Source organism: Enhydra lutris, unplaced genomic scaffold (assembly GCF_002288905.1).
Source record: "Enhydra lutris kenyoni isolate GAN:26980312 unplaced genomic scaffold, ASM228890v2 scaffoldscaffold34, whole genome shotgun sequence".
Taxonomy (NCBI): Eukaryota; Metazoa; Chordata; class Mammalia; order Carnivora; family Mustelidae; genus Enhydra; species Enhydra lutris.
In genome coordinates, this window is record NW_019154118.1 from 15,526,417 (window position 1) to 15,656,522 (window position 130,106).

Consider the following 130,106-nt stretch of genomic DNA (forward strand, 5'->3'; position numbering starts at 1 on the left):
CAAAATGTATAGGATGCAGCAAAGGCAGTTCTCAAAGGGAGTTTTACAGGAGCAAGTGTCTACGTTACAAAAGATCTTAAATCAATAACTGATTTTATACTTTGAAGAATTAGAAGAAAGCAAGCAAACCCAAAACTAGAAGAGTAAATAAAGATTGAGCATAAGGAAATAATATAGAGAATAGAAAATCAAGAGAAAATCAAGCCAGAAGTTTCTTCGGGGGAAAAAAAAAATAGATCTTTATTTTTTAAATTTCTTTTTTAAAAATTTATTTAGTTATTTGACAGCATAAGCAGAGGGAGAAGTAGGCAGAGGGAGGGGTAGAGGCAGACTCTACACTGAGCAGGGAGCCCGATGCAGGGCTCAATCCCAGGGCCCTGAGATCATGACCTGAGCTGAAGGCAGACGCTTAACTGAGCCACCCAGGCACCCCAGGAAAATAGATCTTTAGCTATGGAAAAAAAAAATGACAAAAGAAAAAGATACAAACAACTAAAATCAGAAATGAAAATGGAGACACTACTATAGACCTTACAAAAATAGAGAAAACTGTGAACATTATATGCCAACAATTGGATAACCACTATGAAATGGACAAATTCCTAGAAACACACAAATTGCCCAAAATGATGCAAGAAGAAATAGAGAATCTCAACAGGTTTATAACAGGTAAAGAGATTATAATAACCACCCAACAATGAAAACTCCATGATGGTTAATTTTATGCATCAGCTTGGCTAGGCCAAGCTACCCCAGTATTCAGTCAAAAATTATTCTAGGGGCACCTGGGTGGCTCAGCCGTTAAGCATCTGCCATTGGCTCAGGTCATGAGCCCAGGGTCCTGGGATCAAGCCCCACATTGGGCTCCCTATTTGACAGGAAGCCTGCTTCTCCCTCTCCCACCTCCCCACTTGTGTCCCTTCTCTCACTGTGTCTCTCTCTCTCAAATAATAAAATCTTCAAAAAAATTATTCTAGATGTTTCTAGGAAGGTATTTTTAGATGAGATTTACCTTTAAATCAGGAGACTTTAGAGTAAATTAATCTTGTGAGCCTTAATAAAAAGAGCCAATTAGCTTACAAGAAAATGAGTTTATTTGGAAATAGCAGAGGAATTGCAGTTCAGGGCATGCAAACCATAGGCAAGTCCAGACAACAAAGGAGGAGGAGTGTTCTTTTATAGAAGAAGGAAGTTGAGAGGGGCAGTTTGGAATGAGACTCCATTCCAAATAGAGCAAGAATTCATGGTTGTAGGGACTTTCCATTGGCTGAGCTGTGGTGGTTCTCATTGGCTAGGTTGCTGGACAAAGAGAAAAACCTTTCCTCCTGCTGGGATGTGGAAAGTTAGCTTTGAAGAGTGGCACCTCTGTGAGCATGCCCCCTTCAGGGCTTCCCAACTGTATTTTGAAATGAGATTTTCCTTTATTCATTTCATACCCTCCATACTATAAGTGGTCTTCGTCTGATCGGTTGAAGGTCTTAATAGAAAAACACTGACCTCCCCAGAAGACGAGGGGATTCTGCCCAGCAGACTGCCTTTAGACTCCTCTGGGTCTCTGGCTTGCAGATTATGGACTTGCGAGCCTCTGCAATCATGCAAGCAAAAATTTAAAGATAAACCAAATCCAACAGCATAATAAAAGGATTATACACCATGTAAATGAGATTTATCCTAAGAATGCAAGGATGGTTCAGCTTAAGAAAATCAATACAATGCACTGCATTAATAAAACAAAGGGAAAAAAACCCTTCATGATTATTGATGTAGAAAAGATATTTGACTAAACCCAACACCCTTCTATGATAAAAAAACATTCTAAAAACTAGGAATAAAAGGGAAGTTTTTCAGAGCAATTTAAGGAATTTATGAAAAAACTTACATGTAGTATCACACTTGATGGTGAAAGACTGAAAGCTTTCTCCTTAAAATCAGGAATGAGACAAGGATGTCTACTTTCACCTCTGCTCTTCCACACTGTACCAGACGTTCTAGCCAAAGTAACAGGACAAGAAAAAGAAAAGGCATTCAAATTGGAAAGGAAGAATTTATTCACAGATAACATGATTTTATACATAGAAAATCCCAGAAGATCCACAGCAAAGCTGCTAGTTCTGGTAAACAGGTTGAGCAAAGCTGCAGGCCGAAGATTAATACTCAGAAATCAGCTGCACTTGTATACACCTGCCGAGAACAATCTGAAAATGAAACCGAAGAAGCCATCACACGTGCAGACATCTGAGAAATCAAATTCCTAGGAATAAACTTATCCAAGGAGATGAAAGACTTCTACACTGAATGCTGCAAAAGTCACAGGAGGACACAAATTGTAGGACTCCGCTTACGTTAAGTATCTAGACTAGGTGAATTCATACACACAGAGGAGTGGTTTCCAGGGGCCGTGGGGAGAGATGACTGAGGACTTACTGTTTGATGTTATAGAATGTATCTTTGGAATGATAAAAGTTGTGATGGGGTGCCTGGGTGCTGCGGTTCGTTAAGCATCCGTCTGACTCTTGGTTTTGGCTCAGGTAGTGATCTTAAGGTAATGAGATTGAGCCCCTCATCAGGTTCTGTACCAGCAGAGCCTTCTTAGGATTCTTCTTCTCACTCTGCCCCCGCACTTGTGTGCATGTGCTCTCTACCCCCCCATCCCTCTCTCTCTAAAATAAATAAACCTTTTTTTAGAACATTTTATTTATTTATTTGACAGAGATCACAAGTAGGCAGAGAGTCAGGCAGAGAAAGGGGGGAAGCAGGCTCCCTGCTGAGCAGAGAGCCTGGTGCGGGGCTGGATCCCAGGACCCCAGAATCATGACCTCAGCCAAAGGCAGAGGCTTTAACCCACTGAGCCACCCTGGCACCCCTAAAATAAATAAATCTTTTAAAAAATTTTTTTGAAAATAGATAGTGGTGATAGTTGGGAAATAATTGTGAATATAATGTAAATTGAATTCTGTTCTTTAAAATGGCTGAAATGGCAGATTTTATGTGATCTCTATTTAACCACAAGAAAAATATTTTTACGGGGCGCCTGGGTAGCTCAGTTGTTAAGTCCTGGGATCAAGCTCCATGTCAGGCTGCCTGCTCAGCGGAAAGCCTGCTTTTCCCTCTCTCACGCCCTTTGGTTGTGTTCCTTCTCTCACTGTGTCTCTGTCAAATAAGTAAAATCTTTAAAAAAGAAAAATATTGGGACGCCTGGGTGGCTCAGTTGGTTAAGCAGCTGCCTTCGGCTCAGGTCATGATCCCAGCGTCCTGGGATCGAGTCCCGCATCGGGCTCCTTGCTCGGCAGGGAGCCTGCTTCTCCCTCTGCCTCTGCCTGCCATTCTGTCTGCCTGTGCTCGCTCTCTCTCCCTCTCTCTCTGACAAATAAATAAAATCTTAAAAAAAAAAAAGAAAAATATTTTTAAAAAGGAAGGAAGGATGCTCATGGATTAGGAAGAACAAATATTGTTAAAATATTTGTTACCCAGAGCAATCTGCACATTCAGTGCAATCCCTATCAAAATACCATCAACATTTTTCACAGAGCTGGAACAAATAATCCTAAAATTTACATGGAACCAGAAAAGACTCTGAATATCCAGGGGAATGTTGAAAAAGAAAACCAAAGCTGGCGGCATCACAACTCCAAATTTCCAGCTGTATTACAAAGCTGTAATCATCAAGACAGTATGGTCCTGGCACAAAAATGGACACATAGATCAATGGAACAGAACAGAGAGCCCAGAAATGGACCCTCAACTCTATGGTCAACTCATCTTCGACAAAGCAGGAAAGAATGTCCAGTGGAAAAAAGTCTCTTCAACAAATGGTGTTGGGAAAATTGGACAGCCATGTGCAGAAGAATGAAACTGGACCACTTACACCACACACAAAAATAAACTCAAAATGGATGAGGTAGGAATCCATCAAAATCCTAGAGGAGGGGCGCCTGGGTGGCTCAGTGGGTTAAGCCTCTGCCTTCGGCTTGGGTCATGATCTCAGGGTCCTGGGATCAAGCCCGCATTGGGCTCTCTGCTTGGCAGGGAGCCTGCTTCCCCCTCTCTCTCTGCCTGCCTCTATGCCTACCTGTGATCTCTCTCTGTCAAATAAATAAATAAAATCTTTTAAAAAAAGTCCTAGAGGAGAACACAGGCAGCAAACCTTTGTGACCTTGGCGGCAGCAACTTCTTGCTAGACACATCTCCAAAGGCAAGGGAAACAAAAGCAAAAATGAACTATTAGGACTTTATCAAGATAAAAAGCTTTTGCACAGCAAAGGAAACCTCAAAACAGATTTTGTTTTGGAATGGGAAACAGAATGGGAAAAGGTATTTGCAAATGTCTTATCAGATAAAGGTCTGGTATCCAAGATCTATAAAGAGCTTATCAAACTCAAAATCCAAAAAACAAATAATCCAATCAAGAAATGGGCAGAAGACATGAACAGACAATTCTGCAAAGAAGACATCCAGATGGCCAACAGACACATGAAAAAGTGCTCCACATCACTCAGCATTAGGGAAATACAAATCAAAACCACAGTGAGATACCCCTCCCACCAGTTAGAATGGCTCAAATTAACCAGTCAGGAAACAACAGATGTTGGCAAGGATGCGGAGAAGGGGGAACCCTCCTACACTGTTGGTGGGAACACAAGTTGGTGCACCCACTCTGGAAAACAGCATGGAGGTTCCTCAAAAAGTTGAAACTAGAGCTACCCTACGACCCAGCAATCGCACTACTGGGTATTTACTGTAAGGATACAAATGTAGTGATCTGAAAAGGCACATGCAACTGAATGTTTATAGCAGCAATGTCCACAATAGACTGTGGAAAGAGCCCTGATGCCCATCAACAGATGAATGGATAAAGATGTGTGTGTGTGTATATACATGTGTGCACACACACGGACAGTAAATGGAATATTAGCCATCAAAAATGAAATCTTCCGATTTGCAACAATGTAGATGGAACTAGAGGGTATTATGCTAAGCAAAATAAGTCAGAGAAAGAATTCTATGACTCCGTTCATATGTAAAATTTTTTTTAAAGATTTTATTTATTTGACAGATCACAAGTAGGCAGAGAGGCAGGCAGAATGAGAGGGGGAAGCAGGCTCCCCTCTGAGCAGACAGCCCGATGTAGGCTCGATCCCAGGACCCTGGGATCATGACCTGAGTCGAAAGCAGAGGCTTTAACCCACTGAGCCACCCAGGCACCCCTCATATGTAGAATTTAAGAAACAAAATCATAGGGGAAGAGAAGGACAAATAAAATAAGATGAAAATAGGCAAACCATAAGAGATTCTTAACTGTAGCAAAAAACGGTTGCTGGAGGGGAGTGGGATGAGGGACGGAGTCACTGGGTGATGATGGGCATGCAGAGGGGCACGTGATGGAGTGAGCGCTGGGAGTTACATGCAACTGGTGACTCACTGAACTCTACCTCTGAAACTAACAACACACTATATGTTAAGCAATTGAATTTAGATTTTTAAAAATACACCAAAAAAGGAAGGAAGTATGTAGCATCTGGAGGCAGGGGTGGCTGGCAGGAGGGGGGCTAACAGGGCAGAGGTGACCTGCTGGGGAGGGACAGGGCCATCTTGTCCTGTGACAGACCCCACTCAGGTGCGGACAACAAGCCTGAGTCCTAAAGGAAAGGTCCCAAAGTCACTAATCTCAGGGGGTGACCAGTTCACAGCACACCCTTTACCGTGCACACTCTCCACCCCCACCCCTGTGTCATTTCAGGCCTGAGTCATCCGTCCACAAGCATGCGGCGACCTCCTCGAGTGGCCCGGCCTCATGCCACACCTGGGCCAGAATCGTGAGCCATTCTGTTGCTTCCTGATGGCGCACGGGAGAAGAATGAGGCACAAACAAGTCAGCTGCAAGAGAAAGGGAGCAGGGGACAACAGTAGAGAAGACTGTGGGCCCGAACAACACCTCAGTCCCGCTTTTATTAGATAGAAACAGTAACCAACAGAAGAGCCGAAGAAGGCCAAACATTGGTCATATGCCTTGTAGATAAGAAGGAAGGCAAAATACGTCTGGTCAAGCGGTATAAAGTTTATAGTTGAGCAAGCACATTCAGAGGACTTACCTAATTAGCCACAGGCGCTCTCGTGGGGGGAGGGGGGAGATAACGGAAAAATGCAGGAAAAATGCAGCAGGGGCGTTCAGCCCTGAGCGTGCCGGGCCTTCCCAGCTGCTCGGCTTCAAGGCCGTGTATCCGCCTCTCCCCTAGAGGCCTGTGGCCAGTATGTGTTTTTCTTGACGTGCTTGGTAACTAGTAAAATGTCCCATGGGTTATATTTTAAGTAATACATTGTTCTGAGAAACAGTTACACCATTCTGTTTGAAATGTTAAAGGAAAAGGTAACACTCTGCAGTGGTGATCCTGGGGTCCTCTGGGTCATAGATGTGTGACCTAATTGTGCCCCTGACACTCCTGTGGCTGCTGCCCCCGCTGCCATCCCACCACATGACTCTGAGGGAAGGGCCTGTGCTGGCGGACCCTGTGGAGACTAAAAGAGGAGAACAAGGACAAGGTAGGGGGCAGGGGTCGGCCTCTGTGAGCTGAGCGCAGAAGCAGGGAGCTTCAGTGCATAGACCTGGCATCCAGCCCCTCGGGCTACCACACCCCACATGTGGACTTCGGCTGCCTCTGGTAAGTGGGTGAGTCAGGCTGCACCTCAGCGCATAAGAGGTACCAGAGCTGACTCCTGTGCCACGGCCACAGCCACCATGCAGGGGAGGACCCGGGAGCTGTGTCTGCTGCTTCTGTTGGGGCTGGGGTCCCAGGGCACCCTGCCCCCACCCTGTGACAGGTAGGAGTGGGGAAGGCGGCTGGGGCAGGAAGGACAGGGTCCGGAGGTTGGGATCAGATCTCAGGTGCTGGAGTGTCATCCCTGGGAAGGGAAGTGGAGGGAAGAAATTAGCTTTTGGAGGGGCGGGGTGGGGGCAGGCAGGCTCTGTGCCAGACACCACCGGACCTCCAGTGCTGGAGAAGGAGGGGGGCTGCCTCCTGATGCAGGCGCCGGCTGCCCAGCGTCCTCCCTCCCTCCACCCCTGGCTCCAAGCTCCTCCTCAGACCGTGCAGGGCTTTCCTCAGATGGTTCTGGGAAAGTTTCTGCCAGTTCTCCGGTTTTCCAGTTTCCCCAGCCAGGAGGTAAGAAGCAGTGTCAGGGCCCGAAAGCCCTCCTTAGTTTAACCTCTGACCTCGGTGACCAAGAGCCAAGTCAGACCTCTTTCCAGAGCCATCGTTCCCATCCCCAAATTAGATAAGTGAGCCTGTCCTGCTTCCCAAGCTCACAGGACGTCATCCATTTCTCATCTAAATGGGTTTCTTTAGCTCTCACTGTGTCTCTTGGCCTGCAGCAACAAGAGAAACAAGGTCCCTGTCTTTGGGGACCTTATGGAATTAGCAAGGACAGTACTGATGGAAGCACAGCCAGAAGTCAGAAGCAGTGGGGGAGCCGCTCGGGGTGAGCAGAGGGGGTGTCCAAGGGGATGGAGAGGGACGGTGTCTGAGGAGAAGACATTTGAGCAGAACTGTGGAAGGAACCATCATCTCTGTGTGGATGTGGAAGACTGTCCAGGCAAGGAGTCAGGGAAATGGCCGTGCAAAGGCTCTGAGGTCATGATTCAAGGAAGAAGGCCTCTGTGGCTGGGACAAAGGTGGGAACAGGCCACGGGAGAGAGGAGGCAGGGCTCGGGTGCCAGTGGTAGGACCAGACAGGTAACGAGTCGTTCAGGATGGGGTATATTTTGCAAAGGGAGCTGATAGGACTCGCTGATGAAGGAGTATAAAGGGAAAGGGATTACTCGGGATGATTCATAGATTTTATTCTGAGAAATTGTAATAAGGATTTCAGAGAGGCTGTGTGATCAAGAGTTTTGTCAAGCATGAGGTCAGTTGCTGACAGTAAGGAAAGGCTGCTGTGTCAGGGGTAAGACCACCCGCGGCGCTGGTGATTTGCTACTCACCAAATAGTTATTCCAGTGAAGGGTTACAGATTAAAATCAAGAAAGGTAGAATGCACATAGGGCAGAGTCCAAGAGAGAAGAAACAAAAACTCCAGCTGTCTTCTTCCAGTGGATTTGTATGACTAGCAGCTAACTTTCCCAGCAACCCGTGTGACATCATGCACTAGGTCACCCGGGCCTCGAGTTCAGGGTTGTCACCCGGGGCCTGTGACGGAGGCGGGGAGTATCTGTGTGTCCGATCTTACTCAGTCTGCGGGTCTCTAAGCCTGAGTGATACTGGGTGGCCCTCGGTCCTTCTGTGAGTCAGCGCATTACTGAACCTGACGGGTTTGGGGGAACCTCCCAGTCTGTAGCCAGTTGGTCCAAAGTGGGTGTAGCTTGGGGCCCCCCAAACCGGCCCCTGCTAGCTGGACCGAGGGCCATCTTGTGGGGGACTGGGCTGTGGCCTGAGCTCATCGGTTAGTACCGAGTTTGGATTGTAGTACTGTGGTGGATGTCAGAAAATGTGGGACCTTGCCTGGTTGGGACATGTGGCTCGGGGAAGGCGAGATGGAAGGACAGGGGATGAGCACCCTTTGGTTCCTGCTTGGCTGAAGGGTCACCCGTGTTTCGGAGTGGCAGCTGTGTTGTGGTCGGTTCCTGGAGGTGAAAGTTATCAATGGAATTTGGAGATGATGGGTTCATCTCCCAGAGTGTTGGCTCCCTGGATGCCTAAGAAAATGCAGAATAATAAGAAAAAAATCTAAAAATGCAACCCCTGGGTTATTATTGTCCTATAATAGCAAACATGGAAGTGAGAGATGGGCCATGCCTATGTTTTGGCCAGTCCAAACCTCAGCCTCTCTTCTCGGGGCCCCTGCCTAAGGAATGTGGGGGACAGGATCCCATTTCTAGCTGGCCTGAGGTATGTCCATTAACCTTAGAGCCATTTCCAAAAGAAAAAAAAAATTCTAAAACAACAAATAATGAAGCAGGCTAGACCGATTTCCAAGAGAATAGGATAGGCGGAGGGAGCCAATGGACTCATCCCAGCAGGGTAGAATCTTTAAACAGTTATTGAGAAATAGGGTCAAAATGTGTTAATGCAGCACTTCTTAGAAATTGAAGGGACCACTGGGAGCTCCTGTAGGCCCCCCAAATGCACGGGACCAAAATCTGTTTTATTCACCCTACTTTGGAGGAATTAGGAAAAAACTTTGCAAGGCAAAGATGGTAATGCCCCACCTCTTGAGGCAGAGGTCCCACAATTTAATCAAGATAAAGATTGGTAGGGCACCTGGGTGGCTCAGTGGGTTAAAGCCGCTGCCTTCCGCTCAGGTCATGATCCCAAGGTCCTGGGATTGAGCCCCGCATCGGGCTCTCTGCTCAGCGGAGAGCCTGCTTCCTCCTCTCTCTCTGCCTGCCTCTCTGCCTACTTGTGATCTCTGTCTGGCAAATAAATAAATCTTAAAAAAAAAAAAAAAAAAGATTGGTGAAAAGCTTAGAGTCCCTTAGCTGTGTCCCTGCGGGGGGCTCAAAACGTTACGCATATGAGTGGCAAAATGGTCAGAGGATGGAGAAGATTCTTGACTCTGTGCTGTGGGGTCCCATGCACCGTGGTAGCAGATGCGTGGCTAAAACCCTGAAACGGGCAACAGTCAGGTTGGGAGGACAGAGAGTGCAAGAGCTGGTGGGTTTTAGGTGCATGTTCAGATGGAAATTGGAATATTTAGACAGACCTGATATAAGGGGTTTCTCCTTCTCCTGAATGTGTCTCAGACGTGGCTGTCGCGTCTGGCCAGGGATCACTTACCCTTCCTAGTGTTAGAAAACCCAAACCTGTCTGCAAAGCCATGGTTAGGAACACCAGGGTCAAAGGGGCTGAGATGAAAGCTGCTTTGGTGTTTGAACACTTTTCTTGTGAAGTGATTGCTTTTACTTTGCCTGAGTGCGTTACAGGGGTGGACGTTGTATCCAAGCAAGGAGTGTTTCCAGTCTCTAGGGATATACAACAAAAGGCCTGTGAATTTGCCCATCATGCTCTCGCTTCTTGTATTAATTGGACATTCCAAATGGGCACCAGTAAAATTGCCTGAGGTCACACAGATCACACCCTTCCGTGGAGTGTAGAGGGCGGCTTAGAGCAGAAGCCTCGGGGCCCCTCCCAGCCCTCCTGCCAGACTTTGGACTAGAAAAATGTCCATTTGAGAGGCAAATGGTGCACTAGCTTGTTATCAGACATTGAGACTGCCCCTCTCTGAAGGACATAAGAATATCTTTTTTTTTTTTTAAGTTTTTATTTATTTATTGGCACGAGCCCGTGGGGTGGGAGGTGCACAGGGAGAAGGAGAAGCAGGCTCCGTGCTGAGCAGGGAGTCAGACTCGGGGCTCAGTCCCAGGACCCTGAGATCAGGACCGGAGCCAAAGTCACAGGCTTAACCGACTGAGCCACCCAGGCACCCCAAGACCTAAGATAATCTTAAAACCTGAAACATCCATAATATCTTGGGTGATGTTGGAGAAATGAGCTAAGAGGGAGGGCAGGGCCCGGAAGAGTTCCATAATGCAAAGGGTTTATCCAGTAGCATGTTGCTGGGAGAATGTAGAGTTAATTCCATGACCTGGATGTGAGAGCAGGAGGCTCTGTTCCCTAGAAAAGGTGTTTGGTTCATGGATGGCCGTTCCAAGGTGAACAGATAGCACTGGAGGGCTGCCGCTATGGCCAGGAGTGAGAATACCAGGGCGCCTGGGTGGCTCAGTCAGTTAAGCATCTGACTCTTGATTTCAGCCCAGGTCATGATCTCAGGGTTGTGGGATGGAGCCTCGCGTCAGACTGAGCATGGAGTCTGCTGGTTCCTCTGCTCCTCCCCCTGCTCATGCTGTCTCTCTCTCTCTCTCTCTCTCTCTCTCAAATAAATAAATAAAATCTTAAAAAACCAAAAAACAAATCAGCTCAGTGGGCTGAACTGCATAGTATCTGCCACTGTGTTGGGGTTTCATCTACTCTTAGTGGCCACCATCCTGGCCATACGGTCAAGCAGAAGGGCGATGGGAAGGTAGTTTGTAGAAACATCGCCCATGTGTGGTACAGTCCTATGGAAGTCACTGGGAATCTGAGAAGTTCATTAAAGGAGAAGACTTTTGTTTTTTGTTTGTTTTTAAAGATTTTATTTATTTATTTGACAGGGAGAGAGAGCACAAGTAGAGCGTCAGGTAAAGGGAGAAGCAGGCTCTCCACTCCCGATACAGGGCTTGATCCCAGAATGCTGGGATCATGACCCGAGCCGAAGGCAGCCCCCAACCGAGCCATGCAGGCACCCCGGGTAGAACACGTTTGATACCCATCAGAGGAACCCCTGTCCTTGATCAAAAAGTGATTAGAGCCAGCAAGTAGGTATCCCAGTGTGTTCATGTGAGGTGGCCACATGGGGTCGTGAACCGATGGGATGTTGGGAGGTCGCAGCCATGCAGAGGTGGGCCAGATCTAGATGCACCAGCTGAGGCACAAAATGCCAGTAAGAGCTATTGTGTCAACAAAAGAGATGGGCTACAGGGCAGGTTCCCTTGGGGAGAGGACATGCGTGGAGTTGGCTGGTGAGACCCCGGCAGGAGCAGGTAGTCTGACCTAGGTGTCGCCATGAATGCTGAGTATACTGTTAGAGGAACAGACCAGGAGATGTTGCACCTGTCTGGACCCCTGGGCTGTATCTTGTCACACCAGGGAGCACACAACCCCCCCCCCCCCCCCCGCCCAGCCGTGGTTCCATAGGGAGCTAGAACCGGACCATAACAATATTGGCTGCCTGAAAGGGCAGATGCGGACGTGAAGGGCCGGCTGTAGGGCCGGCTGACACAGCCTCCCAAGTGTGCGCTCGCACTCAGGCGTGAGGGGCTCCTGGGATAGATGGCTCCACCTCTACGGGGGCGGGGCGATCAATGCGGGGGAGGGGGTGGAGGGGAAGCTGGTAGGACCCTGCGGCTCTTCCCACGTGGGAGGAAGACGACGGTAGATCGCACTGTTTTCTTTCTCCCCCAAATCGCTTCAGCCTTTTTTTCTCTACTCGATGCAGAGATGCTGGGCCCCAGGCAGCAGCCACACGTGGCCGAAGCCGGGATGGTTCCTAGGTAAGAAGGCGGAGCTCTACCCTTAACCTGCTAGGTCTGATCCCCCAGGAGACTGATGCGGCGCATTGTGCCCGCGCCCCATCTGGCCAGATGCAGGGGGTCACTGGAAAGGGCTGTATTCAGGCCTCATGCAGGCCTAGGGGTAGGAATGGCCCGCTTGAAGTGAACCCACGTGGCCCCAGCCCCCGTGAGCGGGAGGGGACCGCGGGGAGGCACTCGCTAGAATAGCGTTGCTGCTGCAGTCTGGCCCAAGCTGGAACAGCTCGGATATAAATGGGGAGAAGGAGAAACAGCAGCTGAAGGTAAAGAACTGAACGCACGGCTGACGGTCATGTGGCGGGAGAGACCCACTGTTACACTGACGCTCTGAAGGAGGCCCAGAGCTGGAAGGGAGGCCGCCTCTCCGTTTCGCGTGCCCGAAGGGGTGACCGTATGTGCGGCCAAGACCTCTCCGGCTCTGGAGCCTGACAAGGGCAGATGGAAGCCGGCAGGCCTGAGTGGCCTCGTCCGGAGAGGTTCTGGCCAGATGAGGCTGGACTAGACTAATCGTGACTGTATGAGACTCTAGTAATTCTGACTCTCCTGTTCCAGCTTATGTCTGCTGTAGTGTGAGATGGTGATACACCTCATGGTCGGTTAGAGAATGATTTTTTAAAAGATTTTATTTAATCTGTCAGAGCGCGCATGCGCAAAAGCGGGGGGGGGGGCGGGGAGCGGCAGCCGGAGGGTTGAGAAGCGGGCTCCCCGCTGAGCAAGGAGTCCACGCGGGACTCGATCCCAGGACCTGGGCGTCATGACCCGAGTCAAAATCAAGAGTCAGACACTCAACAGACTGAGCCACCGAGGTGCCCCCCCGTTTGTGTCTCACCGAGAGGCTTACAGAGCTGCCTAGCGCAGAAGTTCGCTAAACCCAGTCCTTCCTCGGGCCAGTCGTTTCCCGTTGGCCTGACATTCTGAGGAGGCTTTCGCTCTGTCTCCGAACCTATGCAGGCATCAGTTTCTGTTCCCCACATGCCTTATTTACACAAGCTGGTGGAATCATACCCGTAATAGCAGTGTTAGACCTTATCTCGGTGCGGTCATAGTACAGTGAGGTCCATTACAGAACGGACTGGAAGAGTTCCAGAGCTTCCTCTGCGCCTTCTCTGGGGACTCGATCTTTGCCCTTAGACCAAATATTGTTACAGACGGGCATCGTTACAGGTAGCTATGACTTTATTACTTATTACAACCACCTCCTCCCTAGCGGAGGACACGGTGGTCTTCAGAATAGTTCTGGTCCCTGACGATTGTACAACAGGGCGTATCTTCTTATGATCTGTTCCCAGAGCAAGGGCAGTCATAGCGCATCAGGCTCAAGTACACGTGTCCACAGAACTCGGTGGGCAGGTCTAGAAGATTCCCATAGCCTTGGCTCTTGAGCCTCAGTCGCTAGTACGGAAGGCCATCGCCCTGTGGCTACTTTGGCTTCAGTCCGCATTAGAACAGTCAGGAGGCTCTGTTGGCTGTCGGCACAGGCCCCTCCCAGTGCTGGACCCTGGCATTCCTCAGCCTTACCTGTTGCCTTGGCCTGACCCATTTCACTAAAGCCTCATCATCCATCCAGCCTGACTCCTAGCCTTTGCCTCTTCTTGGAAGAAAACGCCTTCTAGTCTGCTGATTCTAGCTAGTATTTTTTTTCTCTGAATGCCTCTCCTCATTAAAATCAAATTCAGTTTGTTCCACAATGGGGGACCCGTCTCCCGCAAAGCCCCCCCCTCCGCCTTTGTTTGAGGGAGAATGAGAGCACGAGGGAGAGAGGCAAAGGCAGAGGGAGAGAGACTTCTAAGCAGGCTCCATGCTCAGTGCTGAGCCTGACACGGGGCTCAATCTCACGACCCTAAGATCGTGACTTGAGCTGAAACTGAATCGGATGCTTACCTGCCTGTGCCACCCAGCCACCCCGCAGCCCCTGTGTGGCTCATGTCGTGCTGCTTAATCTACCATGTATGTTGTTGCCATTAGGTACTAAAAGCCCGAGTGCCTCTGGGAGACAGGTTTGGTGTCCAGAAATGGCAGGTGTCCCCTACTAGGCTGAGATAAGGGGTAGTCACGCCTGGATCCCGTTTACTGTGAGTACGCCGTGAGGCCTCCCATGGCCTTCCTCATCTTACGGTGGGGTTATTCCCCACGGGGATCTGGACGGACTGTATGATGCCTACTGCTTTCGTCCCACGAGAACCCCATTGTTTCTGTGCTGTGGACTAGTTTTCTGTTCTCAGCACTGCACGTGCTGCTGTGTTCTGTCCACTAAAATTGGGAGACGTTGTTTTTAAACCAGGCTCCACATCCAGCATGGAGCCCAACTTGGGGCTTGAACCCATGACCCTGAGATCAAGACCTGAGCTGAGATCAAGAGTGAGACGCTTGGGGCGCCTGGGTGGCTCGGTCGGGCGGTCATGACATGAGCCCTGCCTCAGGCTGCGCACTCAGCATGGAGTCTGCTTGAGATTCTCTCTCCCTCTGCCCCCTCCCTGTGTTCGCACTCACGCTCTCTCTCAAAAAAAAAAAAAAGTCAGGTGCTCAACTGGCCGAGCCCTCCAGGCACCCCGAAATCAGGGGCCTTTCTAAGTATTTGATTTTCAAGGTTTATAGTTCCAGGGCAATGAATCTGCCAAGAGTTGTAGACCACCCAGTCCAAAGACCCAGTGGGGAGTAGTTCCAGGAAATTCCTTCCCAAATGACATCTAAAAACTGGAAGTCGAAAGACACGGGCCCATCACTAGGGTTGGCTTCAGGCATCAGCTGGTAGCCCAGCTCAGCATCCTGTCCGGAGACCTCAGTGTCTCCCAGAGCCGCGCCAGCTCTGTCTGCAGGCTTCCACTCAGTGCTGGCAGGTTCCGGAGGCAGGCTGGGTGCGGCAGGCGCAGGGTCCCACCGTTTCAGGCAACCTGTACGACTGTGCCGAGGATGGCGGTAACCTCTCGCTCTGTCCGGGCGCTCGTGGTGCGCCAGATCTCCCATTTTCCTTAAAAACTCTCATATTCCTCTCTCTGCCCTCAGCTGCCATTTCTCCTCTCCGTGTGGCACTGCTCTTCACTCCCCCCTCCCCGCTGTGGGAGGGACGTCCAGTTCGGGCACTGTTACCCTCCAGGTCGCCACCAGCATGTCCAGTTCTGCGAGGGCCTTAGAGGATAGGGTTACACGGCCCGGAATGAGGGGGGTATCCCTGCCACTGGGCAGCATAGCCGCACTCACTGGGAGCCCCCACTTAGCCATGTGGGCCGTGGGCATACCCTGCCCCATCAGGCCCTTGGGGATTGTGACATCAGGATTTGAAAAGAGAGCTACAGTCTCTTACTAAAGGAGCATTCATGCTTCTGACACCACAGTGGCAGGTCGGGTCCTAGTAGGACGATGTGGGAAAAAATTGTGTTGTCCTGCTCTCAGCCTCTCCTCATGTCCCCCAGTAAAGCAGATGAATCTAGCCAGCGGGGACCCTCTTCTTTATATATAAATACCCACCCCGTATTGAGTGTGCGCACACACTTGTGACGCTGTGTAAGCGCGCCCCTCGTGTTTTTCTCTCGGCCCGTTTCAGACCACAGATGTGTCAGTTGCCTGTTGCGGGTCTGTATCGAGCCGGTGCTCAGAGGGTGACACAGAGCACGTTGTGTCCATTTGACACGTCTCTTGGCCCATTGTGGGAACCACGGGCTGACCCAGTTGGCACAGTGTCTTCTGTTCCAATATAGTATTTTAAGCGTATTCGTCTACAGTCAGGAATGCAAAACTACCTTATGGACCCCTTGAGTTTCTGGAGTGACTTCCTGAGGTTCATGCCCCATGCGAGCACCCCCTTTCCTAGTCCAGATTTTCCCTGCCCCTGAGTCCATAAACACCCCAACTTGGGTGCCTGGGTGTCTCAGTCAGTTAAGTGTCCGACTCCTGATTTCAGCTCCGGTCATGATCTCAGGGTCGTGGGTTCAAGCCCCATGTTGGGCTCTGTGCTGGGCACGGAGCCTACTTAAAACCAGTGTGGGAGCTTTTCACATTCAGCGTCCATCGCTGCAAGGGAAAGAGCACACAGTTTAGCCCACTGAGCTGGTCTGTTCTTCCATTGTTCAAAGATTCCCGTCGAGGTACCGTCTGTGCGCCTTGGCACTGCCATCGATGGCCAAGCAGCTCTGTCAGTCGTGGAGAGCCGCTGCAGGGCTCTCCTGTGGCTCCTGGGGTGCTTCCCACCACCCAGTGGGAAGAGGCCCCCTGCCCGTGCGGTCCCCGTGTAGCTGTTCCCGGGTAAACCCTTTCTGTGTATGAAGGAACTCTTTGGGAGCACTGCCTTCTTCATCAGGGATGGCACCCAGGACCCGGTAGGGACTCTCGTTGCAGGAATATTTGCTGTGCTCCAGGCACGGAGGTGGTTGTTATAAACACCCAGTAGCAGGCTAGTCACTGCCTGAATGGTATGCATCCCGCGCGGTGTCCGTGGATTTCCCGCCGGAGGTCTCGGCAGCTGCCACTGGGTGTAACCTACAGGCTTTTGCCTTAAGCCCCTGGGTCATTGTCCCCCAGCTTAAGCCCCAGGGTCATTGTCCCCCAGGGCCGCTGTGCAGAGTCGGTCCCACCCCTTCTGGCGTGTCTCTGATTCAAGTGGTCCTTTCTTTTGTTCACTGGGTGTCTACTGTGCCAAATTACCAACCAGGGTGGCCTTGGGCCCTTGTTTAGGTCGTCTACTGCAGAGGACCCTCCTCATTCTCTCAGCGGGGTGTGTCCCCACCCCCCACACGCCCCTGCCACACATGGGCGCACACACATTCCCCAGGCACACTCACACGTAGCCCCAGGCCAAGGTATGTGCCCAGACTCGAGCCTTTCTTCCCCCGTAAGGGTGGTGACCTGACCTGCCCGCCTCCCAACACTGTCCACAGCCAGATTTACTGCCATGGGGAGCTCCTGCACCAAGTGCAGATGGCCAGACTCTACCGGGATGACAAGCAGTTTGTGGACATGCCACTGTCCTCGGCTCCAGGTAAGGCACCAGGGGACCCCACCGCCTGAAGCTTTTGCACCAAAGATGACAGAGGGCAAGACAAGGCAGAGAAGAGCTTCTATCAGGGCAGGGCTCCTCGGGTCCACCTGACCCCTCCTTGCCGGTGGACCCCAGACCAGGTTCTGCAGGACTTCCATGAGCTGGCAGCCGCCCACGAGCACTGCATCCCCCCACAGCAGCTGCAGGCATTCTTCCAAGAGCACTTCCAGGCCGCGGGGCAGGAGCTGCTGTCCTGGACTCCCGAGGACTGGAAGGACAGGTACTACCTGGACAGGAAACAGGAGGGGGCCTTCGGGCAGGCCTGCCTCCCTGAACCCCGCGGGGTCCGTGTTCTTCCAGCCCCCGGTCGCTGCAGAAGATCTCGGACCCCAAGCTGAGAGCCTGGGCAGGGCAGCTCCACCAGCTCTGGAAGAAACTGGGAAAGAAGGTATCCACGTCCTGGATCTTAGCCAGGGGGATAGAGCTGGGAGAAGGGGAGACGAGCTTGGGGCCCCCATTGCCCTTAGATCACAGACTGGAATGCATTTCCTGAGAAGACAGCCTCACACCTGGGGTCCGTGAATGCAGCTCTCTAGAAAGAATTTCTGGAGGGAGAAAAGGGAACATCTACTTCTACCTTCTTATCTCCCCCTTGAAGCCCTCACCATCCTACCCACCCCACCCCCCTGCCACCCCAACTGCTGCTTATGCAAAACTAACCTCACCTGCCACCTCCAGGCCACCCACCTAGGCTCTGTCTCCCCAGAACTAGTCAGGTCAGGATTCTGCTCAGGAACAATTGCCAGTGCTGCTAGTGGGCCATGGTCAGTACAATCTGTTAGACACTTTCTCTCCTTTGAGGCTCGGAGAGGGCAGTGCTTTGCTCAAGGCTGCACAGCACCTGTCCTCCCAGAGGATGGGAGCCCTGAGCCTCTGGGGCTAGTGTGGCAGCAGGGATGGGGGAAGGGGAGTGGAGGAAACAGTCCCCCACCTGGTCCTAACACTGGCCAGTGCTTGCTGAGCCTCTGCCAAGGCCGGGCTGAGTCAGCAGGGACTCCAGAGACCGGCATGTGGGGGCCAAGCGGACCTGGCTCCCAGCGGCTCTGGCTTGACCAAGGCCACACGGCTGACCAGCAGCAGAGCCCGAACTCGTGCACCCGCTGCCAGGGCATCCACACCGAGGGGCCTGTGGGCTCCCTGTGCCCTCTCTCCCGACTGCAGGTGAAGCGAGGTCCTCAGCCACCCGGAGCAGTTCTCTCTCATCTACTCGGCCCACCCCTTCATCGTGCCCGGTGGACGCTTCGTCGAATTCTACTACTGGTGAGCGGCCAGAGCTACAGGGCAGGAGTCGGGGAGCCCGGGCCGGCGGGCTGTCCTGAGCAGAGGGGGGCATCCTGACTGGCCCGGTGCGCAGGGCGGGAGAGGGGGTGGCGTAGGGGGTTGGAGCTCAAGCTGTCCCTTTCCGCAGGGACTCCTACTGGGTGATGGAGGGGCTGCTCCTGTCTGAGATGCCCCAGACGGTGGAGGGCATGCTGCAGAGCTTCCTGGACCTGGTGCGGCAGTAAGCGGGGCGGCCCCTCCAGGCTGGGGCGGGGAAGCGCGGGCCTGGGGCTTGGCGCTGGATTGGCCTTGGCCTTGGCCGCTGGGCAGATGCACCTCAGCAGGTGTCCTTCTTGGCAGCTATGGACACGTCCCCAACGGGGCCCGCGTGTACTACCTGCAGCGGAGCCAGCCTCCCCTCCTGACTCTCATGATGGACCGCTACGTGACCCACACCAACGACACCGCCTTCCTCAGGTGGGTCCCCAGTCCCCCTGCTGCCCCGCAGGCCCCCTACCTGGGCCCTCCCAGGGCGGGACTGAGGGGTGTGCCTGGGCTGAGGCGGTGCCTTGCTCCACCCCAGGGACAACATAGAGACCCTAGCCTTGGAACTGGACTTCTGGATGGAGAACAGGACCATCTCTGTGAGCTCGGGGGGCCAGAGCTATGTCCTGAACCACTATGCTGTCCCTTACGGGGGCCCCAGGTAAGGAGCTGCTGCCAGCCTCTCGGTCTCTAGCTCCTCACTCCGGTCTGAGGGCCATGACAGCCCCGCCTCTCGGATGCTGATACTGAAAGCCCTGGGCAATCCAGGGCCCACCAAGGGCAATCCAGGGGCAGCTGAAGCAGCATGGCTCAGCCTCCAGCTTGGCCTTGGAGCCTCCCGGTGCCAGGATGCCCACTTTCCTCTTCCAGGCCAGAGGCCTACAGCAAGGATTTTGAGCTGGCGGACACGTTGCCAGAAGGTAAGCAACAAGCGCAGGAACTGGGGTGGGGCAGGGAGTCTGGTGTTGGGTGTCAGGTCTTGGTCCCTCATTCCCTGCCCCATTGTCCTCACAGAGGACCGGGTGGCTCTGTGGGCTGAGCTCAAGGCTGGGGCTGAGTCTGGCTGGGACTTCTCTTCACGGTGGCTCGTCGGAGGCCCAAACTCTACATCGCTCAGCAGCATCCGGACCAGCAAATTCGTGCCTGTCGACCTCAATGCCTTTCTGTGCCAGGCAGAGGTGCTGATGAGCAACTTCTACACCAGGCTGGGTGAGCAGCCCCGTGGGGGGGTGGGGGAGGTGGAGCTCACCCAGCTGGGATCCTACCTCAGCCTTGGCTGTGGAGCTGGAATTAGGACCCTGACTGAAGGGCCTCCAACCTCCTGGCTGGCTCCGGACCTCACCTCTAGGGCAAGAGTACAAATGGGCCCCCTTCTCCACACCCCCTCCCTTTCTTACTGGGAGGGACTACGAGGGTATGTGAGAGGACACCTGAGTCCACGCTTTCAAACTCCCTCCATTCTCTTTCCCCAAAAAACTGCCCTCGGACCTCTCGTAGCTAGGGAAATGCACATGGCCGGTGCCCTCCTAGGATGGACCCAGGAGCAGGCAGATGTGGGTCTAGAAGGTCCTACAGGGCCATAGCTCAGGAACTCTTAGCTCCTAGAGGCCGGAAATGTGGGCTCCAGGTCTGCACGTCCCCTTGGTGTCAGGACTTCTAGCCCTCGGGGAGGACAACAGGGGGAGGCCAATTTTGGCCTCTTTCTTGAAGGCATGGGACCCAAGGTCAGGGCCTCCTGGTAGCTCAGCCTAAAGAGAGTTTCACCCCAGGGAATGACATCCAAGCCACAAAGTACAGAAATCTGCAGCAACAGCACTTGGCTGCCATGAGAGCCATCCTGTGGGATGAAGAGAAAGGGGCCTGGTTTGACTATGACCTTGAGAATGGGAAGAAGAACCTAGAGTTTTACCCATCCAACCTCACTCCTCTCTGGTCTGGCTGTTTCTCTGACCCGGACGCCGTGGACAAGGCTCTGAAGTATCTGGAGGTGAGGGGGCAGCAGGGTGGGCGGGTTACTGGGGGCAGCACCACCTGCTCTCTCCCTGCTTCAGAGCCAGGGATCTCTGGCAAGTGGCAGCCAACCCTCTCCTCCACTCCCAAGTCGGAGCCTGCGGGTCCCGCTGAAGCCACCAGGGGGCAGCCCTGAGCAAGAAGAGAAAGTCCAGGGAGGGGGACACCTGTCTTGAGGAGGGCCCAGCCTCTTGGCTCCTCATCGAGCCGCCACCCACAGTCCTGAAAATGTCTGAAACCTCCTAGGACAGCCAGATCTTGACCTACCAGTATGGGATCCCGACCTCTCTCCAGAAGACAGGCCAGCAGTGGGACTTCCCCAATGCCTGGGCCCCCCTGCAGGACCTGGTCATCAGAGGTAGGGAGTAGGGAGGCAGGGATGGGGCTTATCCCAGGACCTTCCCCCCCCCTTGCATCTGGTCAGCCTGGAGGGTCAGCCTCCTGGTGCGGGGGACGTGTGAACACAGCAGGTGGGGTCTTTCTCTGGCTCTTCTGGTTTCTCAGCTCCCCACTCAGCAGACATGTGTGTCCACCCCCACCTGTCAGGGGAACCAGCCCTCCTTTCTCCCTCCAAACCCAGGCCCTGGGGAAGGAGCACGTTGGCTTTTCACGCAGCTTATGATGAAGGTCTTAAGGCCCAGGCCCCTTTCCCTCCTAGAGGAGAGTAAGGCTCAGGCCTCTGCTCCCCCTGGGATGGGGACTTAGGAGATTCAGGGTCCTGCCTGGGCGGGGGGGCATCTAGGTCTGGCCAAGTCTCCTTCACCTCGGGCCCGGGAAGTGGCTTTCCAGCTGGCTCAGAATTGGATCCGAACCAACTTTGAGGTGTACTCCCAAAAGTCAGCCATGTTTGAGAAGGTGAGCTGCTCCTGAGGACAGAGCCTCCTGGGCTCTTCCCCATGGTGGGCTGGAGGGGTGGGGGGCTGGAGGGGGGGGCGGTGGGCAGGAATGAGTACCAGGCTTTGCCAAGCCCAGGGACAGTGGTGACGCCCGGTGGCCATTCTTGGGCACTGCAGGGGTCAGAGCTGCAGGCCAGAGCAGCCTCTCCCAAAGGGGCTCTCATCTCTTGCTCCCCTGGAGGGCTGAAGTAGGGAGCCTGGGGTAGTGCCCCCCTGAGAGCCTGTGCTTTTGTTCCCAGTATGACATCAGCAATGGTGGGCAGCCAGGTGGAGGAGGGGAGTATGAAGTTCAGGTGCGTGGGCCCACACCCTACTGGGAACGACAGGGCTGTGTTGTTCCCACACCTGGCCATGACCTTCCCTGCCTAGGCCTCTGTTTCCTCCCATGGATGTGGGTCCACGGGAGCCTTACTGGAGCTCCTCTGCAGCCCTGGGGCTAGGCAGTTCTAGAGCCTCTGGGTGGAGATCTCACAGCCCCTAAAAGGCTGTGGGGCCTTTCCCCAGAGATCCTGGTCCACTGGTCCTGTCTCTCTCCAGGAGGGCTTTGGCTGGACCAATGGAGTGGTCCTGATGCTCCTGGACCGCTACAGTGACCGGCTGACCTCGGGGACCCAGACAGCTTTCCTGGAGCCCCACTGCCTCACGGTTGCCCTTCTGCTCAGCCTCCTACCGCAGTGATGGGCCTCCCTGCCCTGTCTGCCTCATTAAACTTCTGTGTGAGTCCCTACCTTCTCCACTGCTTCTCCATCCCCCACCCCCAGCCAGTCCTTGGAGTGGGATCAGAGTAGGGACCTAGAAGTCATGGGTTGGGTCCTTGTGCCTCCTGGAACATCAATGAGGAGGAAATCCTGTTTTGTGGGGACACTTGGTCCTCCTCCCCTTGTATCCCAGCCCCATCCCCCTCAGCCTTGCTCCCAAACACATAGTCCAAATGGTTTATTATTCTGTTGAGATGCTTACAAATACTGACCATCACCCAGCCCGGGGCCCAGCAGCCATGGCCCAGTGGTGGGCAGGGAGGTGGGCTTAGTGTTAAGGCGTGAAGGGCCGAGGCCAGATAGCTGGTGGCCTGGTCCTCTGCTCTCCATTTCTGTCACCCATCCGAGGCTGAAGGGAAGGCAGCCAGACCTCAGGGTCCTCTCACTCTGCCTCCTCCTCTCTTGCTCAGGTTCCCCCTTGGGGGTGTCTGAGCAGCCCTCCAGCCCTATTAGGAACTCAGCCTGTACAACCCATCTAGCCGCCTCTCCCATCTGCCTCCCTCCTCCTCCTCCAGTCTCTGGATGTCCGAGCTTTGTCCCTCTGGCTCTAAGCAAGGCACGAGTGGAAGGGAGAGGGCTGGACTGGGGGGCCGGCAGGCTGCGCACCGGGGCCTGGAGCCACAGGCAGGGGACGGCCGGGGCGGGGGTTGGTCCCTCCCCCCGCCCCAGCATGAGATGCACAAGGTCCTGGGCTGGAGAGATGGCAGTACGTACCCTCAGATGGGCCCACGGCTGAGGCATGGGCAGAGCCGGGGCCATGAGCATGTATGTAATCATGGCAACGAAGCAGTCACTATGGAGATCAGGGTTTGGGGTCTGCAAAAAGGGGATGGGGTTGGGACCTCAAGGATGACACTTGAGGTCTCTGGCCCTTGAACAAAGTAATAACAAAAATGCAGGAGAGCAGGGTAGAGCGGGGTTTGAGAAGTACACCGCCTGAGCTGTTACCCCACTCCGGATGTGGCTGTCCTCAGCCCCCAAGGCCCCTGCAAAGGGTGGGGGGCACGGAGGCAAGGAGGGATCTTTGGCAGATTCTGGTACCATAATTTGTCCTTTGCGAAGGAGAACTTAGGCTAGGGGAGCGCAGGTGCCAGGTCAGAGCTGGGCCTGCTCTGCCAGCTGCTCAGCCCTGGCAGCCCTGGGGCCGGACCGTGAAGGGTTCTTGCCAGTTCTGAGTCCCCAGTAGCCTCCCCACTTATCTGCTGGCTGGTTCTTCAGGGGCCCTGAGCGCGGACATTCACAGGACCAGCTCCTTACAGAAAGGTACGAAGTCTTGTACAAGAGCCCTCCCAGGGCCTCTGGGAGCACTGCCGCGCGGCCTGGGGCCCAGAGTGCGACTCTGTCTCCCGGGCAGTGCAGCAGGCCCACGCCGGGACCGGTATGATCAGTTCATGAACTGTGTGTAGCCCTCGGCTCCGGTGACGATGACATCCATCCAGATGCGCATGGCCTCCGCTGACGGCGCCACCATGTAGTACAGCCGGTCGTGGGTCTTCACACAGAAGGTGAGGGCTGGGTTCGGGCTCTGGCCAGGGAGAGAGGAAGGTCTAAGACAGGGCTCACCTCTGACCTTCTGTCTGCCCTTTGCCCCCCACCCCCAGCTCCAGGGTGCCCTGGAGCTCGAGACTGAGTCCCCATCAGTCAAGGGGGCCCCAGGCCAAAATGTTCCCCTCCTCACACCCGGGCCGTCCTTGGACCTGGGCAGGGCCATACCCTGCCATGTAGGGGCCCTGTTTCTGGGCAGCCCCGGGCACAAAAGTGAGTAGCAACAGAATCAGACACAGAGGGCCCTGCCCGTGAGGACCAGAGCCTCCGCTCGGCGTCAAAGCGGCAGGTGGAGAGAGCTGTGAGTGGGATGCTGGGCCCAGGACCCCAGAAGAGTATAGGTCAGAGCTGAGGCAGCACCAGAGGCTTGGGGGAGGCTGATCTGCGTGACGGCAGAGGGCCCAGGCCTCAAATATGTCCCCTTTACTGATCCCCTCAGCCCCACCCCATCCCTGAGAACCCCTTCCTCCCCTCTGAGCCATCCGGGCCCACCTCCCCACAGGGGCCCAGCCTGCTGTCCTCTCAGGAGGGGCCAGCAAGCCCCTTGGGCCCACAGGGGCTCCCTGCAGCCCCTGCCTCTCCTCCCTCGGGCCCGGGGGAGGGGGCTGGAGGGGAGAGTGAAGGGTCAGGGACCAGTAAGGGACAGGAGGCATTAATGTGCAGTAGTTCTGGTTAGAGGTCGGGGGAGGGGTACCTCAGTCACCACAGTGAAGCTGAAAAACCTCTTCTGGGAAGGGGAGAGGGAGAGAGGGAAAGAGAGTTTACACAGAGATCAAGGAAGGGGTCCAGGACTCAAGAAGACGGGCTGGAGGTGGCTGTTCCCAGAAGCCCACCGGACCCCGCCACCCCCCGTCCCCACGGCCCGCCCTCACCTTGGCTGCGCTGCGCAGGTGGTCATAGTACACTTCCTCGATGGCCTGGAAGTAGATGACCCCCTTCAGCTTCGTCTCGTGCTTGTCTGCAAAGAAAACAGGGCCGGGTTGAGGAGGCCTGCCGTCCCTCAGGCGAGGCGCCCGCACTGCAAAGGGCAGGTTCCCAGGACTCCAAAACGGAGCCCAGCGCGGAGCCCGAAGAAGTGGTCGGCGCCCAGCCTTGCTCGGAATTAGAGAATGCAAATTACAGCTGCACAGCCATCAGAAGGGCAAACATAGGTGAAAAGGCGACAGCACACTCTGGGCAAGGCTGGAGAAACAGCAGGTCTGATCGACGACAGGCGTGCACAGCCTCAGCCCTACAGGAGGATGGGCCGGGTCTACCGCAATGAGGAAAGTGTTTGCCCCCTGAGCCATCGATCCCACTTACGAACAATTACCTCACAACCAACAAACTTACGGGACTGTTCACCACAACCATGTTCACAGTTTGGAAACAAGCCAAGGGTCCATCAAGTAGAGATTGGTTAATAAATCAGAGTTTAGCACATGATGGGACGCTAGACCTCTGTTAAATGATACAGAAATGGCTCAGTGGGTTTAGCCTCTCCTCTGCCTTCGGCTCAGGTCATGATCTCAGGTCCTGGGATCAAGTCCTGCATGAGGCAAGGGTTCTACAGAGCAGAGGGCAGGACCCCATTCCCGGTAAGGCAGGGCCAGGGAAGCCTTCACAGAGGTTGTATCTGATCTGGACCCCGTGGCAGAGACGGGTTCCACCAAGTCAGTGGGAGGATGGGCCAGGCCAGGGCAGGAAGAACCACAAGCTCAAGGCAGGAGCAGTCAAGTCACACTCAGGGCCCTCATGAGGCCCCAGGCCGGTCTCCATCAGACACTTCTGCTTCAGACAAGGACGCAGCCACACCCCCGCCCCTGGCCATCCCTCCAACAGCGGCTCCTTCCCACCTCTTCCTTCACGGAAAGTCTAAGCTCTGCAGCTCCCCCTTCCTGACCACCCACCGCTCCTCATCTTGTGCAGTCTGGCTCCCGCCCTGGACGCAGCTCCAATCCCTGGAGGGGCCTCTGGGTCCATGTTGTTCTTGGCCTTTCTGCATTGTCCCTCATTGCTGGGGCCACTCCCTGCCTATAAATGTCTGCTCCTTCGGCTGGCTTCCCTCCCCGTTTCCACCCCTCATCAGGACGTGATCTTCCTTCATTTCAAAAACATTCAGGAAGGTCATGACTGCCCAGCACCAGCCCAGCACCTGGCCTGTGGCTTCCCACTTCCTGCCCGACCCCTTTGCCAGTCCCTCCCCCTCCCCCTTCCCCAGCATACAGCCCTTTCCCTCTTCTCTGCTCTGAAGTCCAACCACCCCAGTTCAGTTTTAACTCTGGCGCCTCAGCAGCTGTGAGACCTTGGGCAATTTACTTAACCTCTCTGAACCTATGTTCTGTATCTGTAAATGGGTTTAAAATAGTGCTTCCTGCACAAGACAATGATGAAAAATCAATGAGATGATGCACGTAGAGTGCTTACAGCTCGCGCAGCACTCAGCAGGTATGATCTGCTACAACTATTACTCCAGCACAGTCAACTTTAACCCTGACCTTTCGCCTAAATGGAGATGGCCCAGGGGCACTTCAACCTCAATATGCCTAAAATGGAGCTCTCCCCCCACCCCCACCGCCTCTCTCTATTGCCAACAAAGTCCCTTCCCAGCTCAGGTGGAAACTTGGGGACACATGTGCCTCTGGCCTCTCCTGCCTCCCACACTCAGGGCCCAGGCAATCAGGGAAGGCTTCCTGGAGAGGGTGGCACTTGGTCAGGGACTAGGTTAGACCAGAGGCAGGCACTCTGGGCCTGGGTGTCTCTGCCACCAGACACTTCAGCCCTCTCCTTCCAGGCTCTGAACAGGAGTGCTCTTCCCCGCTTTACGGTTGGGCAGAGCTGGGTGACTGGCTGAGCAGCCCCACTAGCGACCTGAGGACAGACCCCAGCCAGGGCATTTAATGCCCATGCAAGGCACAATTAAGCTTCTCTTTACCCTCTGCCACCGTGGCCAGCAACGTTCTAAAAACGCACGCCATCGAACAAAGGGAACACTGACGCAGAGGGGAGCAGGGCCCCACCGGCCCACAAGGTACACGGACACATATCGGGCAGGAAAGGAAACTGTGGTTTTGAGCCCCTGGGATCTGAGGACTGGCTGTCCCGCAGCGCAGCCTGGCCTCTCTGGGCCCGTGTGCCACACGGCGTCCTGCACTCAACGTGGGAACCGTCCAGACGGGAACCCCAAGGACGTGGAGGGAGCAGGGGGAGCAGGACGTACCAGGGGGCCTGTCCCCAGGGCCATCCCGAGCGCTCCTGGCACCTCTCAGGGGCTCATCAGAGTCTCTTGAGGGAACGTGCCCAGGGCAGAATCCACAGGACTCCACACGCCCACGGAGCCTGCGCGGCGCCTACAGCACGCCCATCCTGCCCAGCCTTCCCAGTCTGGCCACTACCTGCCTCCCTGACAGCAGCTGCAGGGACAGCCGCAGCCACCCGGCTAGTCACCAAGGCCTCCGGCAGGGCCCAGAACTTACTCCACGCTCGGGAATGTCGCCAAATATGTGAACGACCAAGACTGAAGGCAGACCAGGTGCAGCCTGTGCGCCGTCAGCGAGAGGAGGACAGGCCCCGCTCAGGCCCCCCACCCCCCACTGGGAAGCCTGGTGAACACCAGCTGCCCTGGGGGACAGCCCAAGGGTCCAGGCTCCGAGACGTCTGACGGGAACTCACCCACATAATAGGAAAGGGTGCGCTTGAGCCGGTCGAACACAAACCAGCGCTTCTTCCACGATTTAATCTTGCCGCCCATCTTGACCAAGTAGCCGCGGCAGACCTGCCAAGGAGCGGGGGTGAGGAAGGACCCAGAGCGGAGCCCCTGGACCCTCTCTTCCCGGAACGGTACCATAAAAGCCGTCACCTGTGCCTGGATTCTGTGGGGGCTGCAGCCCCCACTGCTTCAGGCCAGCAAGCACGCCCCGGGACGGAGACCTTCAGTGTTAGTGCAGGAACTGGGGCCACTATTCCAAGGGCCCAGGAGGTGCCTAGGCTACAGGGTCCCCTCCCCAGCACCCCGGGGCCCCACAGGCCACACACCTTGCTGCTGAGCACCACGTGCAGACAGGTGTCGACGCCGTGGCCCGAGGACTCGATGTGGGTCTTCAGGTCAAAGTCCTCCTTCCGGATCGGCAGGTAGCGGGTCAGGGGCCGGGCCTGGAAGCAGAGGGCAGTGTCAGCAGTCTTCTCTCTCCCCCATGTCATTGTCTGTCCAGGTCCCTTGGCTTCAGTCCCAAACCCTCACTGCTGCCATCGCGCCTCCCACCCCCGGGGCTACCACTCGGGTTTCACAGCGCTCATGACAAGAGCAGAGACCTAGCAGGCCTGCATCGAGGCAGCCCCGGCCTGGGCAAACTACTGAGTGGCTCCATGCCTCAGTTTCCCCACCTAGGAGCAAGACACAGCCGTCCCTGCCTTCTCCCTGCCCCCCGTCTCCCTCCTGGGCTGAGCAGAATAAAGCAAGAGGCCTGAGGTGGGCACGCTCTGGGAAGGAAAGCCCAACAAGCCATCTGGCCTCAGACTGCTCATGGGACCTTGTTTGGATCATGCGGCCTCTCTGGGCCTCCCTCTTCCTTAAAAGTAACACAAGAGCTTTGAACTAGATAATCACTAAGGTCTGTTCCATCTCAAAAGTTCTGATACCAGGGGCACCTGGGTGGCTCAGTAGGTTAAGCCTCTGCCTTCGGCTCAGGTCATGATCTCAGGGTCCTGGGATCGAGCCCCGCATCAGGCTCTCTGCTCAGCAGGGAGCCTGCTTCCCTTCCTCTCTCTCTGCCTGCCTCTCTGCCTACTTGTGATCTCTCTCAAATAAATAAATTTTTAAAAAAATTCTGATACCAACTAGACCCCTCAGTCCACTGGAATTTTTTTTCCTACTCTTCCTCTATATTAGAAAGGCCAGAAAAGGAAACACCATAAATTATTTAGAGAAAAAACAAAATGCACAGCTTCCAGGAGGTGCCCCCGAAGACAGGCGGCTGCACCCACTCCCACAGCAGACACCGCTGTCCCTGGAGCAATGTCTGAGCCCCACGGCAGGGGGCGAGGGGAGACAGACATGAAGCGGCCAATGAAGAGGCCGGAAAGGGGAACTGGACGCCTGACAGAGATCCCAAGCATGGAGGGAAAACTCAAGAGTTTCTGATTATTTCATCTGTATTTTTTTTGAAAGAGAGAGAGGGAGTGTGAGGGGGCAGGGGCAGAGGGAGAGCCCCAAGCCAGCTCCACACCCAGCACGGAGCCCAATGTGGGGCTCGATCTCATGACCCCGAGATCATGACCTGAGCTGAAACTGAGAGTCAGACGCTTAACTGACGGAGCCACCCAGGCACCCCCTGGTTATTTCTTAATTCCCAAACCCAATCCAGGTGGCCTACCCCCTTAGAATTCATGTTGTTGCCTCACAGGACGTCAGGGAGCTGGGTTCGCTGGTCGCTGCTGGGGCAGATCCCACCGGACCCCCCACCCTGGAGCGGAGCTTGTAAGACCCAGCAGGAAGGACTAGCCTGTCTGAGTCCCACAGGCTCTCACAGTCGGGAGCCAGGATCTGAGACCAGAGACAGCATAGATCTCCCTATACAACCCAACTTCTCCTTCCGCCTTCAACCGTTCTACTCAAACCTTCTGCGTAAAGGAAAAGCTCAGGATGCCCGTCCCAGAACGAATACAGTTCTCTCCCGGAGAGGCAAACCGGAAGTCAGGGTGACACCATCTGCTGGGAGCGGGGGCGCCTGGAGCTGCCGAGTCTGGGGCAGCGAGGGCCAGGACAGCCACGAGATACAGACACGCACACACACACACGCAGGTCTCTGCTCCTGCGGGCTGAACGGGTCTCAAACAGAATTCTGCTCGTACGGAGCCAACAGCAATCTTTTCTGGAGGACAAGCTGCATGACCCCGCAGGACCAGCCCGGGCATCCCCAGCCCTCCACAGCCCCACCCTCAAGCCAACCACCCAGCGCACCCCAGCGCCCACGCACCTGGGAAAACTGTTTCTCCCGCATCTTGACCTCCTTCTCCACCAGCTGCTGCCTCCTGGCGCTCTCGCTCTGCAGCCTCCGTTCCACCTGCTCACGCCGCCTCCGCTCCTCCTCGAGGGCCTGCCTCCGGAGCTCCATCTCCCGCTCCTGCCCCCAAAGCCAGGGGTCAGTGCCCACGGCTGCCCTCTCCCGCCCCTTCCCCCGCTGCCCCTCCTCAGGCTGGGGCAGAGCCACAGGCAGCACCCACCTCAGGGGGCAGCCCGCCACCAGAGAGCATCACCCCCAAAACCCACCCTCTGCAGGCACCTTGCCAGTCAGGTCAAATGCTTTGATTTGAAACCTCCTGGCTTTGCGGGGTGCCTGGGTGGCTCAGTGGATTAAGCCTCTGCCTTCGGCTCAGGTCATGATCTCAGGGTCCTGGGATCGAGCCCCGCGTCGGGCTCTCTGCTCGGCGGGGAGCCTGCTTTCCCCCTCTCTCTGCCTGCCTGTCTGCCTACTTGTGATCTTTCTCTGTGTCAAGTAAGTAAATAAACAAAATCTTTACCAAAAAAAAAAAAAGAGAGAGAGAAAGAAACCTTCTGGCTTCAGATTCAGATCTGCTGCCAGGATGAGCTCTGCAAGCCTGACAAAACCACTTAAACCCCCTCGCCCTCTGCTGTCTCATCTGTAAAATGGGGCCGAGCACACCTCCCTTCAGGGATTAGAGTGACACTTAAACCAGGTCATGTAGCTAAACGCCCATCACAGATGCCAGCAGCACAGAAGCGCCGGATAAACGGGGTTCGTCACGCTTTACCTGAGCTCCTAGCACACACGCCGCCTGACTTTCCCTAATACTGAGTATGTTCCATAGTCCCTCCCGAACCACTAAGGCCCTTTGAAAGCAAAATACAAACATTCCTAGTTGAACGTTGAAATTTCTGGGGAAAAAAGACACAAACTTACAGAAGCCATTCTTAAAAGGGTTTAAAAGTCATTAGAACAAATCCTCAAACACAGAGCCTGTCTGTGGCGTGCTGTGTCCTCAATAACACTGACGACCTTAGCACCATCCGCTCCTGGCTGCCATTTCTCCCCAGCCCCAAACTGACCAGAGTCTCCTTTCTCTCCGTCTGCCAAGCTGCTTGCAAATGTGCCCTCCTTCGATGGGAGTACCACTGAGAGGCCTTCTTTTCTGGCTGGCCTAGCGGAGGCCTCCTGCCCCCAGCCCCACTCACCCCTCCAGAGACGCAGAGCGCCCAGCGGGTGAAGACAGAACAGCCTCTGCAGAGACCCCACAACCCCCTTCCGCAGGCCCGGGCCCCTCAGCCTGGCTGTGCCTGGGACACCGCTCTGGTCCCACCTGTAGGCCTGCGGGCAGGAGCCACGGCCTCGCTCTGCCCCACCCCCACCCCTCACACTCCCCGCAGACCCTCCACCAACACCCCTGCTCTGGCCTGGACACCTGCCTGCTCTTCTAGTCCGACCCCTCAGGCTCCCACTCCCACCTTTCCTGCCCCCGGGGGAGACCAGAATCAGTTCCCGTGGTGGCCAAAACACCCCCGAGCCAAACACACAGGGGCCGGAAGCTGCTGTCCGGGACATGCCTGGCAGTGACCATGCTGCTACCCCTTGTCCTGAGAGCGGGGACACCTGCCATGTGGCCAGGCTTCCTCCACTTGAGGAACATGAACTTTTAAACCCTTTCTCCCTCAAGGGAAGGTCTCGAGGCGCTGGGGGCAGAGAGGCTGGGGTCGCCGGAGCGGGTCCGCCTCACCCTGGACTCCATGAGCCGGCTCTTCTCGGCGTGCGCCTCCTTCAGCATCTTCTCCATCTCCTCGATCTTGGCCACGTCCAGGCCGCTGGCGCTGGAGGGAGAGGGAGAGCAGGGCATCAGGAGGCTGGAGGCGGCTGGCAGAGGCGGGGCCGGCCCCCCGGGGGCAGGTACCTGGACATGGTGTCGGGCGAGCAGGCAGAGTTGCCACCCGTGGAGATGCTGGTCTCCATGCTGTCCGAGCTCTCCAGGCTCAGCGTGTCGTACGCGTGCTCGCCGTCCTCCCCGCGCTCCCGGCCAGCCGGCAGGTGGTGCAGGATGGAGTGGTGCATGAGCGGGGGGAAGCCGGAGGGGCCCGGCGGGAAGGGGGCCGCCCCGTGCAGGGCATCCCACTGGCACTGGGCCTCGGCCGCCGCCTTCTGCTTCAGCTCTGCCAGGCGCCGCCGCTGCTCCTCAATCACCTGCTGTCCTGCGGAGGGGGTAGGGGGGCGGTGTCACAGCGGGCCCTCTGGGGGACAAGGGCAGCATCACAGAGGGACGAGGTGAGCCCAGCCCTCGGCCCCCACCAGCTTCCCTAAAGCCCCGCCAGCACTGCGGTCGCCTGCACGACTGGACACGGCCACGTCGTGTGGCTTCAGCGCTCCTTCTGCATCCTGGGCCCAGCGGGGCACAGACCCTGCCCGGGCGGTGCCTCCAGCTCACCATCATCACCTGGAGAGCAGGGCAGGACGCATGCACCACCCGCCTGCTGGGGAGGGGAAGGGGCGGGGGGCGAGGTCCGTGAGCAGGGTGTCCATGCAGCGCCCGCAGTGACGCACAAGCAAGAGCGACACCAGCAGCGAAGAAGAGGAGACGAGGCAGAGCACAACTGAGGCAGGGGACAGTCCAGCTCAAGGGGTGCGGCCAGCCAGACACCCCATCCCAGCTCAGCCGGGGAGGCCACAGGGGGCCGGGGCGGGGCAGCAAGGACCTGCGCGGGACACTTCATGCAGATGCCCAGGTGGGGCCGCCTGACCAAAGCAATGCCCCCAGTGACCACCGCTCTACCTGCTGGGCTGTCGGCTGGGGGGGGCTCGGCAGGAAGCGACTCGCCTGGTGTGGGGGCCCCGGGCAAAGGGTAGGGTAGAGAGACACAGAGGGGATGAGACGAGGGAGAGGCACAGACATGGGCTTTCAGAACAATCAAGATGCACACAGGCAACCAGGCCTCCTGGGTCCCCAGAGCTGGTATCTCAGAGAACCAGCTCTGGAGGCCATCGGGTACCCCACCCCCATCTCCAGACAGGGTGACGTCCATCCCAGCTCAGGCCGACAAGCATCTCCCTTCTTTGCTGAGCTCTCTGGGAAGGTCTGTACGGCTCCCAGCCCTCAGTCTCTTGATAAATGTCCAGGAAGCTCTTCAGATACTCAATCTAAACGTTTCCTGCGCTTGCCTACAACTCCATTAAAGCAAAGAAACACCGTGGCAAGTGTGGTGTAGGGGGCTCGGGGCAGATATCCAGGGCGCCTGGGAAAGCAGCCACTCACCCTTCTGCTGCAGGGCAAGCTGGCGCTTGGTCTCAATGTCCTGCAGCGTGGCCGCCAGGTTTCGAGGAAGGCTGCCTGTCCCATTCTGGGCGAGTAGAACACTCTGGGGGTGGGGGAACGGAGCACTGGGACCCGGCTCTCGGAAGACCCCACCTCCCAAAGCTTTCCTGGGTGGCCTTGACCTCTCCCCCATAGCATACCCTCCCCTCCCTACCCCCGCCATGCCACACAAGGAGCCCACCCAATGTCCTCAGACCTTTGGAGAGGGGCTCCGGCCCAGGGTAGCCACGCTGAGCTGGGAGGAAGAGGAAGAAGAGCCAGAGGAAGAGGGGAGGGGGCCACTGCGGGTCCGGGGCAAGGGGCTGGTGGCCTCACCATCCATCTTGGAGCGGTAAACCTGGAGGGAAGAGATCCTGCCTGGTCAGCTCTGGCTTGCCCACCGGCTGCCAACCCCATGTCACCTAGGCCAGCTGTGATCCAGGTCCTGCCCTGGCACCAGGACTCCCAGGCTGTTTCAACAGACAACGGCATCGAGCTTCTTGGGCCAGCCCAACGGACAGGTGCAACAGGTGGGACAGGTGTTATAGGCAGCCGCCAATCCCCGGCCCCACCCCAGGTCTGAGAGAAGATCCTTGGGAGGAGGCATTCACATCTGTTGGGCAGGGCTGTGCTGGAGACCAACAGCAGGTCAGGCTTCCTTCAGGTCCGGCCTGGCTGCTAGTAGGCTCTGTGACCTTGGGCTGTGTACCTCCCAGCTCTGGGCCCTGGCTTCCTTATCTGCAAAAGGAGGGAGTGGCACTAGCCAAAGGAACTGCCCAGCTCCCTCCCAGCCTTCACGCCGGCTGAATACGGGGTCTGGAGGCACGAACCCCGACTCCCAGCACCAGCTCTGCCACTTTCTAGTCGTGGGGCCTTGGGGGGATGATGACTTCTCCAAGCCCCAGTGTTGGCTCTGTAAAAGCAGAGAGTGAACTGCTGATGGTCACATGAATCAAAACACATACAAATCTTGGGGTTCCTGGGGGGCTCAGTCGGTTGAGCGTCTGCCTTCGGCTCAGGTCATGATCCTGGGGTCCTGGGATCGAGTCCGCATAGGGCTCCCTGCTCAGTGGGGCGCCTGTTTCTCCCTCTGCCTGCCTCTCCCCTCTGCTCATGCTCTCTCTCTCAAATAAATAAAATCTTTAAAAAAACAAACTTCTAACCAGCTGGACATGAAGTACAGCTGCCCCACACGCTAGAAGAATCCAACTCCTCCTAAAGGGAACATGAAACTCGAGATGAGGCCACAAAGAGTGCAGTGCCTGCACCCCAGGAGGGAATCTTGAGCGCTGGGGTCCTGGGCACAACCACAGGTCAGCGCCCTGACCCCTTCCCCACCCACAGTCAGCAGCTGGCCACAGGCAGGCCCATGCCCTGCACAGAGATGCTGAGGAGGCCCAGGCACGTCCTCAGGGCTGTCACTTCATTCTCTGCCCCACCAGTACTGCCCCTGCCTGTCACCCATGGGGAGACCCAGAGAGCAAAATGCCGACCACACTAGTTCCAGCTGCAAGAGGCCCAAGAGGGCGTCAGGCCCCCCAGACCGAGTGAGAGACTCCTGGCCTGAGGGCAGCCGGGGACAGCAGAGCCACAGTCTGCCCTAGCACGAGGCACCAGAGCCATCCCAACCTGACCGCTGCTCCTGAAGGTCCTTCTGCTGGACTGGCAATCCTGCATCTCGTCCGTGGACTCACAGGCTGGCCCTCCAGCTGCCCAAAGGGCTGGGACGGCTGCCCGTGAGGCAATGTCAGGGCCCAGAAGCCCCTTGCTGCCCTGACTTGACTGACCACCACCTCCCCACCCCATCTGAGGTGGCGCTGTGTGGCCGCTGGACCAGCAGGAGGTACCCAGAGCAGAGGGAAGCAGGGCTCGGAGAGAGGGGGTTACCTGCAGCTGCCGGGAAGCTTTGGCGGGCAGAGGCGGGGGAGAGGAGCGCGGGGAGGCTGCAGCGGGGCCGGTCCCCAGCCCGGCCATCAGCTCCTGGTACCACTGCTCTAAGTCTACAGCAGGGGGCAGCAGCTCCTCCATCGGGGGGGGGGGGCGGGGGGGGGGGGGGGGGGGCGTGGAGAACAGGCGAGGAGGGGAAGGGAGGGGAAGGTTGGAGGAAGAGTAAAGGCAGGCCACAATGGGAGGGGGGACAGGAAGGTGAGGAATAAGGGAAGGGAGGAAGGGAGGAAGGACAGCGTAAAGAGAAGGAGGAGAAAAACAGTGAGAGAACAGTTGCTGTCAACACGCCGAGGGCAAAGAGGAACAGTCAGGACACAACTCCCAGACGAGACTCGTGCTATGCCAACCACGATGCCAGCCAGCAGCGCCCACCGGCACGGAGCTCTCCCGGGGGCTGGCCTGGAGCTCAAAGCTGGGAAGCAGGGGTGGGACACAGACACACTCACACTCACACACAGCCACACCAGCAGCGCGCTGGGCACGGCAGGAACACACAGACCACCAACCTTGGGTGAAGGCGTGAGAGAAGCGGAGGAGGAAGAGGGCAGCACGGGAGGAAGGCAGGTGGTGGGAACCAGGTCCCGGGAGGCAGAGGCCCAGAAAGGCAGGCCTGGCGCAGGGGCTGTGGGCACGGACGAGGAGCCCCACATCGCCTTTAGCTGCTCAAGCGTCACGTACTTGGGGGCAGGCCAGGATGCGGGAGGGAATAGGAGAGGTTAATGGAACTGCGACCCAAGCGCCAGCCCTGCCCATGGGCAAGGGAAGGTAATCACAGGAAGCACACAGCGGCAGAGGCGCTCCGAGCCCCGCAAGGCGAGTCCTCTCAGTTGGCCTGCCCGGCTTTGAGCCACCAGGAGTTGATGCTCCCGAGGCCCCTGGGAAGGGAGGAAACCACTCCCAACCCCCGTATGCCAGCGGCCCTTCTCCCTCACTGTTGAAGAGACCCTGTTCTCCCCCAAGCCCCACCCAGGCCGGAGGCACCATCTGGGCACCCACGAGGAGGCACCGGTGGGCTCCCTCCGTGGCTGGTACCTCACTGTCAGGCAGGGGCTGGGCGAGTGCGCCGGGGGAGGCGGCAGAAGCATGGGGGTCCAAGCGGAAGCACAGCTGGAGAACCTCTGCCAGGCTCACATACTCCTAGGGGGCCCGGTGGGCGGGGGAGGGATGGGCAGAGAAGAGGTTAACAGGGTACAACCAGGTACCCAGCACCCAAACTCCATGCCTTAGGGCCATCATTCCAGTCAATGCAAGATCCAGAGCAGGGGCGGGGAGCTCAGTGGCCCACTGTGCCTGGAGACAGCTGTGGCCGGGCGGGGGACCAGAAAAGGGCAGGGAGAATGGTCTGAAAGCTCTTCTTGACCTCTACCTTTTGAAGCTGCCTTGGCATCCAGGCCCTGCCCCAGGCAGACCCTGAAGGCCCACCCCTGGGTTTGGTCTGGGCTGGGGACAAGAGAAGCCAAGAGGCCTTCCAAGAGTCCACTGAGGATCAGGACCCAGCCCCCAGACAAGCCTTCTGTCTCTGACACCCTGGGCATCCCCCGTGGGGCACGCACACACACACAGCATGGACACGGCCACCACTCCCAAGCATCTCCTCGCACCCCATCTGCTGGGGCAGGAGCTGGAAGGGGAGGGATGGAGACACCACTAGGGGGTGAGCTAGATGGGCTCTGAGAGAGAGACCTTAGCAGGGAACAGCTCAAAGCCCAAGAAGAAACATGGGCTCAGTGCCCATGGGTTAGTTCTTGGAGAGATACTAGCACGTGAGCTTGTGGGGCGGGAGGTCAGGGCCTGGCACCTGAGCAGGTCCTCAGCCCCTGGGGCTCCTCTAGGTGCTGCGAGCATGGCAGGCAACCAGAACGCATGCGGAGTGCACGGGAGGCTGAGCCTGCCCTACCCAGAGGGATCCCCAGCCTGGCCTCGCTCCTGAGGGCAACTGTCCTCCAAGGGTCAGGGAAAAGGAAAATGAGCTGGGGGGTCCAGTGGGTTGTGAGAACTGATGAATGGCATGCAGAAGGCATGCAAATTAATACGCAAATCGGTGCTCTGCTTTTGCATGGGCTTCCCAGGCCCCCTCCAGAAGAGTGGGATGGCACACTCGCTCAGACTCTCACAAGCTCTGGCCAGAGGGTAATGGCCACACGCCCCGCAGCCGGGCCCGCGGGAGAAGTTGTGGCAGGAGCTCGGCAAGCAGGCAGGCAGGCAGTGGGCACGGCAGAGCAGGCAGTCAGCTGTGATTACCTCTTGTGCTCTGGGGCAGAGCTGAATGGAAGCAGGTGGGGTTAGGGGGACAGAGGAGGCCGCAGGCTCTGACGACCCTGGGAAAGGGACCAGAGTCGCAGACCCAGGCCCCATCTCTGAGGCCTCGGAGATGAGCAGTTCAGCCTACAGAGAGGGTACGTGGTGAGGGCCTCTCCCCTCACACAGCCCAGCTCCCCGCCCCGGGCCTCGGTAGCTCATGCAGGGAGGTGGGGAAAAGAGCTTGGGAACTGGGGCATGTCCTCATTGGCCCTTACACCCTAAGCGTGCAAGGCCTCAGGAAAGAACGGCTTAAGGGATGTCAGTGCCCACTTCTCGGCCAAGAGCCCAGCTCTAGACTGAAGCCCAAGGAGCACCCAGCTCAGGCCCCCTAGAGTCCTGTGCTCCCCATCAAGGGGAGTCTGCCCAGCCCCCGCCCTTACCAAACCTGAGGGCTGCCCAGCCTCCCCAGTCAGGCTGCCTGACTCCTCCAGGTGTATTTAATCCCCCAAATGGTAGTATCAGGAAGGTATCTGAAAAGCAGCAGCTGGTAGCCACAGAGGGTCAAATCCCAAAAGTCAGGGCCACTCCCACTCAACCTCTCCAGTCTGCGAAAATGTCCCCATACTCAACCCAAGGGCGAAGGTGCCCCCCTGTGGCTCCAGAGCCTCCCGAGAGACCCACTGGGCCTGAAGCTAGGGCTGAGCCCAGCTCGTTACCTCTTTGAGAGTGGACGTGGTCTTCGGGAAGGGCCTGCCTCCTGTGAGCGAGTGGTATCTCCCCTCCAACACAGTCAGTCTTTCCTTCTCCTGCAAACCCCAATGGGCAGAGTCAGCACGGGGTGGGAGGGTACAGCGGGTGGGGAGGGGGAAGGCCAAGGAAGGGGGTCCCGCTTGGCCAGCAAAGTGTCCCCCCACGGCCCCTCCACACCCATCCCCCACATCCACCCCAGCCCTGACCCCCCACCCCGCCACCCTGACCGGGGTACCTTCTGTAGCAGCTGCAGGGAGGCGTTCTTGTCCCGCGCCAGGCGCTCGGACTCCTGCACGGCCTGGGCCCGGATCTGGCCCGCCTGGTTGTCCAGGACTGCCAGACGCTCCTAGAGGACAGGGGAGTGGTCGGTCGGGCCTGGGCGACCACAGGGTTGAGCCCACGGGCAGACCCACGGCTTGGGTGGAGGGCACCAACCAGCTCTTGCCCTCGGCTTCAACTCACCCCGGGGAAAAGTGGCAACTACAGTCAACTCCTCCCCTCAGCCCTGCCTCAACCAGTGCCACCTGTGCCATCGGGCTCACCCGCTAGAAGCCGAGTCCCCAGACGCCCCCGCCCTGCCATCAACAAGTCCAAAACCCAGGGCATACTGAAGAGGTCCCCACCAGCCCTCACGCCCACGGCCACCCCCCAAGTCAGCTGCCTCCCCGGCTGTGACCTCTTCACCAGCCTCCTGCTCCCAGTCTCGTGACTGTCTGGTGCACCCCCCACCCCCCACTGCCACAAACACCTTCTTAAAATGGCTTTGGAGCTTTGTTTTTGTTTGCTTCTCTAAATTTTCCAACGCTTCTAAAAACATATACGTATTACTTGAATTTTTTTTTTAAATCCACACATATGGTTAGGTCACTCCTCTCCCCAAAATCTTTTGAGTGACTCCTCATTACTCACAGGCCAGAGCAGGGACTCCGAAGCCGGCATTTGAGGGCTCCCGGAACGGGGCCTACACTCTTCAGCCCCTGAGTCCCCCCAGCCTGGCCGTGGGGTACAGTAAGCTGTGCAGCTGCATGCTCTCAGGCCTTCCTAACACCGCCCCACTCAGTGCGGCAGAGCAGCCCCGACTTTCCACCCTCAGAGCTCGCTTAGCTTCCAAGGCCAGCTGAGCGCTACCTTCTCTCCCAACACCTTCCTCATCACCACTCAATTTCTCGGCTCCTCCTTCTGTGCTCAGATGACTCTGTAGCGCCCTCTGCCTCATACTACTGGTACTTGTCAACACGTGTCTCCATCACCACCCTGCCCCCTGCTGTCTGATCCAAGGGCAGGGTCACTGTCCCCATATCCCCAGCAGGGCTTAGCCCAGTGCTAAAAGGAAACAAAAAGAGGATATCGTGAGAGAGTAGGATGGGGGGTGGAAAAAAGGGGCTGAGTTAATCCCAGGAGGGCTTCCTGAAAGAAGTGGCCTTAAACCAACACCATTAAGAGTTAAAACCTGGGGGCTCCTGGGTGCCTCAGTGAGTTAAGGCCTCTGCCTTGGGCTCGGGTCATGATCCCAGAGTCCTAGGATGGAGCCCTGCGTTGGGCTCTCTGCTCAGCGGGGAGCCTGCTTCCTCCTCCTGTCTCTCTCTGCCTGCCTCTCTGCCTACTTGTGATCTCTCTGTCAAATAAATAAAATCTTAAAAAAAATTTTTTTTAATTAAAAAAAAAAAAGAGTCAAAATCTGAATGAGGAGGGAGGGTAGAAGGGAGCTGCCCCAGAATTGGGGTCAGCCCAGGGGGTAATCCCCACAGCAAGATCTGTTGTTTACTGAGAAACTGTTAGTACCCAAGAACTCCGCATTTTGTTACCTCATTTAATCCTCTTTTGAGGCAGGTTCCTTTATGCCCATCTTACAATTAAGAACACTGACATAGGGGCACCTGAGTGGTTCAGATGGTTAAGCATCTGACTTCGTGTCAGGTCATGATCTCAGGGTCCTGGCACCAAGCCCCGCATCGGGCTCTCTGTTCAGTGGGGAGTCTGCTTTCCCCTCTCCCTCTACCCCTCCCCCCACTTGTGCACACACGTGCCCACACTCTCTCAAATAAATAAATAAAATCTCTCTAAAAAAAAAAAAAAAGAACACTGATATATTTAGGAGCTAATGAGTGCTAGAGCTGGGAAGAGACCGAATCTAGCTGGGACTCCAAAACCAGTCCTCTGAACCACTCTGCCTCACAGCAGAGATGACAGGGGAGCACCTGACGCCAGGACAGACGGAGTCTGGCATGGGTGGGACACTGGGAGCTGAGGGAGGAGGGGAGGCTGAGTAGGTCAAGAGAAGGCAAAGGGAAGAATGTGACCCCCAGAGTTTCAGTGGCTGAGCTTGGTTCCCAGAAGCCAACATGGGCATGAGGAGGAGAGAACAGGGGTCCAGTCCCACTGACCCCTCCCAAAGTCCCTGGAGCTTTCACCCACCAGGACCTCAAAGGGATGGGATGAGATGATCTAGGGCTCCCTGCTGCATCCTCTCCGAAGGGAAGAGGAAGAGGCTGGGGGAGAGCCAGCCCCTGGTCCCAGGGCAGTACAGCATAAGGAAGAGAGATTTCCAGGCCAGGCAGGTCTGGGATGCTGACTCTGAAGCTTATAAGCTGAGGTGTGGGGCAGACATGGGGCTTCTTGGAGCCCTTGTTTCCTTGTCTATGAAACGAGGATAAGAGCACTGGCCTGTGAGACCATGAGGTTGGCATAAGCTAACCCAAGAAAGCCTCCTGGCACACACCCTCGTGCTCGGGAAATGCTCGCTTCCTTCCTTCCTTCCATCTGTCTCACATCCAGAAGCAGATGCATTTGGAAGGCAGAGAAACTCAGGGAGAGGGGCAAGGGATCCGGGCGCAGGGGGAGGTCCAGGAGCTCCCCACATACCACCAGGCTCAGGCTAGCCCTCAAGACGCCAGCCACCACTTTTCGACACCCCTCCCCTGATCTCCCTGCCCTCCCCTCCCACCCACTCACTTCAGCTGTCTCGGCCGCAGGCATGTGAGCTGCTAACCATCCTCCCTATTCTCCTCCCTGATTTAACAGCTTCCTCCTCCCGAATGTATTACACACACACACACACACACACACACACAAACACACACCCCTGCCCCATCACCCTGCTCTGGTCTGGCTGAGAGCAGGAGCAGAGGATCACCGCCTCTGGAGCTCCAGAACCCGTGAGGACCCCATCCACAATCCCCTTGCTCTCTGGCTCAGCAGAGCTAAGGCTGAGCCACAGCTGGAACCTAGGGGATACGCTTCCTAGAACCCCTGGCTGGGTCAGCGTCCAGATCCCAGGTCCTTGTATGTTTCCCAGCACGCCCACCAGACAGAGAGACCTGCAAGGGCAGCAGCAAGCCTCCCGCTAGCCTCCTCCTCCCCCGTCTGAACCTCTCATTTCTCTGCCCAGCCAGGGCCAGCTCCGAGCGGGAGCCCCGTCCACTCTCCACTGGGAGCCCACAGTCGCTGACCAGCTGCTGTTGCCCACCCTGCCCGCTACCCTCAGAGCCCGTGCTGTCCCCACACCCTGCCCTGCTGCATTCTCTCCCCAGCCTGTTGTTTTGCAGAGAGGGAAACTGAGGCTCAGAAAGGTAAAGTTAGCTTTTACGGGGGATCATCAGCTGGGATCCAGTTCTTTGGCCTCCAACCACCTGGCCCTAAGGTGTCCCTCCCCCCCAGGGGATGGAGCGGGACACACCTTCCTCTTGGTGATGCTGCGGAGAAGCTCGGCCTGGCTCCTGAGCAGCCCCTGGCCCGCCAGCTCCCGCTCCTCCTCCACTCGGCTCTCCCGCTCCAGCTGCTGGAACTCCAAGTCCTCAAACAGCTTTGTCTCTGTCTCCAGGGCCTCGGCCTCCTTGAACGACAGTGACAGAGGGGGTCAGGTGGTGCTCAGGATACGGCTCCAGGCCTGGAAGGCCAGGCCACAGAGGTGGGAGCTCTGAGGGCTGGCCCCAGGGAAATCCGGGGAAGGGACCTGCCCCCCGACCCACCCAACTCCCTTTCCTCTGCTTGGCTCTGCCCCTTGCTGGGGGCCTCAGCGCCTGGAATAGCAGAAAGGAGAGAAGCACTCCCCCCATCCTGTCCTGTCCCCTCCAAGCCACAGCACCGACCCTGGTGTCCGGCAGGTACTGCAGGGCCCAGGTGGTCCCGTCCCACCGCTCTCCTCTCTTCTGGGTGGGTGGCCCTCGGGGGCCAGGGAAGGGGGGCTGGTGAAACTGACCCTTCTCAGCTGCTCCTGTAACTGTTCCCGCACTGACTCGGGGCAGTTATCGACCTGCGTCTGGAGCTCGGCGTAGAGCGCCTGGCGGGCCTCCAGGTGCCTCCGTCCCGCGGCCAGCCCCGCCCTCTCCTGGTCGGCGGGAGGGGGGGGGAGGGCGGGCACAGGGGAGAAACAGAACACACACTCCTCAACTCCGGCCCGCGGGCTGTGCTGCCGTGCAGGGTGCGGGGTGCGGCTGGGGCGGGAGAGAGAGAGCCAGCAGGGAGAGGGTGGGGGAGGGGGAAGAAGCCAAGGAGGAGCAGAGGAGGATAAGCCAGAGGAAAGAGGAAGAGAGGGGGGAAGGCGCGTGGAAGAGGTGATGAGCGGGAGAGGCCAGGAGCTGCTGTGGGAGACAGGACACTCGCAGGTGCTCGGGCCGCGTGAGACAGCCAGAGGAGCAGGTCTCGGGCAGAAATTTTGGTCTCTTGGAGTCCCCTGGACTAAAAACTGTTTGGGGGGGGTCTGAAGAAAAGCCCTCTGTTTTCTCTCCAAACCCGTCACAAACACCCAGCCTCTGGCTGCTGTTTCTCCCCCTGCCGCCGCCTGGAGACCAAAATTTCACCCTGGGGCAAAGGGTAGAGCCGGTGAGGGTTAAGTCGTGACTCACAGTGGGAGATGTTAAAGCTTGGGGCAATGCAGGGCAGCAGGGACCCCAGCCCAACTCCCTGGGCCTCCCTCCCTCCTGCCCAAGGTGGAGGTGGGGGGCTGGGGCACTGCAGGCTGAACTCCAGCGGGATGAGGGTTGCAATTAGTTCGGCCGTTGCCGTGGCAACAGGAGCCCCAGGAGTGGGTACAGAGAGGAGGTACATAGCTCTGTCTGGGGCGAGATGACACCTCTGAGGGCGGGAAGGGGGACGAGGGGTGGATCTGGTGAGTCACCCCTCCGAAGGACAGGCAGAGGAGAAACTATGATTACTGATTCCAAAACCAGAGTGGGGCCATGGGCTGGGGAGGAAAGCCGAGTGAACCTTCCCCACGGCCACTTCCTCCTCCCCCTGCCCCCCACCACCACCTCAAATAACTGGGCCCAGGAAGAAGGCAAAGTCCTAGACTCCAGGCAATGCCAGATCAGTGAGACATAAAGTTAGGCAGCTTCCCTCGGAAATGCTGAGCTTGCTTGAAGTAAGTCCCTCTGTGGGATCCTGCCCCGCCCTCCCAACCCACCCACCCACCCCCCATCTAGGGAGAGGAGGACCCAATCAGCCCAGTTCCTGGGGTCCAAGCAATTCCCCCTCCTTGGACTCAGCCTTTACAACACCCTATGTTCCAGAGGGCTCAGGGGTGGGAGAAGGGGAGAGGCCTACCCGTTCCTTCCCTCTGGCTGGGGTATTTCAATTTGGGAAACCCGAGTGGGGGAAGCTAGGAAGGGCAGCCACAGTGTGGCGCAGGGAACCTGTCCAAGCCCTCCACGGGCCACGTTACCCCAGCTGCACCTCCAGACCCTCGGCTGCTCCGGAAGGAAGAGAGGGAAGGGAGGCGGATGGCTGGCAGACAGCCAGCTTCTCCCTGCTGTGTAGGAAACCACCCACAGTCTATGGAGGCAGTGCCCAGGGGCTCTTCCAAAGGGGGGCACTCTTCAGGCTGAGGAGCTCTCAGCCAGGCATTTCCCCCAAGCTTTACCCCTCCTGCCAATGCACCACCAAGTAAAGTTGAGCTGTGCCCCTGTCCATTCCTTTCTGATCAAAACCCTGGAGTCCCACACCAAGAAAGGAAGGAGGCAGAATTAGATGGGGAGAGGTCAAGGGCACAGCGGTGCCCCTGGAGTTAGTACAAAAGCAGGCGTGGCTCAGCCCTGCCTGGGTGGCACTGGCAGTTAGGGGCATGCGGAGAACCCAGGACAGTGATTAGAGGGGGCGTTAGTGCAGGCCTGCTTGGTAAGCATGGAGTTAATTTTGGCACAGAATTTGGGAGTGTGGTTTTGGGGGCCAGAACCAAAGCTCCAAAAAAAAAAAGAAAATGGGGGAGGGGGCAGTGTCAAAGAATTTTTAAGACTCTCAAAACTGGGAGAGGAGGAAGATGCTCTCAAAAAATTCAAAAGGAAAATTAATTCTTGGAAAAAATACTGTCCAGTCCAGAAAGAGGTGACCCCTCTCCACACTCTAGCTTCTGGCACGTGGTTGGGCATCTGGGGCCTGGCGGCAGGGCTGCTATGGGATGGAGCGCCCCCTGCAGGCTGGCACAGACTCTGACGGGGCAGGGGCGGGAGCTGGGACCACCTGGGACAGGAGGCTGCAGATCCTGAAGGCTCCGGGGAAGCAGAGACGTGAGGGCCATTTCCCAGAGATCACATCCTGAGCACCCAAGGCATGCCCGAAGGGAAACGTTCTCTTGATGGAGGGACCCCATCCAGAACCACTTCCCAGCACCAGTCCCTCAGGCTGTGCTCACTGCCCCAGAAGTGGCTTTGGCACTGCCTAGAAGGGCCATGAAGGACCGCGAATGGCAGGCGCCCAGAGGTAGCACAGAGACCCAGACAGAGGGGATCCCAGACCCCAGCCCAGCCCCTGACAGTGCCCTTCAAGCTGGTACCTTCCACAGAAGACAAGGCCCCCTGCCCTGGGCAACACAGGGACCACCAGGTCTCCAGAATGGCTGATGAGGGAAGGGGTAGGAGGCCTAGAGGAGGCACTGCCCCACTCCCAGGCTGCCGGGAGCCAGCCCTGGGCCAGGCCAGCTGTGCGTTACCTTGTCCCTCTCCTTCTGGATGCCGGTCTCCAATGTCACCAACTTCTCCTGCAGCTGGTCCATTGCCTTCTGCTCCTTCTGCAGCAGTGTCCGCTCTGCCTCCCTCTCCCCCTGCAGCAATGCTCGCTCCATTTCGGCCTGGGGGCGACACCGAGGTCCCCGGCAAGGCCCGTCAGGGCGGGTGGACTCGGACCACTCCGGAGGCCTTCATGCTGCTCAGGGAGGAGCACGGCCCGGGCCCTCCTGGCTCACCTCTCGGGCTGACTCCTGCAGCTGCTGCTCCAGCTCCTTCACTCGGACCTTGAGCTGCTCCACGCGTCCCAGCACCTGGGCCCGCTCCTCTTCCAGGGCCAGCACCTCCCCCTGGAGCTTCGTGCCAGGGGCATCTTCATGCTGGCGGGGAGGGAAGCCATCAGCTGCGGAAGCCTGGAGCCTTCCCCCATCAGACTCCGGGAATGGAGCCCCATTCCTCAGGGCTCTTGGAAGGGGTAGCTAGACCGAGAAAGGAGGCCAACTCCCCTCCCTGCAAGGGAAGCCGTACCCGCTCAGGTAAAGGCAGCGGAGGTTCACCACTGAGGGCCAGGACTGGAGGACGCCCCAAGGAAAGGCGGGTCAGAAAGCATCTCTGTAGCCTGGGAAATGCACCAGGACGGCCTCACTTCTATACCTCTCCTACCCAGTCTCTTCCCAAACCTGCCCCTTCGGTTACCTCCCCCACACTGAGCCTTGGCCTCCACCACTGTGGCCTCCTCTGCCCCCCATGGCCCCCCAGTGGGTCAGACCCATCCCCTCTCACCAGGTGCCCCTCCGCCCCACCTCCTGCTGGGTGCTCTCTGTGCTGCTACACTCCTCCTTGAGGTTCTCCTCGTCTGAGCGCTCCACACACTCCCACAGGCGCTGGGTGGCCCCTCCAGGCTCCTCGGCATTCCTCCCAGTGGCCCCTGAAAGGCCCCGGGAGGGCCTCCGGCCTGCCAGCGCCAATGCTGCAGTGGCTTCCCCAATGCTGGGCAGCTCCCCAGCCTCAGGCCCCCCGTCAGCCCGGCTGTACTCGGCACACAGGTTCAGGATGGTCTCCAGGCGCTGGCGTTCCTGGGAAGGGTGCACAGAGCAGGGCATGAGAGGGAGGCAAGGAGGGAGGTCGGGTCCTCGTGGAGCTGCAGCCAGGCTCAGCGAGCCATCAGGAGAGAGAACTAGGACTCTAGGTTCTAGGGGCTCAGAAGGAAGTCAAGAGAGCCCCAAACCCAAGGCTGGAGGAAGCAAAGGTAAGGAGGGTGTCCCAGGAGCAGGCAGGAGGAACCAGGCCACTGTGCCACCTGCCCACGTGGCTGCCCCTCCCATCTTCCTGTTTCCTTTCCCTTTTCGTTCTGTCCCCGAGGGGGCTTCCTTGTGGACACCCAGCAACCCAAGCCAGGGAGCAGGCTAAGGACCACAAGGCAATGCTGACAAACACGCAGGTGCTCGGGCTGACTCGGATCTACAGCCGTCTACACACACAAAGGTACACAGACCCCCCCACACACACCAGTCCTGACCCACAAGGACACAACACGTGCGTGCTCTGTATATACACTCAGGCAGGCCCACACAGACACCAGCCCTGGCATGCACGGATGCACGCCGGCACACACTCACGCAGATAAACATAGTCTAGAGTGTAGACAGGTGGGCACGGACCTAGACGGTGTGGGAAAACAGGCCCACAGGCAGCTGGGGAGCTCAGGTTCCCGCAATGCTGCGCTCAGCCTTTGTACAGCAGGCCGGACAGACCTGGGACACAGTCCTCCTCCTGCCCACCCCAGCTATAAGGCACTCAGGCAGCCCCCCACGTCTTACCAGCCAGGTGAGTTGCTGCCTGCCCTTGAACACCCAGGTCCAGCCATGAGTGCTCCGAGTGCCTGCCACCATCCACCCTCACCCCACAAACAGCCCCAGCTGGATACCTCTCAGGGGCCCATGGGGTCAAGGAGGGACCGTGCAATCATGCTCACGATCTGTGGCTCCCTCTCTCATCCACAGCACCAGAGTCGTGAAGCTCCACCTCCTCCAGGTGCCCACAGTTCTGCAAGGGACCTCAACCTCAGGGGTCTCTCACTGCACAGTGTGGCTGGGTCCCCAGACACGTACCCAGCTTCCCTCCTGCTGCCTCCTCAGGTCCATGTCAAAAACAAAACCAGGAACAGAGCCTCAGCACCCAGCACCCGGGGAGGCAGGGCCAGTGCCCCGCCCCTGCCCCAGGACCCAGATAAGCAGCTGGCTGGAGGTGGGAAGGGCCGGGCTGACAGCCTCCAAGATTTAAAGTGGCAGGTGGGGCAGGTCAGGGCTAGCGATGAGGTGTGCACTGGTGCCTGGGCGTAGGGAGGCTGGGGCCCTCACTCTGCCTTCCTAGACTCACTGCTCCCATTCCAGGCTGAGCCCCCAGGGTGGTCCAAGCACGCTCCTCCAGGCCAAGGCAACAACAGTGAAGACGAGATAGAGCGCCAGAAAACACTGGGGATCCAGCCTCATTGGTCTCATCTCTTCCCAGACCGGACACAAACACACTGGCCCGCGCCCTCACCTCACCCAAAGCGGTCCCAACCTCTTCTGAAAAGCCCTCCAGACAAACCTCATTTCTGGTTCTCCTCCTCAAACCAATCTCACGGTCGCTGGGCCCCCCAGCAACCCCGCACTGCTCACAATCCATTCTCCTGTCCGCGTGTAGAGACCCCATGAGCTCCCTGCACTATCCGCTATCCGGGGAATCCTGGCCCCCACCCAGCTCAGATGCCGGCTCCAGGACAGCTGCCCAGAGCCACACCCGGCCCCCAAATGCAGCCACATGCGCGCACGCCAATGCACATGATCACAATTGCACAGGCCTGGGGCTGCCCTTCCCTGCCACCCACCTTCCCAGATGATCCTGCCTGGGCCACGGTGAGCAGCTCCCACCCATTTGAAAAAAAACCAAAAAGAAGAAAGAAAGAAAGAAAGAAAGAAAGAAAGAAAGAAAGAAAGAAAGAAAGAAAGGAAATTTTCTAAAGAAAAGGAGGCTTTTCTAAAAAAAAGAAAAATAAAAAAATAAAACAAAAAAAAAAAACAAGCCTTGGAAAGACAGGAGATTCCAATTCCCGCTCTGCCAGAACTTGCTGTGTGACCTTGGACACACCTATTCCCCTCTCTGGGCCTCAGCCTCGTCATCATTAAGACCGGCTTCTCAGACTGAGAGGTGCAAGGCCTCACCAGAAATATGGTGCATTTTCCTATAGCTTTGTCATAGGTCAATAACACAAAATTCAATTTATACATTAAAACAAATGCTGTGTTATCAAAGAAAAGCAAAATTAACAAGAACTTTAAAAAAAAGCCTTTGAGGGACGCCTGGGTGGCTCAGTCGGTTAAGCGGCTGCCTTTGGCTCAGGTCATGATCCCAGGGTCCTGGGATCGAGTCCCACATCGGGCTCCTTGCTCAGCGGGGAGCCTGCTTCTCCCTCTGCCTCTGCTGCCACTCTGCCTGCCTGTGCTCACTCGCGCTCTCTCTCTCTGACAAATAAAATAACAAAAAAAACAAAAAAAAAAGGCCTTTGAGGGCGCCTGGGTGGCTCAGTGGGTTAAGCCTCTGCCTTCGGCTCAGGTCATGATCTCAGGGTCCTGGGATCGAGGCCCGCATCGGCTCTCTGCTCAGCGGGGAGCCTGCTTTCTCCTCTCTCTCTATGCCTGCCTCTCTGCCTACTTGTGATCTCTCTCTCTCTGTTTCAAATAAATAAATAAAAAATCTTTAAAAAAAAAAAAAAAAGCCTTTGAGACTGCAAGCAAAGCTCTTCAGGGCACCAGACCCTGGAGCTACAGGTCACTAAGGTGCCCCCTGGAAGTAGAAAAGCTGGAGAAGCCCAGGCCCTTCCAAGCACCCCCCCACCCGGCCAGCTGGCCTGCCCTCGCCCTTGCAGAGACTCCGCTGTGGACAGTGGTGCCTCCGCAGCATCTGCTCACCAGCCTCTCCATCTCCTGCTCCCAGAGCCGTTCTTGGCGCTGGCGCCGGTGGTACTCCAGGAGGTCGTCCTCATTGTCACTGATCTCCGTGATGCTATTTTTCCGCTCCCGAGTGACAGGCACCCGCAAGTCCCCACTGGACAGCTTCCTCTGGGCACGGGGGCTCTGGCGGGGCGAAGCCCCTGTCAGAGAGCCCAGACTGTAGGCTGGGCTCAGCCTGCCGCTGAAGCTGCCCTTGCGGGGTGCCAGGGACTCCCCAAGTGTGGGTGAGGGGCTCCGTGTCCTCCGGCCCCGAGCCCCCAGGGTCAGTGAGAAGTCCTCCGGGGAGGCCCCGTGGGCGGCCCAGCGCCGGGGCCGGGGGCTGTCTGCTACTTCTCGGGGGAGCTTGGGATCTGGAGCCGTCCTGGTGGGCATGGGGGAGAGTGCCCGTCGAGACAGAGAGGGGCTCAGCGGAGGGAGCTCTCGCATACTGTCCAGGCCGCGCCGGCCCAGGCGGGGACTCTCGGGAGGCTGCAGGGTGCGGGCGGCTGACCCGTCGGAAAAGGTTCGGCCCACCAGCTGGCGAGAGGGGCTGGTCGTCAACACCCGCTCGGTGCCCGGCAGCTCACGGAAAGGGCTGGGAGGGCGGTCCTGGAGTGTGCCAATCTTGTTTCGGGGAGCAGGGACTGGAGGCTGGAACTTGGGGCTGCCAGGAATGCTGGTGGGTTGGCTTCGGGCACCGGAAGCCGGGTACTCACTCAGGCTGATGGCCACCACGGGCAGCTGTCCTCCTAGCCGGGGGCTCTCGGTGGCTCTGCGGGCCTCCGCCAAGACAGTGGCTGCAGGGCTGTCTGTCAGCAGACCTCGGAGGCCAGGACTCGGAGGCCTCTCATGACCCCCCTTCCTGCCTAACCGGGGGCTCTCAGAGGCGCGGGCACCGCTCGGCCGGGACTGTGGGGGCTGCAGGGCCAGATGGTAGCTGGAGGAACGGGCGGGAACCAGCGGGGGCATAGAAGGTGCTGGCTCCTGCCCGCTGGGTGAGTGGCTGGCACAGCTTCCACTGCTGGCCGGTGAGGAGAGTGGAGAGAAGGCTGGAGAGGTGTTCTCATAGCTGGAGCCCACAGACATGGCACCAGGGCTGGTTGGGGGGGACAGCAAGTAGCGCCCACCATTAGCCATGGGCGACAGTGGGGAAGTCGCGGCAGGCTTCTTGCCAGCAGCTCCAGGCTCCTCTAGCACCAGTGAATCCATGATCTCCTGCAGGTCCTTCTCAATAGAGCTCACCAGCGAACTGTGGCTGGCACAGGCAGAGGGTCCCCGGGTTGCAGGCTGTGGGGCGTGGTTGCCATTCACCAGGCTTTCGGACTCTGCTCGTGAGAAATGCAAAGATGCCTCAGACCCTCGTCTTCAACTCTGGGGAGCTACAGGTGCACAAGAAGGAGGGTGCTCTCCGACCTCCTCCTAGCAGGGGCCAGGGGAGACAGGTGATCTGGGTGCTTCTCTGCCCCTGACCTGCTCGGCAGCCTTAGATCACCTGCCCTCAGTTCCCCTTTCTATAGAGGAAGGGGATGGGGGCTGTTCTGCTGGCTCCGACGTTGCCTGACTCAAGGCAGGGTTGCTAACAATGCCAGGCACTCCTAGGCCTGGTGGTGGTGGGCTCACCCCAAGATGAGGGTCCTCCCTGCCTTGGTTTCCCCAGCCTCCCAACCCTCTCCTTCAGGAAGGGCAGGCGGACATTCTGTAAAGGGGCCGGGGGCACGCTGTGGAGCTGGCCAGAAGTCTGGGTGGGGGGATCCAGTCTAAGAGGACACGAGGGCCTCCCAGAACAGCAGCGGAAACCCAGGGAAAAACACAAACCGAACCTTCGGCGCTGGGCAGGAGGCGTGCCCCACACCCCTCTGTGCAGTCAGAGGGGAAGCCAGGCTGGCCTGCAGATCAGCGCCTCCAATTATCTGCCCATTAAGCCACGCCAGCAGGAGCCTGACTTTGCCCCGCCCCAGGCCTCGCCAACCAACCAGAAGTCCCTGGAACCGCTGCCCCGAAAGTGGGCGTGGCATGACAGGGCGAGGGTGAGAGCCCGGTAAAGCCAGCCCGGGTGTGGACTGGGAACGCAGGCTCCCAAGGGGCTCACCTGACAGACACAGGTGGACACCTATCCCATTACCACACTGACACTTGCCATCCCACAGCCCTCTGAATGCCCGTGCAGAGTTTTGGGTGCTGGGCTCGGGGGCGGCCTCCTGGTCTCCATCCAGCCCCACCCCCTAGGCAGCTGGGTTCAGTGGCGCTGGTCCCCTGCAACAAGCACCGAGTCTCCTCTGAACTTTGGCAATTCACACACCAACTGCAGCCGGTCCGCTGGGCAATTGGCTGGCTTGGTCTGGGGGAGGGGCAGGGCCCACAGACCTAATCACCAGCAGGTGGGACCCACCTGCACCTGCACGGGTTCTACCTAAGGCTTCCTTCCTCCCCCTAAGGCCACCGTCAAGGATGAGGTTCCCGGTGGTGGCACAAGAGGCACCTAATGGTTAGGGTCCCAGACACTGAGGTGGCATCTTCCTGGGCAGTGGGGCTGGCAGAGCCCTCTGTCCCTTTGGGCACATGATTCCCCAATCCCAGCCAAGCAGCACTTCTTGGATCTCTCCCAGTAGCCAGACTGCCTGGCATCCTCCTCCAGTGGCCCAATGGCAGGTGGCAGCAAGCCCAGATCGTGGGTATTGTCCTGCCCTGACACCACAAGCATGGCTGGAAGGGGCAGGGAGGAGGACAGTCCAGGAGGACCGCTAACCCAACCCAAGCCCCCAACTGGGCGTCTACCTGAGCCAGGACTGTAGGGGCGCCCTGGGGCCCGGCCCCCTGCCGGAATCATGCTCTTCATCCACTTGGCTTCGGCTGGGTGGTTAAAACGGAGGAAGGTGGACTGGCCCAGGCACAACATACAGCCTACAGAGAAAGCAAATGCTGAGAAGGGCAGGCAGGGCTGAGGCAGCGTCACCCCAAAGCACTAGCGGGCTCCGAAGAGCCCCGCCCCCTGCAATGCGCGTGCCACAGTGGCAGTGTGTGAGTCCCACGTCCTAACTCTCGTTGCTAGTGGTGAGATCTTCGGGTGAAGTCACTTCCCCTCCGAGTCCAGTTCTCTCGGTAGAGAAACGAGGACAGTACACGGACCTTGCAGAGTTAGTAAGACAACGTATGAGAGGGCGTCCTGGGAACAGAGGTTCTTCAGAGAACACAGACGCCCACATCCCCCCTAAGCTGTACCAATGATCCATCCATCTGCCCCTTGGGTGGAAAAGTCAGTCTGAGAGCCGCAATTTCCAGGATCAAAAAAAGCTCTGAGACAGGGGACAGGGAAAACCCATGAATCAGTTAGATGCCCCCCGAGGAACCAGAATTTGCTTCCTGGCTCCCACTCCTTATCACCCTCCTTATCATTGCGTGGCCTAGGGAGAGCCATCACCCTCTTTCTCTCGGACAAAGCACGCTCTGGCCTGACATCTTCCCGCTCCTTGGTCTTCTCTGGAATCCAGCCAAGCCGAGGGCCAACGGGCCCTGCCTCAGCCAAGCACATTCCCAGGCAGCAGACACAAGTCCAGTCCTGCCCAGTAAGTGTGACTCCACGGAGAGGGGAGGGTGTGTGGGCGCCAAAAATGTAGCCAGGGGCACCAAGAGTGTGCACAGCAGCAGGTGTGCCCATGGGCACCTGAGCCTGGCTCACGGCACTCCTTCTCCTGGACACGCTACCAGATTCCTGCAAAAGATGCTGTGTTGGGAGACACCAGAGCCCAGGGCCCTCTACAACCACCCTCCCAACTTGTCCACACACATGCCCCCAGCCTATTGACCCAATCTGGTGCCACTTGGCACCCCCGAAGCTTCATGCCAGTCTGAGCTAAGACTGGCAGGGAAGTCTACATTCCTGGACGCTGAGACAGTTCAGCTCAGGCAAGCCACAGGGCAAGGGGCATCCAGGCCACGTGGATACCGTGGCAGGCCCCCCACTGAGAAGCTCAGGAGCCGGCCCTCGCTGGTGGGGCAGGGACTAGCCAGCTGAGCAGTCCCTAGCACATAACCGGAGTGGGCAAAGCCACCCACCACTCCGGCACGCCCAGAGGCTCTCCCAAGCGGGCGGGCACCAACAATTCTAGAGACTGATGGGTGGTTAGGCGAGAGGGGAGCCTTCCCCACCAAGCCGCCAATCAGAGGAGCTGATTCCAGAGTAGTCATAATCGGAATAAATAATAGCCAACCACACTTACACCTAATTACAACCACAGCCATTTCAGAAAGAGCCCTGCTGGCCCCTCCCCCTCCTTTCAGCCCTTTAACAAGCTAATTAATAACGAGTTCGCAGGGTCTAGACAGACCCACTCAATTCTAGATTGATGGGGGTGAGGAGGGGTGGGGTGGGGTAGGGTGGGGGAAGATATGGGAGCCTGATCACACAGCCCAGTCTGGACGGAGGTGTGGAGTCTGAGTGGATTCCAGCCCTTCCTGCCAGGCCCACCCAGGAGGCGGTGGGCACCCAGGGACCCTCAGCCCTGGCTTCTACAGCTGAGAGCTCCCTGCCCCTTCTTCTGCCCCTCAACCTCCTGCACTGAGGGGGTGTGGCCTGGCTGCCTCTAGGCTATAAATAGGTGATGTCAGGCAGCAGAGCTGGATCTGTATTAATAGAGCGGGCAGGAGGGCAACAGGCCTCAGAGCAGCTCCCTTCTGCCCAAATTAACTTTCTATTTGAACTTAGGGGCCCCAGGCATGGCCCCAACTCCCGTCCGTCCTGTCCCAAGGGCCTGCCTAGCCTGTTTCTGGAAGGAAACCTCCTTGGGTCCACTCCTGCCCAGCACCTCCAAGAGTCAGCCACTCAGGGAACCCCAAGAACCTCTCCTCCCCGTTAAAGTTGAGGTCCAAGCCCCCATCCCCAAAGGGCCCAGCTGTGTGTGTGCAGGTGGGTGGGTGAGAAGCTGCACATCTGGTTGGGGGGGGGGGTGGAAACCAGGGCAAAGGAGAGGGCGGATCCTATCTCTGAGAGACACGGAGGGGAAACACCACACACAAACACACTCTCCTACAAGCTCGCACACATACCCACGGCTAGAAACACCCAGAGAGGCATACCCGCTCCCGCACTCGCGGACTGACAGGCACGGCTCAGTTGCCACACAAACGGAATGGACCCGCCAAAGGGAGGCTGGGGTGCGGGGAGATGCGAGGAAGGGCCCCCGCCCTTCCATCAGAGACCCCTCTGGGCCCCAGCACGGGCTTCCCCGTCCCCATCAGGACCCCTCTACCCCTTCCGGAGGCGGGTCCATGGAGGGGACTTCCGAGCGCGGAGAGAAGACGAGGTCTGGCTGGCCGAGGGGTGGCCCCGAGCCCAGACCTCCCACTCACATGTTCAGGGCACACATGCCACCGAGTCTCACAGCCCCCCAGCTCCCCAAGGTGAGCCGGACCCCCCCACCCGCGGTCGAGTCCCCCCACCGCAGCCCACAGACGCCCCTCCCAGCCCCCCGCCCCAGCCCCTTGGCGCCCGCTGCCCGGGAGAGGCGGCCGGACGGGCGGAGCACTCACCGGCGAGCCCGGACCTCCGCAGCGCCGGCACCCCGCTAGCTCGGGCCCTCGGGGCTCCCCGCCCGCCCCGGGCCTGCGAGGGGGCGGGCCGACCTCCCGCACCGCGGGCCCCGGGCTCGGAGCAGCCAGCCGCCAGGCAGCCAGCAGCCGCCAGGGCCCGGGGAGGGGCGGGCCGGCCACTGGCGGGGGAAGGGAGCCAGGGAGGGAGGGACAAAGGAGAGGAGGAGGGGAAGAGGAAGTGATGGAGGAGAGGAGAGGGGAGCGGGATGGAGAGGGCGGGGCGGGAGGGTGCGGGCGGCCAGCCGCCCGGGGACTCCGAGTCGGTGGGTGCGGGAGCAGAAGTGAGACCGGGAGGAAAGGTGCGGGGAGGTGACGGAAGGAAAGGTAAGAGGTAAGTGGAGGCCGGAGGGTGAAGCGTCGTCGGGAGGCAGGAGTGAGGAGAAGCAGGGTCTCACTGAGAGCCCTCTGTGGCTGGCCTCACAAGAGGCCTGGGAAGGGGCCAGCCCCGAACCCCACTGGCTGGTCACCTGGGGCCAATCACACCCTCTGGCCTCAGATCCCTTATCTACCAATGGGGAGGTTGTCCTCATTGACAGCAAAGGTTAAGCTCTGACATTCCATGGCTCCCAGGGCTCCAGCTAGGTCACTAGGTTCAGCTCCTGCCCTCCCTGTGCCACTGTGACAAGGTCACTCCTGCGCTGGGAGTTCAGGCCTAGGCTGGGCAGCACTGAGTCTCCCTCCCATCTCCATCCTAAACACCTCCTCTTCTGTCCCTGCTCCCCACACTCCCAGCAGCTCAGCTCACCCCCAGGCTGGACCAAGGTGCTATCCCTTCCCAGCCAGCCTACTCCCCTGGGGCTCCAGGAGCGAACCTCACCTCCTCCCAACCCCTACCACCAGTTGTGCTAGTCTCCTAGAAGAGCTCTCCCACCCCAGTGAGGCACCCTCCCACCTGGAAAACACAGTGCCACCTGCCTCTGGACACCTCTGGACAGCTCATTGTCTTCCAGAGACCTGCCCTCTGGACACCAGAACCTTAAGGGACACACTGTCTCAGATGTACTCTATATGCTCAGAGCTCCCACGCCTCACACACACCAACACATGGACACCACACCTTGGCTGTGCACACTGACACACACAAACACACCGTCTCTGACATGTGCTTATTCTCACCCCCATAATACCCCTCTTGGTTACACACTCATTCAGGCACAGACATCCTTTCACTCAGTCCCTGGAGAGACTCTGGAATCAAAAGCCAACCTCCTTAGAGAAAAAAAATCATTTCTCCACCCTTGCTAAATACCTACCCACGTTGCCATACTCCACACATGCTCACGCGCACACGCACACACGTATCTCACTCTCCTGAAGGAAATGGGAGAACCATGTAGGGTTAAATGCAAAATAGGGGGAGCTTTAAAAAAAAAAAAATCTGCTCAGGAAGAATGATTCATCGGTCTGGAAACTGTGACAGCCAGCTGGACAGACCCAGACAGACACGGAGGATACCCGCCAGTGAGAAATAGGGCAGGAGGCAGGCACAAAGAAGGGAGCAGCTGGGAGCCTTTGCTCTTTCTCTCCTTCTTTTGATCTTTATCTTCTAGCAGAGCACGGTTGGAAGCTTCACTCCCATTTCACAGAAGGAATAACTGAGAATTGGGTGGGAGAGGAAGAAGCTCAGTGTCCTGGATCCCAGAGGGAGCCGGCTGGATTACCCAGGAAGCCCAGCTCCCCGGCCACATTCCAGGGAGCTCCCCCGCTTCTGGCCTTCACACAAGCCCCTACCCACCAATGAAGGGCTTAGGGAGTGAAGGAGACATGGAGACTAGGCTGGCAGTGAATGCTGGGAGTGGACAGGGACCTACTGTCTAGACAGCCTGGGCCCCAAGCCGTGTGGCTTTCTGGGTCCTCCCCTGATCCGTCCCCTCCCAGAGCTTTCATGTGGTCTGGCGCTGTGGTCCCAGGGTGGGGCAACCTCAGCCCGGTTGAGATTCCTTCTTATTTTCTCGCTCACATTCCCATCTCCAGCTCTTGCTCCGTAAAGAAGAGGGCAGCACGAGGTGTGCCAGAAAACCGGGGTATGGAGGTGGAATCGGGCTTGTCCTCGCTTCCCTCCTGTCATGCTGCAGTGTCCATGGCTTTAGTGAGAGCCAAAGGCCAGCTTCTGCTTTCTGCCTGCCCCCCCCACCTCCGGGCCCAGGCAAGGTCCTGCTGGAAGAGCCTGTCACCGCCATCTCTACTCCTCCTGACATGTGCCTGTCCAAGTTGCCTCTGGCTGGCACAATGCCCAGAATGATGCACCTATGGATGACCTGGCCCAGCTAGAACAGGCTCCTTGTTCTTTGTAGGGTAGCCCTCTGTTTTCAAAGAGGAGGGTCCTCCTATGCACCTGGGTCGGGAACGAGACAGGGAACCCGATCCTCTTGTACATATGCCCACGGACAGGCACGGGGCCAGCGAGTTCTCAGATCCACACTCTGGTACCCTCAGTCCCGAGTTCACCCCCGTCCCCCACGTGAACACGCTGATCCATAAACACAAGGAAAGGCACAAACAGCAATACACAAGCCCCGAATCACAAACACATCCGGAGATATATAAACACACTCCAGTTACACAGACACACAGAGATAGCACACGCACACAGCCCCCACCACCCAGTTTCCAGGGAAACGCACTCCCAAGAATGTCCGGAGTGGGGCCAGGCAGGGCTGGGCTTGGTGCCTTGCTCCAGAGATGAGACAAGGAAAGCCTCAGCTCCCGGGAGCCCAGGGGAGGGGGAGTGCTAGGGAGAAGAACACCCGTTCCTTTGTGCCTCTGCCTACCCCTCCCGGGGCTGCCAAGCTCCTGAGACAGGCAAGCCCAGACAAGGAGGCTGTGGGAGTGGGAGGGAGCAAAAGGGAAGGGGGTTTAGGGTCAGAAGAGAGTGGGAGGGTACATACTTGGCAGGGTGGAACCTTGGCTGGGGAAGAGTTAGGGGTCACCGGGGCCACAGGAAATGCCTAAGAATTCCATCTTGACCCAGGCGCTCCCTCTTCTCAGGGAGCTAGAGGATGCTCTGGGCAGACTGCCCAAGAGGGCCCTTCAGAGCATCCGTTCCTGCACCCTGCTCACAACACACATGTGCGTGCCCATGAATGCGAGGGATCTGGGGCTGGGGGAGTGAGCTCCGGGCTCTCTCTCCAGCCTCCTTTGAACTCTGCCCCTCCCTCTCCCTGCTGCCGGACCAGCTCACTTCTACACACCCAATCTTGGGGAAGATGTTCTCTGGGAGGCTGAAAGGGACTGTCAGGAACCAGATGGCATCACAGCCAAAGCCCCAATTTGTGGGGGTCCCTCCCCTCAGCTGGAGGTGGAGAACTTGAGGCCCTAGAAGAGGCAAGGGCCTGCCACTGCTGCTGGTGGACCTGGGTCCCTGAAGCCACATGGCCCCCTCACACTCCCAAGGGCAGGAAGAAAGGAGCAGGGCAAGGTTGGGTCTCCTGGGTGAGCTGTAAAGGGAGCGGCATCTAAAGAGAGCTTAAGGCTATGAACAGAAGGACAGAGGGAAACAAAGGAATGAGGGGACTTCCACTGCCAAAGAGCTTTCAGCCAGTAAGACAATGCCGGGACATTAGTCCTCCCGCTCAGAGTCAGGCTTGGCCCACAGCGCCCACCCTCATGTCAACCCCGCCTCCGCCCCCCACCCCAGGCCTGCTTTCTCACTCCCCTAACGTGACTATTTGTTTATAAATGGCTGCCCAGGGCAGACACACCCAGTCTGTCAAAGCACCACCTGGGCTGACCCCTGAACTCCCAGTCACAAGAACAAGGGGCCCAGTTTTCAGAGCCACCTGACACAACAGAGTGGCAGTGGCTTTGGGGGACAGGGTGCTAACCGTATTCATGACCCCAGAGCTACTGTGGACGCTGTTTTAACGGAGTGGCCGTGTCCTGGGATCTCACCTTTGCTCCATCCGCATCCGGAGGGAGCGGCCTCCTTCCCCACCTCCCCACCTCTTTTCAGAGTGACCCCCTCTTGGCATCATGAAACAACCCCATGGTTGTCCTGTCGTTCCAACTGCCCTCCCTTAACCATCTCACTAATGACCTGACCGCTGCACCACTCCGCCTGCCCTTTGAATGAGGTCACCAGGACGTCTCCCCTCCCCGCCAAGAAGTGACCAGAGAAGAAAAGCAGGCTGAAGACAAATCGGGATCCTAGAGGAGTTGGGGGTGTTCTTGAGGCACAGGGAGAGGCCCCTGAGCCTCCCACTGGCTCTGTGTTACCATGGCAACCGCAACAGCAGGCTCCCCCCCCCCACCAAGGCCCCTAGCCCAGGCTTTTCAACAGAGACCTTCGCCTCCGCCTCCCGCTGGGGGCAGCACACCTTACCCTGAGTGAGCCTGGTGGGCTGCCGGACAGGGAGCCCATCGATACTGCAGACGTTGCCACAAGGGTGGAGGGTGAGGGTGCCCCGCACATTCTCGATGTAGCAGTGCTCTGGGGCCAGCCCGGGACCCTGCAGGGAGATGTCCCTGGCCGCGGAGCCAATCACCGTCTTCCCTGAAGACAGAGGGCAAACTGAGTCCCAGGCTGGGCCAGGAGGGCGGCCAAGGAGACAGAAGCCCACCTCCTCCTGCACAAAGGATTGCTGCCTACCACCGGCCACCTTTTTGGGCCCCTTTGGTGTCCCCCTTTGATGGAGAAGGTCAGGGGGAGAAGCTCTGGGCAGGCAGAGAAAACTGGCTCACAGATGGGGGGACCCAGAGGACACAGAGCAGCCAGGCTCTACCGACAGAGAAGGGGAACTTCTTTCCTGCAGACCTTCCTTTAGTCCCTCCACCTCCTCGTCCCCAAGTCCTCTTCCTCCTTCATCCTGCTCTCCTGCTCCCCATCTCTCCCCACAACTTCTGCACCTGCACCCCTTGCTCTCCCTGGCTCCTCTCTGTGCTAAGGCTTACACAGCTCTCCCCCTGGCAGAGCCCCTGGGACTGGTATTTGGAGAATGTGGGGAATGTAGAATCACCCAGGCAACAAGTGCAGCCAGGGGAGAAGTGAGGAGGCCAAGGAGGCCAGGCAGAAGCCAGCGGGGAAGGGGGCTGTGCCAGGGCCTTATCTCAGGAGGTCGTTCCCCCCACCTCCCAGCCCTCCATGCTCCACAGGTGGCTGCTCCCACGCCAGGCATAGGCCTGGAATGGGGCCCCTTCCTTCTTGGCCACACTGGTTGCTAAGAGCAATGGGCTCTCCTGTTTCAGTGCTCTCCTCCTTGTTTCTAAACTAATCTTTAATCCCAGTCATGGAGCCAGATGATCTACCAAAGGGGGCCAGGCAGTCCAGGGAGGCCAGGACAAGGGGGGCGAGCTGGTGGCGCGGCCTCACATCTGGGGGAGGTGAACATGGCTGACAAAGGGCAGAAGGGCCCCCGCGCGTGCCTGGGATCCAGGGCAGGAATGTCTTTAAGGACCAAGGGGTGGTGGGGTGGAGGGGCCGTCCCCCCACACTTACCTTCCTCCAGAGGCAGAAGGGTGATGGCCGTGCTAAGCCGCCCACTGCCCAGGCTCACCAGATGTGGTTTGTCCGTCTGCACTTTCAGCCCCTTGCCTGTCTCAATCAAGTCCAAGGGCCCCTTCTGCAGGTGGTGGGGGTGAGGGATGAGCATCATGAGACCCTTCAGGCCAGAACCTGAGCACCCGAGCCCCCGTCACACCGGCACTCCCGCCAGCACCTGTCCTCTCCAAAGGACTCTGAGGGTGTCGAAAGGCTCAGCCCAAAATCTTGCACGGAGCATTATTACACTAAATTGAAATGAGATCTGAATCTAGGCCACTAACTCGTCCCACTGGATTTCTCAAGCCTTGGCTTAACTGCCCCCTTTGTCTATTAAGACACAAAAAAGGAGAAAGTGAGAGGAGCAGGTGGGTGCTGGAGAGGAGAAGGGGCTGCTGCAGAGGAGGGCCAATGCAGACTTGTCCCTGTAGACTTGTCCGTGGCCATCCCCTTGGCCACTGCTTGCCTCCGTGAAACTGAATCACAGTGGAGGACAGAGCCTGGGATCCAGGAGAGAGACATAGCCCAGGGTCAGTCTGTAAACCGGCTCCTGACTTCCAAAGGGTATATTCTGGGTGAACCAATTAACCTGATTCAGATAACACCTCAGCTATTAATAGGCTTGGGACCTGGGGAAGGGTGGAGAGGAGCTGCTGCTCTCCCTGGGCTGGGGCCATGGCTGGGGCCACCGCTGGGGCCACGGGTGGGGAGAGGAGCCAAACCCACCCTCTCCAACAGCCCTCTTGCCCCTTGGCCTTGACCTGCTCACCTTTATCATTGCTTGGGTCTTGCATCCGGGGCCTCCCTGGTTCCTGTTAAGAGCGTCCATGGTCCTGGGGCTCCACGGCTCCTGGGGACACAGCAGAAGGCAGGTGTTGGTGGGGAGGCGGGGGTGGGGGTGGGGGAGAGAAAGGAATAGGGTCTGAGGCCATGCTCCCAGGGGTGGGGGCGGTACCAGTCACCCTCATTCCCAGCAGGCTCATGCAGAAGAAAAAGTAGAGGCAGCTCGGAGGCAGACACCCAGCACACTGTCCTCACCCTTGCCACCATAAGCCAAAGACCCCTAGAGGCCCCGCCTGTATGTCTATGCTTTCTTGCCTCAGAAATCCAGGAGCTAGGCTTCTGCGGCAAAGGACGCTCAGACATCTGGAGCCAGAGGTAAGGTGGGGAAAATCTACCTCAGTAAGGGAAGCTAGGGTCCAAGAACTCCCCAGGGAACACTGGTAGCCAGAGACACCCCCCCAGGTGGGTGATAGAGCTGAGGCACTCCCCCCCCCATCTCCTGCCTTTCCCTTTGTCTCTTTTCCCCAGGGGTCTCCACAGGGTGTCTGCTTAAAGGAGACACCACAGGAAGAACTCAACCATTCCTGCCTTCTGTATGCCTCAACTCCTACACCTTCTCTTCCCCAGAAAGCAGTCTCACCCCCAGACAATCAGCGAAAAACCCCTCAGTGGTGACTAATAACAGTACAGTTTTCTAGGTTCTTCATCTGATCTGGTGTGGTAGGAAGCTTAGGTCTTTAGAACCAAGGGTAAAATAGATTCGAGAGCCAGAACTGAAGCTCTTTCCACGCATCCCTTTCTCCCTCCCTCACGGTTTTGGTACCTTTGGGTACGAATGTGGGCCTGTGTGCCCGTCCCTTGATCATCTTGTTAAGGTGACAGGCTTCCCATTTGCTGCGGACATGAGGCTGGGGAAAACTGAGAGTGGCTCCAGGTGGGAGGGAGACCCAGGAAGGCAGGGTTTCCCTCCACTTTCTCTTCCAAGCCTCGACCATGGCCTAGTGACTTAGGAAGTAGGGGCAGGAGCCAGCATTCCAAGGAGAGCCTAACCCCAGCTGTAGGGCCCAAGGGCCTCAGCCTTAGAGAGTTACTAATTTTACCCTCCCAGCTTCCACCCTTCCGGACCTAGACGACATCATGTCCGTCACTGTGTCCACCCAAGCTGGCGGAAAAAAAAACCGGAATTCGGCCTGGGGCCCACCCCAGCTCCGCCTGGGAAGAGGGAAGGCAAAGGCAGTTAACCTACACCAAGTTCCAAGCTGGCCCGGCACCTCCCCAGGAGATCTGGCTGTGGAGAAGAATTTCCAGGGTTAGAGCCTGCCTGCTGTCCTGTTTCCTTACACTTGGGGAAAGCCCTCAGCATTCTCCGAGGAAAGGGAGGTGAGAGAGTGGGTTGGGAATGGGGAGTTTACATAAAAGAGGGAGTAAGAAAAGAAAACAAAAAAATAATGGGGAAAGAAACAGCATCACCATTTAGTGGAAAGAGATTTAGGCTGGAATGCAATAGCCTTAAATTCTCACCCTGACTTTATTATTTATTAGCTGCGGGATCTTGGGCAAGTTACTTAAATTCTCTGAGTGTCAAGTCATTCTTTATAAAAGTGGAATAGTGACTTTTTCACAAAAGATTGTCTGGATTAGTGCTTGCCTGTGGCTAAGGGTAGGATGGAGAGTGACTATAAATGGGCACAAGATTTCTTTTTGGGGTGAGGGAATTGTTCTCAAACAAAATTGTAAATATAAAAAAAAACTGTAAATATACTCTAAAAAAATCACTGAATGTGCACTTTAATTAAGTGAATTTTATGATATATATGTTATACCTCAATAAACCTGTTTTTTTAAAAGATTTTATTTGTTTATTTGACAGAGATTACAAGTAGGCAGAGAGGCAGGTAGAGAGAGAGGGAAACCAGCTCCCCGCTGAGCAGAGAGCCCCATGTGGGACTCAATCCCAGGACCCTGAGATCATGACCTGAACCAAAGGCAGAGAGGCTTAACCCACAGAGCCACCCAGGTGTCCTATTTTTTTTTAAAAGATTTTATTTACTTGAGAGAGAGAGTGCAAGTGAAAGCACAAGTGGGGTGTGGGGGAGGGAAAGGGAGAAGCAGACTCCCCACCAAGCAGGGAGCCCAAGGCAGTGCTTGATCCCGGAAGGGGAGGATCACAACCCCAGCAGAAGGCAGACACCTAACCAACCGAGCCACCCAGGTGCCCCAATAAAACTGTTCCTTTTCTTTTCTTTAAGATTGGAGAGTCAGGGTCGCCTGGGTGGCTCAGTTGGTTAAGCAGCTGCCTTCGGCTCAGGTCGTGATCCTAGCGTCCTGGGATCGAGTCCCGCATCGGGCTCCTTGCTCGGCGGGGAGACTGCTTCTCCCTCTGCCTCTGCCTGCCATTCTGTCTGCCTGTGCTCGCTCGCTCTCTCTCCCTCTCTGACAAATAAATAAAATCTAAAAAAAAAAAAAAAAAAAAGATTGGAGAGTCAGCTCTTATATTAAATGACACTGTGTGAAGCACAAAGCACCGTAAACATGCCAGTTATGAGTATGGGTTTCAAGATCTAGAACAAGTCCCTTCACCCTTTTCTATCAAATTCGTCACCATTACCCTGTTCATTTATTTACACCAAAGAATTTCAAGCGGAGATAAAGATTGTAAAGGAACAAGGGGAACAAGACTGATGCGAGGAGAGGAGGAAACAATAATGTGAAGGAGAGGGGGAGACCAGGAGGGGCGTGTGGGGAGAGACGGAGAAGATCGGGAAAGATGTAGAAATCAGCATGTTCGAGGCCGTGGCCCCAGCTCAGAAACCTAACCCAGGTGAAGCGGAAAGCTACACCAGACCGACGCGTCCCAGTCGCACCCGGGCGGCGCTTTGACAAAGGGGCTGTCCCGCGGCCACCTGGGGGCGCGCTCTCCTCCGACCCCACCCGGGGCAGGGATAGTGAAGCGGCGCTGAGCCTGGGCGCCCTCAGCCGCCAACCCGCTTCTGTGGACATGGCTACCCACCACCTCTGGCAGTAATTACCCACTCGGAGCGCCCCGCCCGGCCCCGCTGCCAAAAAAAGGCCCCTGCGGCGCAAGGCCGGCTCCCGGGAAGGAGGGACGCGAGGGAGGCGCCGTGGTCAGCCCCGGCTCTCCGGAGCCCTCCCGCACCTCCTGGGGACAGGACGGCGGAGGCCTGGGAGATGGGAGCCGCCGTGCAACAGGCGGGAACCCCGTGGCGGGCGAGGCCGGGGCTCCCGCGGGTGACCCCGCTAAGGCCCGGGCCCTCCGGCCTCCTTGCCCGGGCGGGACGCGTGGGCACCCAGGCCACGCGGGATCAGCCTGTCCCCAGACCTCTCCGCCTAGTAGGTGGCCAGAGTCACCGCTTGGGGTCTTGGCACCCGAACTAGGGTGAAGGTAGGCCCGAGGAAGGGCCGAAAAGGTCTGTAACCAACAGGCGTTGGAGGAAGTCCAGGCTCCAAATCGGGCCCCTGGCCAGAGGTCCCAGGCGAGTCCCCGAGCGGTGCCCTGCTCCTGCGCTTCCCGGAGTCCCGCGGGGCCGCTCCAGCCCTCACCTGTGTCCGGTGGGGCCAGCCGGACCCTCGCCCCAGGCGTCGCATGGCCGTGGCCGGAGGCCTGCGTGGCCGAGCTGGGACCCTCTCCGCCCGCCGCCGCCTTCGCTTTCCCAACGCACATCCGCCCTCAAGGAAGGGCGGCCAGCAGGGGAAGGAGTCGGGACGGGAAGGAAACTGAGGCTGTGAGCCCCGAGGGCGGGGGCCGGGGAAGGGCGTGGAAAGGCCGGGTGGAGAGAACTGGAGAAGGGGGGATATGAGGGCTCAGCGGCGGGACAAGGTGGGTAAGGGGAGACGCAGGTATGGAGGGGCGGGATGGAAGACGGAGACTGAGGGATAGAGAGAAAATGAGAGCTGGGGAGATTGTCAGGAGGGGAAGAAGGTGGGGAAACTCTCCGCGGGACTCAGAGCTGGGTGGAGACGGAGGGACAAAGAGGCGGAGGGCCTGGGGGACAAAGAAGGGGATGGCGAGACTGAGAATACGGAGGTCTTCGAGTAAAGGGGACGACGGCCAGGGGCAGCCCTAGAAGGTACAGAGGGCAGTGGAGGGGGAAACGGAGGGGTGGGGAGCCAGGGGAAGGGAGGAGCAGGGGGGCTGAGGGCAGCCGCGGCCCTGAAGTTGGGACGGGACCGCAGGTGGGCGGCAGAGGCTCCAGAGGGCAGAGCTAGGGAGAGGCGGGAGTGTAGAGTGGGGCTCCGGTTCTCCAGGGGGAGAGAAGGGGGTGCTGGCGAGCGCCCCTCTCTGAGGTTGCGGGCGGGGTGGAACTGCCGCCGGGGCGCGGCTCCTCGCTGGCCCGGAGCCTGTGCTGCCTAGGGCCGCCAGGTGGGACAAGGCCGCAGTGTTGGGTCGCCCCGCCCGCGGCGCACGCGGGACAAGCGGCCTTTCTTTGGCCGGGCGGGGAGAAGGAGCCGCTTGTTTACGCGGCCGGGGAAAGGGGCGGCCGCTCCGACACCGCCCGCTCCCCGCGGGGCAGCTGCGGGAAGGGGGGCCCGAGGGTGCACGGGAGGTGCGAGTGTGAGCGGCAGGGTGTACGGACGGGAACTGCGTGAGCGCTGCAGGCCCCGCGTGCGAGCGCCGGCTTCGGGGTGCCGGGAGCGCAGCGCGTGCGGACTGCGGGCGGAGGTCCCGGCGTGCTGGAGGCTGCCACACGCGCGACGGCGGCCTAGACTCGGGCTGCGCGCGCGGCCGGAGGGCGCGCGCGTGGGTGACACGGGGTGGGGCGCGGTGCGTGTCCGCTGCGTGGGATGCCTGACGTGGTGGGGAGCTTGTATTTGTGTGCGAGCGGTCGGATGAGTCAGCCCGGGAGCCTCCGGGACGGTTGAGCTAACGGGACCAGAATGCAGCCCCGCCCCGGCTCCCTGGGTCCCCCGCCGGGCCGCGCGGTCACCCGCCAGTCCAGGCCCCCGCTCATCCCAGCCCCCGCGGAAGCGTCGGCGGGCGCCTCGGCAACCCCGCGCGGGGCGGCCCCTCCCCGGCCCCGCCACCCCCGGCCCCCAGTCCCCCGCCGCCCGCCCGCCCGCACTTCCCCATCCCGGAGGAACCCGGATGGCTGGCTCAGCCCCCGCCTCGGGGAACTCCGCTAGGGATAAGAATCCGGACCCTACGGGCGTGGCAAGAGCCTGGGGCTCCCTCTCCTAAGCGTGCCCCGTCCGGCCTCCCGGACCCCTAAAGATGCGGGGCCTCGGAGGAGAGCTGGGGAGACCCGGGACGTGCCTCCCGTCACCTAAACACACCCAGGAGTGTCTCCCGGATTCCCACCGCCTCCGGGCTGGACTCCACACACATTCCTCGTCCATAGAGGCGGCCTGGCCGGGGCAGGAGCGGAGTTGGCCCAGGAGGGCCCCCTCGCCCGGTGCAGGGCTCTCTGCCTGCAGTCGGCCAGAGAGTGGGAGGCGTGCGGCGCGGGCGGACGAGACTCCGCGAGTATCCGCCCGGCGGGCCATCTGGGTGCCTGCAGGACAGTCTGGATGGGGCAAGGACCAGCGTCCCTCCCGGGGAGGAGCGCGAGGGCCCCCTCTGGCGGCTGCGCGGACAGAGGCTCCGGAGGGCAAAAGCAAGCAGCTGGCAGAAAAGCCGCGGAGCCGGCTCCCCACAAAGCCCCTTTCTATCGCCCCCCACCCCACTGCACACACCTGGGGCGCCCCCTCCTCCCACACGGTTTCTTCTGGGCCCTCCAGCCCAGAGCTGATCTGAGGGCTCCCGCCAGGCCCTGGGACTTCCCCTTATCCAGTCCCAGCAGCGCAGCCAGCGAGACCCACGGGCCTAGTGGTAGAGAGCGTCCTTACCTCGCGCGGGGAGAGGGGGACACCGGTTCCCTCGCCTTGCTCCGCCGCCGCGGCCTCGGGCTCTGGAGGACACTGTTGCTTTTCCCTGGGAGCCCGCTGAGTGGGAGGAGAGCGAGAAGGTCCCGCCCCCAGTCCCCGCCCCCGTCCCCCGTCCCGTCCTGCCAGGCTAGCCAAAGACGCCCTTGTGGAACTGGAGCCCAAGGTCCCCCCACCCACCCTTTCCCATAGCAGCACCTCCCCCCAAGGCCCCCCCACCCCCCGCCTGCACAGCGCCCGCTTTGTTCCTCTCTGCAGCTGGGCTCTCCACTACCATCAACACACGCACACCCCTCCTCCCTCCTGCCCTCCCCTTCCGACTCCCCTAGACCACCCTCCACCCCTAGGCCTTAAGGCTCTTCTGAAAGGGTGTTTTTGACAATTTCTCACTCTCTCCCCCTGCACGCCCCCTTTTTTAAAACCTTAGGTGCCTGAGTCCTCCGTAGCTCCCAGTGAACCTCATGGTCATAGAGCCCTCCAACATGGTCTCGGTATCTCCAGAAAATATCTGCTGAAGGTACCCAGGTACACCCTCTCGTGCTCACCTCCAAGCCCTGACATGAAGAGCTGTAAATGGGGTTGATAACCCTCCACATCCGGCTTCAGAGACTTTTCTGAGAGGTGGAAGACATGTTAAAGTGCCATGGAAAGTGTAAAGCACAGAAACCTGAACTGAATCAGCATCTTGCCCCCATCCATGTAGTCCATCTTACTACCACCTGCTGACTTACAACTGGGGTGAGGCAAGCTATAGGCAGACAACTGGGCACACCATCCTAGAGCAATTTGGGTCTCTGTAGGAGTAGGGGGTTAATATGGAAGAAAAGGAGGGACTCAGGGCACCTGGGTGGCTCAGTCATTAATTGTCTGCCTTTGGCTCAGGTCATGATCTCAGGGTCCTGGGATGGGGAAGCCTGCTTCTCCCTCTCCCACTCCCCCTGCTTGTGTTCCCTCTCTTGCTGTGTGTCTGTCAAATAAATAAATAAAATCTTTAAAAAGAAGAAAGAAAGAAAGAAAGAAAGAAAGAAAGAAAGAAAGAAAGAAAGGGAGAGAGAGAGAGAAGGAGGGACTAAAAACCTAAGAGGAGTCTAGAAACTGAGCCTGGTTGAGGTCATTCTTCATCTCAACCCCCACCCCGAAATCCAGCTCAGACAGTGGATCCTTACCTTGCAAAGCCAGCTCTTGCCCCAGGAGACTGACTAGGGAGACCCTAGGAAGCTGACCTCAGCTAGGCTAGACCTCTTCAACCTGCCCTCAAGGGAAGCCCGAGACTCCTCCTGGCTGAATGAGGGAGGAGGCTTCTAGCTGGGGCAGAGAGCAGAAAATAATTTGCCCTCTTTGGGATGAACATATCTTGTTCTGATTCAGTGACTTCAGTTTGTGCCCTCTTTCCCTAACCCTGGAACAGCAGGAGGCTGAACTGCATTGGTCTTTGGTCACTCATTGACAGGGCCAGCATTAGCAGGGGGGCCCCCCACTGCTGGAGGCTGGGACTGACTGGAGCCAGGCAGTGGACAGGAGGGGGGAGGGGAAAGACACTTTGCACTTACCAGCTGTGGCTAACAGAGGTCAAACAAGCAAGGTTCCAGCAGGCATCGTGGGTACCAGGAAGCCTCAGAATTTGGGGGATGGGGAGGAAGCCTCTTATTCTTCCTCTCTTCATACTGTTTGAAGCTCATGAAAGTGTTTTGACTCTGGCCACCTTTCATGAGACAGATCACAACAGTAAGTTTCAGACTATTCTGGTAAAAGAAAAAGAAACAAAACCCAAACTATTGTATCCTAGATGCCAAGACCCAGCATCTGAGGGAAGGGGCTCTGATTGGGGTACCTCAGTCTTTTCACGTAACTGTTTCACAACTCCCGGATCTTCTTTACCATTTCGGTCGGGAGGAATTTCAGGGAAGGATGGAGCCTGCCACAAGGCAGCTGATGCTGAGGAAGGGGGTGAAACAGCACCCACCTTCTCTGTCCTCCCACTCAGGGACCAGCTAACCCCAACGCTCTGTGCAATGTGTCCTCCTGCTGGGTTGAGGCCCTATGTTCCCACAGTTAGAGCACTCAGGGGACCGGGGACCTACCACCCCACCCTCCACCCCCACCCGCTGCACATCTGGAGCCCATCAAAAAACTCAGTGCTCTCTCACAATTACGCAAGAGGTCGAGCAGCTGGGAGCTCAGGAAAGGGGGAGGAAGAGAGAAGAAAGCAGAAAACAGCTTTCCAAGCATGCTTCAGACTTTCCGAAGTGGAAGCAGCGGGGAGAGGGCAAAGGCTGGGTGTGGAAGGAAGAGTGGGTTTGCAAAGGCTCTGCACTTGGCTCTGAATGTCAGGAGTCTATTTCCACATCCCTCCTGCCTTCGCCTAGGCCCTCTTCCCACCTCTGTCCCTCCTCTCGCACCACGCTCCCTCCAGCCCCAGGAGGAGGCAGCTGTTGCTGATTACAGCAGGCCAACCCTGTAGAGTCACATCTTCTCAAGTTCTCCTTTCTGGCCTCTCTGGGTCCTGAAGTCAGGCAGCATTGGTGTTGATGCGGTGACAGCAATGACGCCAAGTGACTCCTCCCTGCCTCAGACTTGGGGAAAAGTTCAAACCTTTCTTCAGCAGGAGGTCTCTCCTAAAAATTGCACAATCCATGCTTAGGCCCAAAGCTGAGAGACACGGGAGCTGAGTGGGCAGTTTGGGTCATGGGGGAAGACTGTCTCATCTACATCCATGTAGGCTCAGGACCTTCCTATGAGCTGAATAGAACAAGCACTGATTTGGGCAAAAGAATGGGAAACAAGACCCATTTCCACTTCCCTCGTTGCCTTGACATTGTAATGCCTCTTTTTCAACTAGCCCGTTTGGTTAGCAACCTGATCACACCGAGTTCGATTATGGGAGCTTTTGAGAATTGGACTAAGCCCTAAATAACCGTTTAGCCCCTGCCCTATGAGCAGCAAGGCAAAAAAATGTGTCTGTGGGGGGTGGGGGGGGGTGAGAAGTGACCCGAGCTCCTGAAAACTTGGATTGCCTGACCTCGTGTCTGAGTGGGCAGAAGCTTAGTTTGGAAGGGTACAGTCTTCCTAAGGTCTAGCGCCACATAAACCCCAAACTCCCAAGGGTAATACGGGAGACCGACACTTGGGGGGAGGCTTTCTAACCTTGGGTAAGAGCAACATACAGCACGCAATTGCTGTGGAGCTTCTAGGACTTTCAAAGCTCTGTAGCGGCAAACAGATTTACCAAAGGGGGCGTCGGGGGAGGGAATGGAGGGAGAGGATGGTTGCAATGAGATGTGCATAGTAAAGGGGAGTTAATTCGGAGTTTTTACTTTCTTTTGAGAGATTCCTCTGAAGCCTACAAGGCAGACCCCTCCCTATTCCTCACCCTCACTAAGACCAGCTGTGGTTGGTCTGGTCTACCTGAGGCGAAAAGGTTTTGTAAGCAGATTCAGCCATTGCTTCTAGTTAGACTTTCATCTTCTTGAGGATAGGAGCTTTTTCTATTTTTCTGTCTTCCTCCAATGAGCCCGACCAGATGTGAACATTTTAAAAAAGCTACTCTGTATCAACCCTAGAAATCTCTCAGGCGCTACTCAGTGTGAACAACTTCCCATTAATTGGAGGGCAAAGCTTCCCGAGTCCCAGATGCACGGGCTGATAGATCCAGGGGTTAGAAACTACTGTGGGTAGATGAATTACAGATCTTTTTAAAAAGGAATTCCTGACCACGAGGTGTGTTCCCTACCTCCTCTGTGTGGAATTAATTAATTCAAAGCAGGAAGCACAAACCTCCTACATTAAACAGAATGCTCAGTCAGATCTAATTATTTTGTTAGTCTCCCTCACAGGAGGCCAACAAGAAGTCCACCGGACGCGGTGGTGGGACTTAGCTACCAGTCAGGGCCGTCGCTCCGCCCTGGTAAGCTTCCCTGGGCTAAGGTTACATTGTCAGAGAGCCATGCCACACTCCAGCGACAGGGACCGGAGACTTTGTTATTTCTCTTAAGGAAAAAAAAAAATTCACTCTTGGCTTTCACCATGGCGATAAAAACTTCATCATTCCCACTCATTATTCACTAAAGAGAGTAATTTGTCTTTCAAAAAATCTGTTGACAGTCAATAGTTCTTTTAAGTTAAATAAAAACAAAGTTAGGATGAAATCTTCCCTGAGGGAATTACCAAAACTCCCCAAGCATCTATCCCCCCCCCACCACGGGATCACTTACTTCTTATCACCGTTGCTCTAATGGGGAAGAGAATGCTCTGAGAGATCACCGATCATTGTTATTCTTTAACAGATGAAGCCTCATGTTTCCGACTCTACAAATATCCCTGACAAAAGTAAAACCCAAAGTCCCTAAGTAGCATCAACTTCAGAAGCTCCACGGACCGGAGCACACGTGTGTATGTATGTGCGTGCTCAGAGAACACACGCAGAGGCATCGTACCTGTAATGTAGGGGAAGGCAGCGAGTACTGGATAGAGATTCTTTTCTCTTAAAAAAAACATATCATTAATTTTTAAACTTAGATCCCATTACATTATCTCGAATTAGCAAGGAGACATCAGAGGATGAGACAGTCAAGAATCTAATAAACATTCATTTTATAATACTCTTTATTTGATTAAAGAATTTTCCTTCTTTGTGTACACTGGAATGTTATATTCCCTATGTATTTTACAGGGTTACAAAACATCTCTCATTTTAAATATTACCCCAAAAGTAATTTCAGAAAAAAAAATTGTGAAACTAAACAACTTTAAAAAAATCATATGGACAAGCAACTTTCAAACAAAACTGGATTAATAAGATCTCTTGCCTACTTAACTACATGACAGATTTCTTGTCCCAGTCCCCTTCCTCAAAAAAAACCTCATGTGGAAACCAAGCCAGAGATAAGGATTCTTCCCTGATGCAGTTAAGGGAAAGGGAAAGGCCAGAAATTTCTTTGGCAAACAATTCCATCCATGGCCATCTGTGTGTGACTGCTTTGCTTCGAGGACAGTACACTCTTTGCAGGGGAGGCCCGATGTCATCCCAAGTGGGAGTGGTCCTCTCCAGCCAGCTGGAAGTGCAGCAGGTCATCTCGTCATCTGCCTCTCCCCCCTCCTGGGGCCACAGCCTAGCAGTAGTCCCAGCAACCCTACGGAGTGCAATACTGAGTTAGAAAGCCAACGCTGGGCTGCCTGATGCAGCCTTCTCCATTGCACAAGTAATGGATGAGAGGGGACATGAGGACACTCATCAAAGAGGGCTCAAGGGACAAAAATGAAGGACTTCAGAGACAGGAAAAGACAGGAAAGGACTGAGAACACAGAGAAGAGCCAGGAAAAAGGAGGTGGTGAATTCAAGGACATGTGAATGGATTACAAAGACCATGAGTTTTTATGTTTTAGCTGAAGTACCCAGAGTGCAGAGAACCAGAAGCTTGGGTAGCACCAGCAGCAGACAGGATTACCTGCAGATGTGAAAGCCCTCACTGGACATAACGGGGCTGTGCCATCCAAAAGCTGCTTCTCAGTGGTCTTTACTACTGGCACAAGTGGGATTCACAGTACTGTTCTAAACTAGAGGGACACAACTGGAAGGAAAATAACATGCAAAGGAATGGAGGGATGAGTAGACACAAGAAAAGGACAAAGTATACCCTTACCTGTTCACTTCTACACCTCATACCCCTTAAGCAGTTCACCTATATAGTCCAAAGATCGAGGATGGATTAGTTCAACCAGTTCCCAGGAGTGCCAAACAAATACAATGCCTATATACGATGATCCTAGCACTTGACTGAGGTACAGAAAGAGAAAAATTGAAGGTAAAGGAAAGGAGTATGAAAGATTAAAATTTGCAGAGAAAAAGAGAAAAAGAAAATTTGCAGAGAAAACTTTTTAAAAATGAAGTATGAAATGTAACCATATTTAGGGATTAAAACAAAGGAGCAACAATGAGGCAAAGGAAGAGAAGCTGTTTAACTGGGGGGCTTTCTCTGGAGAGCTTGCTTTCCTGCTGGCCAGTAAAATCTGCCAAAGAAATCAGCAGCCTTTCCCTTTATGTTTGTGTCTTTCTTTGCCAAAGAACGTCTCTGTGACACTTGAACACTGAGGGTGAGTTGAGGGTCCTTGCGCGCAGAGAATCGTGCATTGTACCAGAAAAAAAGGGTCTCCAATGGCTTGTAGATTTGGAAAAAACTCTTCAGCCACAGTTGGCTTCTTCTTTATTAATTTGAAAATTTTCTTTTCTGGTTCCCTCTTCTTGGTATTACAGGATTTCATACTTATCCACTAGGAAAGTGGTCTCTGTGGAAAACCTTACGGGGCTGTTTCCATCTACCTGGGTCACTTTGGTAACCTAGGGAAACAAACAAAGAGTGAGGTAAAGCAGCAGGAGAGCGAGTCTCCACGGTGCTGACTATATTCTCTGGACAGAACAAACTCCCTTACAGCAATATTAAAAATAACACAAAAACACTAAAAAGTTCAATTCACAATTGTGGCTTACAGCATCACTCTTCCCACCAACAGGATTAACTTACTTTCTAGGCAGAAAAGACAACTGTTTGCATGAGATGTACAGTGCTATCAAGTAAAAGATCTAGAATGAGTGGCCACTACTCAGGTCCTGCCCCAAAGGAAAGTTCACAGACATTTAATTAGGCTGATCGATTAATATTTTGACCCAAAATGCAATATTCTGACTCTTCAACTTCATTTGCCTGATTTGCTCTCCAAGTCTCACTAAGCTGCCCTATCACACTTATTTCTAGACATGGCTGGATCCTTCTATGAGATCTTGTTTTCTCTTTTTCATTGTAAATGTCTAGTTTAATAAATTACCTGTAACACTAGTGCCTGTAACGGCATCAGTACAAGCTTGAACCACTGATTATATTTTCTAATGAGGTTTTCAGAGAGCCGTACTCTTCGAATTGTCCCAAACAGGAAAATGTACCCATTTCTATCTCATGTCTTGGTTTCAAGCCTGTACTCCCAATAATCATGGGCTTATGCCAATAACTGAGAGTGGAGAGAGAAGTGCTTTTTGGAATTACCCAACACAGGAAGGAAACTATAATCTCCTAAGCACTTATAGGAGAGATAGAGACCATCTGGGAAGACAAGATAGTGCCACAACCAGCAAATCAACAAGTCAGAGGGGAAAATGAAAACATAAATTGGGTCCTTGTAATGCAACTTCAAAAAAAAAAAGAGGAGCAATGAGTTAAAAATAACGATCTAAAGAAACAGTTCACAAATATCCATCACTTTGCTTATCTAAAGGACAAGGTCTGCAACAGAACTGGCTCATGGTTTTCTGTATTCGTGAAACTGCAACATAAATAATCCAAATACTGTTTTGGTTTTTTTTTTTTTTAAAGATCTTTATTTATTTATTTGACAGGCAGAGATCAGAAGTAGGCAGAGAGTCAGGCAGAGGGAGAGGGGGAAGCAGGCTCCCCGCTGAGCTGGGAGCCCGATGTGGGGCACGATCCCAGGACCCTGGGATCATAACCTGAGCCGAAGGCAGAGACTTTAACCCACTGAGCCACCCAGGCGCCCCTATTGTGAGTTTTTTAAAAAAGATTTTCTTTATTTATTTCAGAGAGAGTGCGTGCATGAGCGAGGAGGGGAGCAGAGGGAGGGGGAAAAGCAGACTTCATGCTGATCATGGAGACTTGATCCCAGGACCGAAATCCTGACTGGAGCTGAAACCAAGAGCTGGATGCTTAACTGGCCGAGCCACCCAGGTGCCCTGAATAGTCCAAATATTGTATTCATTTGTACTAGAATCATTTTTGCAGGGAAGTAATTTTACCTTACAAATAAAAAACTTTCTTGGGGACGCCTGGTAGCTCAGGTTGTTGAGTATCTGCCTTCAGCTCAAGTCGTGATCTCAGCGTCCTGGGATCAAGGCCCAGATCAGGCTCCCTGCTCAGTGGGGAGTCTGCTTCTCCCTCTCCCTCTAGCCCTCACCCCCGCTCGTGCTCTTTCTCTCCCTCTCTCTCTCAAATAAACAAACAAATCTTTAAAATAAATAAATAAATAACAAAATGAAACAAAACTTTCTTTCCATCCTTGGGTTCAAACCAAGCAACACATACAAGACATTACAAAACAAAGCGCAAACAAAAATTTAAAAATTAAAAAATAGGGGTGCCTGGATGGCTCAGATAATGATACCAGAGTCCAGGATCGAGCCCCACATTGGGCTCCTTACTCCACGGGGAGCCTGCTTCTCCTTGTGCCTGCCACTCCCCTTGCTTGTGCACTCTCTGTCAAATAAATAAATAAAATAATAAATAAATAAATAAAATTTAAAAATATGGGTTGGCTGTTTTGGTAAATAGCTTTTAAAATGCATGAGATTATTTTTTAAAAATAGGCAACTAAGATATACAAATCTTGCACAATCCATAAATACTTTTATATGTATTCATATTCAATTTCTTTACCATGTCCAATCTAGAGAAGAAAACTGAGTTAAAGCAGGAGAGGAATTTGACTAAGATCACACAATGAAATTCAATAATGGAATCCACAGGGAATACCAGCTTTTCTGATTTTTTTTTTTCTTTTTTTTAAAGGAAAAAAAAAAAAAAAAAAAAAAAAAAAAGCTCTCAGCCCAACACAGAACTTGAACACATGACCTGAGGGTCAAGAGTCACATGCTCTATGGAATGAGCCAGGCAAGCACCCAGCTTTTCTAACTTTTGATGCCATTCTATTTATCTGGCATCCGTCCTACCATGTGCTCTTGATTAAAAGGGAATACCTGTATGTTACAGTAGTTTCTTTTAGAGATGAAGGAGACTTGAACAGGGAAGAAGTCGTTGGGCTGCCCAGCAATGCTGAACTCGAGGCTGCCACTCTTATTTTTGGCATCAATCACTGGCAGGCACCACTCCAAGGTGTTCCGTCGGCTGTCGTGTCGATACTCGCCATCAATCTCCCCAATCACTGGGGCACCCACCCCAGATCTGTCATGAGAAACACTTGTGTCACCTTAGCTGTTCAAAGCTGGAAGAACTCTGCCAAGGAAAATCAGCCCTGAATTTGATTATGTTCCTCAAATTCTGCCTATTTTTTTATGGCTCTAGAAAAAAAATGAGGCTCCCTAATAATTTCAAGGACCAAACAAAGTCCTAGCACCTTGGCCAAGGATCTCACTCACTGCCTTTACAGATACAGATACATGCAACCACAGTTAACTGGCAGAGAGATCCATGGGTGGCTCCAGCTTGTGGATTAGATCCAGATCTAGCAGGGGACTAAAACTGACAAATGTGTGAAGTGGGATATGTTTTCAAAAATTCTGCACCAAGGGTTTGTTGCCTTGTCAAGAAGGAATTTTACCATACTGCAGCTCTCTTTATTGGTGACCATGGGGGGAAACAGGTTGATAGTAGCAGGGCAAAAAAAATACATCATTATATGGTTAATTAAAATGGAGATGAATTTGGGCCTGTGAGAAGATGTCTTCAAAAGATTTTAGAATGTTTCAAAACCTGGAGATGACGCCAGTGGGTCTGATTTACAATCCAGTAAGTGGACTTTTTACATGTAAGTGAAAACACAATCAGCCCTGCCCAGTATGTGAACATGATGGGAAAAAGAGACACACAGCTGTCCTTCATCTGCCAGAGAACCAGGGCTGTAGGATGTACTCTGCACCCTCACATGTGGCTGACAGGCAGTGTCACCCACTCCCACACATTGCAAATTTACCATCTTTTCATTCACCAGTGCCATTCAGTGCTTGTATTAGGGGCAGAGTAAATAAGGAAGACAAAGAGAAGAATTTAACAACATGATCAGCTCTTCCCTTTCAATTCTATGGTCCCAATTGTACATGTATTTCTTCTTTCTGCTGTTCTTCCGATTCCGATCTCTCAAATTTGATCAGTTCTAGACAACAGTTCTAGACAATAGGGTAAAATGTTGTGTAAGGAAGGGTCTCTTCTGGAGACTATTGCGAAAGTAGACTAAGACACAGGAAACCACCATAACCACAATTATAGGGTAGATGGAGAGGCCTAAAAATTGTGGAATCCTAAAAATAGCCTAGTAAAATAAATCTTGACAAAACAAAACCTGCACCTGTTAGCAATGCCCAAGCCCTACAATGGTTCAAGGCAGCCATCTATTGTTCCGAAAGAATAACCAAGCTGTGAAGAATAAGACAGTTACTCCAATCAAGGACAGATTGATAACAGAGCCTATTTTTTAAAATGGAAAATTATGACGAAAAAACCAGACCTGGCCGTGTAAATGGCTGAATTATCAACAGTGAAACAAAATGACAAATTAATATCATTTTCTCTGCAATAATAATTAAGCAATATAACAGTAAAGATACACTAAGAATACATTTATTGGGTGTTCATAATTACACCTTGTACTTAATCGTGGGAGGGGCAGGTGCTGAGAGGTGGAAGAAAGGAGCTGGATTCACTGGTGACATAATAACAGGGCCCAGTCACTGGAAGTGCTAGTGAGATAAACTTTAGGGAAAGAGTATTTCCAGATGATCCTAGAAAGTAGGCCATTTAATAAGCACACATTAAAAACTTAACTGGAACTAAAAAAAATAATAATAAAAAATAAAAACTTATTAGAACTAATCCTCTGGGGGATGTTGGACATTTTCATTATCTTAACAGTGGTAACAGTTTCACAGGTGTATACATGTCAAAACTTATCAAACTGTACAACTTAAATATGTGTAGTTTACTGTATGTCAGTTACACCAATAAAACTTAGAAAATTTATGAAAACTAATGTAAATATGTGCTCCAGCAAGAATCAATAGTTCCCTTGAAAACATATTCTCATCTTTAGCTGAAAGTTTAGTGAGCTAAGTGAAAGAGAAAAAATTCAGTCGACAGATTCAATTTCTCAGTTGCAAAACAAAACCAAGACCTTTTTTTTTTTGGACTAAGAAGTGGCTCCTCCTTCTGGAAGTCTTCATTACTACAAGAACAACCACAGGCCCAACATCTGGAAACACAGCTCTACTACAATGGGCTTTGAGTTGGTTTTAAAACCAGTAGACTCCATTCCTTTTAGTGTGTACAGATCAACACACTTTGACAAATGTATGTAACCTTGTAAACACCATCACAGTCAAATCGCAGAACATTTCCCTGTCCTCGAAAGTTCTCTTGTGGCCTGTTGCAGTCAACTGCCTTCCCCTCCACCTCCTGATTTCTGTTCCAAGAGAAAAACGTTGTCCCAATGTCATAGGAGCATATGGTACTGTGGACTTTTGTAACTGGTTTCTTCTACAACTGGACATTTTAAGAAGCAGATATCTGGGGCGCCTGGGTGGCTCAGTGGGTTAAGCCGCTGCCTTCGGCTCAGGTCATGATCTCAGGGTCCTGGGATCGAGTCCCGCATCGGGCTCTCTGCTCAGCGGGGAGCCTGCTTCCCTCTCTCTCTCTCTCTCTCTCTCTCTGCCTCCCAAAAAAAAAAAAAAAAAAAAAAAAAAAAAAAATAAAAAAAAAAAAAAAAAAAAAAAGAAGCAGATATCTTAGAATGGAAGGCCAACTAAGTGCTGCCTCCAAAACAAGTTCCAAAAGACTATTTCTATGAACTCAGTACAGAAAAAAAAGATTATGTAGGGGATACCACTTACGGGAGCGGGATGGTGATAATCACATCATTCAGTTCTAAATTATCTTCTTGTAACTCATATTCTATGTTGACATCACAGCCATTTCCACTTTCGGAGGGCCAGCAATTAACTGAGAAGAAAAGCAAAGCAGGAATACTCGAATATTAGAAAAAGAGTAGAGAGTGGGGCGCCTGGGTGGCTCAATCGTTAGGCAGCTGCCTTCAGCTCAGGGCATGATCCAAGGTCCTGGGATCGAGCCCCGAGTCGGTTTCCCTGCTCAGCAGGAAGCCTGCTTCTCCCTCTCCCACAGCCCTTGCTTGTGTTCCCTCTTCCCTGTGTCTCTCTCTGTCAAATAGATACATACAATCTTTAAAAAAAAAAAGGGGGAGAGAAAAGTTAAGATGGCAAATGAAAGCTGACAGCTAACTGCAGGCCTAAACTATTATAAAAAACTTTCAAAATTAAAGCTATTAAAAAATGAAAACTTGTGATTAAAATACACAAAATGCAGCACTGAGCCCATTTTGAAAGAAAGACATTTCGTCAACAAGAATTTGGCTACAGCAATGAAGATAAGCATGCACAAGGCCAGGCTATTTCTGTTCTCAGTGCAGACCAGCTTAGTGGGACTGACCAGAAGCACTTACTTGTCAGTGGAATAAAGGATTCTTCTGTGGTTTGTAGCCTCCATTTTAGCACTCCTACGTCACTGTTGACTGGAAATGACTTCTCTGGATTCTTCAAGCCAATCAGAGATTCTGCAGTGAAAAGTTTTTTATCTACATTTGGATGGGTCTGAAATGAAAAGTAAAAGAAAAACTTCTGAGTTCAGACATGACAAGATAGGAAACAAACTCCCTCTGGTCCTACATGGTCCATAATCTAAACATCTAAAATAGAGGACCACGGGGAACCGGGCTGGCTCTGTTGACGGTGGAGCACGCAGCTGCTGATCTCGGGGTTCTGAATTCAAGGTCTGTACTGGGTGTAGAGATGACTTAAAAATAAAATCCTGGGGGCTCCTGGGTGGCTCAGTGGGTTAAAGCCTCTGCCTTCGGCTCGGGTCGTGATCTCGAGGTCCTGGGATTGAGCCCCGCATCGGGCTCTCTGCTCTGCAGGGAGCCTGCTTCCTCCTCTCTCTCTCTGCCTGCCTCTCTGCCTACTTGTGATCTCTGTCTGTCAAATAAGTAAATAAAATCTTTTAAAAATAAATAAATAAAATCCTGGGGTGCCTGGGTGGCTCAGTGGGTTAAAGCCTCTGTCTTCAGCTCAGGTCATGATCCCAGGGTCCTGGGATCAAGCCCCACATTGGGCTCTCTGCTCAGCAAGGAGCCTGTTCCCCCCCGCCCCCCGCCTACCTCTCTGCCTACTTGTGATCTCTCTGTCAAATAAATAAATTTAAAAATCTCAAAAAAAAAATCCTTAAAAAAAAAAAAATAGAGTACCTAAAAGAATGTCAATTTCTTTTGATTTAAAGAGAGATGTCCCTTCTTTAAAGACTTTTAAAAAGATTTAAGACATTTTGAAAATAGGAACTGGGGGCACCAGAGTGGCTCAGTTCATTGAGTGGTTGACTCTTGATTTCAGCTCTGTTTATGATCTTGGGGTCACAGGATCAGGCCCTGCATCGGGCTCTGTGTTTGACAGGAGTCTGCCTGAGATTCTCTCTCTCCCTGTCCCTTGTCCCCACCCCCACCCTGAACTCTCACAAGTGCACTCTCTCTATATAAAATAAATAAATAAAATAAATCTTTTAGGGGCACCTGGATGGCTCAGTTGGTTAAGCATCCGCCTTCAGCTCAGGTCATGATCCCAGGGGCCTGGGACAAAGCTCCACATTGGGCTCCCTGCTCAGTCGCGAGCCTGTTTCTCCCTCTCCTACCCTCTAACTTGTGCTATATCAAATACATAAAATCTTTAAAAAAATAAATAAAATAAAATAAATAATCTTTAAAAAAATAGTAATTAAAAAAAGTAACTTCAACTCTAAGGTGTTTTGTTTGTAACTGAACAAGTTAATAATTTTGTAATTTAAAAAGCTGAAGACCTGTAACCAAGTCCTTTCTAAAAATACTTCATAGGAAGTAACATCCTGGTAGGGCCAAGCAAGCCAAGTAGAAGACAACTGATCAGATGCCTGGGTCACATAGCAGTCCTGGCCTTACAGTCAGAAGGCAGGAGAGGGAAAAGCTCTGTGGAAAGTTAGTTGCAATTCTGCGCACAACAATAAATTGTTCAATGCAGGCCAACAAGATGGACTAATCTTTTAAAAAGAAGTCAGATTAAGAGAGCAAAGGGAGGGGCGCCCAGGTGGCACAGTGACTTAAACGTCTGCTCATGTCATGATCCTAGAGTCCCAGGATCAAGCCTAGTGATGGATCCCCACTCAGTGGGGAGTCTGCCTCTCCTTCTGTCCCTCACCCCACTTGTACCCTCTCTTTCTCTCTGATAAATAAAACCTTTAAAAAAAAAAAAAAGAGAGACAGACAGACAGACAGACAGAAAAGGGAAAAGAAATAACTCCTGGACAGTAGCCTATATATACTTTAAGAGCCAGCAAAGCTGTTATCAAAACTATAAAGCAGTACTTCCAAAAGGCAACTTTGTGCTGATTATGGGGGAAAAACAGACAAAAATATATTCTTCCCTGAAAATGATCTGTTTTTGTGACAAGAAATACAAGATCAGCCATTTAAATAAAATGTGACAAAACAACTGCAATAATACAAAGAAGCTTCATACATATCCAGGTAGAAGAACATACATATTTATTTTGTAAGGATTTTTATTAACTTTTCAAAAACACCATTAGATATTGCCCTTCAGGGGCGCCTGGGTGGTTCATCTGGTTAAGATTCTGACATCAGCTCAGGTCATGATCTCAGGGTCCTGGGACTGAGACCCAAAGCATGCTCGGCACTCAACATGGAGTTTGCTTCTCTCCATCTTCCTCTGCCCCTCTCCCTGCTCTCACGTGCACTCTCAGTAAATAAATAAATCTAAAAAACTTTGCGATTTTTAAAAAACTGTATTTCAAGCAATATCCTGAACTACTTTACTCTTTGCGTAACAGTAACAAAAAAGCATCTATCTGTATCTTTCTTAAAGAGTATGAAGTCATTAATTCAATTTCAAAATGACCTTTCATTTAATTCTACTATTAAAAGTGTATTATAATACAACTGTCAGTTGCTCTCAACCGACCTGGTAACAGATATACTGCCCCAAGGTATCCACTGTATATAATAAATTAACTTCTTTCCTAGGCATCTAGAATGGCACTAGCTACCTAAATTAATTTTCTGTGTTCTGTGGTTCACATGAGAAACTCCAGTTGAAAAACACTATGCTAGGCAAATAAACTGAAGTCGTTGTTTTGTTTTTGTTTTTGTTTTAATTTTATTTAGGGGCACCTAGGTAGCTCAGTGGTTAAGCCTCCCCCTTTGCCTCAGGTCATGATCTCAGGGTCCTGGGATCGAGCTTGCATTGGGCTCTCTGCTCAGTGGGGAGCCTGCTTCCCCTCTCTGCCTGCCTCTCCTCTTGTGATTTGTCAAATAAATAAATAAAATCTTAAAGAAAAAAAAAGATTTTATTTACTTATTTGAGAGACAGAGAGACAGCAAGAAAGAGCACAGGTGGAGGGAAGGGCAGAAGGCGAAGGGGAAGCAGACTCCCTGCTGAGCAGGGAATCTGACACAGGGCTGGATCCCAGGGCTCTGAGATCATGACCCGGGCTGAAGGCAGACACCTATTAGCCCGAGCCACCCAGGCACCCCAGACAAACCGAAGTCTTAATACTTATCCACAGCCTCTACACACCTGTAGCTGCACCCCTTTCTTATCTTCATTTTCCACATGAAGACGAATTCGGCCAAATTTGTCATCTGAGATCCTAAGCATGATCATGCCATGCAATTCCATATTCTGCAATCCTCCATCCCGTCCACAAGTCAGTGTGATCTTTTCCTCAATCTTCATGTGCACACTGTAGAGAAAAAGTAATAAATTTGTTCATAAAGGCAGAAACCAGAATTCCCTTTCTCCAGGGTTTAACAGTGATTAGCCATCAACAACTTATTTTAAGGTGCTGTTGCTGTATACCCAGAATTTAAAGCATTAAACGGGGCGCCTGGGTGGCTCAGTGGTTAAAGCCTCTGCCTTCGGCTCAGGTCATGATCCCAGGGTCCTGGGATCGAGCTTCACATCGGGCTCTCTGCTCAGAGGGGAGCCTGCCTCCTCCTCCTCTCTCTCTCTGCCTGCCTCTCTACCTACTTGTGATCTGTCTGTCAAATAAAAATCTTTAAAAAAAATTTAAAAATAAAGCATTAAACCTTTTATCCCACGGAAAAGTTCCCACCTGGAAAAGTTCCCACCTGTGCGAACAATAATAGTTATTCACTGAAGAACTGTTTACAAGAGAAGTGTGGAAACAGATGTCCGTTAATAGGGAGCTGCTAAAATACATAAAGGTATATCCACAAAAATGAATCCTAAGCAGTTGTGAAAAGAGGTTAAAAACTAAAAATGCTTTTCATTTGAAAATAATTTCAAAAACTAAAAAATTAAAATTAAACTAGGAATACATTTATACCTTTTAAAAATGCTGTTAACATTTTATCCCACTATTTGTTTTATCATTTGCATACTCTCTGCAACTACTATTTTCTTCCTGATCCACTCACAGGCAGATTATACACCTCTTGGCCATTTACCCCTGAACACTTCAGAGTACATCCTATGAGAATAGGGATATTCTCTTATGTAACCACAACACTGTTACTAACTTCGCAAACTGACATCGATACTTTCTCTACTCTACCATCCATATGCCAGTTCTGTCAGTTGACCTAGTAATGTCCTTTAAAGTAGTACAAGATCCCAGGGCGCCTGGACAGCTCAGTCGGTCGAGCGTCCGACTCTTAATTTTGCCTCAGGTCATGATCTCAGGGTCCTGGAATCGAGCCCGGCATTGGGTTCCACGTTCAGTGCAGTCTCTTGGGATTTTCTCTCTCTCTCTCTCCCTCTGTTCCTCCCCCCACTCAAGCATGTTCAGTGTCTCTATGAGATAAATAAATGGGTAAAAGCTATAATAGGAGAAAAAAATAAAGTAGTACAAGATCCAATCTAGGATCAAGTATTATGAGATGTTACGTGTTTATAGCTTCAAATAAGAATATTCTCATCTCCAGGGGCGTCTGGGTGGCTCAGTGGGTTAAAGCCTCTGCCTTCGGCTCAGGTCATGATCCCAGGGTCCTGGGATCGAGCCCCACATCGGGCTCTCTGCTCGGCAGGGAGCCTGCTTCCTCCTCTCTCTCTCTGCCTGCCTCTCTGCCTACTTGTGATCTCTGTCTGTCAAATAAATAAAAATAAAATCTTAAAAAAAAAAAAAAGAATATTCTCATCTCCAAAATAAGTAAGTGAATAAAGTAATTGGGAAATGCATCTAGTATGCTACCACTTAGGTATAAAAAAAAAAGAAGAAGAAGAAAACATGTTTTTATTCACCTACATATAGACTATACTCTCCAAAGAATATACCAAAAAACTAGTTAATACTAGTTGCCTCCAAAAAGAGAAACTTGCCGGGATGGGTGGGAGAAAGACTTTTTGTTGTAATACTTTTTCTCCCCTTAGATTTAATTTAATTAATTTACTTAAATAGGGAGGGGGACGAGCAGAGGAAGAGGGACCAGCAGACTACATGCTGAGCATAAGCCTGACACGGCACTCAGTCTCACGAGCCTGAGATCACAACCTGAGCCGAAATCAAGAGTTAGACAATTAACAGACTAAGCCACCCAGGGGCCCCTGTAATACTTTTTGAATCTTTTAAATTTTGAACTATATGAATGTATAACCTAATAAAAAATCAGTAAAATGAAAAGTGTTACTGCTCTGGGCAATTACTCAGTACAATCTATCCCTATTTTTTTTTTTTTTTTTTTTTTTACTAAAGCTATTTTTAACTGGGTGAACTGCAGACACTAAAAAGAATACTCTGGCATCCTACTTCATTCCAACATATAAAAGTCTTCCCAGAAACAAAGGCATGATACATAAGACCACAAAGGAATGTATCTTTTTGTTTTGTTTTGTTTTTTTTAGTGAGTAAAGCCACAGAAGTTTATTAAGTGGAAATACAGAAAAAGCTCTCAAGAGTGAGAGTCATCCCAACAGGACTGCCCCAAAGGAGTGTATCTTAAAACAACGCAGGGTTAGGGCACCTTGGTGGTTCAGTCAGTTGAGCCTCCAACTCTTGGTTTCAGCTCAGGTCATGATCTCAAGGTCGTGAGATCGAGCCCCATACTGGGCTCCACACGGACCAGCAAGTCTGCTTAAAATTCTGCCCCTCTGTCTCCGCCCCCTCCCCTGCTCACGCACACACAGGATCCCATTTACTTTCACAAGAGTTTGCTCCATGCTCAAGAAACATTTCATCATTTAAAAAGAGTCTCAAGCGGCACCTGGGTGGCTCGGTGGGTTAAGCCTCTGCCTTCGGCTCAGGTCATGATCCCAGGGTCCTGGGATCGAGCCCCGCATCGGGCTCTCTGCTCAGCAGGGAGCCTGCTTCCCTTCCTCTCTCTCTGCCTGCCTCTCTGCCTGCTTGCGATCTCTCTCTGTCAAATAAATAAATAAAAATCTTTAAAAAAAATAAATAAATAAAAATAAAAAGAGTCTCAAGCCCTCTCTGATACATGATGGTTTCCAACATTTTTTATTTTTTTTTAAGATTTTATTTATTTATTTGACAGACAGAGATCACAAATTGGCAGAGAGAGAGAGAGAGAGAGGAGGAAGCAGAAGCAGGCTCCCTGCTGAGCAGAGAGCCCAACTCAGGGCTCGATCCCAGGACCCTGAGATCATGACCCGAGCCGAAGGCAGAGGCTTTGACCCACTGAGCCACCCAGGCGCCCCCCAACATCTTTTTTAAACAGTGTCAAGCCTCTGTCTCACTCAAAGCCACTAGGAGCAGCAAGGGGCTGTAGTGACTTCAGATTCGTATCCATGCAACCCCGTTCATCTCATACAGAACAGGACATATGAGATAACCTTGCACACACCTGATAAAAGTACCCTCTCAGACTCATTTTTTTTTTAAGATTTTATTTATTTATTTGAGAGAGAGACAGCCAGCACAAACAGAGCAGCAGGCAGAGGGAGAAGAAGAGGGAGAGGGAGAAGCAGGCTCCCTGGGGAGCCCGATCCCAGGACCTGAGATCACAACCTAAGCTGAAGGCAGCCGCTTAACTACTGAGCCACCCAGGTGCCCCTCAGACTCATCTTTCACTTGACCCCAAAACTATCAGCAACAGAGAAGCCTGGGCTTCAAGTGAAGAAATCTGAGTCATGAATATGTGAACTTGGTAACTAAATATGTTATGAACCAGTCCTGACATAAGAGACAAATCAAAATATTCTAAACTCAGGATGCCTGGGTAGCTGTCAGTTAAGCATCTGCCTTCTGCTCAGGTCATGATTCCAAGGTCCTGAGATCGAGTGCTGCATCAGGCTCCTTATTCAGCAGGGAGCCTGCTTCTCCCTCTGCCTGCCAACCCCCCTGCTTGTCCACTTGCTCTCTATCTCTGACAAATAAAATCTTAAAAAAAAAATTCTCAGCACACCTGGGTGGCTCAGTGGGCTAAGCCTCTGCCTTCAGCTCAGGTCATGATCTCAGGGTCCTGAGATTGAGCCCCACATCGGGCTCTCTGCTCAGCGAGGAGCCTGCTTCCCCCCCACCTCCCTACTTGTGATCTCTCTGTCCAATAAATAAATCTTTTTTTTAAAAGATTTTACTTATTTATTTGACAGACAGAGATCACAAATAGGCAGAGAGGCAGGCAGAGAGAGAGGAGGAAGCAGGCTCCCTGCCGAGCAAAAAGGCCGACACAGGGCTCGATCCCAGGACCCTGGGATCATGACCTGAGCCGAAGGCAGAGGCTTCAACCCACTGAGCCACCCAGGCGCCCCCCAATAAATAAATCTTTAAAAAAAAAAAAAAAATTCTCTACTGCGTTTAAGTACTGAAAAGGCAAAAGATAATGTTAATTTGCTGTTAGAGATATTTATAAATTTTGTATTAAAGACTGGATCCCCTTAAAGTTTAATTAAAAGAAGACTTGCCAAAATACAGCACAGAGGACACCACAGCTCCAGTGCTCTAATTCAAGTACACTTTAAGAGAACAGGCATACACCTGACATAAAGACAAATTACTTTTCTTTTTTTAAGTTTTATTTTATTATTTTTTTATCTCAAGTTTTTATTTACATAAAGTTTTATTTATTTAAGTAATCTCTACACCTAACACGGGGCTAAAACTTACAACCCCGAGATTAAGAGTTGCGTGCTCCACCAACTAAGCCAGCCAGGCGCCCCACAACAAGTTACTATTAAATTTACCCAGCACACTTGGGGGCCTGGGGTGCTCAGTCGGCTAAGTGTCTGACTCTTGATGTCGGCTCAGGTCATGATATCAGGGTCCTGAGATCGAGCCCCACCGTGGCCCCCCATGGGGCCCTGCACTAAGTGCTGAGCATGCTTGAGAGTCTCTCCTTCTTCCTCTGCCCTTCCCCATGCTTGTGCCCATGAACTCTCTCGCCCATAAAATCTTAAAAAACAATTTCCCTTTCCCTTTGCATTCCTCCATACACATGTCAAAAAAACAAAAACAAAGACGTAGCCAGCAGAGACTTAATGAAAGGTAAGTTCTAAATTCCACAGAAAATAAATAGCTGAGAGCCCCCCAGTCAAGGTAATGGGAGTAAAAAAAAAATGCCATGTTAAATCTAGGATATACTCTAAGTCTTTTAAATCAGGAAAAATTAAAAGATACACAAAAAATTTGTAATGCACTGAAATAAACATTTTTACACATTATGTGGTATGTTCTTATTAAAAGAGTTCCTGCTTACCTTTCCATATTAATGGGTGGAGCATGCACTTTGGTGGCTTCAGAAGTGCGCTTGCCCATATTGGAGGACATGATAGTTTCACCTTCAGATTTCAATTTGTCCACAAAATTATCTACTTCCTTCCCTTTGGCTCCAAGTTTCAAAGCCTTGCTGGGGCCTGAAGGCCTAGGTGAAATAAGAAGAAATAACAAAATAAGAAAAACATCACAACTAACAAACATTAATTAATAACCCCATAGCATTCAAGGTTTCCCTGAAACTGTTCTTTAAGATGAAAGTGAAGATATCAAAGGAAAAACTCAAGCATCCTAGGGTTTAGTGGAACATTAGACTATTCCCTGCCCAAACTGGCAGCTGAGTCACTATTAATACATAAGCTTCAGATGCCTGGGTGGCTCAGTCAGTTAAGCGTCTGCTTTCAGCTCAGGTCATAATCCCAGAGCCCTGGGACTGAGTCCCACACTGGGCTCCCTGCTCAGTGAGAAGCTTGCATCTCCCTCTCTCCTCTGCTCATTCTCCCTCTTTTTCTCTCTCTCCTTCTCTAATAAATAAAATAATACATAAGCTTCAAAGACCTAAAGACCAAAGGTACATTTATAAAAGCATGCATGATTGGATGAAAACTTTGTACTTTCCATCCTGATAAATATACCCGTGCATTAAAAAACTCTTACATATACTTCCAGGTAGTTGACAGATTCTCCCAGATATCTATTCACACCAAGATTAAAAAATCCATTTTCTATAAACAATTAAATATCCCCTCTTCTCCCAAAATATATAAGCCAACTCTCATGGTATAATCCATAAAAGAAACCTCTTTTACACAAAAAATCCCCCACCACATTCAGATTTCTCCCTTATCCCGTTATTATGTAGCCAAATTTAATATTACATCTTACATCAAGTCACTCATTATTTTCAACTTGCCCAGAAATCAGGTATCACTCCAAAATAGACACATACAGCCTTCATCTGCCTGTCTAGGGTTGCCAGTGATACACTGAATTATACCTGGCTGGTGCAGGTGCCACTTTCGGTTTATCGGTTTCAATGATGGTCTCTGTGATCATGGCAGCTGTGCTGCCTCCAGATACTGCAGAGCTTCCAAATCCTCCAAATCCTGGTGCTTTTTTGCCCTGTCTCTCTGCATCTCTTCGGGCCTGTTGTAATTCTTTCGCTTTACGCCGCATCTCAGCCTTGGCTTCACGTTCTTGGGTCTACAAAAAGAGACATCCGTGGACGTGGCTTTGAGTACAGTCTGGACCAGCAAATGAGAACAGGAAAACAGTAAAGCCTAAAAGAAAGACACACAAACAAGAAGTCCCAAAGAAGACCCTATGTATTTACCTCTCTAACCGCTCTGAACACCTTTTCCTCATGAGAATCCATTTCCGTGAAGGTTCTGATCTGTGCCAGGTTAACATTCTCCCGGTATCCCAGGGCAACAATTTCATCAAAAGCAAAAATTAAATCAAAACAGTGCTCTGATATCTCATTCTCCTCTAAGGCTCGGCAGTACTCCGGGATCTAATTGTGGGCAGTGATGGAAAAGAAACATTTAAGACTTAGTAGCCTTTATGTTTCCTAAGTCTTATCCTTTAAAATACAAAAATTTCGAATAAAATAAAATACACAAATTTCAAAGAACCCAAATAGCAAGTCAGCACGACTTTGGCAGAGAGAGAGAGAGAGAGAGAGAGAGAGAGAGAGTGTGTGTGTGTGTGTGTGTGTTGTGTCTGTACCAATAAGGCTTACCTAATGAATATTATCTAAAAATACGGACAAACAAGTGTCAGAACCACAAAAACAGACTGAAGCAACAGCTTAAGAAATAAAAGGTCAGTTCACACATTCTCTTTTGGGGTACCCTAGCCTAGGAGGACACACAGTGTCTGCTGAACGAATACACAGCTGTAACAATAAACTGTTGGGGTGGGAAGCATACAGCAGGCAAACTGGTAAGCATCAGCCGCTTGGGGAAAAAAGAGTTTCACAGTGAAAATTTAAAGCAGAAAACTATGACCCACGATTACAAAAAGACTCTTACCACTCTTGAGAAAAGCCTTAGGGTCTCCAGATCTTCTAAGATGTTACTGTTTTTGGTAGTGATCAGCACCATGTACAGCTTCTCCATAGGCTGGTAGACGTATCTTACACTCTCTGTTTCAACAAACGTATGTTGTTTTCCAGTGTTCATGAGCTTTGGAAAAGCTGCTAATAAGCCCTCAATCCGAGTTCGGGTCATCTCCACAAACTGTCGAGAAACAATAGCCTTTCCTGCTTTTGTGCAGACCGCAGCTGCCAACAGCACCTGCCAGAAACATACGTCTAAGTAAGTACTAATTATTTCTTCACATCTGTTCTCTTTTAGCACCCTCAGATCTTCCAAAGAATGACACACGCAGTTACTTAGTGATATGACTACTAGAATGCTGACTTTCAAACTCTCCTTCATTGCTCTTTTAATTCTAGTACATAATTCATAAAATAAAACTACAGTGAAGCAAAATGGAACTATCAGTCCTATTTTTCAATAACTTACCTTAAGAAAAACTTAGTTTAAAAAAAAAAAAAAACTTTTGCCAAGTCTACAAATACATTTGTTAACAGATTTCCAATGACTCAGAAATGGGTTGCTTTCTGCTTTGGCAGACCCATAAAGAATAGTTCAAACTTTTTCTTGGAACAGAAATCTCCACAGCAAAAAAAGAGGTCTGACCAGACAGATTAAAGGTTCATATATAAGCCCCTGATCTTTCCTTTTTTTTTTTTTCTAGAACATGGAACTAATTTAGCATGTCCAAATTTATCTTCTGTTCTTTAATAAACCCCATCCCACTATCTTACTTCTACATCTGTAAACAATCTATAAAATGAAAAACTAAGTGACTCAATGTTTCACACAGGTTTTGACACCGGTCAAGGATAAAGATGAACTGCCTTTTTTCTGGCACTCATTAAACAAAACCAAGCACCAGGGGAGCCTGGGCAGCTCAGTCGGTTAAGTGTCTGTCATTGGCTCAGATCATGATCCCAGGGTTCTGCGACGGAGCCCTGCATCAGGAGCCCTGCTCGACAGGAAGCCTGCCTCTCCCTCTGCCACTTCCCCTGCTTGTGGGCTCCTGCTCTCTCTTCTCAAATAAATAAATAAAATCTTAAAAAAAAAAAAAAAGAAAGAAAGAAAGAAAGAAAAACAGGAGGCTGTTCCTAAACCAGAAGAGGAGGCTGCACAGAAGAAAAAAATACCCCAGAAGAAAATGAAGAAACAAAGACTTATGGCCTGGGAGTAAATTCTGCACAAAATAAATGCAAATAAAACCAAAAGCAAGGAGAAGAAGAATTGAAAGTAGGGGAAAAGTTTTTAAAATTGTCCTAAATCGGGGGGACTGGGTGGCTCAGTTAAGCGTCTGCCTTTGACTTGGGTCATGGTCCCAGGGTCCTGGGATTGAGTCCTAATTTGGGCTCCCGGCTCAGAAGGGAGTCTGCTTCTCCCTCTGCCTCTGCCTGCCACTCCCCCTGCTTGTGCTCTCTCTCTGTCAAATAAATACATTTTTTTTAAAGTCCTAGATCATAAATACTCTTAGGAAGAATCTTGTTTTATAAATCAGTTACTTTTTATTTTATTTTATTTTATTTATTTTTTTAAAATCAGTTACTTTTTAAAAGAGCAAGGGCGCCTGGGTGGCTCAGCCAGTTCAGCGGCTGCCTTCAGCTCAGGTCATGATCCCAGGGTCCTGGGGTCCTGGCTCCCAGCTCAGCATACAGCCTGCTTCTCCCTCTCCCTCTGCCTGCTGCTCTGCCTACTTGTGCTCTCTCTGTCAAATAAATAAATTAAAATTAAAATTAAAATTAATTAAAAGAGCAGAAAATGTTTTAGGCCTTTAGAGAGGTACAGAGTATAAAAATTATCAGTTGATTACTTTAAGAATGGCAAATAAGCTAGTTTAGAAGTCCAAAACCAGTCACTTTCCCCCAGGTATTTATATTTATTTAAAATAAATAGTTTTGTACTCAAGAAATGTAGTTTTCCCATCACTAACCAGTTGGGAGGTTTTTGCCATCACCTTTGTATGAGGAAAGAGGATATACTGAGTACAGTAAAGGATACCAGAGAAAGAATAAAAATGCAAAATGGTTATAACACGATATTTCTCAAAAGAAATCCTCCATTCTATGTCTTTAACTTTATTTTTATTTTGGGTATAGATTTTTATTTTTTAATTTAGTTTTATTAAGATATAAATGACATATAAAATCATAAGATATTTAAAGTTTACATTGTGGCAATTCCCTGTCTTTAACTTTATATACACATATTTTTTAAAAGATTTTATTTATTTATTTGACAGACAGAGGTCACAAGTAGGCAGAGAGGCAGGAAGAGAGAGAGAGGGGAAGCAGGCTCCCAGCCGATCAGAGAGCCTGACAAGCGGCTCGATCCCAGGACCCTGGGATCATGACCTGAGCCAAAGGCAGAGGCTTTAACCCACTGAGCCACCCAGGCGCCCCAAACTTTGTATTTTTTTTTAAAGATTTTATTTATTTGTTTGACAGACACAACAAGAGAGGGAAAGCAAGCAGGGGGAGTGGGAAAGGGAGAAGCAGGCTTCCCGATGACCAGGGACCCCCCCACCTCTCCGAAATGTGGGGCTTGATCCCAGGACCCTGGGATCATAATCTGAGCCAAAGGCAGATGCTCAACTGAATCAACCAGGTGCCCCGTCTTTAACTTTAAATTAGCAATACGAAATAAATATTTCTTCAGATAAGGGGAGGGGTAATTTTTAGTACACAAATAATGGTAATATTTTAATCACTAAGGAGACGAAACTGACCTAAAATTATTACCAGGCCAAGTTATTTGTTCAGAAGGCTAAAACCAAATGTACTCAAGGAAATTCAATTTCACATTAATTTTTATAGGAGGTTCATGTTTCAACCATCTACATATTTCTGGCGAAAAAAAAAATTCTTTTAAATAAAAATCCCATCACTGTTTCAGCTTATACCTGACAAGCAGGTAAGTCTCTGTGCTAGTCAATGAAGACTTACATGCCACATATGTCCAAAGAAGGTAAGAATTTTGCTCCAAAATTATCCCTGAGAAAATAACTGTACTGCACAAAGACTTGTTCATAGCAGCATTATTCATAATAATGAAAATAAGCTAAAAAGTGAAAACCCAAGTCTATTGAATGATGAATGAATAAGCAAAATGTGGTTTATCCATACAATGGCATATTATTCAATCATAAAAATAAATGAACATGGATGAACTTTGAAAATATTGTGCTAAATGAAAGAAACCAGACCACATCTTACATGGTTCCATTTATATGAAATATCCAGAATAGCAAATCCAGAGAAGAAAGTAGATTGATTAGTGGTTGCCAGAGGCTGGGAAAGGGAAATGAGTGGCTGCTAATGAGTATGGAGTTTCTCTTTGGGGTTATGAAAATGTTTTAAGTTTAGATAGTGGTGATGGTCGTACAACTTTGTGAATATACTAAAACATATATTGAATCATAGAATTTAAAAGGCTAAATTTTATGGTATGTAAATTATAGCTCAATTAAAAACAAAAAGGAGGGCAGGGGCGACTGGCTGGCTCAGTCAGTAGAGCTTGTGACTCCTGGTCACAAGATTGGGGCACGCAGGTGGCTCAGGTGGTGAAGTGTCGGTCTTTGGCTCAGGTAATGATCTTAGGGATCCTGGGATCCAGTCCCGTGTTGGGCTTCCTGCCCAGTGGGGAGTCTACTTCTCCCTTTCCCTCTGCCCCTCCCATAAAAAGAGAATTATGCTTTGATTAACTGGGGGATCTGAGTGTGTAAAGATGAAGAAACACTGGGGTTTTAGTAGGACCTAAGCTGGAAAACTAAGACTTTGAGTCATTCCATTACACAGGTACAAGCAAAATAAGGCTCCCAAAGTAGGATCAAAGTGCCCACTTTAAGTATGGCTCTAAGCCTGGAAATACCCAAGATACCACGATCAGAGAGACCACAAAGCTGATACAGGTTTCTATGCACTATGTTATTCATGTCACCTCTGGAACATAAGGTCACCTCTAAACAAGATAAATTTAACCTATTCTAAGTTAATATTCATTTCCTTAAATGCCTTGAAATAATAAAGCTTCCCTTCACATCAGGGTTTACCAATGTTTAACAATTATTAAAATCCAGTATACACTAAAAGGTAAGTTAATTTTTCCAACTGTAATTTGATCTGATTTTCTCTGGGGAAGAGTAAGTATGATTCTCTATAAAATTGTTTTAATTTTTTTTCATTTTTGGAAAAGAACATTTAGACCTAACAGGACCCTTCAAGACCCCTTGATTGTTTTTATAGATGTAGATACCGAAGGCCCAAAAGTTAGATGATCTCTCCAGGATTGTTTAATTTAAAAAAAAAAACAAAAAACAAAAAAACAAACAAACATTAAGTTGAGCTTTGTCAGACAAATTTTCTTTTAATAATACTTAAACAGTTTGAATATATCATAATTTATGTTTGGATTAAATAACAACTCTCTACTACCCAGATTTAACTACACAAATCAGAAAGTTCTTTGAGTAAAGAAACCTAAGAGGCAACTGGGTGGCTCAGTGGGTTAAAGCCTCTGCCTTTGGCTCAGGTCATGATCCCAGGGTCCTGGGATCGAGCCCCGTGTTAGGCTCTCTGCTCAGCGGGGAGCCTGCTTCCCTCTCTCTCTCTTCCTGCCTCTCTGCCTACTTGTGATCTCTGTCTGTCAAATAAATAAATATAAAATCTTAAAAAAAAAAAAAAAAAAGAAACCTAAAGAATTAGGTTTCTGTTCTGCCTCTAATCACTGTGTATTGCATAAGTCACTTAAGTGCTTCCCCAAAATAGAGATTAGTTCATATGAAATCTAAAGTGATTTCCCATCTTTATGATTTTACAAGTTAAGCATCTGAAAACTTTACAGCAACTAAAAATGTACAATACCTCCACTTTACACCCACTGCTCCAGTGGCAACTACTTCGGAACAGTATTTTACATCAATACTAAGCTGCTAAAAGGCAAGTACCTCCTCCAAACAAATCATGAGTGTGCACAGTAGCTGTGTGAGACGAGCTGCTGTACCATTCCTTCATCCTCACTAGTGACAGATATCCGAAAATAACAGGTAGTAATTCAGCATAAACATGCATAATTCTCTAAAGAAAAAAAGCCAAAGAGTTCCTCGAAGCTCTAAATACGTTCATATTTCTCACATTCAGATTTAGGCAGTCACTTTCTCCTTTGTAAATCACTGTAATGAGGATATATATATAAAATATTGTCATATATATGTATATTCATATATATATGACTCATGATCATATTAAGGGTAGTTTCTACAAGTGTCATAGAGGACCATTTTGTCTTTCCTGTTTGCATGAGAGAAGCAGAGGGAAAATTACAATAAAATCTAGATCACATACAAAACCTAAAACTTGGAAAGTTACTCAGTGAGAGTTTTAAGCTCATCACAAGTTTCTTGTAGAGAATAAAAATAAAAGGACACTATTCTCAGTTTCTGCAGTAAACTCTCTATTTGGAGAATAAGTAGATGGCAAATCAACGGAAACTCAAGAAAATCATTTTCATTCTTTCCTGTTCTCTCAAAAAGAAACAACAATCAAAAAGATACATAAAGAAAACAAAAAGCTGTGCAGTTGCTGTATTATATACAAAAGAAAATAAAAGCAATAATAACCCCCTAATTGGGGACTGCTATTACCGTGTAGGATTTCAGTTTCTCCCTCTGTATGTACAGACCACCCACACAAACCCAAATCTAACTTTCTAATAACTAATGACTTTTGGAACTGAATACTATTATTTATACTGAATGTGTCCACTCTAGTTCATTCACTGCTCTACTGAGTGAATAAGAACAGCATTCTGTAGGTAAGCAAAGATCTTACAGACTGTTGCTACCATGAGACTTCATGTCATTTATTCAAATCTAAATTTATTGGGGCGCCTGGGTGGCTCAGTCGGGTAAGCATCCAACTCTTAATTTCAGCTAAGATAAGATCTTAGGCTAAAGCCAAAGGTAATTTATTTTTCAAAAATCAACATTTATTACATCTGGCTAATTTTTTTTTTTTTTTAAGATTTATGTATTTGAGGGACACCTGGGTGGCTCAATGGGTTAAAGCCTCTGCCTTCAGCTCAGGTCGTGATCCCAGGGTCCTGGGATAGAGCCCTACATCGGGCTCTCTGCTCCATGGGGAGCCTGATTCCTCCTCTCTCTCTGCCTGCCTCTCTGCCTACTTGTGATCTCTGTCAAATAAATAAATAAAATCTTAAAAAAAAAAAAAAAGATTTATGTATTTGCAAGAGAGAGAGCACAAGCAGTAGGGAGCAAGAGGAAGAGGGAGAGAGAGTCCCAAGCTGACTCCACAATGAGCACAGAGTCTGACTCAGGGCTCAATCCCAGGACACCAAGATTATGACCCAAGCAGAAACCAAGGTCTGGACACAACCAACCGCACCACCTAGGCTCCCCCACTTGAAACTTATGCTACCACTGTGTATCAACTTTACAAATCTGAAATAAGGACATGATATAGCTACAAAACAAAAACCCACACACAACATTTATGTACTGATATGTGCAAATTACTCTGAAATGCATTTAAAAAAAAAAAAAAGAGGCTTGGCTGGCTAGATGATTAAATGAGTGATGGAACAACCATAGTGAAATGTTACAGAATCTCACTACTCCTCATATGGGTGTTCACTGTAAAGTTGCTTCAACTTTTCTAGATGTTTGAAAAATTTAGCGTGCCTGGGTGGCTCAGTCTAAGCGTCTGCCTTCAGTTCAGATCATGATCCTAGGGTCCTGGCATCAAGCCCCACAACCGGCTCCCTGCTCAGCAGGAAGCCTGCTTTTCTCTCTCCCACCCCCCCAGCTTGTGTTCCTGCTCTTGCTATCTCTCTGTCAAATAAATATTAAAAATCTTTTTTAAAAAATTAAAATTTATAATACAATGTTGAGGAAAAATCAACTTTCAGAAGTTTTATTATTATTCTTTTTCTAGGTAGGTTCCACACCCCAATGTGGGGCTTGAATTCACCACCCGAGACTGATCGTATGCTCTACCGACTGAGCTATCCAGGCACCCCAACTTTCAGAAGTTTTCACACAACTTTTAGATCCAAGAAATCTTACAAAATGTCACCCTATTTGGACAATTCCACTGTCCAGGGATCTCTCTGTAAAGGAATAAGACCCAAAAACATTACACAGAAATAATACTTAGTAACTTTTAAGACTCAACAGAACAGAATGTACTAAGTTTTTCTCTAGAATACACCAATCTGGGTATCTGGGTCAAGTCCCATATAATTTCTTAAAAATGCATATTTATACATGACACAACTGTATGTATATGCACAGATATCCAAATGACATGCAAAACATATTTTATGTTTATCACTTAACAACTAGGGCTTTACCATCTCTCAGTTATCAATGAATTAAAAATATTAAGTTTAAGAACTTTTCAACAAACAAGATTTTTGTAAAGATTATATCTGCTTTATATAATATAAGGGTTTAATTTTGCTATTAAAATTATAATATCCTCCAAAATGTACTACAAATACAACCAGGATGTAAACAGAAAAGGAATTAAAAAATCACCATCCAAATACTGAGACTCCTAGTTGAAATGAACAAAGGAGTTTTTGGAAAGTTTATGTCCAACAGTAAAGTTTTATGAGGCAAACAGTCTAGATGCAATTTATTTGCCTGAAGCTGAAAACAAAAACCTTTCAGTGGTTGAAAGACCAAGTTGAAAGACCACCATCCCATCTAGAAAGGTTGTCAGCTGGGGCGCCTGGGTGGCTCAGTGGGTTAAAGCCTCTGCCTTTGGCTCAGGTCATGATCTCAGGGTCCTGGGATCCAGCTCTGCACCGGGCTCTCTGTTTGGCTCTCTTTCTGCCTGCCTCTCTGCCTACTTGTGATCTCTGTCAAATAAATAAAATCTTTAAAAAGAAAAAAAAAGGGGGGGGGTGTCAGCAGAACTTAATATGACCAGCACCAAATTACACGTCATCTCAAGTATGTAGGAAGATGCTTTAAATCAACTATTAATCTATTAACTAGAAAATAAGAAAATCCTTCAAAAGACTGAAAGGCATAAAGTACACTAAAAAAATAAATTACTGGCTCATTTGAAACCAAAGAATTTCTCCTACTTCATAGATACCCACAAATTGTGATAAAGCAAGATTTCGTGGAGTCACCACTGTGTTTTGTCGGTCCCATCCTCACACACATTAATTTTTCCCCCTCTACCACAGATGAGAACACAAAGATCACGCATCTGAGGGCAAGTAACAGGTCCCCCCGTATAATCCCTCCTTATTCCTCCTCCTCCTCTCTGAGACTTCTGATAAGGATATGCCAACAACACATCTGACTTCACCAGTTCCCTGAAAACAGAAAGCCCGTGCTCTCTAGGACTCGCTCACCTTTTCCCACGCTCCATACACCGCAGATACTAACACTGACAAACGGACACACCTAAATTCTGTAGTAGTGGAAGGTTTCAGGGACACCTGGGTCCTACAGATTCGTGTTAGAAGTTACTCCTTCCTGTTCTACGCCTCCTTTCGAACTTTCCTCTATTTCCCCCTTCCGAGCAAACAAAAGAAGCCCTGAACACCAATGGATTTGCATTTCGAGTATCCCGGGCCTACCAAACACCGGGGATGAGAGGAGAGCTGATTCCCTAAGACAGGGAGCCCCCCCCCACCCCCACAAGAGAAGCCCAATCGGCCGAGCCCGGCGCCCAAAAACCCGCTGGACACTAGCGTCGAGGTGCGAGGTCTGCAGCGCGAGGGTCCAAGCCACACCACCAAGAGGTTCTCTAACAGGAAACACCCCGGGCTCAGCAGAGGAGGGTGCCCAGTTGGGGGGCGGGGGGGAAGGGGTGTGGGAGCAACGGGAGAGGGACTGCAGGCAGGTCCCTCGGATCTCCCGGGAGGTCGGACACAGGGCGGGGAAGGCCACACTGCTTGCGGATCCCTGAGGGAAGCGCCCGGCTCCAGGCCCTCGGGGCGGGACTCCTCGTCTCCAGCACCAGGCCGTCCGGCAGGCAGAGCGGCCGACCGAAGCCAGATCCTCGGAATTCGGCCTGGCTCGGGTCTTACCATGGTGAGGACGGTGGGGGGTTCACCCGCGCTTCCCGCTCCACTGGGGCTGGGGTCAGGGGAAGGGGAGCACCCGCCGCTCCAGACCTGCTGCCCCCCTGTCAAGAGCCGCTACCGCTTTGCCTTTTGCCAAGATGGCGGCCTCGAGCCACGTCTCCAACCGGAAATGGCGCGGGTCAAAGGGCGGAAGGCGGGACTCCGTGGGGTGGGGAATGTGTCGGTACCCGGCTGCTGGGCAGGTTTTGCCGAGGAGGTATGGGGGCTCGCTGTATAGCGGTGGGACCTCATGTTGCTGTCCTTTCACTGTCTGTAATCACCTTCGTTTAATTAGTGACACCTCTTACAGTTTATAAAGCTCTCATAGCCGCTATATCACTTAATCTACAAACAAACTGATGTGCCTAAGGGACTAGTATCCAGAATATATAAAGAACTCTTAGAACTCAACAATAAAAAGATAAGGTAATTTTAGGGTGACTGGGTGGCTCAGTGGGTTAAGCGGTTAAGCCTCTGACTCTGGCTAAGGCCATAATGAAAGCCCACTGTGGGGCTTCCCACTGAACAGGGTGTCTGCTTGTCTCTCTCTGCCCTATCCCTACTCGTTCTCTCTCTCAAATAAATAAGTAAAATCTTTAAAAAAAAAAAAAGCTAATTTGAAAATGGGCAAAATAGGAATGTCTGGCTGGCTGGCTGAGTCTGTAGAGTATGTGACTCTTGATTTTATTAAGGTCCTAAGTACAAGCCCCATGCTGGTTGTAGACATTGCATACATACATACACATATTAAATAAATAAATGAATAAATGGGCAAAATAAACGTGTCTCCAAAGAAAGTATACAAATAACCAAAAAGCACATGAAAAGATGCTCAACATCCTTAGTTCTTTGGGAAATGCAAATCAAAACCACAGTGAGATACCACTTCACACCCAATAGGATGGCTATAATAATAAGTGTTGGTGAGAATTTGGAGAAATTAAAACCCTCTCACAATGCTGGTGGAAATGTAAAATAGTGCAGATGTTTGGAAAAACAGTTGGGCAGTTTTTCAAAAATTAAACATAGAGTTTCCATATGACCTATCAATTTCACTCCTTGGAATATATCCAAGAGAATTAAAAACATATGTTTATACAGGGGCGCCTGGCTGACTCAGTCAGAAGAGTATGTGACTCAGGTGGTGAGTTTGAGCCCATGCTGCATGTAGAGATGACTTATAAATAAACTTTTAAAAAACATATGTTCATACAAAATTTTTACAGTGATGTTCCTAGAAACATTATTCATAATAGCCAAAAAAGTGAAAACAATGCAAATGTCCATCAATAGATGAATGGAAGACAAAATGTGGTATATCTGTACAGTGGAGTATCAGTCATAAAAAGATACTGACACATGATACAACATGGATTGTCCTTGAAAATATTATGGTTAAGTGAAGGAAGGCAGTCATGAAAGACCATATCTTATATGGGAGGACTTGCTCTGAAACTGTTCATTTCATTTATGTCAACTGTCCACAGTAGGCAAATCCATAAGATAGGAAATAGAGCTTCAAGGCACTAGGAGAGGGAAGGAATGGGGAGTAAGATTTGTTTTTTGAAGTGAAGAAAATGTTCTGCAATTAGAGGTGAGGGTTGCACAACTTTGTGACTATACTAAAAACCACAGATTATACACTTTAAAAGAGTGAATTTTTATGGTTTATATCTTTTTTTAAAGATTTTTAGGGTGTCTGGGTGGCTCAGTTGTTAAGCGTCTGCCTTCGACTCGGGTCATGATCCCAGAGTCCCGGAATTGAGCCACATCGGGCTCCCTGCTCTGTGGGAAGCCTGCTTCTCTCTCTCCCACTCCCCCTGCTTGTGTTCCCTCTCTTGCTGGTCTCTCTCTATCAAATAAATAAAATCTTTAAAATAAAATTAAATTAAAAATAAAGATTTTATTTTTAAATAAACGTAGGGTTTGAACTCACAACCCGGAGATCAAGAGTCATATGCTCTACCAACAGAGCCAGGTAGGTGCTCCTAGACTGAGCCAGGAAGGTGCTCCTAAATTCTATACCTTAAAAAATAAAAAGGATATTTTATAGATGAAGAAGGTGATGACAAGTTTAAGAAATTTACACAGGGGTGCCTGAGTGGCTCAGTCAGTTAAGTGTCGTCCTCCAGCTCAGGTTATAATCCCAGGGTCCTGGATTTGAGCCCTGCATTGGGCTCCCTGATCACTGGGGAGTCTGCTTCTCCCTCTCCCTCTGTCCAGCTCACACTCTCTCTCTCTTGCTCTCTCTCAAATAAATAAATAAAATCTTTATTTTTTTTAAAGATTTTATTTACTTTTTGACAGAGATCACAAGTAGGCAGAGAGGCAATTGGTGGGGGGAAGCAGGCTCCCTGCCCAGCAGAGAGCCGGAATGGGGGCTCGATCCCAGGACCCTGGGATCATGACCTGAGCCAAAGGCAGAGGCTCTAACCCACTGAGCCACCCAGGCTCCCCATTAATAAAATCTTTAAAGAAAGGAAATTTACACAAAGTTCTAAGCCAGTTTATAATGGAAATAAAACTCAGATCCAGTTTTCTGATTCTGTTGGCAATTCTCCAAAGGCAAAAGTCAGACTTTGAATAGACCTGATTAAGCAGTTCTTTCGGACATCCTATATCATTTCATCCCGTACCATTGGCTCGGCTCTACAGCACGCATCCACTGCTGAAATGGATAAACAGCATTCTTTTATTGAGTGTTTATTTTGTGTCAGGTACTTTATACGTTATCTCTAACCCTTTACAACAATCCAGATAAGGACACTGAGGATCAAAGAAGTTGAACACCTCTCCAGTCTGTAAATGGTAGGGCCAGGATTCAAAGCCAGCTTTTCTCCTGATGACACTGTCTCTTTTTATCTCTTGTATATTCCTTAATGCTTACTGAACACTTAAAATGAGTCAGGCATTACTCTAAAGTAATGCATTATCTCATTCATGGATTATCTCATTAGTTCCCCTACAAAACTCCCTTCAGCCATTCAAGATGACAAAAGAAAGGGTGGTTAAGGGGAACAAGGTGGTCCCAGCCCCTGCTGCTGTGAAGAAGCAGGAGGCCAAGAAGGTGGTCAATCCCCTGTTTGAGAAAAGGCCCAATAATTTTGGCATTGGACAGGACATCCCATCCAAAAGGGACCTCACCTGCTTTGTCAAATGGCTCCACTACCTCCGGCTGCAGCAGCAAAGGGCTGCTCTGTAAATGTCTACAAGCGCCTCCTGTGATTAACAAGTTCACCCAGGTGTTAGGCCACCAAACAGTCACTCAATTGCTTAAGCTGGCCCACAAATACAGACCAGAGACAAAGCAAGGAAGAAGCAGAGATTGTTGGCTGGGGCTGAGAAGAAAGCTGTCAGCAAAGGGAATGTCCCCACTAAGAGGCTGATTGTCCTTTGAGCTGGGGTTAACATTGTCACCACCTTGGTGGAAAACAGGAAGTCTCAGCTATTAGTGATTGCATATGGTGTGGATCCCATTGAGCTGGCTGTCTTCCTGCCTGCTCTGTGTCATAGGATGGGGGTTCCCGGCTAGCATTATCAAGGAGAAGGCCAGGCTGGGGCGTCTGGTGCACAGGAAGACCTGCACCACTATTGCCTTCACACAGGCTAACTCAGAAGACAAAGGATTCTGGCTAAGCTGGTGGAAGCCATCAGGACAAATGACATTGACAGAAATGACGAGATCTGCCGACACTTGGGAGGCACCATCCAGGGTGCAAAGTTGGTGGCTTGCATTGCCAACTTAGAAAAGGCAAAGGCTAAAGAACTAGCCACCAAAGTAGGCTAAGTGGATGCTTTTGAATTTTCTGTACATAAAAGTAACAAAAAGTTGTCTTTCAGTGAGCATCCAAAAAAAAAAAAAAAAAATCCACACTAGAATTCTTGGAAATAGGTACCACCAATATCTCTTATTTTACAGGTGGGGAAACCAAGACATAAAGAGGAAACCTAGGGGCATCTGGGTGTCTCAGCTGGGTAAGCATCCGACTCTTGATTTCAGCTCAGGGCTTGACCCAGGGTGGTGAGTGCAAGCCCCAGTTGGACTCCACAGTAGGCGCAGAGTCTACTTAAAACAAAATGAAAACAAAAACAGAAAGAGGAAAACTTCTATCACAGATGTCAGGGTTACAGAGTAGCAAAACCAGGATTCAAACAAAGGCTATTCAACTTTAGAACCTGTGCTCTTAAGCACTGCATTATAGAAGCTCGTATATTTAAAAACTTGGCATGTCTGGGAGGATATATGTCAAACTGTGTTTTATATTTTTGTTATAAGAACATCTTGTAGGGCGCCTGGGTGGCTTAGTCTGTTAAGTGTCTGCCTTCAGCTCTGGTCATGATCCTAGGGTCCTGAGATGGGAGTCCCACATTCTGCTCCCTGATCAGTGGGGAGTCTGCTTCTTCCTCTACCCCTCCTCCCTGCTCTCATGCTGATCTGTCATGCTCCCTCTCTCTAATAAATAAATTTTTAAAAATAAAAATATTGTAAAGAAAATACTGTAAAAAAGACAAATTCTTAATTTAAAGAAGTAAAAATCTTGCCTGGAATTATCGTTTTTTTGTGGCAGCTTCCAGGGGCCTTTTATATGGACCACCGAAGCTCAGCCAAGACCAACTGATGGTGATTCTTATGAAATAAGACATTAGCTAAATTACACTGCATAAGAACAGCACCCCATAAGTGCTTCCTGACAAGAGCCTTACAGGCGATATGTCATAATGGTTAGAAGCCAAGACTTGGGCATTAGGCCTGTGTTGGACTTCCATTTTACCCACTTACTAGCTGAGTGACTCCAGGCAGGTAACTCTTATCTAATCTGTCAATTGTCAGGAACATCTATCCCAAAAGGTTGTGAAGTTAGATAATATATTAATAAATAAGATTATATCATCTAAGTGCTCCTGCATAGTAAGTGCTCAACAAGACGTATACATTATTATTAGCAATAACAGGTGACACAAATACTTGAAAGTTTTGCAGTTCCATTTTTAACGCGAAATATCTCAGAAGAGGTGTCTCTCATTTTCCTTTTTAAAGCGACATCCCATTTTCCTCTGGCAGGTTTTCAGGGTCAAATTTCAATACTTTGTTTCTTTGGTTTCTTTCTCTCTCTCTCTCTCACTCTCTTTCTCTCTCTGACTCCCCAAATTAACTATGCCTCTAGTTTTGAAATATTTGTTCCTTACATCTTCATTCACTTATTCCCTCATTCCCCCATCCAACAAACATGAAGTGCCTAACTTATGCAAGGCGCTGCTGCTACAAAGAACTTAAAAATTAAACACAGACCCTGTCTAAAGAAGCTCTGTCTTCCTCAGCAAATAAAAATATAGGAAACTAAATTAAATTTAAATCTCAAATAACGAATAATTTCTTGGTATAACATGTATGACATGTCCCAGACAATGAGACAGCGTGAAAGGGACGGACTATAATGTAATAGAAATGCTGTAAAGGGACATACGAAGGGCTGTGGGGATGCTCCCTCGAGAGTCGGCCTAAATTCTGATTGAGGAAAAACTCCCTTATCCTGGGGGAGAAACGTGCACCGTATTTCCCGATCGGAGGGCTTCATCAGCCGGCTTTGCCAAGACGTGGTCGCTAGATGCCGCCACAAACGCATTTCCTGAAACCATAGAAAAACAGGGGACTAGACTGCCCCGAGATGCTTTATCCAAACGCCGCCAGATCCTCCTCGGATCCCTTTGCCGCTGGAAGGGACGCAAAGCGCGAGTGGAGAAGTCTCACGAGACTGAAAGCAAGTCTCGCGATTTTTTCTTTTTCTTTTTTTCTTTTTTTTTTTTTTTTTGCCTAGCGACTGACAACAAGGCCGGTAGCTCCACGTCGAAGCCCCTCAAGTGGCCTAATACTGGAGTGAGACCCCGGCCCTAGGCTGGGGTTCTTCCCATATAGAGGAGACGGATTCAGAGGGGCTACAGGTAATTCGTACTCTCCCTAGCAGAAACAGCACTGCCTTTCTCCTTCCCAAGAGGAATCTTAAGGGACTCCCCTTCCCTCCAACACTCCCCATCTCTTCCCATCTCCTTGACAACCGTTCCTTCTCCTCGTCCTTCACGCCACCAGCAACCGTTCTGCTTCCTTCACTCCCCCAAGAAACTTAAGTGGGATCCGACCCCCAAGACAGGGGGTGGAGATGGGGGTGATGCTCTTGGAGTTAATGGATGGGACCAAGAGACTGGAGTTCACCCTCTCCTCTGGTAAACAAGGTGACTCCGGAGACAGAACTCTTTCTAGAGCCTCTGCAGCTCCCTCTCACCCCACCGCCAATCCCGAGAAACCCCAGCATCCTTGGGAAAACTGACCGAACCTAAGGAGAGAGCTGCCCTCTAAGACGAATAGTGTAGCTCCCTTGCGCGTGTATCTACAGCTTTGGGGAGCTGCTGCCGAAGTTAGCTGTCGTTTCCCTCCACGATTCCCTCCTCCCTCAGCCAGCCAGCCGGCAGTTGCTAAATAAGAGCGGCAGCAGAATGGTTTGAATGGGGGTGAAGGTTACATGTAAGACCAGTGACTTGGGTAAGGAGGAGGAACCAAGGCTGGTCAGGAATCAGCTCATATCCTGTGATATGAGCTATGTAGTCATATCTCCTTTCATTTAGACCAAGATTGTTGAAAACCAGACGTATGATGAGCGTCTAGAGATTAACGACTCTGAAGAGGTTCCAAGTATTCATACTCCAACCCCAAGACACACAGGTAAGAGAGGAATAAAGAAGAAAGAAGAGAAACGGTTCTCAGAACAAGGAACAGGATGGATCCGTGATAGTTTCCAAGAAGTCCCCATTTTATAATAGCAAATGTTGGCTTTCAGAATCCAGTTTGGCAAACGCTTGCCATTATTTGTGTTTTCTAACTAGTTAAGGGGGGAGAAAACACAGCCCCCCAGATTCAGGATTTTCCTCCAACCTGACCAGTGTTCTCTGTTACCATTTGCTTCATGATACTCTGCTCACAATCTGCCACGGATTCATGGTTGGTTGGGCTGGTTGATTGGTTGGTTTGAACGTATCAAAACTGTCTTGCTCAGTTTTGAAGATGCTTCAGTAACCTGCCCTTGCAATCCTAATGAAAATCTCAGTAGAATCTTTTAACAGGACTTGACACGGTCATTTATTCAGCAGACATTTCTTGAATACCTACCATGTGTCAGCTTTATGTGTGGCACTAGGTATACAGTATTAAACGAGACTTTGACCTTGCCATCCTGATATTTGTAAGAGACAAGCATCGATGACAAACGAGTAAACAGACATAATTACAAATGTGGTAAGTGCACTGATGGAGGCAAAGAGTTTGATGTGATGGAGAATAATGGTGAGGCAGGGGATCTACTTTTAATGGGATGGTCAGGGAAGATCTGAGGAGGTGACACTTGAGACCAGAAGATAGGAAGGATCCAGACGGACTTTGAGGAGAAGTAGGCCAGGAAAAGGGAGCAGCAGTAAAATGTGAAAAGGACCTCAGGCCAGAAAGAACTTGGGTTCGTTTGAGGACTTTAAAGAGACCAGCATATGGTAGGAAGGAGTGGTATCAAAGGCAGGCAGGCAAGAGGCAGGCAGAGGTAGGCAGGAGGCCTAACAAGAGGAGCTTTTGAGGTCATGTTGCTGGTATGTGTGTCTTGGATTGAAAGGTGCAATGATGAAAGTCAGGAGGCAGTTAGTTGCAAGCACTGTTGCAATGGCTGGGCTGAGGTGACAGTGACTTGGATATGATGAGGAAGGTAAGAATAGAGAGTGGAGGCAAATACAAGAAATGTATTTGGGTTGTAAATGGCTGATGGGTTGGGTTTGGCTCTTGAGTTAGGAATCAAGGATGACATCTGGGGTTGCTTGTTTATTGCAGTAAGTATAGCCAGCATAAAATCTGCCATTTTAATTAATTCTCAGTGTACAATGCAGCGGCATTAGATGCATTCATATTGTTGTGTAACTATCTCTTCTGTCTATTTCCAGAGCTTTTTCATCATCCTGAACCGAAAGTACTCATTCAACAATAACTCCCCATTCCCCTGTCCCTGGCAGGCCCTGGTAGCCTCTGTTCTCCTTGGTGTCTATGACTTCATCCATTCTGTGCTCCACAAAAGTGGAATCATACAACATTTGTCCTTTTGCCTGGTTTATTTTGCCTGGCTTATCTCACTTGGCACAATGTTTTCATGGTTCATCCGTGCTGTAGCCTGTGTTTGTTCCCTTCCTTTTTGTGGCTGAATAATATTCCATTGTATGTATAACCACATTTTGTTTATCCGTTTGTCTGTTGATGGATACTTGGGTTTTTCCACCTTCTGGCTATTGTGACTCTGCTGCTATGAACATGGGCGTACAATCTATTTGAGTTCCTGCTTTCAGTCTTCTTGGGGAGATACACACACACGCATACACACACACACACAGACAAGGATTTTGATTTGAGCATGCATATAATCTTGCTGGCCATGGACATTATCATTTGTTTTCAGTTTGGGTAATGTAGTAGGCTGAAAAGTGGTGTTTAATTTGCATTCATTTGATTTAGAATTCATTGAACATGGGGCGCCCAACTCAATTGGTTGAGTGTCTGACTCTTGGTTTCGGCTCAGGTCATGATCTCGGGGTCATGAGATCGAGCCCCAGGTCGGGCTCCACGCTCAGCATGGAGTCTACTTGGGATTGTCTCTCCCTCTCCCTCTGCCCACACCTAAAATAAATAAAATAAGTCTTTTTTAAAAAGCGGTCATTGAACATAGTTTTCTTGCAGGTTACTATCTTACATCTGATTATACTTTTAATTGTTCGGAATATTTTTATTCCTCTTATCGTATGGATTCAGATTTATACCTGTGACTATTATTTGCCATTTGCTGGGTCAGTTCTTTTCACTTGAGTTTTGTCGTTTGATCCTCATAGCAGTTCTGAGTGATAAATATTACTGCCTCCCTTCAGATGTGGGAACACTGAGACTCAGGTGAAGTCATTTGGTACATGTCAGAGAATTGTTCTTTTTTTTAAGATTTTATTTATTTATTGGACAGAGGGGGAGTGCAAGCAGGCAGAGTGGAAGCGGGAGAGGCAGGCTCCCCGCTGAGCAGGGAGCGCGATGTGGGGCTTGATCCCAGGACCCTGAGATCACAACCCGAGCTGAAGGCAATCGCCTTCACCGACTGAGCCACCGAGGCACCCCTAGAGTTATTCTTTAATCCCAGTCTTCTGACCATTAATCCAGCCCTCTTGTCATTTTATTAATTACTAACCTCATCTTACCCATGTGTAAACTAAGGGAAGATTTTATATGATTTATGTAATGGCAGATAATCGACTAGTATAATGTCTAATCTAATGCCTTACGCACAGTAATACTTAGTAAATGTATCCTGAATTGAGTTGACAGAACCATGGCTAGAATTCAGTCTCCTTTCCTTTAACTAGATGTTCTTAAAGACACTGTTCCATAAAACAGAACATAAAATATTATAAACTTAAAAATATTTATCTTTAAAAATCATCTTAATAATCTAATGGGAAAACTTGTCTTCTAAGGACTTCTTCGTTCCACCGATCTTCCTAACAAGACTATGGCTGACAACAGCAGTGATGAGTATGAAGAGGAAAACAACAAGGTATAGTACAAGCCACAGCTTCTCGCACTTTCTTGCTTTGAGCTGTTGGTAGTTAGTTTGAGATGAGAGTCGTTCAGTAGTAAACATTTCTTGGATCCTCACCTCCAGGGGCAAGGGCTGGGTACTTTTGAGCTCATGTAGGAAAATCAGGAGCAAAGAGTCTTAAGATTGTGATTCCTTCAGGAGTAAAGCCTACTCTTACAGCTGACTTTTTGGTGAGGAATTTCATATAATACAGGCCAGTGTTTTGCAACCTTTACTGGGCCTAAGAGTCAAGTAGGATACTTGTCTTTAACAATACATTCTCCAGTAGTTCCCACTTGGAACTACTGAATCAGAATCTTGAAAAAGCCTGAGAATTTGTATTTTTAGCAAGCACTCCAAGTAAGTCTTATGGTAAAGCAAGTTTGGAATTATTGGTCTAGCATCTGTTCATTGTCAGCATTTGGGATACTGCCAATATTTTGTGAAAGAGACTTTAATTTTGAAGTTGTCGCTTCATTGTTGTTCTGTGAACCTGGAGGATTACTGAACGAAAGATGGAAAGATGTCTATAGCTCTAGGCAGGCCCTTGAAGCTGTGCACGTGCTCTGCTTAAGTGCCACTGTGTTCGGTCTTAGCACATAATCCGGGGATTACTTTTTTTTTTTTTTTTTAAGATTTATTTATTTGAGGGGGAACCTGGGTGGCTCAGTCATTAAGCATCTGCCTTTGGCCCAGGTCATCATCCCAGGGTCCTGGGATCAAGCTCCCCATCAGGCTCCTTTTTCTCCCTCTGCCTGCCGCTCCCCCTGCTTTTGCTCTCTCTCTCTGTCAAATAAATAAATAGCATCTTTAATAAAAAAAAAAAAAAAGATTTATTTATTTGAGAGAGGGGGGTCAGAGGGAAAGGGAGAAGGAGAGAAGCAGACTTCCTGCTCAGCAGGGAGCCCTAGACAGGGCTGTATCTCATGACCTTAAGATCATAAACCTGAGATCATGACCTGAACCTAAGTCAAGAGGTGGAAGCTTAAGGGAGACACCCAGGCGCCCCCAATGGTTACATTTTAATTGTCCTTCAACAACAGGAGCTTTGCAAACAAGTGAAGAAGGATATTTGAAGTAGTGCAAAAAGCTGTAGTAATGTAGACTGATAGCATAAAAAGCCTAAAAGGTCACATTTTAAAGTAGTCCCACTTTGGAGTGCCTGCCTGGCTCAGTGGGAAAAGCATGTGACTCCTGATCTCAGTGTCCTGAGTTCAAGCCCCACGTTGGGTGTGTAGAGATTACTAAAAAATATAATAAATAAAGTATTTTTAAAAGTAGTAGAGACACCTGGGTGGCTCAGTCATTTGCATGTCGGACTCTTGATTTTGGCTCAGGTCATGATCTCTGGTTTGTGAGATGGAGCCCGGCCTCCACCTCCTTGATCAGCAGAGTCTGCTTCTCTCCCTGTCTCTCTGCCCACCCCCCACTCAGGCATATGCATGTGCACTCTCTCTCAAATAAATAAATAAATCTTTTTTAAGAAGTAAGTAGGGGCACCTGGGTGGCTCAGTTGGTTAACCATCTGCCTTTAGCTCTGGTCATGATCCCGGGTCCTAGTTTTGAGCCCCACATGGGGCTCCCTGCTCAATGGGTAGCCTGCTTCTCCCTCTCCTCCCTGCTCGTGCTCTTTCTTGTTCTGTCTCTCAAATAAATAAATGAAATCTTTTTTTTTTTAGTAAATAAAGTATTCCTCCTTTGTGACTAGTGTGCTGTTTTAACACCTTACCCACAAAGTAATTTTTCAGGCATTAGTCTATGGCATATAAAGCCTTTAGATCAGAGATTTTGCAAAGCACAGTTTTGTTTTGTTTTGTTTTAATTTATTTGACAGAGATCACAAGCAGGCAGAGAGGCAGGCAGAGAGAGAGGAAGGAAAGTAGGCTCCCTGATGAGCAGAGAGCCCGATGCGGGGCTCGATCCCAGGACCCTGGGATCATGACCCGAGCCAAAAGCAGAGGCCTTAACCCACTGAGCCACCCAGGCGTCCCAACAAAGCACAGTTTTGAAGAAGCAGACAAAAAAAACAATGTTTTCCTAAATTGACCTAATTTTGCATATTCACCGTAAATTTATCTAGTCTGCATCGTGCTGTGGCCAATATTCAAGACTCATCTTTCTAATTCAGTGTGCAACCAGAATCAGCAGAAAGGATATATTTTTGGGGTTTTTTTGTTTTTTTTAAAGATTTTATTTATTTATTTGTGAGAGAGAGAGAGAGAGCGCATGAGAGGGGAGAAGGTCAGAGGGAGAAGCAGATTCCCCATGGAGCTGGGAGCCTGATGTGGGACTTGATCCCGGGACTCCAGGATCATGACCTGAGCCAAAGGCAGACGCTCAACCAGCTGAGCCACCCAGGTGCCCCGAAAGGATATATTTTTGAATGACCTTTAAACTGACCATCAGTATTCTTAAAAAGCTCCCTTTGCCAAACAAGGATAGCTTTGGCAGATTTTGAATTGAGAAAGAACAATTTGGGGCGCCTGGGTGGCTCAGTTGGTTAAGCATCAGACTTCATTTTGGCTCAGTTCATAATCTCAGGGTGTGAGATCAGAACCCCGGCCACTGCCGCCTGCCCTGCTCTGGGCCCAGCACTGGGCATGGAGTCTACTTAAGATTCTTTCTCTCCCTTTCCCCGTGCTCCTCCCACTCTTCCTCTTTAGGAAAAAAAAAAAAAAAAATGGAACACATTAAGAGATTCTTATCAATGTATACCAGTAGGTTATAGTCACTAAATAAATTGTGTAACTTTTTGTCACACACATATTACAGATTAGTTAAAATGTATTTTTATCCATGTATAACAAATCTGTTATGCTTAGAAGAACATGTGACCAAAAGCATTTCTGATGTCCTGTAATGTGTCACATTTTTGAAACATTAAATAATTTTTAAAACTAGAACCAAACGTCTGCTAACCTCAGTATAAGTCATATGGTATATGGAAATCAAGCTTTCAAAACCTACTTTTATTTTTTTAATCTTTTGTTTACTTATTTATTTTTAGGTAAGCCCTACACCCACAGAGGGGATTGAACTCACAACCCCGAGACCAAAAGTCCATGCCCTATCAACTGAGCCACCCAGGGGCCCCTCAAAACCTACTTATATTGAAAAAAAACAAACCTACTTACAAAGGGGGCCAGTTGGCTATTTTTCAGGTCCTAAGGGAGGGCATGCCACAGGCTCCAGGCCACAGAGGCAAAGACATGGACCCCGTCCCAAAAGCCCCTGCAAGTCCGCAAAGCAGACCCCTCATACACTTGAGAGGATAAGATGGTACTTAGAGACCCAGAAAGGTCAGGATGTAATGCCAAGAATGGAAGAGTCTCTCATCTTGAGATAGAACATGTAGTCACTACATTTAACTGATGGGGCAGGGAAGGGAAACACAGGCAGGGCAGTTCCCACCAAAGAGAAGTATCACTAAATGGAATAGAAGACTCCCAGATCCTGGAACTGCGGGTCGGAATTCAGGCACAGGGTTCGTTATGCACCTTCTTCTGAGAGTTATAAACAGCTAACCCTGGGCTGTCTTGCAAATTAAATGCTAGATTTCTTGTGATCCTTGTGAGTGTGAAGTTGTCTTCCAACTTCATGTTCCCCCATCTCCTTCCAAATAACTCATCCCAGGTGCCTTCCTCTTATGCAAAATTCGCTAACTTTTAGAGTTGAAGCTGATTGGACAAGTTACTCCTAAGTAATAGACAAAATGGACAATTATTGGATAAAATTTATACTGAAGCCTCAAGGAGAAAAATAGAATATGGTTATAGAAAGTGAGGACTGGGATGCCCGGTTGGGGGGTGCTCAGTTGGTTAAGCTACCCGAGCCTTCGCCTGAGCTTATGATCCCAGGGTCCTGGGATCAAGTCCCACATCGGGGTCCTTCCTCAGTGGAGGAATCTGCTTCTCCCTCTCCCTCTGCCTCTCTCCCTCCTTGTGCTCTTTCTCTGACAAGTAAATAAATAAAATCTTAAAAAAAAAGAAAAGAAAAAGAAAGTGAGGACCCAGTTTGTAGCTAAGCAGGAGTAGACAAAAGTTCTTGCAGCCTTTCTGGGGAGCATGTTTCTCTTTCACCAGAAAGTGGTGCCAGGTGGGAGGGTAGCTGTGGGAGTAGCGGGAGGGACGGGCATAGGTATACTAAGCTTCTCTTCATGTGGCGCCTTCCATGCCTGCCCTGCCCCATCTCAGGAGAAGAAGACCTCGCAGCTGACCCCTCAGCGGGCCTTCAGTGAAAATGATGATGATGATGACGACTCATCTGAGACGGATTCTGATGAAGATGATGATGACGAAGAGCACGGGGCCCCTCTGGAAGGGTGAGGAAAGCCCCCTGGCAGGGAGGAAGACACCGGCCTGGGAGGAGATGAGTTGGGAGTGAAATTCTAGCATCTCTTTTGATCTCCCTTACTTAGGATTTTCACATGTCTCAGAAACCAACAGAATGAATTTTCCTTCTTTCCTGGCTACACTGCCTCACTGAGTTCTGTGATGTCACTTGCATTATCTGAAATATTTGTGGGCTCGGGGGGTTCATGCAGATTTGCTGAATAAATCTAAAAGGTGGTCCCTGCCTTCAGGGAGCTCTTATTTTGGGAAAGGGAAAATAAAATTTATATACATACCCAAGCAATTCTGTTTAGCAAGGAAAACACATGCACAGGAACATTTCTGCTTTAGGTTCAGCACCTTTTGAGAGAGTGGAGAGTAAGTGCTTCCGGTGCCCCACATGGAGGCAGATGTCCCTGGTGATGCTTTGGTAAAAAAAATCTTACCCAGGTGCCTTGGTGGCTCAGTCAGTTAAGCATCTGCCTTCATCTTAGGTCATAATCCTGGGGTCCTGGGACTGAGAGCCTTCCCACCCCCACTCATGTTCTCTCTCTCTCTCTCAAATAAATAAAATCTTAAAAAAAAAAAATCTCTGGGATGCCTGGGTGGCTCAGTCAGTTAAGCATCTGCCTTTGGCCTAGGTCATGATCCCAGGACCCTGGGACTGAGCCCTGAGTCAGGCTCCCTACTTCTCCCTCTCTCTCACTATCTCTCTTTCTATCAAATAAATAACTAAAGAAATCTTTTAAAAATATCTCCTTAGGGCGCTCAGTCATTGGGCATCGGCCTTCAGCTCGGTTCATGATCCCAATGTCCTGAGATCGAGCCCCACATCGGGCTCCTTGCTCAGCAGGAGGCCTGCTTTTACCTTGCCCACTCCCCCTGCTTGTGTTCCCTCTCTCCTGTCACTCTGTCAAATAAATAAATAAATAAAATCTTTGAAAAAATCTCCTTACCCTGTTCCAGCCCTTGAGCTAGATGAGTCATGACCTACCCCTAGAAGTTTTTTTTTGTTTTTTTTTTTAAGATTTTTATTTATTTATTTGACAGACGGAGATCACAAGTAGGCAGAGAGGCAGGCAGAGAGAGAGAGGAGGAAGCAGGCTCCCTGCCGAGCAGAGAGCCCGATGCGGGGACTCGATCCCAGGACCCTGAGTTCATGACCTGAGCCGAAGGCAGAGGCTTAACCCACTGAGCCACCCAGGCACCCCACCCCTAGAAGTTTTAATCAGAGTGGATTCTAAAACCCATTCATTTCAAATACCATTACTGGTTAAACAAAGTGACGTTGGTGTAGCCAATCAGTAGGATTCCATTTTAAAATGGCCATTAAAAAATATAAGGCAGCACTCTCTACACTGTAAAGAACAATATCCAAGAGAGAGTGTTAAATTTTAAAAGGGTATAAAGAGGGGCACCTGAATGGCTCAGATGGTTGAGCATCTTCAGCTCAGGTGGTGATCTCCAGGTCCTGGGATCGAGCCTCGAATCAGGCTCTCTGCTCAGCGGGGAGCCTGCTTCCTCCTCTGTCTCTGCCTGCCTCTCTGCCTACTTGTGATCTCTGTCTGTCAAATAAATAATAATAATAATAAAAGAATAAATAAAATAAAAACAAAAATAGAAAGATATAAAGAATGTTTATGCTGTGCTACCATGTGTATAAGACAGATATTACAGAGACTATCTCTAGGAAACATTAGAGACTAATAATAGTGATTACTTTGGAGGAGGAACTTGGTGGCAAGGGGACAAGGGTGGAAGTGAGCCATGACTTTTCACTGTATACATTTGTTCCTTTTACTTTATATCATCTGTATGTATCACTTATGACATAGTTTAATAAAGATAAGTTCCCTGTGGATAATTCACCTACAGGTAGACACTAGTTAATGAGACAAAGGTTTAATTCCAGACTGACTTTTCATGCTTCCCAATTTACTTCATGATCATATCCTGCTTTCATAAATTATAATCTGGGGAAATGGAAACTTCATATCAATAATATATTTAATTTTTAAAGCTACTCTCCCCAGAAGGACTTTTTAAATAACTTTCAAGTCACTTATGTACTTAGCCAATGTTCATTACACTTCACTTAATTATAATTGGGGCGCCTGGGTGGCCCAGTCAGGTGTCTGCTTTTGGCTCAGGTCATGATCCCAGTGTCCTGGGATGGAGTCCGCATCGAGCTCTCTGCTCAGTGGGAGACCTGCTTCTCCTTCTCCCACTCCCCCTGCTTATATTCCCTCTCTCCCTCTGTCAAATAAATAAAATCTTAAAAAATAATAATTGTTATAATTAATGTGTTCTATTTTTTTTTACTGCATACATTTCCTGTATCAATACAAATACTTTTTAATAACTATACAGTATCTGGGACTCCTGGCTGGCTCATCAGTACAGTGTGTGACTCTTAACCTCTGGGTTGTGAGTTCAAGCCTCATGTTGGGTGTAGAGCTTACTTAAAAATTAAAAATAATAATAACTATACAGTATTCAACTTAATATTCCTAACCATCTTTTAAGTATTGGATATTTTGTTTCTAATTTTTTACTTTTATAAATACAACTGTTAAAAACATCTTTGTAAAAATTCTTATTTCTCTTGAGGCAAACTATTTTCATGTCAGAAATTAAAATCTTGGGGCACCTGGGTGGCTCAGTGGGTTAAGCCTCTGCCTTCGGCTCAGGTCATGATCTCAGGGTCCTGGGATCGAGCCCCACGTTGGGCTCTCTGCTCAGTGGAGAGAGAGCCTGCTTCCCTTCCTCTCTCTCTGCCTGCCTCTCTGTCTACTTGTGATCTATGTCTGTCAAATAAATAAATAAAATCTTTAAAATAAAATAAAATAAAATCTTGGGGTGCCTAAGGGCACCTGGGTGGCTCAGTGGGTTGAGCCTCTGTCTTCAGCTCAGGTCATGATCTCAGGGTCCTGGGATGGAGCCCCGCATCGGGCTCCCTGCTCCATGGAACCCTGCTTCTCCCTCTCCCACTCCCCCTGCTTGTATTCTTTCTCTCACACACTCTCTCTCTCTCTGTGTCAAATTAAAAAAAAAAAAATCTTTAAAGTTGCCTTGCCAACCACGCAGGAAAGGCAGATGTCGGTGGGACCCAAACCAGGTTCAGAGTCACAGGGTCTGTGGTCAAAGTTGGGCAGCGGGGGGCCGCACTGACTGATCCTGAACCTGGGCTCGGCCACATCTGCTCCATCTGCCCTTCTCTGGCCACCTTGCCGCGCGCTTTCCTTTCTCCAGGGCCTATGATCCAGCAGATTATGAGCATTTGCCAGTGTCCGCGGAGATTAAGGAACTCTTCCAGTATATCAGCAGGTGAGCACGAGGCCTTCCTCCCGTGACCCCCACCCCTTCCTACCTCTAGTCTGGAACAAGCCCGTTCTTCCTAGATTTTTTCAGCCTGAGTGGTAAAGTCCACTTCTCTGACTTTCTCTACCTTCCCTTGGCGATGTCTCCTAGGTACACACCTCAGTTGATTGACCTGGACCACAAACTGAAACCTTTCATTCCTGATTTTATCCCTGCTGTCGGGGACATTGACGCATTCTTAAAGGTACAGTTGGCACATCCTAAAAATGACCTCTTTGGTGTTTCTTCTGGCCTATTACTGTTAACAATCCAACTAATTCCCTTGGCTAGCATTGGTTACCTTTATATGTTCTTCATTTCATTGGCGTTCTCAATCTGGTTCTCCTAATTCTACTCATTGCTATTTAGGTAATACTTGATTGAATCATTATATATTAAAAACTTGTCGTTCATTTACCTCCTAATTATTAGCTTTACATTAAAGGCACTGTAGATCTGTGTTTTTTTGTAGATAGTGCTTTAGTACTGCATGATAGACAAGCATGCCTTTTAATACCAGTAATTAACGATGAGTGGGAAGAGGTCTTCCTCTTTGACTTATTGGAAACAACAGGTCTGACCTTTTTATGTGCCCCCTCCCATTTTTTTCTGTCTCTTCTTTTCTCTTAACCAGGTCCCACGTCCTGATGGAAAGCCTGACAACCTTGGCCTGTTGGTATTGGACGAGCCTTCTACAAAGCAGTCGGACCCCACAGTGCTCTCACTCTGGTTAACTGAGAATTCCAAACAGCACAACGTCACAGTAAGATAATGGCCCAGGACAGGCTGGTATCTGTGCACTTGACTTACTGCCCATCAAAAGGGATGGCTGTGGTTTCAGCCCAACCCTATTTTTTAAAAAAAAACAGTTCATTGAGATATAATTTACTTACAATGAAGTTTGCCCTTCTAGATTGTACAATTCAGTGATTTTTAGTGTATTCACAGAGCTGTACAAATTATCACTGCTGTCTAATTTAAGAACACTTTCATTATTCCACAAAGAAATCTCATTAGTAGTCACTCCTCATTCCCCACTCCTCCTAGACCCTGCTAAGTACTTCAGTTCCTTCTTTTTTCTGTTTGAGTACAGCTGACATACAATGTTACGGTGGTTCCAGGTGTACAATACAGTGACTGGACAAGTTTGTACCTTGTGCTGTGCTCACCGCAAGCGTAGCTACCGTCTGTGCTCACCGCAAGCGTAGCTACCGTCTGCCACCACACAGCACTATTACAGCACTACCGACTGTAGCCCTTAGGCCGTGCCTTCTACTCCTGTGACTCACTCCATAACTGGAAGCCTGTATTTCTCACTCCCCTTCACCTGTTTTGCCCATCCCTTCCACCCCCTACCCTCTGGCAAACACCAGGTCGTCCCCTGTATTTGTAGGTCTGATTCTGCTTTTTGTTTATTCATTTTTTTTAAGATTCCCCATATAAGTAAAATCATACTTCACTCCTTTTTTTATGGCTCACTCATATTCCGTTGTGTGGACATACCACAATGTGGCTATCCATTCTCCAGTTGTTCCCACTTTTACTAACATGCTGCTGTGAGCTTGTGTGTACGTACAAGTTTTTGCTTGGGCATATATTGTTATTTCTCTTGGGTATGTATGTAGGAGAGGGATTGCTGGGCTGCATGCTAACTGCTTAACACTTTGAGGAACTGCCACACTGTTTTCCAAAGCAGCTGAACCATTTTACAATCCCACCAGCAATGAACGAGAGTGGCAGTTTCACCAATACTTGTCACTGCCTGTCTTACTTAGTCCAGCCATCCTAGTGGTGTGAAATACCATCTTGGTGTGGTCAGTTCTATCCTGTTGAGCTGCCCCCTCCAGAAAATTCAGCAGAGTTTCCTCTCATCTCCATTGGCTGCCGTCACGCTTCCCCATTCATCAGCTACCTGCTATATACGAAACAGCAGCAATGATGAGCCATCCCGTTAAAATAAGAGCTACTGGGATGCCTGGGTGGCTTGGTCGGTTGGGCAGCTGCCTTCAGCCCTGATCATGATCCTAGGGTCATGGGACTGAGTCCCGCATCAGGCTCCTTGCTCGGCGGGGAGCCTGCTTCTTCCTCCGCCTCTGCCACTCGCTTCCCTGGTTGTGCTCTCTCTCTCTCTGACAAATAAATAAATAAGATCTTAAAAAAAAAATAAGAGAGTTACTTTAATCCCATCAGCCAGGGTTTCCCCTTATTTTTATAGCAACATATGAAAGTAAAGAGCCTAGAAGATGCAGAGAAGAATCCCAAAGCCATTGACACGTGGATCGAGAGCATCTCGGAGTTACACCGTTCCAAGCCCCCTGCGACTGTGCACTATACCAGGTAAGAAGTACTACCCTCCCCACAGTAACCCCCGGAAACCTTCACCACCGCAGGCCCATTGCTTCTGAGAGGAAGGCCCACAGGCAGAGCACACACTGGGCTAACCTGAGGTCCTGTCGATCTCGACAGCTACTGGCTGAAATTGCAGACATAAAGATTGTGATTTATCTGGTATTCCTTAACCATTCTTCCAGACCCCCAGACCCTGGATACGTCGGCCCAGTCTGTGTTCTCAGAATGACCACCTCCCTTCATCCTACAATCTCCTGACCCAGAGGTTGCTGATGTCATTGGTCCATGTTTCTTGCTCATACTTACCTCTGTCCATGTAGGCCCATGCCTGATATTGACACGCTGATGCAGGAATGGTCCCCAGAGTTTGAAGAGCTTTTGGGCAAGGTAAGTGGAAGGAGCAGGAGCTAAAAAAAAAGTGTGTCATTTACTTGAAGGCCCTGTATTAAAGTTTTTTTTAATTGACCAATTTTAAGTATTTATTTATTTATATTTATTTGAGAGAGTGTGTGTGAGCACCAGCACAAAAGCATGAGAAGGGGCAGAGGGAGAGGGAGAGAAGCAGATTCCCCACTGAGTGCAAAGCCTGATGTGGGGCTCGATCCCATGACCCTGAGATCACGACCTGAGCTAAAATGAAGAGTCCAACACTTAACCAACTGAGCCACCCAGGTGCCCTTTAAGTTTTTCTTTTTTTTAGATTTTATTTTTAAGTAATCTCTATACCCAACGTGGGGCTCAAACTTACAACCCTGAGATCAAGAGTTGCATACTCTACTGACTAAGCCAGCCAGGTGCCCCTTTTCCTGTATTTTTATTATCATTTGCTTTTTAATTGTAATATAATTCACATTCAGAGACACACACACGTTAATTTTCAGCAGCCGAACACCTTTATGTAACAAACACATCAGATCAAAACACAGAACATCATTACCATCTTGGAGGCCCATTCATGCTTCCACCTCCCAACGTAATCACTGTCCTGATTTCTAACAGCCCAGACCTACCTGCCTATTTTGTGTGCTGTCTAAATCTAATCATCCTCTTTTGCGTCATATTTCTCTTGCTTTTAAGAAAATTAAAAGTCAGAGTGGCTGGGTGGCTCAGTCAGTTAAGCATCTACCTTCAGCTCAGGTCATGATCCCACGGTCCTGGGATCGAGTCCTGCATTAGGCTCCCCGCTTAGCGGGAAGCCTGCTTCTCCCTCTTCCTCTGCCCCTCCCCCTTCTCGTGTGCACACTCTCTCTTTCTCTTGCTTGCTCTCTCAAGTAAATAAAGAAAAAAAAATTTTTTTAGAAAGAAAGTTAAAAGTCGTAGTAGGAAAAATGTGACAATTTAGATTCAAAACTAGAGTTCTAAGTACCAGTAGTTACTGTTAAGCAAACAAAAGAATGATAGACTGAAAAAAAATTATTTAAATATATATATACATATGAAACAATTACTGTCCAAGCAAAGAGCTCTTCAATATCAAGCAAAGGAAACTGATGGAACGCCTGGGTGGCTCAGTGGGTTAAGTGTTTGCCTTCGGCTCAGATAATAATCCTGGGGGCCTGGGATCAAGTCCCTCATCCGACACCCTGCTCACCAGGGAGCCAGCTTCTCCCTCTGCCTGCTGCTCCCCCTGCTTGTGCGCGCTCTCTCTAACAAATAGGTAAATAAATAAAATCTTCTAAAAAAATTATCTCTTTTAAGACTGTAGGTCTCTAATATAGTCATATTCTGAGGTACTAGGCACTCAGACTTCAATATATGAATTTGGGGGAAACTCAATTCAGCCCATGACACACCTTATGCTAGGAGCTCTCTTCCTTCAGAGAGAAAGAGAAAGGGACCCTTGGGTGGCTCATCGGTTAAGTATCTGCCTTGTGCTTAGGTCATGATCCCAGGATCCTGGGATGGAGCCCCTCTTTGGGCTTCCTACTCAGCAGGAAGTCTGCTTGTGTGCGCGCGTGCTCTCTCTCTCTCTCTCACAAATAAATAAAATCTTTGAAAAAAAAAAAAAGAGAGAGAGAAAGACAGAGGTGCTGGCCCCACTGAAACTTCAGCCTTCGGACTCTGGTCCGCCCCGTGTTAACTTCTAGGTGAGCCTGCCCACAGCAGAGATCGACTGCAGCCTGGCGGAGTACATTGACATGATCTGTGGTAAGCTCTTCCGTCCCTTCCTGTCCCCATCTCTGGACGAATACATCGTGGGCTTTTGAAAAAGCTCATTTGCTCTGGGAAGATAGTATCTTGAGTTACACCCCACACTCCAAGCCAGTTTGCTGTTTGGCAGCCCTGAAGGTGTATTTGGGCTTATGCCCCCAGAGTCACAGCGACACATCCCATCTGGGAGGGGCGTGGCTTTCCTAAATGTTAATGCCCAGTTGCATTTGGTTCTGCTCATGCAAGCTCTTGATTTCAGCCATCCTAGACATTCCTGTCTACAAGAGTCGGATTCAGTCCCTGCACCTGCTCTTCTCCCTCTACTCGGAATTCAAGAACTCACAGGTAAGACCAGCACAGAGTGTCTTCTGCTGTAGTGAGGAGCGCTCCAGTCTCCACTCTTCCCAGCCAGCTGGGATTCGTCCTTGAACAAGGAAGGATGTTTCTGGTAACTCACCCTTCCCCGTCATTCAAAGAACAGCAAGCAGGAAGGGTGGGACTTGCACAGGCAGGGAAGCAGAAGAGCTGTGGGCCTTTGGAGTGACCAAGCCTGTGAGGGTCCAGCAGGGACACTCCCTCCTGTGGGAGAACCACAGGGCTTAATGAATGGACGCCGGGCAGAAGGAAAAAAGGGGTTCATCTCTGAAGGAGGTGGGGCAAATTCCTAGCTGTTTTTCAAAGACAACACCAAGGAATTGTTCTGAAAGTAGAACTGGGAAAATACTGGAGCTGAACGGGTTATCAAGAGGTTAGCTGTTGCTCAAATATAGCCGCTAGCATGCCAAATACTCCAGGTACCCTCTCCTCTCTCCTCACAGCATTTTAAAGCTCTTGCTGAAGGCAAGAAAGCGTTCACCCCTCCATCCAACTCCGCTTCCCAAGCTGGAGATGCAGAGACATTAACCTTCAGCTGAGACACGTTGGGTCTCTCTGCTCCAAGGCTGAGCTGGCGCCGCTGCCCTGGCTGAGGAGAGACGGTCATCAGCCTCGTGGCAACTGTGCCTGCACCACAGCCTGATCGGACACCGAAGTCCGCTGCCCCCTCTGCCAGAACATATTGTGCGGCTTCTTTAAACGGCTTCTGCCTATTTCCGGCTTTCTTCCCATGGGAATACGCATCTACACCGCTGTGGGGACTTATGTTAGAAGAATAGAAGGACTGGAATGTCTGGGATTCTGGGGTGCTCAGGTTGGGAGGAAAGTTTCAAAGATGTTCTTTTTGAGACAGCGACAGAATTATTTTCTTCCATTCTTAATGTTATTGGTAAAGATTTCACAAATAAAATGCTCTATCTTTCAGGTTGTTGTGCTGTTCTATATGAAAGAGACAAGACAGACTGATCCTTATGCAGGCCAAGATAAGGATCGGGCCCAATAATGGCATTAAGTGAATCATATTCTCCCGGAACTGATTTTCCTGGGGTCTCACCAGTTACTGCTGCCGCCTTACGGGTTTCCCTGTCTAGCTCCAGACCTGTGTGGTTGTGGTCTCCAAACAGCTGAGCTGGTGCACCATCCAGGTGAGAGGTGATTGTGCCCCGGAGGAGGGAGGAAGTAGTGGTGGAAGTAGAGACAGGGCGATTCAGGAAATAATTTGGAGGCTACATCAGCCATGCTCCAGTCAGGAAGTCAGAAATCATGCTAGTTCTTCCTTCCTTCCTTCCTTCTTCCTCCTTCACTCCCTCCCTCCCTCCATTCCTTCTCCTCTCCCTTCCATTCCCTTCTCTTCCCTTCCCCTCCCTTCCCTTCTCTTCCATTCCCTTCCCTTATTTCTCCCTTCTCTTCCCTTCCCTTCCTTCTCCCTTCCCTTCTCCCTTCCCTTCCTTTTCTTTTCTCTTTTAGAGGGTGGGGAGGGGCAGAGAGAGAGAGAGAATCTGATGCACGCCCCACACCTAGCATGGAGCCCAGTCTCCTGACCTTGAGATCATGACCTGAGCTGAAATCAAGAGTTGGACACTTAACCGACTGTGCCACACAGGCACCCCCATGCTAGTTATTCTTTTTTTTTTTTTTTTAAGATTTTATTTATTTATTTGACAGGGAGAGAGAGCACAAGCAGGCAGATAGGCAGGCAGACAGAGAGGTGGAAGCAGGCTCCCTGCTGAGCAGAGAGCCCTTTGCGGGGCTCGATCCCAGGACCCTGAGATCATGACCCGAGCCGAAGGCAGAGGCTTAACCCACTGAGCCACCCAGGTGGCCCCCATGCTAGTTATTCTACCATGGGGTGTTAAATGTGGGAAATTGGTCACAAAGCGTTGGAAGGGCTGACAGAGCAAAAGGGAGACGGGAAGGTGGACTGCAGGAAGGAGAGGTGCAAGGGGAGGTATCTGCTGCAGGTGCTGGGGCAGAAGGGGTGCTGCAGTGGTCTTGAGTGGCTGAGGGGGTGCCACACCAAGACACTAAAGTCCACACACCTTCACCCCACTACCATGGCAACTATGAGTAACAGCTGCTGCTTCCTGTCTCCCACCTTCTCATATCCTGCTGGCGCCTCCCACTGGCAGAAATCAACAGGTGGCAAGGGGATCTGGAAAACCCAGCAGTAGAAAACAGAATGGAAGGGAGGGCATGAGGCTGAGAGGCAACAGGTAGATCCACAGACCTTGCTGGTAGACTGGATGCAGGGGACGGAGGAAGGGAATTAGGGATGACACCCAGGTGTTTGGCTGGAGCAGCCAAAGGGGTAAAGGAACCAAGAACGGATGTGGGGGCAAGAAGTGATTGGAAGGGAGAATTACATTACAGTGCTACCCTGTCAGCCTAATCTATGCACAGTAAACACGGAGATGGGAGGAGACTGTTTCCCACAGACTCTTCCACCAGGCGTGACGGTCCTATCATGCTTCAGTCTGAGGAGCCGGAACATCCGTGCTCAGGCCTCACTGTGACATCCCACTGGGACATTTAACTCATAGGGGAGAAGTCAGGCAAAGCATGACAGGAGCTCAAATTCTCCATTCCTTTCTCAGCGAACACTCAGACCACTTTCTTCAGCTAGAGCCGAGAGTCAGCACTAATAAATACCATTGATTCTCGTTATCCACAGTAGTTTTGTTTTGTTTTAACCAGGCTCCACGCCCAATGTGGGGCTTGAACTCACAACCCCGAGATGAGGGGTCACAGGCTCTACGGACCGAGGCCGCCAGGAGTCCCGTTATGCACAGTGGTTCTGTTCTTCCCAATCACAGCAAACACCCAACCAGCAAACACTGAACCGTTGCTCCTCGGGGAAATGCAAGGTTTCTATGAGCCCCTGGTCACACCATGTTCATCAAGCAACCACGCATTCGCTGAACTCAGATCCACCAGCCCTCTGAATCGTGCCGTACCGAAGCTTACCTGACACACAACACGGCCTTATGACATGTAGGAGCGCTGGCCACCACGTCAGCGCTTAGGGGTCATTCTAGTGCACTGAATCACCAGCAATCAGAAAACGTAGCAATACATAGAACGTGTTTACAGTAGGAGAGCTGAAACCAGGAGCCAGAATGTCCCTCTTTTTTAAGCCTCAGCAGGGAAGGTAGGTGTCGGGTGACAAATTTTTCACTGCTCTGAGCATGTCTGCAAATAAGTGAAAACACTGCCAGTACTGATTTGGGATAGTAAACACATTTAGTGAGAAAGTGGATTCACAAAGGCAGAATCTGCAAGTCACACAGATCAAGGGTACTTCCTGCCAAAGGCACTGTCAGGCCACAGCCTTAGCTTACCTCACTGTTCCAGCACCACCGTCCAGCGACTGACCCAGACACGGCTCGCCTGCACACCTCGCTCCGCCTCAACGCCTGTCCTTCCTCCCTGTTGGCTCCTTGCCCTGTGGCCCTAGAAAAAAGCCAGTAACTTCCATACCTCAGTTAACCTAGCTATGAAACAGTTACAATAAACGCTAATTAACTGTGAGGCTCGTCCCATGGGTAAAATTATGTGAAAAGATTAAGTGCCCCAAAATGTGATATGTAGTAATTATATTACTAAGTATAAATTTTCAACTAGGCCTCTGAAGATTGCATTTGGCAACTTTCTCCCTACCTGTAGATCCTCATTTTCCATAATCCCTCAAGGCAAACTGCAAAACCAATCTGTTTGCCAGGCTCTACCCAGGATTCAGGAAGTCCTCCTTCTAACTAAACTTCTATGCTGGCTATTTCCCCAGCCGGAAGTGTCCTCCTCCTTCTCTGCAGATCGTAGGCTCTCAACACTTCGAAATAAACAAACATTGAACATCGTATTTACATCTTCACTCCTTCCTTTAACCCTATACAATGACGATGTAAGGATAATTTTTTAAAAGATTTTATTTATTGATTTATTTGACAGAGATCACAAGTAGGCAGAGAGAGAGTAAGCAAAGCAGGCTCCCTGCTGAGCAGGGAGCCTGATGCGGGGCTCAATCCCAGGACCCTGGGATCATGACCTGAGCTGAAGGCAGAGGCTTTAACCCACTGAGCTACCCAGGTGCCCCAAGAATAATAATTTTGAAAAAGATACAGACCAGCAAGGATAGATAATAGGAAAGGAAATGACGGGAGACTAGGCAGCAACAATTTTGGAAGATGGATAAGTGGTAACTAATTTAAGGGGGTGGGGGTTCTGAAATTTACCTACAGAGGAGAGAGACAGAGAAACTGGTAAGAAGTGAGCCATGTCACACTGCAGAACCCTATCTCTTCTATCCCAACAGAAGATAGTCACCTTTGAACCAGGGAGGCTCTGGACATGAGAACACCAAGACACTATGAGGACAGCCGTAAGGGGCCATATTTAAAAGAAATGGATAAAACAGAGTGAGCAATGAGACAGTCACCCTTTCCCATGCTTATTTATACCTCCAACGCAGATTATTGCAAAAATCCTCTCGGCAAACGGATCAGCCAAAGAGAAAAGACCTTTAGATACTGACATGGAGTCTTTAAGCACATGTCCAGATCCCAACCTCCCCATCAGCTTCCAATCGGTTTTCTGGTTATCTCATTCTTGTGTTTGTACACCTGTTTGCAACTCTCATTTTAAACATGGATGTACAATCGGGGATCTCTGGACTTCGAAGAAAGCCAGAAAAATAGAGACTAAAACTGGCAGAACAAAGTAAATCAGAGAAACAAAGCAGGTAAGCTAAGGGGGAAAAAAATTAATAATACTCATAGACCAGGGGCGCCTGGGTGGCTCAGCGGGTTAAGCCTCTGCCTTCGGCTCAGGTCATGATCTCAGGGTCCTGGGATAGAGCCTCGAATCGGGCTCTCCTCTCTTCAGTGAGTCTGCTTCTCCCTCTCCCTCTGTGATCTCTCTCTTTTTCGCTCTCTCTCAAATAAACAAATAAAATTAAAAAAAAAAAAAGCAGAATCCTGGGATCGAGTCCCTTAACCCTGCTCAGCGGGGAGCCTGCTGCTCCCTCTCCCTCAACTGCTCCCCCGCTTGCGCTTGCTCTGTGTGCGTGTCAAATAAAAAAATAAAATCTTTAAAAAAGAGAGGTTTCCTTTCTCAGACGACACACCAGACTAATTTAAATCACAATCTCTGCAGGTAGGATACAGGAATCCATATTTTTCCTCAGCTCTTCAGGTTATTTCAATATGCAGACAAATTCGAGAACTGCTGTTACAGATTTCCATGAAATCAGGAGATCTACAAAAAGAACAATGAACACAGCAAGAAGCTACAAAAAATATAAACATTTACACACCTAATAACAGACCCTCAGAATATATAAAGCAAAAGTTGACAGAATGGAAGGAAGAAATAGTTTTACGATAATAGCTCGGAACTTCACTACCACACTATCAGGATGCCTGGGTGGCTCAGCGGGTTAAGCCTCTGCCTTCAGCTCAGGTCATGATCCCAGGGTTCTGGGATCCAGTCCTGCATCAGGCTCCTTGCTTGGCAGGGAGCCTGCTTCTCTCTCTCTGCCTGCCACTCTGCCTGCTTGTGATCTTTCTCTCTCTCTGTCAAATAAATAAATAAAATCCTTTAAAAAAAATACCACACTGTCAGGGGCGCCTGGGTGGCTCAGTAGGTTAAAGCCACTGCCTTCGGCTCAGGTCATGATCCCAGGGCCCTGGGATGGAGCCCCGCATCGGGCTCTCTGCTCAGCAGGGTGCCTGCTTCCCTTCCTCTCTCTCTCCGCCTGCCTATCTGCCTACTTGTGATCTCTATCTGTCAAATAAATAAATAAAACCTTAAAAAAAATACCACACTGTCAATAATGGATAGAAAAATGAGACAAAAGGTAAACAAGGAAACAAAGGGCTTAAACAGCAAAGTGAACCAACCAGCTCTGATGGACATGGGCAGAATAACCTGTCCAACAGCAACGGCATACTTCTCAGGTGTACATGGGACATTTTTCAGGACAGGTGATATTTTAGGCCACAAGTAAAAGTCGCAATAGATTTTAAAAGGTAGATATCATACAAAGTATCTTCCCTGACCACAATGAGATGAAGTCAGAATCAGTAACAGAAGCAAAATTGAAAAACTCACAAATCTGGGGAAATCAAAGAATACAGTGTTAACCAATGAGTCAAATAGGAAATCACAAGGGAAATTAGCAAATACTTAGACACAAATGAAAATGAAAACAAAACATACCAAAACTTACAGGATACAGCAAAAGCAGTGCTCAGAGGGGGAATTCACATTTAAAGAAAAAGAACTCAAATAGGGGTGCATGGGTGGCTCAGCTGGTTGTGGATCTGACTCTTGGTTTCAGCTCAGGTCATGATCTCGGGGTCCTGGGATTGAGCCCTATGTTGGGCTCCCTGCCCAGCAGCAAGTCTGCTTCTCCCTCTCCCTCTGTGATCTCTCTTACTTTCACTCTCTCAAATAAATGAAATCTTTTTTAAAAATTAAAGAAAAAGAGACAAAAAATAACATTTAAAAAAATTGAAAAGCCTTAGCCAGATTGTCTAAAAAAAAAAAAAAGATTCAAATAACTAAAATCAGAAATGAATGTGGGGATAGTACTATCAATTCCACAGGAATAGAAAATAGAGGAGTACCTGGGGGGTGCCTGGGGGCTCAGTCATAGTCTGCATTTGACTCTGGTCACGATCCCAGGGTCCTGAGATTGAGCCCCACATCGGGGGGAGCCTGCTTCCCCCTCTCCCACTCCTCCCGTTTGTGTTCCCTCTCTCACTCTCTCTCTCTGTCAAATAAATAAATAAATAAAATCTTAAAAAATAAATAAGAAGTAGAGTACTATGAACAACTGTATGCCAACAAATTGGATAACCATTGAGTAATGTATAGAATTGTTAAATCAGTATGTCGTATGCCAGAAACTAATATACCACTCTGTGTTAATTATACTTCAATTTTTTAAAAAAGTACCTAAGGGGGGTGCCTAGGAAGGCTCAGTCAGTTAGGCATCAACTCTTTGATTTCAGCTCAGGTCATGATCTCAGGGTGTGAGGTCAAGCCCTGGTTTAGGCTCCGTGCTCAGCAGTCTGTTCTCTCCCTCTGCCCCTCCCTTCATACTTTCTCTCTCCCTCTCTCTCAAATAAACAATTAAAAATTTTTAAAAAGTACCTAAGGGGGGGTACCTGGCTGGCTCAAGTCAGTAATTATGAGACTTTGGATCTCAGGGTTGTTAGTTTGAACCCCACAATGGAGTAGAGTTTATTTTTATTTTTAAGTTTTTAGAGAGAGACACAGAGAGAGAGAATACAAGCAGGGGAAGGCACAGAGGGAGAAAGAGAAGCAGGCTCCCCACTGAGCAGGGAGCCCAATGCAGGGTTTGATCCCAGGACCCTGAGATCATGACCTGAGCTGAAGGCAGAAGCTTAATGGACTGAGCCACCCAGGTGTCCCTATAATCTTTTTTTTGGATACATCCCAAAGGAAGTTGCAGACATCAATGCACTTTACCCCTAAATACTTTGGCATGCATATAATTACCTGGAATTCAATATTTATGTTTTGTCAGGTGAAATTTATAGTGAAATGTACAAATCAAGTTACCACTGATGACTTTTAAAAAAATATTTTTTTTATGGGGTGTCTGGGTGGCTCAGATGATTGGGTGTCTGCCTTCAGCTCAGGTCATGGTCTCCAGGTCCTGGAATTGAGCCCCAATCTGGCTCCCTGCTCCCTTTGTCCCCCCCTCTTCTTGTACTCTCTCTCTCTTTCAAATGAATAAATAAAATCTTTAAAAATATGTTTTATTTATTTGAGAGAGAGCAAGAGAGCACTAGCGGGGATGGTGCCATGTTGAGGCAGAGGGAGAAACAGACTCCCTACTGACCAGGGAATCCAATGTCGAACTCAATCCCAGGACCCTGGGTCAGGACCTGAACCAAAGGCAGATGTTTAACCAACTAAGCCACCCAGGTGCACCAACCATTTGATGGTTTTTAAAACTACAGCTTTATTGGGGTGCCTAGCTGGCTCAGTGGGTAGAACATGCAATTCCTGACCTCGAGGTCATGAGTTTCAAACCCCATGTTGGGGGGTGAGTACACTTAAAAAAAAAGTACAAGGGCATCTGGGTGGCTCAGATGGTTGGGCATCTGCCTTTGGCTCAGGTCATGATCTCAGGGTCCTGGGATCAAGTCCCCCATCGGGCTCCCAGCTCGGCGGGGAGGCTGCTTCTCCCTCTCCCTCTCTCAAATGGATTAAAAAAAAATCCTAAAAAAATTAAAAGATAAAATTTTAAAACAAAGTACAGCTTTATTGAGACATAATTTGTACTTCATAAAGTTCACCCTTATAGAGTGTATAGTTGGGTGGTTTCTGATCTGTTGATAAACAAGTTATCAACATTGTGCATCAATCACCACTAATTCCAGAACATTTTCATCACCCCCAAAAGAACCCCATATTCATTAGCAGTCATTCCCCATTCTTCCCTCCCTCTAGTCCCAGGCAACACGAACCTATTCTGTCTCTGCAGATTTGCCCATTTTGGGCATTTCACATAAATGGAGTCACAAACTGTCTCCTGGATTTGGCGCTTTCATTCAGCATGTTCTCAAGGTTCGCCCAAGTTGTAATTTGTGGGCTTTGACCTGCAGAGTGAGCAGGCCTTCTTCCTCTGCATTTCTCAGAAAGGAGTCTTTACCTTTCATCAAACTCTCCAAGGTGTCCGGGACCTGACAAAGGGACAAGGATTCTGATCTAAGGGAGAACTGGAACACTAGTTTCAAAGTCCACCCCTTTGCAAACAAACACTTGCGAGGAGGATGGATTTGCCCGAAGAACCCACCTTTTTGCTGAAAGGTGGGAGCAGCTGAGAGGAGCACAGGGCTTGTAGCCTTGCCAAAGAACCACCAAGGAAGGGGCTCCAGGACCTCTCAAAGGAAACAGTAGATGACCGTCACCAGAGAAGCACCCTGGCTTCTAAACGTTCTGGGGCCACAAAGCTGCTTACATGCAAAACCAGTAGAGACTGGGGCTGATAAACAAGTTATCAACATTGTGCATCAATCACCACTAATTCCAGAACATTTTCATCACCCCCAAAAGAACCCCATATTCATTAGCAGTCATTCCCCATTCTTCCCTCCCTCTAGTCCCAGGCAACACGAACCTATTCTGTCTCTGCAGATTTGCCCATTTTGGGCATTTCACATAAATGGAGTCACAAACTGTCTCCTGGATTTGGCGCTTTCATTCAGCATGTTCTCAAGGTTCGCCCAAGTTGTAATTTGTGGGCTTTGACCTGCAGAGTGAGCAGGCCTTCTTCCTCTGCATTTCTCAGAAAGGAGTCTTTACCTTTCATCAAACTCTCCAAGGTGTCCGGGACCTGACAAAGGGACAAGGATTCTGATCTAAGGGAGAACTGGAACACTAGTTTCAAAGTCCACCCCTTTGCAAACAAACACTTGCGAGGAGGATGGATTTGCCCGAAGAACCCACCTTTTTGCTGAAAGGTGGGAGCAGCTGAGAGGAGCACAGGGCTTGTAGCCTTGCCAAAGAACCACCAAGGAAGGGGCTCCAGGACCTCTCAAAGGAAACAGTAGATGACCGTCACCAGAGAAGCACCCTGGCTTCTAAACGTTCTGGGGCCACAAAGCTGCTTACATGCAAAACCAGTAGAGACTGGGGC

General features: G+C 50.9%; 4 protein-coding genes and 1 pseudogene across 4 annotated transcripts; 3 read left to right on the top strand and 2 right to left on the bottom strand.

The window, feature by feature from the left end:
• Positions 1-15,028: 15,028 nt before the first annotated feature.
• Positions 15,029-22,039, top strand: LOC111154008 (trehalase). Its single transcript, XM_022513359.1, has 15 exons — positions 15,029-15,034; positions 16,949-17,090; positions 17,226-17,370; positions 17,451-17,546; positions 18,318-18,410; positions 18,559-18,651; positions 18,771-18,887; positions 18,994-19,116; positions 19,326-19,375; positions 19,470-19,664; positions 20,225-20,442; positions 20,712-20,823; positions 21,208-21,320; positions 21,601-21,654; positions 21,899-22,039. The coding sequence occupies exons 1-15, from the start codon at positions 15,029-15,031 to the stop codon at positions 22,037-22,039; spliced, it is 1,698 nt and encodes a 565-aa protein (XP_022369067.1).
• A 251-nt stretch (positions 22,040-22,290) lies between these two features.
• Positions 22,291-66,532, bottom strand: LOC111153764 (pleckstrin homology like domain family B member 1). The gene is made up of 24 exons (XM_022512985.1): positions 66,474-66,532; positions 60,616-60,696; positions 59,805-59,928; positions 58,692-58,862; positions 51,560-51,685; positions 48,764-50,112; positions 45,614-45,886; positions 45,050-45,190; positions 44,798-44,935; positions 41,552-41,707; positions 38,111-38,221; positions 37,842-37,931; positions 36,251-36,259; positions 34,825-34,956; positions 33,155-33,295; positions 32,899-33,001; positions 31,546-31,840; positions 31,375-31,465; positions 29,619-29,765; positions 27,679-27,795; positions 27,316-27,418; positions 24,537-24,622; positions 24,359-24,391; positions 22,291-23,644 (listed from the first exon to the last, which is right to left on the bottom strand). The coding sequence occupies exons 2-24, from the start codon at positions 60,673-60,675 to the stop codon at positions 23,504-23,506; spliced, it is 4,137 nt and encodes a 1,378-aa protein (XP_022368693.1). The 5' UTR covers positions 60,676-60,696; positions 66,474-66,532; the 3' UTR covers positions 22,291-23,503.
• A 4,561-nt stretch (positions 66,533-71,093) lies between these two features.
• On the bottom strand, positions 71,094-98,357 carry LOC111153723 (archain 1). The gene is made up of 10 exons (XM_022512905.1): positions 98,197-98,357; positions 89,068-89,331; positions 88,368-88,547; positions 88,032-88,237; positions 87,018-87,182; positions 81,925-82,090; positions 78,753-78,900; positions 78,127-78,235; positions 75,265-75,469; positions 71,094-72,843 (listed from the first exon to the last, which is right to left on the bottom strand). Exons 1-10 carry the CDS (start codon positions 98,197-98,199, stop codon positions 72,754-72,756), a joined length of 1,536 nt encoding a protein of 511 aa, XP_022368613.1. The 5' UTR covers positions 98,200-98,357; the 3' UTR covers positions 71,094-72,753.
• Positions 98,358-101,221: 2,864 nt separating this feature from the next.
• On the top strand, positions 101,222-102,019 carry LOC111154009 (annotated as a pseudogene).
• A 1,925-nt stretch (positions 102,020-103,944) lies between these two features.
• On the top strand, positions 103,945-121,360 carry LOC111153724 (intraflagellar transport 46). The gene is made up of 12 exons (XM_022512906.1): positions 103,945-104,172; positions 104,851-104,947; positions 107,767-107,846; positions 112,064-112,191; positions 115,454-115,528; positions 115,673-115,766; positions 116,196-116,324; positions 117,777-117,898; positions 118,231-118,297; positions 119,998-120,058; positions 120,321-120,406; positions 120,880-121,360. Exons 3-12 carry the CDS (start codon positions 107,802-107,804, stop codon positions 120,973-120,975), a joined length of 903 nt encoding a protein of 300 aa, XP_022368614.1. The 5' UTR covers positions 103,945-104,172; positions 104,851-104,947; positions 107,767-107,801; the 3' UTR covers positions 120,976-121,360.
• The last annotated feature ends 8,746 nt before the right edge of the window (positions 121,361-130,106 follow it).

Coding starts and splice junctions, on each gene's coding strand:
- LOC111154008 (XM_022513359.1), top strand. Junction 17,091..17,225: donor GCCACTGTCCTCGGCTCCAG/GTAAGGCACCAG, acceptor GGTGGACCCCAG/ACCAGGTTCTGCAGGACTTC. Junction 19,665..20,224: donor CAACTTCTACACCAGGCTGG/GTGAGCAGCCCC, acceptor GTTTCACCCCAG/GGAATGACATCCAAGCCACA.
- LOC111153764 (XM_022512985.1), bottom strand. CDS start 60,675: ATGGACGCTCTTAACAGGAACCAGGGAGGCCCCGGATGCAAGACCCAA. Junction 44,936..45,049: donor TGCAGGAGTCAGCCCGAGAG/GTGAGCCAGGAG, acceptor TGTCGCCCCCAG/GCCGAAATGGAGCGAGCATT. Junction 38,222..41,551: donor GCAGCATCACCAAGAGGAAG/GTGTGTCCCGCT, acceptor CCTGTCCTCTAG/GAGCGTCTGGCAGTCCTGGA.
- LOC111153723 (XM_022512905.1), bottom strand. Junction 88,548..89,067: donor TAAGGCTTTTCTCAAGAGTG/GTAAGAGTCTTT, acceptor GCCCACAATTAG/ATCCCGGAGTACTGCCGAGC. Junction 75,470..78,126: donor ATTATCACCATCCCGCTCCC/GTAAGTGGTATC, acceptor TTCTCATGACAG/ATCTGGGGTGGGTGCCCCAG.
- LOC111153724 (XM_022512906.1), top strand. CDS start 107,802: ATGGCTGACAACAGCAGTGATGAGTATGAAGAGGAAAACAACAAG. Junction 107,847..112,063: donor ATGAAGAGGAAAACAACAAG/GTATAGTACAAG, acceptor GCCCCATCTCAG/GAGAAGAAGACCTCGCAGCT. Junction 116,325..117,776: donor CCAAACAGCACAACGTCACA/GTAAGATAATGG, acceptor TTATTTTTATAG/CAACATATGAAAGTAAAGAG.